At 37.7% G+C, this 144,179-nt stretch overlaps 1 protein-coding gene across 1 annotated transcript; it reads left to right on the top strand.

Annotated features, from left to right (window-relative positions):
• Positions 1-41,472: 41,472 nt before the first annotated feature.
• On the top strand, positions 41,473-135,910 carry LOC144364882 (protein O-mannosyl-transferase TMTC1-like). The gene is made up of 3 exons (XM_078014970.1): positions 41,473-42,014; positions 113,649-113,729; positions 118,956-135,910. The coding sequence occupies exons 1-3, from the start codon at positions 41,716-41,718 to the stop codon at positions 118,990-118,992; spliced, it is 417 nt and encodes a 138-aa protein (XP_077871096.1). The 5' UTR covers positions 41,473-41,715; the 3' UTR covers positions 118,993-135,910.
• The last annotated feature ends 8,269 nt before the right edge of the window (positions 135,911-144,179 follow it).

Raw genomic sequence — 144,179 nt, 5'->3', positions numbered from 1 at the left:
AAATGTCTTCTTTGATATAATGAGAGAAACTATGAACAGAACAGGGAGGAAGAGCAGGAAGAAAAGACTAACATTAAACAGAGACATGAGGTGGGAGGGAAAGGGAGAGAAAAGGGGAACTGCATGGAAATGGAGGGAGACCCTCATTGTTATACAAAATTACATATAAGAGGTTGTGAGGGGAACGGGAAAATAAACAAGGAGAGAAATGAATTACAGTAGATGAGGTAGAGAGAGAAGATGGGAGGGGAGGGGAGGGGGGATAGTAGGGGATAGGAAAGGTAGCAGAATACAACAATTACTAATTGGGCATTATGTAAAATTGTGGATGTGTAACCGACGTGATTCTGCAATCTGCATTTGGGGTAAAATTGGGAGTTCATAACCCACTTCAATCTAATGTATGAAATATGATATGTCAAGAGCTTTGTAATGTTGTGAACAACCAATAAAAAAAATTAAAAAAAAAGAGAACAATGTGCTATATGTTTGGGAAAAAAAAATTTTGTTTTGAAATAGGGTCTCTGCAAGTCTCTCAAGCTGAACTCTAACTTGCAATTCTCCTGCCTCATACTCCCAATATTTGGGAGTATAGGTGTGCACCACTGTACTGAACCTCTCCTGATAAAGCTGTTTTGTTAAAAATTTCCCCCTTGAACCCCCAAATTGTAATATCAACTAAAATAGGAAAATAAAGTTATATCATTTTATTCTTATCAAATCTTACTCATAGAATACCCTATTTTTTTAGGATCAGAAAAATTTAGAATAGGAAGTATCCTTAGAAAGTTTGACACTGTACAGTTTTAAGTAACTGAGATTTTTTATGAATAGCTTATTTTATCTCAATAAGAAATTTTATTTGTTTGTTGGAAAAAGTTGTCAAAGTCCTAGAGATTAACAAGAAAGGTCATCAAGTGTTCATAAATCGATGCTGGAATTTTCTAGCAGAATCTTGGGGAATCATCTGGTTCTATGGAGTGTACACTCTTGTTTGTCTTTGAGAAGTCCATTTTATAAATCTATAGTGATGGAGTTTTACTCTTTTTTATTTTTATTTATTTATTTATTTATTTATTTTTATTTATATATGACAGCGGAATGTATTACAATTCTTAATACACATATAGAGCACAATTTTTCATATCTCTGGTTGTATATGCAGTATATTCATACCAATTCATGTCTTCATACCTGTACTTTGGACAATAATGATCATCACATTCCACATCACTAATAACCCCATGCCCCCTCCCTTCCCCTATAACCCCTGGAGTTTTACTCTTGCAGAAAACTGATGATAATGCAACTGTTTCTTGTCCACAGCAAAGCAAAATGATTCTCATTCATGATAATAGCAAATGAATTTGTCCAGTAGAAAATGTGAATGTAAATATCTGTAAGTCTACTTCTCATTTGCATCAGTATTAATGTCTTATTGATGTCCTCATTAATCAATGAATTAAAATTTTTGACAGGCATTCATTTTGTGTTTGTGGGGGAATTACCAATTTTGCCATTTTTAAAAATATGCTTTAATACAACTTTGTTCTAGAAAATCTGTTTAAACATTATTAATTGCTGTTTTATCTTTATTAAGTAGAATTTAGAATACTTTATAAGATTTCAAGAACTTTTCAGTGTTTTAAGGTTTTTATGATGCACAGTAATTTACAGCTATCTAACTATCTAGGAGAAGCAGTAACATAGGGTTAAAAACAGGAGTTTAGAACCAAATGCTTTGGTTAAAATCCTGGCCTCTGCTCTCCATGGACTGTGTGCTCTGGGACTGGTTACTTAACCCCTTCATATTACAGTTTCTTCATATTTAATATAAATGTGATGTGATGTCCTTTCTAGTGGGATTCCAACCTGTTTGTATGAGTTTTCCTTCCTGTCTGCTCTGTGAATATTAAGATCCAGCATCCGACACAGATACATAGCCTAAAAACACTTGCCCACCCCATCCTTTTAATTGCATAACCAATCCCCTGTAACAAATACACTCATGTACATACTGTGGTGTGTGTGTGTGTGTGTGTGTGTGTGTGTGTGTGTGTGTAATGTCACTACTACTTCTCATGTTGAACCATACAAAGTTTGGTACCAGGAGTGAGGAAGCCAAGAAGAGTACATTCAATTATGTATCCATTCACCCATCCAAAATGGACTCACATTCATTGCATAATCTGCCTTTATCACCAAAAAATGTATCATAAACATCTTACTAGTTATGTGAGCGTCTCATCCATTTGTAATGACTAAATAGTCTCTTTTTATTATGCATCTAGTGACAGTACTAAAACCAACACTTCTGTGTCTGCATACTGTTTTGATTATACTCTTAAGACAAATTCCCAAAAGAGAAATTATTTAATCAAATGATATACACAATTCATTTTTTGATATTTTAAACCCCTTAGGCCATCCCCTCTAGATTTCAGTGCATTGTTCTGGGAACAGATTTAGTTTTACAGTTGCTTTTAGAGATTTCTAGTAGCCAAAGTCTCTCTTTTAAGCCATTTGGCTCCTTTCTACTTCAAGTGGCATCTCTGTAACTGACCTCTGAACTCTGGGTCATAAACTGAATTCAAAACCACTCTAGTTCTATTTCCCTTGCTCACCTCCAGGAACCAACCTTGGCCCATTACTGAGCATCAAGACCACACTCTACAGAGGAAGGAGCCCTGTGCTGGCTGGGGAGGTTTTCTGCAAGCAGCTTGCCTGTGGGCAGTGCTGATGTTCTTCATTCACCACTGTTTGCTAAGTGCTAAAGTAATTGGAGGTCTTCAGCAGAATTTTCCTGCTGACTGAGAGGATGAGTTGCTGAAATCCTTGGAACTCCCACAGCACTTACTCAGAACTGTCTGAATGCATTTAAACTCTCTTTCAGAGGAGACAAAGGGGAGTTTGGTAGTTGCTACCTGAGCTAATGCAGATGGCAGTTCTCCCAAATTGTTTACTTTTCATCCTGTTGAAAATGATGTCCTCACATTGCAGGTTTAGAAGTTATAAGGGGTCTTAGTAGGACATAGTCCCTTTTAGTTATGAATCATAAATATCCACTGAAATCTTATTTCATCCATATTCTTCTTGTCTTTTCAAATGTAAAAGAAAACAACTCTTTTTTTTTCTTAAAAGAGAGTGAGAGAGGAGAGAGAGAGAGAGAGAATTTTTTTAATATTTTATTGTTTAGTTCTTGGCGGACACAACATCTTTGTTGGTATGTGGTGCTGAGGATCGAACCCGGGCCGCACGCATGCCAGGCAAGCATGCTACCGCTTGAGCCACATCCCCAGCCCAACAACTCTTCTCTTTTAAGTAACTATGAAATTTATTCTATTACAAGTGTAACACTTGAATGGCTTTGATTGATACCCCATGGACCTTTTCTCTTAATCTTTATTTTATGGTTCATGGTTCAGATGAAGAAACTAACTCCTTCCCACAGATGCTCTGATATATAAGAAACTTATAGGTGATAGAATTTCAGAGAGTGGAGATCTAGGGAAGTACTGGCTTACCCATGAGGATAGTGAAGCAGTGAACTGCCAGTTCCAGTGCTAATATTACCTCAATAGGTTAAGAGGTTTTATGTCTGACTTACAGACCACAATGTCTACAAGAACTGGTGAACTAGAAGACTTGAAATTAATTTTAAAAATCAGCAAATTACAGGTAATTTTATTTCAGAAATGTGAAATAGAGGTTTTACAAATGAGACGTATTTAAAAGACTTGGGAAATGCCCAGTTCTGAGTGATATTTTGGAAGAGAGGCTGCTGTCTAATTAGTAAAATAAATTTTAGAACATATAACTGTGTGGATGTGTTTGTGTGCTGGCAGCCAGTTAGGTGAAAGTGCCTCTTCTTATTAACAAGGAAAGCTCCTCTCTCATTCAGATTCACTCATAACACTCTTTGGTTTTCTGAAAATTTTTTAGTTGCTAGTATCCAAATGAACTAGAAATGAAGTGCTGTTTGTCCCTAATTGCTTTTTCACTAAGTAGAGCTTTACAAGTTGCAGTCTGTCAACAATGGTTAGCAATTATTTTTAAGAGAGAAAAACACTGTCCATAAAAATAATGGCTATCTCTCATTTCCAGACACTATGCCAGACAGCTGGTGGTCAGCTCTGGGCACAAAGCAGATTCTCTGTCACATTGCTTTGGTTATTTAGCTGTTCATAGGTGCTAACATTTGTATCTGCAGTGTCCCCAAAGGTCTCTGTGTTAAAGGTTTGCTCCCCAGAGTGCTCTTACCAGAAATTGATGAAATCTTAGGAGGCAGGCCTAGGGGGAGGTCTTCAGTCATTGGGGATGTGCTCTTGAAGGTGACTGTGGTACCCGGGTCTCTTTCTTCTCTTTCATGCTGTGTCCATGTAAGTGAATGGCTCTACTCTGCTATGCATTCCTCACCATGATAGATCTCCTTGACTCAGGTCCCAAAGCAACCAGGCCAAATTACCATGGACTGAAACCTCTGGAACTGTGTGAGCTGAGATGAAGCTTTCCTGTTTATAAGTTGGGTATCTCTGGTATTTATTAAAGTAAGGAACAGCTAGCTTACACAATAGGTAATAATCATTTGAACTCTTCAGGATCTGGAGCCAGTAACATTTTTGAAAGCAGACTTGAGCAGTAATAAAGGAATGGGTGGAGAGGAAGGGGGCTTTAGTTTTTATATTTGAGGGATTAGGATCAATGTTAGAAAAGCAACTCTGGATGCTTAGGGTCCATTATTTAATACAGACTAATTTTATTAAAGAGATTTTAGAGGTCATTATAGTTCAATTTCATCATTTTATAGATAAGAAAGATGAGGACTTTGACATTTTCTTCATCTATCTCTTTTCTGAGTCTGTTCACTTTATAGGTATTCAGTAAATACATGGGCAGTGAAATAGGACATAGATGGAGGAATCAGATGGTTGATTAAATGAAAGAAATACAGTAAATATTTGTTGTCAAGCCTAGCTAAAGGAAGTACTGAACTCAATAAAATGTTTTTATAATGGAATGCTACATTGTTCCAAGAATATACAGAGCTGAGCATAACTTATAGTATTCTAGGTTGATTGGGGAAGTATACTATACTTATATAATCCTTCAGGACTTGTGTGAACATCAGTTTTCATTATTCTGGGAAATCCCTGATGCATTATTTGTAGAGATTTCCACTAAACAGAACATGGGAATTAAAGTGAGCTACATGCTTACTAGATCACTGCCCTAGGAGTCTACTGACTAAGCTGGGTGAGCTGAATCTAACATATAAGCACTGGCTTCCAGATATGACGCCAATGGTGGGCACTCACCATTTAAGCAGAAAGAAGGTGTAGTCTACTTATGCACCACAACTTCTGACCTGGTGCCTTATGCAAGATGGTACTGAATGCATGAGGGAGGGTGGCCTGTGACTTTGGAATACAGTACCCTCTTTACAAAACTAAAATAGCCCACATGGGTAGCAAAACTGTATCTTTGGTCTCTATGGTTATGCTCTAACCTCTTGGTCTTCAAATGTTTTTTGGTCATGTATCCCCATCATGATTTTTATCATGTCCCCCTGATGTATGTTTATTTATCTAAGCATAAATTATGTGTGTGTTTTACCAGTATAATGCAATTGCAAAATAGACATTTAAAAGATAAGATAAAAACACATAAATAGATATCTCATGGTTTCTTCCTTCCCAAAATGAGGTTGATAAAACCCACACCATAAAATATTTCTAGAGATCTCTGGACTGTTAATTAAACTTCATTTTCAAATTCAATCTTATCTGAATATTATGTTTCTTAAGTACTAAAATATAGAATTAACCTTCAATAAAACATGTTAAATAATAAGGGAAAGAGAGTTAAGATTAATAAAATAGATCATTTATATGCATACACACATATATACACAGATGAACAACAGCAGCTGCCAACTAGTAACTACATGGAGCTGTGGCAGGACATATTTCTGCTACCTGTCACAGGACAGCAGCTGATATTTAAAACTTCCTCCTTCCACTACACATTCCATGTGTCCTTTTCCATCAGCCAAACCTTTAGCCAGCCAGAGTTCTTTATGTGAAAAGTCTAAACCTTTAGTGGTTCTTCCCTTTATTAGTTTCTGCCATTTTCAGTTAATTTTTACTTTTGGAAAAGGAGGTAGTAAGAATCATCTCAGGGAATCCCTTGGGTCCCAGAAACAGTCCTTCCTGCCTACATTTTCTGGCATTGATCTCATTTCCTCTAGGAAACAGAATCCACTACTCAGTAGGCAGAGTAGGCCCCCTTCTTCACCTCTGTTTTAGTGGTAAGAAGAACTTAGAATGACCTGGTAGCAGTCTCAAACACCAGTCCATGTAACAATTGTTGTAAGGACTTTTCTCTTGTGAACAAAGTCCTCCAAACATTAGAACTCAATGCATCAGAGATAGAATCAAAACCTCTGCGGGTGGATTATTGGGTGTGATTATGAGAGGAGTTACACTCACTGCCACCTGTGCTTTCTCAGACCCATGTATTCTGGCTGCAGAAGAGACAATGGTGTATATTGTTCTCTGGTTGAAATAATATACTAAACCCTGAACGACAGAACCTTATCTTCTCAGGTTTTAATGTTTTTGATGCTTTTATATATGGAAGTTCAAAATTTTCATTTTCATGTTGTATGCTGTGGAATATAATATGTAGCTTATTTCCTATTTCCTGTATTCCTTATCAAAAATGCTTGGAACCAGAGTGTTTTTTTTTTGGAATAACTGCATATACATAATGAGATAACTTGGGGATAGGATCTGGGTTTAAACACAAGATTCATATGTTTCATTTATACCTTGTGCACATAACCTGAGTATTTGTGTATGTAGCATTTTCAACACATCTACATTTTGACTGAAACCCATCACATGAGATCAGATGTGGAATTTTCCACTTGTGATATGTTGGCTCTTACAAAGGCTTGGGTTTGGAGTATTTCAAATGTAAGATTTTGAATTAGGGACATTCAACCTGTGACATTGATAATTTCATTTATTAGTTCTAGGATTTTCTTTATAAAATCCTTAGAAATTTCTATGTAAATAATCATGTTATCTGCAAAGAGAAAACGTTTTACTTCTTCCTACCTGATGTTTTAAAATTTCCTTTTTTATTTTTCCATTATCACAATGGCAAAGATCTGTAGTATGGTGTTGAAGAGAAGTGGTGGAAGCATCCTTTAAGGAGGACACACCACTCAGCTCTTTCTGGGCCCTTGAGCTCAAGGAGGATGGGGTATTATCTAGTTGGTGCAGGTGTCTCCTAAACTTGGATCCACAAGTCTTAGAGAACTCTCAACCCACATTTCATTTAACTGATGCTACAAGAAAGAAGTATCACTGCCATGGTGAAGAAGCACTGCTAGGGTGAGAAGCACAGGAATAAGCCAACACACAGAAAGTCCATGGGAAGCCAAAGGAACCATCTTTTCATTCCTCCTCAATTTTCCAGTTTATCTCTAGTGTCCTGCTTTGGCAAAGAGATTCTACTACAGCCAGATGGCAAAATAGAAATGTAGTTTGCAGAATCCTTATGATGCTGGGTTTGGGATCCTGCAAGCCAAGAGACAGCAGCTTAATAACAGACACTCCAGGAATACACTTTATGTGCTTATTAGTCTCAGGCATGGCCTTGCTTGGATGCTGGATTGAGTCCTTGAAGTCATTAGAACTTTACCTGTTTTCTTCTTTTAGTTTGGAGATTTGTTTGGCAAAGACTGTCATGCTCTGAGATCTACCTCCAATTGAGGTACTGGGAGCCCAACTCTAGGTATCCAAGCTGGCTTCTGGAAGCTTCTTTCCAGTTTCACTTCTATCCAAACTCAGCCCATACCAGATTTTCTTTTACTCTTTTTCCCACTTCCCTGGTTCATTGTAACTTTCTTCCACAAAAGTATTTTATTCATGGCCCTAAGAAATGAAGACTTTTTTTATAGCATCTTCTGTGTTGAATGGTGTTTTAATCAGCTATTCCATCACTGTGACCAAAAGACCTGACAAGAGCAATTTTAGGAGGAAAAGTGTATTTGGCGATCACAATTTCAGAGACCTCAATCCATAGATGACAAAATCTATTGTTCTAGGCCCAAGGTGAGGCAGAATATCTTGGTGAAAGGGTGTGGCAGAGAAAACCAGTTCAGGATATAGTACCCAGAAGCGAGAGAGAGAGAGCTCTCTACTTACCAGGAATAAAATAAAACCCCCAAAGGCACAGCCCCAGTGACCTACCTCTTCCAGCCACACCCTACCTGTCTACAGTTACCACCCAGTTAATTCATTCAAGTGGGATGATAACCCAATCATTTCCCCTTTAAACTTTCCTACAATGTCTCACACATGAGCTTTGGTGAACGCCTCACATCTAAACCATAACAAATAGTACGATTCAATTCAATGTACCATGAACTACAGCAATTTCACATCTGCCTTCCTCTTCCATATTGATGCACAAACATTCATATATTCACATGCACACACACACACACACACACACACACACAATTGTACAGACATCAGAAACTTCAGTATGGAAAGCCTGACATTTTTGTTGTTATTGTTGTTGTTGTTGTTTTCAAGGAAAGTAAGGGGACTTCTTGCCATCACACAAAGAAAGGAGAGGCAGAGTTACTATTTGGCTTTCACATTAGCTGATTCTAAAGCTCTTACCCTTCCTCTTTTCCCACACTGTCACTCTTCCCTTCTTTTTAATACTAACAATAATGACTCCACTTATATCACTTCATTTTTCAAAGTGTTTTCACATATCTGGGCTGTATGTGTTAAAAGCAACTCCTCTAAAAAGCAGACAGATCATATTACTTTTTCTGTGTTACAAGAGAGGAAGTTGGCTTAGAACATTTTGTAATAGAAGGAGGAAAACATTTCCAAAGGGAACATGGACCAGTGGATGATTCTGTCACCATTTCAGTATACTTTCCATTTAGGCTCATTTTAAAAAACCTATGATTCTTCACATATAATACCTGAAGTCTCTTTCACTTTCATGTGTACTATGAAGCACTATTTGTATTTTTATAGATGGTTTTATTTTACAGGAGGACAGTGTAAGGATGTGCTGTCTTTGCTGAGAACTTGTAAGTCTGAAACATCAGATCCGGGCAAGGTCATGATTACTAATCAAGTCAGAATAAAATTTGTGTTGAGTATACATGTAGGAAACTTTAATGTCTTTAAAAAATTGTTTCCCACAGTATTTAAAGGTACATTTATGTTTTATTCTAATTCTTTCTCTAATTATTTGGGGAGTGTTATGGTCTGTATATTTGTGTCCCTCCAAAATTCATTTGTTGCATTGGGCCTTGGACATAAGGACTCCAGGCCCATGAATCAATCAGACCAGTGTCCTTGTAAAAGAGACTTGAAGAAGCCATTTTACCATTTTTCATGAAAGAACACATCTACAAGCCACAGTCTTCGAAGCAGAGAGCAAGCCCTCCCCAGATATCAGATATGCTGGCACCTTTAATCTCGGACTTTCCAGCCTCCAGAACTGTCAACAACTCTCAAGTTTTTATGAATTACCCAGCTGTTATGGGTTGGATGGGAGGTGTCTCACATGTGAGACAACACAAGGAAGTTTAGAAGTGAAATGATTGGTTTATAAAAATCTTAACCTAATCAGTGCATTGACTCACTGATATGGATTACCTGAGTGGTGACTGTAGGCAAGTAGGGTATGGCTAGAGGAAGTGAGTCAGTGGCTTTGGGGTTTATATTTTGTCCCTGGTGAGCAGAACACACACACTCTCTCTTTCTCCCTCCTTCCTGGTTCCACATCCCAAGCTGCTTTCCTCTGCTGTGCTTTTATGCCATGATATTCTGCCTCATCTTAGGCTCAGAGCAATGGAGCCACCCATCTACAGACTGAGGTCTCTAAACCATGAGTGCCAAATAAATTTTCTTCCTCTAAAATTGTTTTTCCTCTAAAATAGTGGTGAAAAGCTGACTAAAACATCAGTGTGTGGTATTTTGTTGTAACAGCCTGAACAAACTAAATAGGTGGCATATCTTTTAGAACATCTATTTCTTCAAGTGGTATGCTTTGGAAAAGAAAACTAAAAAATGAAGGCTTTGTGCTTATTTCTCACTACAGTGTTGGTCTTGCATTACCCAAGAGCAAGGAGAGTACAACTATTTTTCATTTATTAATCACCCTGAAAATATCTTCTGGTTCATATCAGTGGTGTGTCTTTATAGCTTCATTTTTCCAGGGTCTTCTTTTTTTTGGAGAGGTAGAGTAGCCAATTTTCAGGGTCACTTGTCTTGAACTAGAATTGATAATTATCCACCACTCCTTAGCTATATTTCAGTTAATCCTCATCAGAAACTTTCAACAAAGACCAACTTAAAACCGACAACTTCATCCTCATCTCCAATGCCCCTAGAATACATAATGGAAGGAGAAGTGTTTATTGAATGCTTCCGGCTCTCAGCTTTTTCCTCTTTACACACTTCACCTCATTGTGCTGGTTAATTTTGTATGTCAACTTGACTGGGCCACAGCATCCCCAGATAATTGGTCAAACTGTGTTCTAGATATTTCTATGGTGGTATCTTTGGGAGAGACTAAGGTTTAAATGGATAGATTTTGAATAAAGTAGATCACTCTCTGTAAGGTGAGAGGCTTTGACAGAATAAAGACCAATGTCCTCCAAGAAAGAAGGAATTCTGACAGCAAGCTGACTTTGGGCTAGAACTACAATTCTCCTCTGGAGAACCCTGACTAACATACACACTTAATCCTCACAATTGATAGTTGTTATTATTACACTTTTTTTTAATCTGGTGAAACTAGAGTTCAGAGAGATTAAATTATAGTCCCACAATCATACAGTTAATATGTGACAGGGTTAGGATTTGAACCTGTGCAGTTTCCACAGTGTTCTCACTACTGTGCTGTGCTATGATGTATTATATTACCATACAAAATCAGAAAATCCTCACTAAACTTGGAAGAGCATGCAAAGACTTAGTGGCATTGTACCTTTTAGAATAGTTTTTGAGTTATATGTTATAACTCACATGACATTTGGCATGAAGTCGTGTAATAGTAGTACCATAGATGCCTTTGCCTGGTAAATATATAAAAACCATTGCTCAGGAAATGCCACATCACTTGGTTAATGGGAGATCCACTTTCGTCTTGGACTCCAAGCAGAAAGAAACTGCTTTCCTCAAAGTTTTTAACATTTCTCCTCTTCACAGCTTTGAATCAACACTCATAAGCAGACTTGTAAGAGTACAATACAGATTATGTTGTTAAAATTATAAAAAAAAATTATAATAAAATGCAGAAAAATTTATCTTCAATTTTGCCATTCCAACCATCCAAAGGCTTCATTTTTTTAGTTTTCAGTATGCCTCAGTATTTTATTTGCTCTTGTAATTATAGTAGAGATACAATTTTACATTTTCTCTTCATTAAAAAAAGCATTTTAATGCAGAGAAGAAAAAAAAATGGTTTTCCTTTCTTGAATTTCAGAGAGAAATTCCAGGGCAAAGGGAAAATAGTTGGCATTCAGGTAGGTCTGAAATTTGAATATTCTGTGTAACCAGGCACCTAAGATTAAAAATAAAAATAAATTGTCTTGATCAACTAGGTGATTTTCTTTGATTCACTTAATATAATTAGAACCTGGTTTGTACTGGAAATGGGTAAAAGAGGGTCAGGGAAACAATCCCAGCTCTCCAGTCCATTGAGAATATCATCTTCTCTGAACTTAAACTTCAGCCACCTGTGTGAGCTTCCCAGCCATCCAGTAACCTGCTGATTTGCATGAGCACCTGAAGAGTAGCCAGAAAAATGGACTGAAATTAAATCTTCTGTCAAATAAAAGAGGCAAATCAACATAAAAGTGAGATTCTGAAAAGGCATAAATAGTGAGGATTATAGCAGGAGGATATAATCCTTTTTATGGTTTTTCCACTGACAAAAGGAATGAATGAGCCTGAACTATCTGGTTAGCAGAGGCTGAGGTTTCACTGCCACTTCTAGTGTGTTGTATCATGGGGCCATCTGTTCTGGTCCTGTGAAAATTAGGAGTTCCCGGGAAAAGCATTAATTTTTTTTAACTTCCTAGGAAGTGTTTCTGGAAAAATACATTAAAATTGGTTTGGAATAATGAAGGCACATGTGTGAGAATGATGAATGCCTCCTCCAGGTGATGTCAGGGCAGCCAGCAGCAAGCCATGGGAATTGGTATTATGTCTGGTCAGAATTTGACATCTTCACTAACGATCTGGAAGAGGGCATCAATGGCCCATTAATGAAATCCACAGATGAAGTGGAATGATGGATTAGATGCAAGAAAGCAAAGCAATTAGTGATATTAGTAAAATTAGATGCAACTTGTGGAAATGCTCACTCATCCTTGAAACAGAAAATCACCATCTGAAAGTCATTTGATGGGACCAATCAGTCCAGAAAGTACTAGTGCTAGCAGAGACCTGGAGCGGGTGCCGGAGAGAAGATCAGACAGAAATGGGATGCTGAGCCAGAGCAATTGAAGCTTCTCTCTGGAAAGATCTCTGGACATTTGGCCAGTGTTCATGTGCTTCCCCCAGCTCCTGACACCCAGCCAGAGTCCCTGAACCACATTCTGCTTCTGCCTAGTGGCCAGCCTGTCCTCTCACTTCTAGCTCTGGCTGGGAAAGAAGGCTCCAGATGGCCTCCCCATTAGCCTTTCAACAAAGCAAAGTTGATGGTGTTGGACACTCTGCTCCTCTGAGGCCAATAACTAGGCCAAGGACAGAAGTGTGGCTCCCGCATCCATATTGAGGATTGGATAGTGGTCCAACTTGGGTCAGAAGGTGTTGTCTTCATCTTTGGCCTACACCTCCATTCTACTACAGGCAGGTGCTCTTTTCGCAATTGTGCTGGCCATGACATCCACTGCTCCTGTCACCACATGGCTTGGTCTCTGGGCCTGCTAAGGCTATCAAGACAGAAGCATTTCCCTGGCATCCATGTGCCACCCTTTCAATGGCCATGTCCTTTTGAGGCACCTGGTTGGGACTGAAGAATGTAAAGTGTCCACCAGTGAAAACCTGTGTCTTAGAAAGCCTGCTTTCAAACATCTGTTTCCTCCAGTCTCAGGAAAACCTAACTGGCCTCTCAAGGTCTGACTTCATTCCTCCCTCTCACCCCTGATCTCTGCTACCATCTCGACAGGAAGTTTAAGCAAGCCTCCTAAGCTTCCTTGAAGAGAAAGAGAGCTCGGGGCCTCCAGGACTAAAAATCTTCTTTCCGTCTTTAGTGATGCTCCTATCCTGGGTAAGGAAATAAGACACAGCCAATTTGTCTGTCACATCACATCATACAAGGTAGTGCCACAATAGGTTTCTAAAATCAGGGGCTAAAAAAAGGATTGTCTTCTTGTGAGAACCCCAAAGTCCAATAAATGAAACTTTCAAATATTATTTTCTTAAGTCATCTAGAGAACTTATTTTAAGTTTTTGGGGATTTAACATTTAGAAGAGTTATGGATTACTGGGTGAACCTCAGAGTGAATTGTTGTTACATGATTCTTAGGTTACCAAAGAAGAAATGGCAATGGTAGGTAGAATCGACACAGTTCTGTGTATTGTAAATAACAATGTGTCCTGCAGGCTGTGGGCTGGGATGAGCACTTCAGACCCTGCTAGTTGATCACTGATCCATAGCAGCCTTGGAGAGCCAGGATCCCATTGGCAGCCTCTCACATCCTTCAGTCCAGGCCTCCTTACTCCAAAGCTCTCTTGCAGATACCTTTCTAGGACACACATATCCCATCCTCATGTGTGACATAAAGACTCAGTTTCAAGGTGCAGCTAAGGATGCAGTGGGGTGGGCTGCACCCAATATGAATTTTAGACCATCCTGGCCCAGCCCTGATGGACTCCACTGAGGAGAAGCCTTCCCTTGGTCCACAGCCACTGCTGGAGCCTCATCCATGGCTTGTCAAAGGTCAACGGGATGCCTCCAGCATTCAAGTGAAAAGATCTGACATCTCCAACCCCCGTGGCCTTCCCTCTGCTGTTCCTGACATGAAGCCTCCACCTGCTCCACTGGTCTTTCCCTTGGAGCCATTACAGTGGCTGCTGCTGAGATTACATTTAATGCCACCCTCAATTAACCTGACAGGATACAGTCCTCCCAAACCCCTCCCAGGAATAGGAGAAAAGAACAGGCTAGGGGTGGGAAACTGAAAAAGGCTTTTATGTTCCTGGCTCTTCTGCAGGTAAATCTCTCAGAAAATTGCTGTTTTATTGTTTCCAGGCACTGAGCTCACATTACCCCAGCCCAGGCCTGGAAACTCTGTCAGCCCATCCATCAGCTTTTACAGGGTGAAAACCTCTGGGAAACATGGAAACCACTCAGCAAACTGGAAACATTAATGACACGGTCCAAATAAACACCAAATATTCATGCCTGGATGTTACCTTCCAATTTCTTCTTTCAGGTAAAAATAGCATGGAATTTGATTGCAACAGAAATCAACCGAACATGTGTGTGTGTGTGTGTGTGTGTGTGTGTGTGTGTGTGTGTTTGTACATGTATACACACATCCAAGATGGTATCAGAGCCAAGTGCATGAGGAATTTTTCAGAGGAAATTAAAATGCAGTTCCTGTCAACCTTTTCCAGAGAGACCATTCTTTTCTCTCTGGAAGTTGTACAATACACAGTCCAGAAGTATTACAGAAGTAATAGAGAATTGATTGTTTCTTTATATACATATGGATTGATTGCTTAATTATTTATTTTATCCATACGTTTGTGTAGCATTAATTATCAAAAACAGCATCGGTGGTTTAAATGAAAGATAAGAAAGGACTCCTCCAGTTAGTCCCATCCCTTTTTAATTTTGGAATATTCCAAGCATATTTTATAAAACATAATGAATTGTGGGCTATTATTTCATTGAATTATATTAATCATTACATGATCAAGAAAGGGTTGACAGATTTAGCAAATAAAAATACTAGATGCCCAGTTAATTTTGATTTTCAGACAAAACCCAAATATTACCTGGAACATACTTAAGTGAAAAGAATCATCAGAAATTTGAATTTAACTAGCCATACCTTACTGTATCTAGCAATCTTACCACAAGACCCGTTTCATGCTGGGTGCCCTGGCATGCACCTGTAATCCAACCGCTCAGCAGGATGATGTAAGAGGACAGCTTGAGCCTTGGAGTTTGGGGTCAGCCTGGGAAAATAGGGAGACCCCATCCCAAACACACAAAAGAACTATTTCACCCAAAATGTTTCCAATGTATGTGGCACATCAGTTCTTATAAAACAACCTGGCTTGCCCTTTGAAGAACAACTACTATTAGACAGTTGTAACCATCTGGATATCAGCAAAGTACACATTAAGAAAAATTAAGGCAGAGTAAAGGTTGACTATGCTGTGATTGCTCTCCAGAGTGCCACAATTTGCCACTCATTGTTCTTTATTCTGTTTTTGCAATAACATACCTTAATAGATTTTTTCCAAGTCTACCACAGCCAATTTATTAATCATTCAGAAGTAGAAACATGAACACACCTGAAAAAAAGCATATTAAAAAAAATCCCAGTGGTATTAAAGCCTGGGAAGGGAAAGAGAGTTGGTTAATGGGTACAGGGGTACAGTTGGATTGAAGGTATGAATGTTAATCTTCTATAGCACAGAATCATAACTATGACTGGCAAAAATTAATTGCATATTAATTGTTGGTAGAGAGGATTTTGAATTATTCAAACAAAAAGAAATGAAAAATGTCTAAAGTGGTGTATAGGATCTTGATCTAAGCATTACACATTGTGTACATGCGTTGGAAAAGTCACACTGTACCCCATAAATATGTACAATGACTGTGTCAATTAAAACATATAAAATAAAATTCTCAGAAGAAGGAAAATGAGAATTTCATTGATTATATTAATTTGGAAACTTGTTGCTTTAAAAAATATGCTCTCTGAATTACGCAAGTGACATTGCTGCACTTAATATTAAGGTGAGCATCTTGAATTTGATTTTTAAAATTTTTCACTCTTGTTAAGTTTTCTAAAGATTCCTTTCATTCTAAGAAATTAGTACTTCAAGCTTCCCATTAAGAAGGAAAGAAAAATGTATGTTTGACTTGTGAAAACTTTTATCACTTTTAAAAGTTAATTTCCAAAATTTCCCTGAGAGTATTATGCTTCACAGAGTGAAATCTGAGGTAGATAGGGCTACAGCACTCTTAATTGGAGTTAATCAACTTGATATAGGAGACCCTATAATTTACAATAAAAGTAGCCCTCAACGATGTTCTCTTTCTAGCCAGTTCTAATATGCATCAACAATAGTGGCCCTCTATCAGTGATTTATAAAGGAGGAGGGATGTATATTTTTTTTTTTTCATTTTTAAGGTACACTCATTATGAATCAAATATAATTCATGGTAAAAGCATTTTTCAAAATTCAATTTGAATTAATTACAGGCAATAGCTTTGTTCATTTATAAAATATTAAACTATCTGTAAAATGTGTTTTCATATGTCAAAATTGGCTGAATATCTGCAGTTTTCCCTGGCTCAGCCAAATATTAATTATTTTTTAAACTAACTTCATTGAGCTATAAGTTACATACTATAAAATGCACCCATTTCAAGAGTACAATTCAAAGGTAGTCTACACTTCCTGAAACTACCACATGATCAAGACGGAAAGCATTCGCATCTCCTGAAACATTTCCTTTTTAAATTTTTATTTGTTCTTTTTAGTTATACATGAAAATAGAATGTATTTTGAGATATTATACATACATGTAGTATAACTCCCTATTATGTTTGTTCATGATTTTTTAGTTTACACTGGTCATGTATTTATATTTGAACATAGGAAAGTAATGTCCAATTCATTCTATTGTTTTTTCTATTTCCATCCACTCCTCCCTTCCCTTCATTCCCTTTTGTCTAATAAAAAGTACTTTCTTCCTTACCCGGGGCCCTGTTTATTGTGTGTTAGCAGATAACAGAGAGAATATTCAGACTTTGGTTTTTTGAATTGACTTATTTCACTTAGCATGATAGTCTCCAGTTCCATCTATTTACTGACAAATGCCATAATTTTATTTTTCTTAGGGATGAGTAATATTTCATTGTGTATATATACATTTTCTTTATCTCTTTATATGTTGAAGGGCACCTTGGTTGGTTCCATAGTTTAGCTATTATTAAGTGAGCTGTTATAAACATTGATGAGGCCATGTCACTATACTTATGCTGATTTTAAGTCCTTTGAGTATATACTAAGGAGTGGAATAAGTGGGTCAAATGGTGATTCCATTCCAAGTTCTGAAACATTTCTTTATGTCCCTTTCCAGTCAATCTCTGCTTCCTATTCCCTTGTCCTAAGCAACCATCCACTGACTAACTTTTCAACCACTATACACTAGCTTTGTCATCTCTAAAAGTTTATGAAAATTAAGTAACAACATGTATATTTTGATGTCTTGATTGTTTTACTCTGATGAGTATGTCTGGTATTCATCCACATTATCGCATTTAACAGTGTTTCCTTTCTCTCTATTGCTGAGTGGTATGGATATATAACAGTTTGTTTACCCACTATTAGATATTTGAATTGATTCCACTTGGGGTGTGCTTCAAAGATGAATATGTGTGCACAAATCTTTGTGTGAATATATGATTTCATTTGAGTAAATAACTAGCAGTGGAATTGCTGGATCATATTTAACTGACAAACTATTTTACAAGTTGTTTGTACCATTTCACATTTCAGTCAGGAATGTATGTGATTCCCACATGCTCTATCCTTGCCACACTTGATAAAACACTTTTTAATTTTAGCTTTTCTAGTGAGTGTGCATTGTAGTATGTCATTATGGTTTTAACTTGCATTTTCTGATGAGTCAATAATTTTAGTACTTTTCCATGATCTTACAGGCCATTTAAATCTTTGGTGAAGTATATGTTCAAATATATTTTCAAATTTTAATTGCATTAATTGTATTATTATTAATAGTAATATTAGTATATTATATATTTTATAAAGGAGCACTGGATCAACATATATATTCAAGTCCATAAATGTTATTTTCATTTTTTAAATGATGACTTCCAAAGAGCAGTTCTTCATTTTTGATAAAGTCCATATAACAAACTTTTTATTTTACAAAAATAAATTTATTTTTTTCATGTTATAAGAAATTTTTCCACAGCCAAAGTCACAAAACTGTTCTCTCTTGTTTTCTTCTAGACTTTCATAGTTTCAGTTTTATGGTTAAGTCTATAATCAATTTGAAATTTTTCTTGTTATAGTATCATTTTTCTTCTTTATGTGTATCAAGTTATTCCAGCACTATTTGTTGAAAGACTACCTTTTATTATTAAATTATTTAGGCACTTTTTTCAAAGATTGCCCATATGTGTGGATTTCTGGACTCTTATTTTGCTTCATTGATCAACAGGTTTATCTTTAAGAGGATACTACATTGTATGTTAATAACTATTGCTTTATGATAAATCTTGAATTCAAGTAGTAGAATTTCTGCTACTATGTTCATTATTTTCAAAATTGTTTGATTTTTCCTGGTTTTTATGTCTGCAAAAATTTTAAAATCAGTTTGTCAAATTCTACCTTTCATCTCAAAAGGAAGGTCTTCTAGTAGTTTCATTAGACTCATGTTAAACCTACTGGTCAGGGCTGGGTGTGTGGTTCAGTGATAGAGCACTTGCCTAGCATGTGTGAGGCCCTGAGTTTGAGCCCCAGCATTGGGGATGTGGGGGTGGGAGAACTAGTGGTCAATTTGTGAATAATTACTATCTTACCATTATTGAATCTGCCAACTCATGAACATAATATATATCTCCATTTCTCAATTTATGTCTTTAGTTTGTTCCACAATGTTTTCTGGATGTTTTTTGTTTGTTTGTTTTAGTATAGATCTAGAATGCATTGTGTTAAATTTATAACTATTTCATGTCATTTGATGTCATTGGAACTGTTTTTCTCTTACTTTTCTCTTACTTTTGCAATTTTTTGCTACTAGTATTTAGAAATAATATTTTTTAAAAATTAGTCTGTAGAATGTTACCTTGCTAATTCACTTACTTTTCTAATAGCTTTTTGAGGATGTTTAAGGATTTTCTATGCATAAAACCTGGTAATATGCTAATAAAGACACTTTTACTTCATCTTTTCTGATAAATGTACATGTCATTTCTATAAATAATAAATTTTAAAATGGAGATATATATTATGTTCATCACTTGGCAGATTCAATAATGGTAAGATAGTAATTATTCACAAATAATTACGAAGTACCAAACTTAGGAAATAACCATTAACCATTGAATACTATGCTAATAGTGATTTTTACATAGGCACACTTTATCAGGTTCAATGAAGTTCCCCTCTAGTCCTAACTTATTGAGAATTTTTAATATCTTGAATGGGTGTTAAATTTTTCAAATACTTTTTCTGCACCTTTGAGATGATTATGTTTTTTCTTCTTTTATGGTAAAAGAGTGAACTATGTTAAATGAATGATGGATTTCTAATGCTAAACTTATGTTGAATTCTTGAATAAATATTAAATGATCATATTTTACTTTCATGTATATATGTGTATATATTTACATATAGACATGCAATTGATTTTAAAATATTTCATTTGGAACGTTTGCATCTGTGTGTGAGATTTGGGTCTCTAACTTTTTGTTTCTGTTTTAATATTTTTCATATGCAAGATCTTTGGTTTTGGTAATAATATAATTCTAGGCTGAGAGAAGTGGTAAGAAGTATACCTTCCTCTTCTGCTTTCTAAATTTTTTTTAGTATTGCTATTATATCTTTCATAAATATTTTATTGAATTTACTAATGAAATCCTTTGGGCCTGGAGTTTTCTTTGTAAGAATGTTTTAAATTATAGATTTAAGTTAATCTATTCAATTTATTTCAATCTATTTAATTGATTTCTGTTCTTCACTTCTATCTACCAACCTAGGACTTAATTTGCATTGAGTTTGGCCAAAAAATTTAAAAAAATATTTTTTTGTAGTTGTACATGGACAGAATGCTTTTATTTTATTTGTTTATTTTTTTTTTTATGTGGTGCTAAGGATTGAACCCAGTGCCTCATACATGCTAGGCAAGCACTTTGCCACTGAGCTCCAGCCCCAGCCCCACCCACCCCCCGAAAATTCTTAAGGAAAGTTGAAGGAACAACTGGGCACTGAGGGGCAGTCTCAGTGAGTAGGGTGGTTGAGGCAAGAGAATCACAAGTTCAAGGCCAGCTGGGACAACTTGAGAAAAACTGTCTCAAAATAAAATAAAAAGGGTTGGGATATGCCCCAGTGGTAGAGTACTTGTTTAGCACACACACACACACACACACACACACACACACACACACTCACACACTTACAAAAACAAACAAAAAACAATGACAACAACAAAAAGATGACAGAAACAGTTTGAGTCTTCAAATTAAATAGATTAACTTGAATCAGTGTGAGTGTCATCTTAAAGAAAAGGTCAATGCAGGCAAAATGAGACTCTAAATGAAGAGGAAGGGCTATGTGAGTGGCAGGACATCCTAAGGTTGCAACTGAATGGAGGATGGGGATAATACTGTAGTTTGAGAGCCCTCTTGCTGGCCATTCTTTGACTAGTGTAGAAGTTGGCTACAAAAGCAATCTTGCTCCAGATCACTGTCACACTGTCATGCTGTCTGGATGACTTTTTCATCTAGAAATAAGTATTTGAACATAGACCAAAATCTGACCCCATTGCTCCTTTTGTCAAATGACAGTGACTGCATAGCAGCACTTAAAACTGTGGCGGTTCTGTACTTGACAAGAATAAGTACACACCAAGAATAAAAACAGGTATATGAGCCACCTGTGTAGAATGCTTCCAAGACAAAAATCCCAAATCAGTGAAACAGTTCTCCAAATACACCTCTCCAAGTCCATTTGGGCCTCACTTTGGAGCTGCAGATGTCACTTCCTTTGGTTTTGAGATGGAATTTTGTATGTGACCAGTGCATCCCAAATGGTTAACAATGGTACCAGCACTGCCTTGGTTGGCTAATGGGAAGTCTAAAGCTATTTGATTGTTTAATGTCACTTGTTTTGCTTTGGAGATATCTTTTATAACTTTGATCAAGTTATCTATGTCTGATGGCTTTTCCAAATATAGCATTCCCACTATAGAATGGTGTCCATAAAAACAAGGTACATCTTCAGAGCCTAATTCATGATTCATTTTATACTTCCTAGACACATACTTCAGTGAGGTATAGTTCAAAGGAAATGTAGGAATCTGGAATATATGAAAATTTCCAATATTATCCCATAGTAATAAATCGTATTTGTGTGTAATTGACATGTAAAGACCTGATGTCCACATTGCAGATAGTATTCTAAAGGGTATTGACACAGCTAGAAGATCCTTAACAGAAGCTTTCCAGTTGTTTGTCCCTTGAGGAGGGCAGAGTTCTTACTAAAGTTGAAAAGCTTTTTGAGGAGAATGAGTATAGAAAGCATAGTTCCAATATTTCTTCCTACTTATGTGGTATCCCCAGGCCTCAGAGATAATATATTTTTATTTTTACAAAAGTATTTTACTGTTCAGAATTTACATGAATGGAGGATAAACTTAATGATATGAGAGACAGAAGTTTCTAAAGGCAGTTATAGATGGCTACTATTTGAATCTTTGATTTATTTTTGTGTAAATGAATGAATATTGTAATAAGGTTTATTATTAACAGTGTAGCACTCATATCTATAAGAAAACTGTAAGTTTTCTCTTAATATTCATTGATACTTCTTACAAGTGAAAAATATTATAGTTAAATGCTACCTTACTTATTTTATAAAACTATTACCTGTTTTTCTTCTGTTCTAAAAATATCTCAAAATATTTGCCAGATTGGGTAAGTGTACCAGGGAAGCTATTTCCATTCCTAGACCTGGCTTATAAACCAAATCTCCTATTTTTATCTTAAAGTTATATACAAATAAGAGGATAATACAGCAAAAATTACTGCCTATGGGGTTACCCAGGATGTTGTCAGAATGATTTGAAAAGATGGTTTTCAAAATCTCCTAGGGGTTTCCCCTTTCTCTGCTTAATAACTGGATAGCAAGTCAGTCTTTAATGTAAAAGCAACAAATATGACCCCAGTACACTAGCCTGCCCACATCTTGTTTTGTTGTGTATTCTGTGCAAATGAACCAGAAATAGCTAGATTATTTTCTGATCCTTCTACTCAACATTTTAGAGTCAGATCTTAACATCTGAAGAATCTACTAACATGGTCAAGTTGATTTAGAATCTGTGATTCTAGATTCTTGGTGGTATTCCAAATTCCTGGCAAGTGTTTGTCTTTTCTCTCAGGGTTTGGGGAATTTTTTGCTGGTTAATATCTAACTCATTCTGTCTTGGTGGACTCTTTTGTAGAATAACTTCCACTTTGAGGATGGAAGCAAAGCAGGAGAATGTGTCAGATGAGTGATTTGAAGGAAAGAAAAGAGGATTTTGGAGAGAATAAGAAACAGAATAAATTGGCAGCTAATGGGGTGGGATGTATTTAAAAGAGAAGAGTTAAGATGGGTTAGAGGAAATAATAAGTTCTTAGTCGAATCAAAAGACCTGAAGTTTTTCCACATTTTTCTCTAGCTTTGGAAAAAGAATACTTAAATGAAACTATTTTGATGTCAGAATTTTGGTTAGAAGTTTCTTCTTTCTAAGAGCAAACTATTTAATATTAGAAATTGTCTTGCCTCTTCACTCCAAGTTATCTCTAAGATAAACCATGTCAATCATATTGAAAGTTCAGCAAAGTTGTCACTTACATTCCATATTCAATGAAATTGTGCCATTTTGTAAAGGTAAATATAAGGACTTAAGTTATAGTAAGACTACATATCAGAGGAAGCTGTCTGACCTGAGTGGCATTACTATGGCATAGAACCACAGTTACATGTGTTGTTTTTCACCTCTTGTCCTAAGACCTCAACCAGAATCCAATCATCATTAATAACAGATGCAACAATTGTCAGTCTTCAGTAGATGAGGTTTCTGGGAAATTTGCATTTGGTACCAACTCTCAGGAACACAAAGACTGCAGAGGGGAAAAATTAGATCTTGTAATGCTTCTAGATGGTCACCCAAGGTGAATTTTGTTTTCTGAGACACAGTGGCCTAAGATTTTAAACTTGTCTGTCATTAGGACTTGGATTAAAAAATAGTGACTGGCATTCAGATTTCTGATTTTAGGACTAAACTAAACAAAATGGGCTTGTTAGAGTTCTTCCTTTTGTTTATCACTGATGTCATGATGCTGCTAATAAGTTCTAGGGTTGGACTAGAATTGGTAAATCTAGAGCATTTGTTACTACCACTACAAGTTCCCTAGCCACAGTGTTCCAAAGAACTACTATCAATAGATAATAACAGCTAAAAATTGAGTGTTCACTGTTTTGGACTCTCTTCTAAGCACTTCTCAGAAGCAAACTCATGTAATCCTCACATCAAAGCATTTTACATATAACAAAAACTTTCCCAAGGTCACACAGCTAGTAAATCTCAATTCTGGGATTTAGTTCCCAGTATTCTGGCTGCAGAGCCATGCTTTTCACCACTGTGCTTTCAGACCTCCGGTCAGAGTTAGCACAAGTTGAAACCAGAGCCCATACTCATCAGTGTGAGCTGTAAAACAGGTCGTTAACATAATGAAATACTTCTGTAAAGTACTGACAGAAAGTGCCTCTCTGACGCCTCAGCCTGCACCGCCCTCCCCAACTCCCTAGCAATAAAGGGTTAATGCCCAACACAGCTAGGAGGTTCCAGAAGCTAGATGGAGAACCCAGGCCAAGTTTTTCCTGATTGGTCCAATTTGGTCAATGTCTATGCCATATGAGTTGCTGAATATAGAATTTTCAATATCCTCCAAGGGATTTACCCATTTAGATCTTGGCTATAGGTGTATACAGTATCAGTATTGTTTATAAAATAGTATTTTAAAATAACATTAATCCACTTTTCATATTATAATAAATAAAATTATATCAAAATATAGAAAATGCTCTTCTAAAATAAACATAGGACATTATTCTCTTCTAATGAACACTTGTTATAATTTTCTAAACCCTTTTCTCATCACTAACTGATGCTGATTTTACATTGATAATATCATGCTGATGTTGCTTTCCTACTCCCTTCTCAAGAGTGATGAAATTTGGCATTTTTGTTTAAATTTTTTTTAAGACCAAACCATCTGATTCTGATTCCTCAGTGGAATGAAATCTCACTCTTAGGACTTCTATTTCTGGTGCAGACTTTCCTGTTTAGAACAATTTCCCCATCTATCTCTGATTTATGTCTCACTGCTTATCAGAAGCTGCTGGGCACTGAAGTGTGCTGGGACCAGAGGCTCCGTGTGTAGAGCTGCCAACCTCACCCTGGGTTCAGGAAGAGAGCTTTGTCCTGGTGGTGATCTTGGAACCCCTTCTGCTTCCATCTGGATGTACACACATTCTATTCTCCTTTAGTTTTAAGACCCTTTTATTCCAAGACTCTGATTTTGTGGCTCTGGTATTTGAAGGACCACTGGCATTTTTCTCCTGTGAACTCTGTCTTAATTCCTTGTTCCTCTCTCTGCTGCAGACCCTCCTTAGACAGTGGGAGATCCCATCACTGACCCAGTCAGAAGTGTACTCCATTTTTGCCAAACCTTGTGGGGCTGAACCAACGTTTTCCATGCTAGTTTCTTCTGAGATGCAACTTAAATACCGTGAAACCTCCACCCAGTTCAGTTAAACCCCTCAAATGAAAGCTGAGTAGGTTGAATTTTAAAAGGGCCAAGTTCATTTCAAATTAAAGTGATGCTAGTATATGGAAAAGATTACTGTTGAAATGCGGGGCGGGAAGGGGGATGATTTGTTAGTTCTCCATTCGCTGATGAGTAAAGAGAATTGATTTTAAACTATGGTTATTGTGTTAGTCAGTTTTTTACTGCTGGACTAAAAGACCCAGCCACGTTTATTTGGGGGCTCACACTTTCAGAGGTCTCAGTCCACAGGCAGCCGGCTCCATTCCTCCGGGCTCTAGGTAAGGCTGAATATTATGGCAGAAGAGTGTGTTGGAGGGAAGCAGAGAGTACTTTATGTGATGATGAAGAAGCAGAGAGAGATCCCCATCACCAGTTACAAAATATATACACCAAAGGCAGGCCGCCAGGGACCCACATCCCCCCAGCTGCACCCTACAGTCACCACCCAGTTAATCCCATCAGGATATTAATTCACTGATGGGTTTATGACTCTCATAACCCAATCATTTCTCCTCTCAACCTTCTTGCATTGTCTCACACATGAACTTTTGGGGGACACCTCATATCTAAACCATAACAGTCATAGATTAGTGTTAAAAGAAAAACTTGGGGAAGAGAAACTTTAGAGTAAAGAAACCTCTCACTTTGGAGCTTTTAGAAGATTTTCTTAGCACTTTTAAACAAGGCTGTTTGGAATAAGAGTACTGACCCTTCAAGATTCCTGCCAAAATGAAAGAAGGTGGAAATGGTTCGGTCAGAAGTCAGGGTCCATACCACTCAGTAGAAAAACTATGAATCCTGTGAGTGAATCCTATGCCTAGTGATAACTGGTGCATGCCTCCTGGGTATAAATTTATTCAATTTCACTCAAAAAGTTATAAGATTCTATAAATATATGTTTTAAGCTTTGAATATAATTATAATAAACATTGTAATAGGGGGAAAAAGCAGATTTTCCATCCAGCCTCCAGGAGATCCTAAACATTCAGCTGCAGAAATCCTGTCTTCTGTCCACTTGTGAATACATTCACACATTTATTCACTCCATGTTAACAGTTATATTGTTTATTAAAGTGTGCTGGAAATCTGATCAGCTGTGGGGCATACCCAATAGCCCTAGTAGTTCAAGCCTAGAGAAAACGTTTGCAACAATTAGCATTTATAAACAGAAAAGTATTTGTAAAGTCATAGTATTACTACTCTATGTTAGTAGTATTATTTAAAACTTTATATTTTCATCACTTGAGGTGATTTTTATTTATTGTGTTTACTAAGTTTATACAGATTTATTTTATTACTGCCTTATGTATATCACCTGAAGAAAAAGACACAAGAGTTTTATCTTTCCATTCTCTGTCTACTTGAAAACTGTATCACTATTTTGTTAGGAGCCTTTAAGAAGGACCTGGCTAGGAAAATGGAGTGTTTGTTGGTATTAACTCTTTTGACTTGGTTGACCCTCATTCTTTGTCAAAAAAGTGTGCATGTGTAAGAGATGACTTACCTATACAATGTGCATAAGATATGACTGTATACCTAACAACTAATTCTTAATTTGTTCTCTTCCCAAATAATTCAATGTTCCCAGAACACTTTGTCAAAAAACAAAACTACAACACATTTAGTTCAAAGATCCTGACTTTATTTTATAATTCTAGAATGAGGCAACACTTCATTACATAAAATAGAATACATTTTCCAATGATCTGAGCAGAAGAGATTGATTTTATGGACAGGGAAAGGCTGATAATAGAAGAAACAAAAGAATGAAAGCAGATTGGTTATTTGAAAGTTACTCTCCTTGGAAGGCAGGGATGGGAGACAGAACTGTTGAAAACTAACTGCTTTGTTAACATCAGATTGCTTCAGATTATCTTTTTGGTAAGGATTTAAAAGATGGGAACATCATTATTATATCAATTGAAAACAGTTGTATTTGGAAAATTTGTTTTTTACCTCTCTTTTTCAATTAAATACAGTTTGGGTTTGGTGACTGGAGCATGAGTGACTACATTTTGAATTTTAATCTGTCTACTGGGGCCTTGTGTAAGAGCTTAGCTAAGAAATATGGCCTCCTATAATTTTTATTATTTAATAACTTTAACTCCATGTATGCTCTCTTTACTATTTTTATAAGTTTATCTCTTTCTCAAAAAGCCATAAGAGTTAATTTTCATACTATAAAATTCATATTTTCAAAGTGTACATTTCAATGGACTTTTGTATACTCACAGAATTGGGCAACCATTTCCATAATTTAATTTTAGAACATTTTTGTCACAGTAGAAAGTAATCCTGTGCTTATTAGCAGTCACTTCCTTTCCCCCTTCCCAGACCCTGGCAATCTGCTTTCTGTTTCTACTGTTTTGTAAGAAGGTAATTAACTACATTGCATCATAAATCATCATATCTACCACTTAACTTGCATTCTATTACTTCCTCTGTCTCTATGGTTTCTTCCGGAATCATTTTCATTCTGTTGGAAGTCCACTTAGTATTGGTTTTCTGGTGAGAAACTCTTTCTGCTTTTGTTAGTACATTTTTATTTTATTTTATTTTTTATTTACCAACATTGTCTAGATTCCTGGAAACTGGGCTGGACCAGTAAAAGTGGTGGCCAGCTTCTAATTTCTCTTCATGTCCAGGGGGCTAATTTTTAGGGTGCTGCTCTACTATAGTTTGGATCTGGCATGTCTCCAAAGGCCCATATGTTAAAGACTTGATCCATCCCTAGCTGGGTGCTATTGAGAGCTGAGGAAATTTTTAAGAGGTGGGGCCTGGTGGGAGGTCATTGGACTTTTGCCCTCAAAGGAAGTTGTGAGTGCCTGGTCTCTTCCTCTTTCTCTCCTTGGCTTCTCAGTCACAATAAGCAATTTGGCTCTACCATGCATTCCCACCACAGCCACCACAGATCTAAAGTAACAGGCCAACTAATCATAAACTGAAACATCTAAAACTGTGAACCAAAACAAGCCTTTTCTCTTTAGAAGTCGATCTTTATAATTGATTATCTCACTCAGGTACCTTTTTTTTTTAATATATAGAAATGGATACATAATACATACTGCTATGCACATGGTCAGTTACCAGGGCAGCATCTTAGGTAGACCTGGGCTCCTACTCTTCTGGTCCTTAGAAACTGTTAGTGCTCTACTCAGCTTCTCACTTATCTTTGGGGCAAAAGTCCCCAAATGTTGGGCTTAGGCTTTATTATCTCCTGGCCAGACATATTTATTTCTCTATTGTTAGTAATCTGCTTTTATGAGGCAAATGTTGTTGTCATTATTGCTTTTTTTTTAAAAGAGAGAGTGAGAGAGGAGGGAGGAGAGAGAGAGAGAGAGAGAGAGAGAGAGAGAGAGAGAGAGAGAGAGAGAGAGAGAATTTGTAATATTTATTTTTTAGTTCTCGGCGGACACAACATCTTTGTTGGTATGTGGTGCTAAGGATCGAACCCGGGCCGCACGCACGCCAGGCGAGCGAGCTACCGCTTGAGCCACATCCCCAGCTCCGTCATTATTGTTTTTTAATCTAGCTTTTTTTAAAAAATATTAAGATGGGGAATTTACTGGAATTATCTAGCCCTTATGTTACAGGGAGCAAAAGTCTTCCTCACCTTTTTCTTAAGCCCATGACATTTCTGTTTCTACAAGGGAGCCAGTTCACTATCTCTAACCTTTTAGATATTACAGATAAAACAAAGGAGATTCAGCCCAAGGCTTGCAATTTTAATGCAAAAGAGTCCCAAGATTTACTTGAAAATCCCAACAAAAGAATATCTTTGGAAAAATGTCATTTTACATCTCATATCTTACTATTTTTTTTTTGCTAGTTCATATTCACCAAATACTCCAGCTTCACAAGAAATATGGTTTTAAATTAAGCAGTTTGAGGAAAGGGAATAAACATAAGGGATAAAATAGCCAAATACCTTTGCTTGGTAAGTACAGTATAGTATGTGATTCCTTTGTAACCATGGTGAACCATGAAAACCTGTCTCGGAAGTAATCATTTGAAATGTAAGCTACATCATGATAAAGGTTAACATTTTGGAAAGAATGTTTTGTCAAGAAATGATTTTATGCCAGAATTCAAACTGGAAAAAAACAGAGAAGCTGGGTAGTTCATTGGTAAGGGAGGCATTCTTTGGCACCAGGAATAGAGAAGGTTTATAATCTCTGCTCCACAACTATGATGAGGCAATGTGAGGACAATGGATTATGGTTTTCCAGAGTAAATACAGATGAAATGTTCTCATTCAAAATAAATGGATATAGGGCTGGGGATGTAGCTCATTGGTAGAGTGCTTGTCTAGTATGAGTAAGGCTCTGGGTTTGATTCCCAGTATCAAAAATAAAATAAAATAATGGCATAAAAATAAAATGATCAGGAATTAGAAAGCAGATAGCTAATACTTGCAGGGTTTCCATTCTACTATCATGGAGAGAAAGAGAAGTAGTGGGAAAATTACTGAGAGAAAAGACAGAAAAACATCAGCATCACCATCACAATCTCTCATCAAAGCTTGGCTTTTACTGAGCAAACCCTGTAAGGTGTTAGGCATTCTTCAAAGCTCTTGCCTTTGCTTATTTAATCTTCACCATTGCCCTCTGAGTTTTTAACAGTTTAGAAAACTGGAACACAGTCTGGTGCTGATCTGGTGGTGAAAAGCCTGTTTCTCTGTGTACATCTTTCTTAGAAACCATTTGAAGCAAAAGAAAGCAATTATGAGTTCAGGAACAGGTGAGGGGAGGAGGAGGATTGAAATTGGCTACCACTAATGAAACAGAATGGAATCCTTCTTTATCTATAAATAAATAATTTTTAATTTGGGGGCATAGAAATCCAGGAGCAAATTCAGTGATGATAAATTATAGTTAAAACTGTTAGCTACATAGGCATTTCTTTGTACTTAAACCTCTTTTAAAATGGCTCTTCATAGTATTTCTTTATAGATTTTTCACATTTTCTAGGTATTTAATTCATAGAAATACTCTAACATGATAATTTAATCATTGTATGGCAATTTTCACTTATCTGATAGTATATTTGCAGAACAGTAAAAATTCTTACAGAAACTTCCTTTAAAAATACTCCATAGTACAAAAGGTAGAATCTTTTTATTTCTGCTTAAAAAATTATCAGAAGTGCATTTATTCAAATGAAAATGATACATCTAAAGCTTAAGATAATGAAAGATAGATAGTCCATAGTGGAAAGGCATATAGATTGATATGAAAACACTTTTTTTTTTTTTGGTGTCAGAGATTGAACCAGGGCTTTGATCATATGCAGACACTTTGTGAAGTATTCACTTTCACTTACATGGTAGGTATGTTTATTATGTTTTAGTTCCATGCCTCCTTTCAGCCATATTCTACCAGATCTGTAAAGTGATTTCACTCACAGGCCAACCTCTGACCACAGAGGGCAGACCAGATGGCCGGGTCACCTCTGGAGTTAAGGAGATAGACTATCACAATTGGCTAGTCCAGTTTTTTTATGGGGACAGAAATCCAGAGGGTTTATGGCACACTACAAGGGTTTGTGAACACCATTATTTCTGGCACTACTTCTACACACCTCTAATAAACACACTTCTGTGTATATCCGAATTTTGGACAAAGTGTAAGTGGGAAAAAAAAATTAACATTTGAGTATTTCCGTAAATACAAGTGGGTCAGCAATAGCAGCATTACAATGGATGTTTGTTAGAAGGTAAGTATAACACTCATTCTTTGAAAAAAGGTTGTCAAACTACATCACAGGGAAACACAAAAATCACTGACCAAATAGGAAATGAAAAAACAGAGAATGTGAAACTGACTTTGAAGCAAAACTGTTTCTACCAACTGGAAAGGGTACAATATTCTGCCCTTAACCAAGATGTGAAAAGACTTACAATTATTTAAAATCAACATCACTACCACAAAAACCTGGCTGCCTTATTCACAATAACTTGGCCCTAAAAATGAAAACTAAAAGACTTTTTCATCTTTTTGTAAGCTACAGTGGGGTCTAAAAATATTCACTTGTATCCCTTTAGATTAAGTAGCATATGGAAAAAGAGTTCAAGGAATAAGTCTTTGTAACAAAGTGAGAAAAGATGGGTGATGGTCATTTCTCAAGGAAAACTGTTTATTTCCAGTTATAATCTTTATTTCTTGGCAAAGAAAACCTAATATGATAGGTTCTCCAACTTTTGTAATAACACTGGAGGAAAGTCATATTATGGACTTGGTGGCAGGCATTTCATTAGTGCCTTTGTACCCTATGCCCATTAATTTTGGCTGTCCCAAGACAAGACGTTTAAGACATCTAGTTCAAGATTCTTGGTTGTCAAAACTAGCAGGAGTTATGTGAACAGAGTCGTCCCTCAGAAGCAGGACAGACTTCGTGGGTGTGCAACCTGGACAGTCACAGACGGGACTGTACTTATCATGGACACAACATTTGGAAGGACCCTGCTCTTGAGTGAGCACACTCTTGGTTTGAAGATCTTCTATCACAGTCTTGAAATCCTTAATAACTTTGGACCAAGAGTTCCTTCATTTGATTTTAACATTGGGCCTCACAAATGATACAGCCGAACTGAAAGGTGCACGGATGGGACAGAGTGGACCTCAGGATCATTTGTGAGATGGTGAATTCCTTAACAAGATCATTTTTATAATTCAACAGAATGTAAAATAGTGCCATATTAAATTAAACACATTAAAACACAACATTTCTGTACAGCAGAGAACAAAAAAACACTTAATATTGATGAGTGTCATAAATATTTTGTTCACTCTTTTCTAAAAAAGTCTTAAGTATTTACTTTCATCTATAAACTCACAATCATACCTGAGTTCCTATGTTAAATCCCCAGCAGCTTTCATGCAGTGGTTCTAGATATTTTTTGGTTTTACTAATTATTTATTTGGTTTTGGTTTTGTTCATTTGTTTTGGTAACCTTTTCTGGAAACTCTAAATGGAGAAAAGAAAAGAGTTAATATTACAACTTTGGGAGTAGCTATTGCTGCTTCTGTTCTTCTTGGGGGATGGGGGAAGAACAGCTATTCACTAAAAAACAAACAACAAACAAACTTTGTAGTCTAGAAAAATTTTAAAGTAGAAAAATAGCATTAAAGAGAGGTTTCATCAGAGTCCTCACAAAACTTCCTTCATTTCTGACAACAGTTGCAAGTTTGGGGGGTTCCTGAAACCACCCTCAGTTTTGATTATTTGCTAAAAGGGCTCACAGAGTTCATTTGAAATCTTTTATCCTCACAGTTATGGATTTCTAGGGAAGGGACACAGATGAAAATCAGCCAAGGGAAGTGATACAGAGTCCAAAAGTACTAGGGCAAAGTCCAAAAGTACTAGGCAGATTTCCTATTGTCCTCTCCCATGGAGTTGGGGTATATTAGTCTCCAATACCATGTCACTCTTCATATGTGACAATATGCAGGGACCATGCCAACTGGGATAACTCATCCAAGGCTTTGGTACTGAGAGATGTTAGATGACCTTTGGTCTTCAGAACACTCAAGGGATCAGGCTAATACCTGTAGGGGAAAAAAACTTTTCCTCTGGTCTCTTAGGTTCAGAGGCTGGATACCAGTGAATTAAAGTGAAGTAAGACAGGCTAACAGGAGAAAAAACAGACTTAATTACATATAAATGCATGGTAGCTCTGGAAGAATTGAAACTCAAGGACAAAGTTAAATTTGGGACTTATATACCCTCTTAAACTGGAAAAAGAAAAGGGATTAGTTGCTTTGGGGGCAGGAGTTTAAGTTATGAGAATGAGGGAAGGAAATATATGATAATTAAGGGTTGTGTTATACTTTGGATATGTGGTGTCCCTCAAAAGTTCATCTGTAGGCCCTGAAAGAATGTTCAGAGATGAAATGATTGAGTATGGGAGCTGTGACCTAATCACTGAGTAAATCCATTGGATGTTTTAACCTAGTAGGCAGGTGGGGTATGGCTGAAGGAAGCAGATCACTGGGGGTGTGCCTTTGGGGTTTATATTTTGTCCCTGGTGAGTGAAGCACGCTCGTGCTCTCTCTCTCTCTCTCTCCCTCTCTCTCTCTCCAACACACTATCAGATGAAATAAGGTTGGACAGTATTACTTTTATAATTTTGAATTTGAGTGATAAATATCGGAGTGGGGGGTCATTACATGTGTAGTGAAAAATTTTTAGATTGTTTGCTGGGCATTTGGAACAATGGACATTCTAACAATAACATATCTTACTAAACAACCTGTTTTAGTTAGTTTTGCACCACTATGACCAAAAGACCTGAGGAGAACAACTTTGAGAAGGAAAAGTTGATTTGGGCTCATATTTTCAGAGGTTTCTGTCCATGGTTGACTGAATCCATTACTTGGAGCCTAAGGTGAAGCAGGACATCATGGTGGAAGGGAATGGTGAAGGAAAACCTCTCCAGACATGACTTCCAGGAAGGAGACAGTGAGAGGGTGGGGAGAGGACACTCAGGAGAGCCAGTGAGTGCAAGTGCTCAACTTCACTCACCAGGAAAAAAAAAATATTAGCACCAAAGCCATGCCCCCAGTGATGTACTTCTTCTGGCCACTTAGTTACCACCCAGTAAAATCAATTTAAGTGAATTAATTCACAAATTAAGTTACAGTTCTCAAAATCTAATCTTTATATCTCTGAACACTCTTGCACTGTTTCACACATGAGATTTTGTGGGACACCACATATCCAAACCATAACATTCTACCTTTGGCCCCTGAATTTTGTGCCCATCTCTCAATGGAAAATAAATTTAATCTATTTCAAAGAGTTCTCATAATTTTAAATAGTTTGAGCATTGCCCCAAAGTCCAAGTCTAAAATATCTTCTGAGGCTCAAGGCAAATTCTTAGCTGTGGGCTCCTGTAAAAATCAAAAGCAAGTTACATATATCCAATATATAATGGCAAAGAGTGAACATTTCCATTCTAAAAGGAGAAATAGTAGCATAGAAAGAAGGGATGGAACCCAAACAGAAATGAAATCCATCTTGGCAAACAAGGTCTGTAGCTCCACATCCAGCATCAGGAGCACATGGCATCATGATGTTCTCTCCAAAGGGCTTACGTAGCTCCACCTCTGTGGCCTTACTAGTTGGTGCCCACATGACCTCTCTCTTGGCTTGTTTCTGCTCAATTTTTGCAGCTTCCTTTGGAAGACGTTCCATATTACTGACATCTCTTAATAACAGAGGTCTGCTCTGCAGTTTCAGTTTCCCTTCTCACATCACCCTCTCAGAGGATGCCTACCAGGATTTTAAACCTGCTGCACTTTGCCTGACCTCAAATGCCTTCCTCTGAAATCTCAGTGGAAGCCTCCATAATCCCCTAACTCTAATATCCTAAATTCCTGTAGAACCAGCACCAGCCTCCTGGGACCATGGCTTCAGGAGCCTCTGAGTCCTTGGGTCACTGAGCATGGTGAAACAACTTCCCAGGCCCTCTTTGCAAGCAGGGTGCTCCCATGGCCTCTTCTTAAAGGAATTTTGAACCTTATATCCTTGAGTCTGAGATGAGCATGGTCTTGTTAATTTCTGAGATGCCCTAAAGCCATATTTCCTATTGTTTCTGAGGAAAGTACTTAGAATCTCTTTAGTTGATGTGATCTCTTTAACAACTACACCTTCCTTTCACCCAGCTTTACTTGCACTTTTCTGGCAAAAATTCAAGTTTTCAAATCTTTCTACTCTGCTTCTTGCTCCTGATTGTCACATAAAGTTGGCTAAAAGTCTCCAGTGATATACATGCCATTGCCTAAATGCTGTGCTGCCTTGAAATTTCCTCTGCCAGACTAATTAATCCATAACCTTTAAATTCAACCTCATAGAAAGTCTCTGGCCTCTAGTCCAGTTTCCAAAAAAGTCCTTCTTTCCCTCTGAAGCCTTATGAACCCAATATTTATTGTCCACAGTACTATCAGCATTCTGATTTTCTAAGCTCCCACCAGAATGACCCTCAAACTCCAGTTATAACATCTGAAGCATTCCCAACTTGTATCTCTAAAATTTTCACCATTCCTTCACAAACCATTTCCAAAAGCTTGTGAATCACCTGGTCAGGTTGGTTAGTTACAGCAATGAACCCACTTCCTGGTACCAATTTCTGTTTTAATGAGCTTTGTGTTGCTGTGACGAAAAGACTTGACAAGAACAACTTACAATAGGAAAAAAACTGATTGTTCACAAAAACTGATTATTAAATTCTTGGAAATTTTGTAATCCAATTGTTAAATACAGCCATTATTTAAAAATTAAGTTGTATAAACTAATAATTATATTACCAATTAATTAGATAAAAGGATAACTTATTGCTCAAAACCCATACCTTTATAATTATTTTACTATTAGTATGTTCTTGATCTTATTTACATCCACTTTATCTGCCTGGTGAAAACTCTATAGAATGACATGCTACTACACATCTGTCATGGTTTAGGTATGAGGTGTCCCACAAAACCTCATGTGTGAGACAATGCAAGGAAAGTTCATAGGTGATTGTGTTATAAGAGTTTAACCCAATCAGTGAATTAATTCCCTAGTAGGAATTAACTGAGTGGTAAATGTAGGCAGGTAGGATATGGAGGTCAGTCATTGGGTGGCATGCCTTTGGGGTTCTTAGTGAATGGGACAGTCTCTCTGCTTCCTGATTGTTATGTCCTGAGCCACTTTCCTCTACCACACTCTTTTGCCATGATCTTCTGCCTCATTTTGGGCCCAGAGCAATGGAGCCAGTTGTTTAGGAATGAGACCTCTGAAACTGCGAACCCCAAATAAACTTTTCTTCTTCTAAAACTGTTTTCATGTCTTTTGGTCACAGAATTGAAAAAGCTGACTAAAACAGTATTTCTTCCCATCTTTATGTTCAGTGATATTATCTTGGTAACATTAAATTGGTTGTGGCAAGACTAGTCATACCCTCATACCATGGAAATCAGCAAATGCTATGAATCAGGACATTTTTCACGATCTTTGATTTTGAGAAGCATATTTCTGCTGATTCAGTTGTTATTAGAGCTGCTAATAGTATTTTATAGGTTATGGCAACTTTGGGTTAAATATATAATAAATTATTTCAAAATAGAAAGTACATCTAGAACTCATGAGTCAGATGAAAACATTTTTCTAAAAACTTTTAACTCTTCATACAAATCTGTTTTGTGTAAGTCTGATTTTAATTTTAAATGTAAATTTATACAATGACACTCTAGTACTTCCTTTGTGACATTTTATGAAAATTGTGGAGATTGAACAAGAAACTAAGTAGGTTTGGGATTTATTTGTAATTAAACATAAAATAAAAATAAAAATATATGTCATTAAAAATTTATCATAGGAAAGTAGTGTTCTTTTCTATTATGCATAATAATGCTAAAATTTAATCTCTAGTTCGGTGTATATTTACTTTGTAATGTTATAGCAGTTTTCAAAACCTGAGATTCTAAACTCCTTGGAGAATTCCAATAAGCCCTTTTTATTCATAGTATTTAGGATACAACCTCAAAATATGGCAACTTGGGATACTGAATATTTTAAACTACAGAAATTCAAGAAATAGTAGGTGCTAAAAGGACTTCCTGATGTTCCCCTGAAGCAGGTCAGAAAGACCAATGTGTTAGTAAGATTTCTATTACTATAACAAACCCCCAAGGTAATCAACTTTAATGAGAAAAAGTTTATTTTAGTTTCCAGTTTTGGATGTTCTGGTCCTTTGATCAGTAGACCCTGCTGCTTTGGGCCTGTGACAAGGCAGCACATCATGGTGGGAGCACCTGAAGGAGCACAACTGCTCACCTCATAGCTGGGAAGCCTAAGACAGGAAGAGGAAGGACCCCAGTCCCATTATCCCCTTCCATGGCATACTCACTGTGACCTAAAACTTCCCATGAGGCCCCTCCTTTTAAAGGCCACCTCCCAATAGCACTAACCTGGGGAACAAGCTTCTGCCACATAGACCTTTGGGAGACAATTAAGATTCAAGCTATTTCAAGAAGAATATGAAGGGTGACCTCCATATACCTGAAGGTATCCTAATCTCCAAAGCTGGGGGGAACCAAAAGGAATCTGAAATAGGCCTTGCTAACGTCCCCCTGTTCACTCTCTCAGTTCATAACCTTTTTGTGCTATACCTTTTCCCCTGACTCTTTATCCTTCATCAAACCTAGTATAAAAGCAATCAGGTTTTTTAACTGTTTCCTTCCAACTTCATTTCCTCATGAAGTCTCCTGTATCTTGTAAAACTTACATTGAATATATTAAACACATTTATATATTTTTCTTGTTATTCTATCTTTTGTGACAAACCCAAGCCAAGAAACAAAAAAGGGTAACAGGAAAAAGATACCCCAAACCCTCACAATATGCTTTCTTGCAATATACACACATATGCCTCTTCCTTGTACTAACGTGTAAACAGAGTTCATTGTCTAGTGACAGGAAATGCAAGATCACAAATATGTTTGATATTCTTTTTATTCTGTGAAGATGCCCAAGATGGGATCCAGGGATGGAAGGAGGATCCAATTTTCTTTCAAGAAGTCCCCTCTGTCTGTTCCTGGGTTGCAACTTCTGCTGCCACATTTCTGCCACAAGTCTGGGCCCAGGGATGGCCACAGCCATCCCCTCCAACTATCTGGCACCCCAAACTACCTTACACCTGTCTTGCCAGATGTTGGGTCAGATTCTTTGAACACATGTTGCCTATTGTACTATGGGCCCAGAGCATGATGTGGTAATTTGAATGTTCTTATTCTTCCTCCTGTTTAATATATCCTTAAGAACAAGCAATATTTAAATGATTAGATAACAAAAAATTATTTTTAATACAAATTTTTCCCAATCATTTTGCTGAATTTCTGCCTTTGTTACATTGCACTCCATCACTTATAAACCTGAACAGGGTGTATGTATCATTAGGCTAAAAAAGTACAATCAAAGTATTAAAGAAAGAGCTACTCATTGATACTCATTAAAGCAGAGTAAGGCAGACTTAATTTTTTATTTTTTTTTGTAGTTGTAGATGGACAACATGCCTTTATGTGTTTGCTTTTATGTGGTGCTGAGGACCAAACCCAGTGCCTCACACATGAAAGGCAAGCACTCTAACACTGAGCCCCAACCCCAGCCCCAAGGCAGACTTAATTTAACAGGACTGTTGTGGTCTTGAAGTGGAGGCGACAGAGAGGGCTCAACTTTGAATAGGTAAGGGGAAGCAGAAATTTGCAAACAAGAGACAAAGTGTGAGTCAACAGATGGAAAATTATTAAAAGAAAATATTACGGATAAAGAATCTGTTAAACTGACCTAACAGGATTCTTCATTAAGACAGACCAGGGTTGTCAGACATCACCTGGGGAGTGGTGGAGTATGAAGAATCCTACCCAACACTGACCAGACAACAAGGGTGGAGAGTTCTTTGCCACAGTTGGATTTTACCAGGAAGGCTACCTTCTCCAAGGACTTAGGAAAATGTTAAGGAGCCCAACTAAAGTTTGGCCAAGAAAAAAAAAAAAATGTCTTGAGTCATTTGAAATTTGTTTTATTAAAATACCTACTTGCCCTTGATTTATTTTCAGTTGTGTCCTAATCTCTTTCAGGAATATGGTCCATTTAATTGGCATGAGTGACTTAATCTGTATGAGCCTCAGAGAGGCACTTCTGTAATAATTTATGTTTTAAATTGCTCTGAGTGGACAAAGGTGTCTTATAAGGTAGTATTCCTCTAATTACCAATCCTTTAAAAATAATCAGAGACTAAGTAACAAGAATCAAATCTAATTTCCTTTTGGGCTCCTTTATTAGTCAAGATGAGTGCTTTACACCTTAAAAGAGAAGCAGATATCTTCATGGGCTGGCATACCAATGTAAATCTGTCTCTGACATCAGTACTTTCATTTTTTTTTCCCCTGTAACACAGAGGAGCATTAAATGAGGGAAGGTGGGGCTGCAAAAGAACTGTTTGATTTTTTAAAAAGTATTTATTGGTTTGTCCTTGAGAAGACTTGAGATATCTCACTATAGATGCTCCCTGACTGACAAGGAGCTATGTCCCAATTAATGCACAGTAAATTGAAGATGTAAGTTGAAAAACAATTAGCACACTCAAACTACCGAACATCATACTTTAGCTGCAAATAGTTTAGCTGATATTAGAATATCAGTTGCTCACCCATTTGACTATGTGGCTGACTGGAATCAAAAATAAAAATCAAAATTCAAAGTATGAACTCTACTGAATATGTATCACTTTTGCACCAACTTCAAGTTGAAAGAGTTTAAGTAGAACCATCGTAAATCAGGGATCATATATATTTTGAGTTAATCCAAAATTTATCATCTGAACTGAATAGAGATGGTACTGCATCTGGAGGAAAGCTTCAGGCAACTCTGTGCTCAGAAACCTGGAACATGACTTGAGGATCCCTCTTGTCCCCTTTCTTGGCTCTCACTGCTTCTTCACTACTCTTCATTTTCATGGACCCCTCTGATACTTCTTTCAATTAAAAAAGAATACAACTCAGATTAAGGAAGTGGGCAAGGATGTGACTTCTATAAAGGTGAGTTTAAGGAGGAGAAAAAGTTTGCTGTTTATAAAAATCTATTATTAGGTCATGCTATAGGGTAAAGATATTATCTCTAGAAGTTCCTTGTTAATTATAGGTAAGATTGACATGTTGGCCTATCAGTGAGAATAATGTTATATCTAATATCATTTCTGGAAGGACAACTTCACTATTCCTTTTAGTTTTTAACTTAGAAAGCTCTACTTTTATGGTGTTAACTGGCTCCCACCCCATATTTAAGCAGTTTTGTTCGGTAAGCACACTGCTGCAAAATGTACACCACAATATATTTTTATTAAGTGAATAGGAAGGGCTGTTTTGTGTGGTGTGGGGAAATAAAATGTGGTCCGGATGTTTAAGTTAACAAGGGTCAAAAAGTTTTGATGGAAGGATGAAAATATCAATGGTTAGGAATTTTCAGTCACTCATTTTAGGTAACCAAAACCAAAAGAGAACAAAACAAAAAATCAAAAAACAAAGTGAAAAGGGGTGAACCATATTCTGTCTTGGAATATGTTTGTCTTAATTCACTGAGTTTTCAACATTCAGATATATTTTAAAATTTTAAAAAGTTGGTGTATTAAAGAGCTACCAAATGTTCCGAGAGAAGAACAATTTCTGCTTTGTATTTTACTATTATTAGTTTCAGATTAATGAGATTTTAAAAGGATTTTGGAAGGAAAGGAATGAAATGGTGACTTTTTTAAAAAAATTAAAAGTTGTGGATGGACACAATACCTTTATTTAATTTATTTTATTTTTATGTGGTGCTGAGGATCCACATGCCTCACACATGCCAGGCAAGCGCTCTACCACTGAGCCACAATTCCAGCCCCAAATGTTGACATTTTATTTTAGTGTGTTCTGTCTGGATGTGTCAAATCCTGAAGTTTACAAGAGGCCAGAAAATTGATCCTTGTAGAAATTCTACTAATCATTACCCTGGAATATGAAATTCATTTATGCTATATAATTAGTATTTTAAAAAAGAGAACAATTATTCAGAAAGGCTGTATAGAAGCTAATGCCAAAGTCCTCATACACAGTTTTTGTGGGTATGTGTTCCTCTAGTTTTTAAAAATTCATATCGACTGAGCAGGAATAGTTCAAACACTGCAAAAGAACTGTTTGATTTTTTTAAAAAGTATTTATTTATTTTAAAAAGTATTTACTTAATTTATTATCAGAGACCAGGAAAAAATCAGATCCAAGAGGTCCAGTTAGAAAGGAAGAAAAAGTAATTTGCTCGGCAACTTCCGAATATCTTAAGAGTTTAAGTAAAATCTAAAGCGAGGAGAAATGTTCCAGAAGCCAAGTCATCTCCCAGACCCAAATCAAAAATCGAACCTAAGGCTTTTTATACACACAGGCAGAGAAATGGGCGGTAAAGAAAAAACAGCCCTGGCGCCTCGAACAAACCCGGGCAGGGCGGGCAGGAAGTCCTTGGCCAGGGACACCCTTTCTCCTGGCTTTGGGAAGGTGTTTTTGGAAGCGGTTTCCGGGAGGGTGGGACTGCGGGACCGAGAGCCTGGTGGGAGGGAAAGTCCCGGCGGGGGATGGCGGAGAGGGCGGCGGGACGCGAGCACAGAGCCGGCCCGGAGCGTTTCTCGGGCGCCGCGGCAGCTCTTGTCCTGGGTGCTGAAAACCTGGGAAGTTCCCGGGAAGCGGCAGCCACTTTTATTTCGGAGGGTGGGTGTGGGGTTGCAGGCTGCGCACCTGCTAAGCCCGCCAGATCTGCCCTCCTCAACCCCATTCGGGAGAGATGGATGGGGCAGAGGGACTGCGTGCAGAGCTGGGATCACCGGGAGGTCCCCGGGGGTGCCCTTCCAAGCGGCCCGGCGACGCGACCTCAGCTTACCTATTCGTGAACTCTCGCCGTTAGGGTCTCGCGCGCCAGCGGGCTGAGCCCAGCAGAGAGCCAGGGAGGGGGCAGTAGGTGCCAGGTGTTGGGGGAAATCGGCTCGAGTCCCGGGATTGGGGGTGGGGGGGTCGAAGGCGAGAGCGAGCGGGCATGCGCAGTGGGGCGGAGGAGGTGGCGATGGCCCGGGGAGGCGGGGGGACTGCTGTGTATTTGCAGCTGGGCCAACTCCGCGGCACAGGCGGCGGCGGAGCGCGGGGCTCCCTCGGCTGGTCCAGCTGCCGCCGTACCACGCCGGAGCGCACATCCAGGCTGCCGCCGCACGCCGCGCGGGCCCCCGCAGGGGAGGATGCCAGACGCCCGGGAGAGGCCAGGGCAGCAGCGGAGGCGGCGGCGCGATGGTGGTGACCACCTCTGCCCGAGGCGGCGGGGACCGCGCGCCCTCCCGGCGGCCGGGCTGCGGGCTTGCGCCGGCCGGGGCCGCGGCGCTGCTGGCGGGGGCCAGCTGCCTGTGCTACGGCCGCTCCCTGCAGGGCGAGTTCGTGCACGACGACGTGTGGGCGATCGTGAACAACCCCGATGTGCGGCCGGGCGCCCCGCTCCGCTGGGGCATCTTCACCAACGACTTCTGGGGCAAGGGCATGGCCGAGAACACCAGCCACAAGTCCTACCGGCCGCTGTGCGTCCTCACCTTCAAGTGAGTCCCTCACCTCGCGCTCGCTGCCGCCGCCTTCCCCGAGTCTCACTGCTTCTCCGGGCCAGGAGAAGTTCCAGGACTGGCTTTTTTGCCGCCCTTTCCCTCCACGCCTCCGTTTTCTGCAGCCTGTCCACACTACTCTGCGCTCGGGTCCTGCTCTCGCTTCTCTGGGCTCCTAGGGCGGTTCAGGAGGCTAGATTTGGGGAGTTGGGATCGAGTTTCTCAAGTGTGTGCGCTCTCGGCGGGCTTCTCTGGGCCGGACTAGGGGCCAACTGATGAGGCCCCGTTGCACCCCAGCCCTTGCCCGGTGGCTGCCAAATGGGACCAGCGCGGGTCCACTGGGTTCCTGAGGGGTGGCGGTGCTGGCGATGCTTCCAAGTTGGGAATTTCTCAGAAGCTGTTGGGTAGCTTTGCCGAGGAGGAGTGTGTCAGCCCCTCTGGGAACGCATTAAGATGGGAGGAGGAGGGAGCCTTGAGCTGCTAGGACTGCTTAGGTTTTGGGAAAAAGCAGGGAAGAGAGAAGATTCTCCTCACGCCACTCACCCCGACCTTCTCCCTCTTGTCTGCTCCCAGAGCTTCTCCAGTCTGCCAAGCAGCTCTGGAAATGGACTTGAGGAGGTGCAAAGCAAAGGAATGCAGACGCGTGGAATCCTCTGGAGATCTTGGGGTCCCCGCTGAAATAGTTTTTCTTTTACAACCCCGGAGTCATGATTCAGCATTTCTAGTGTGAATAAGTGTAAAGGGAACTGAGAGTACACCAGGATTTTATAGGGAGGGTATTTTCTTGAATTTAAAAAGAGGGCTAGTATAGAAAGGAGAGAAGGGCTGATTTGAAAGAAGTGCTGTCTTCTACATCACTAGCTGATGACTCCACTCCTTATAATTTGGCTCAGCACTTAAGCTTGTTTCAATTCGCCGGACAGAAACTGTTGAAATAATATTATTTCGGTATTATCAGCATTTTAAGTGTTTTCCAACGGGTGTAATAGGAACTGGGGTTTATGGTAATGATCATTTGAGACTGGGTTGGAGTTTGAAAGCCTGTTCTGGCCTGCTGGACTAGGTCTCCTTTGACAGGTGGCTCTGAGGACTTAGAAAAGGAAACCATGGCAATTGGCAACAATTCATGGGCTTCTGACTTAATCCTTCCACTGAAAGTTTAATGTTTTAAAGAGGGTGAGAAAATACACATTTGATTCTCAAGAGAATAATTTGTAAACACTGACCTCTTGAAAAGTTGTAGTGGTTTTCAATGGAAAGATAACTTTAGCCACTGAGAGAGTTCCTCCCTCTCTGGTTTTCCAAATATTTCTTAGAATTTCTTTAGATAGCCCAAATACAAATGTTTCACTTTTAGATGGACCTTAATTTTATTATGTGGGCATTGTTGATAGATTTTAAGTATGAGGTACGCTAGACTTATAAAAACCACTGCCCTGGTCCCTGGGTTGAGCATTTTCCATTTAAAAAAAAAAAAAAAAAAAAAAAAGAAGGTTTAAATTCCTTTATCCACTTGCTGGAGGTGGGGGAGAATGTTTTCAGGTCTTCCTAAAAATTTTAAATTCACAGTGGAGATGGCAGGTACAGAGGAGAGAGGGATGGAGGAAGGGACTAAGTAAGGGGGCAAAGCCATTGATAAAGAGAAGTAATGGGGTTGGCAGAATAGGGGCAAAGAAGGGAAAGAGGTGAAGAAACTTTTCCTTTCTAGTAATATTTGATTGGAAAAAGCAGCTTGGTATATAAGATTCATTGCTCTTTGTTTACTGTTACTTGCTATAAAATATACATTTTTTTTAATTTTTACAAAGACTGAGTTGCATAGAGAGCAACAGGGTGCTAGTTGGAAATGGATAGGTGCCTATTCAGAAAGAGAAAATTAACTAGTCTTTCTTTATTCACGTGCATTGATTTAAATAAGATAAGACAGCTTTCTTCACACAGTCCCGGGGAAATGGCATCTCCTAGTGCAACAGCATAGAGCTGGAGAGCATCAGTGACTTTAGTCTCACACAACTCTTAATGCTGCAAGGATGGGCAGAAAGTCACATTTATTAGCTATTCAGTATGAACCAAGTATTGACCTTGACACTTTACATCGGATCAGGGGTTTCAAAGCTAGCCTTAGCAACAGCTAGGCGCTGAGCAACTCAGTGAGATTCTGCCTCTAAAAAATACAAAATAGGGCTGGGACTTTGGCTCAGTGGTTGAGTGCCCCTGAGTTAAATCCCCAGTATCCTAAACAACAACAACAACAAAAACAATGTCTTTATGATATTTATTTTAGGTAGATGATGAAAACACAATTAAGGTGGCTCTTTAAATATGTGCAAACCATTTAACCATATCTTAAATTATGCTTGTTTGAGCAGATATCTTTGAGACTTCAAACTCATCAAGAAAACATTTTTATTTTGAGAAATCTGTACATTCCTGTGCAGTCGTAAGTAGTAATATAGATCCCGTACACTTCTTATCCATTTTCTCCCAATGGTAACATCTTACATAACTGAAGTATAATAGCACAACCAGGAAATTGACATTGATACCATCTACTTTTATTCACTGTTCACCAGTTTCACATGTACTCTTTAAATTTTGTTAAGTACTATGCAGTTTTTTCAGATTTGTACATTTCTGAGAGTACCATCACAGCCAAGATATAAAACAGTTCCATCACAAGGATCCATACCATAGCCATGAACCCCTAATCTATAACAACCACCAAATCCATAACTCCCCCCACTTTAATCCATAATAACCAATAGTTTTCCACCTCTGTAATTTTACCATTTCAATATTGTTTATATCATATAGGATATAATTTTTAGAGATTGGATTTCTTTGATTCAACCTGTCTCTGGAGCTTTATTCAGATTGTTGCATGTGTGTGTAGTTTGTTCCTTTTTAACCATTCAGTAATATTCCATTGCATAGACATACCACAGTTTATTTAACCATTCATTTGTTGAGGACATCTAAGTTGTTTTGGATATTTAAAATGAAGTTGCTCTAAACATTTATAGGTTTTGGTGTAAACATAAATTTTTATTTCTCTGGAGGAAATATATAGGAGTACAACATCATTGTATGGAGTTTGCATGATTGGTTCCTTATGAAACTGCCAAACTGTTTTCCAGACATTTCTACCAGCAGTGAATGACTAAGTCAGTTGCTTGCTTCCTTGCCAGCACTTGGTATTGTTGCTCCTTTTCTTATTGTAGTGATAGTAGTATATCAGTATATTTAGTTTTTTTTTTCTTAGTGGCCAATACTATTACATACATTTTCTTGTGCTTGTTTGCCCTTTGTATTTCCTCTTTGGCAAAAAAGTGCCCTTGTGTCTTACGTCCATTTTCTAAATGATTTTTTTTTTTTTTGTGCTGGGTTTTAAAGTTTTTTATACATTCTAAGTACATGTCCTTTGTCAAGTATGCTGTTGGCAAATGTTTTTTCCCCACTATGTAGCTTATATTTTTGTCTTCACAATTGTTCCTAGTGTAGAATTTAAATGCATCTTTTTATTCAAAGTAAATTTGTTAATTTCAATTCATCAGATGTATGTCACACATACTGAGAGCTAGAAATTCACATAAGAATAAATATAATCCTTAGATGTGTAATGCTTTTACTATAAAAGTGTTTATGTACTAAATAATTAAGTTACTTATGAAGTAAAGGTACTAATCATAATTTTTCTCATTAGAAATGAGCTAAAGTTGAAACAAGGAAATGACATATCAGAGCATCTACTGTTACCAGTTGTGGAGGTACAGGGCAGTGAAACATCAAGGCATTTTACTAAGACCTGATGGTTTTGTATTACATCAGTTTAGCAAAGTTAGTACTGTTTCCCAGAATTCCCTTCGCAGGATGATTCTGCATTAGTGCTGTCCACAGGAGACAATTCTGCAGGACTTAGAAGGTGGAAGTGAAGTAGTCATGATCACGCTGGGAGGGTTCATGTACATGAGGTTTTGGTGCTGTGGGGCCTCTTGCAGATTGTGGAAGAAGTGCTGGCTGCTCTGATGGTGGTGTTCAGTTGCAGACATGCCCACCGCACCTCCTGCACTCTCCAGAGCTCCTCCTTCAGCTACTTGCAGTCAGATGTGTGTGTGTGTGTGTGTGTGTGTGTGTGCAGTGTTTCACTTTGAAGAAGAGAACCACCAGCCTTTCTGCAAGCCATTCACATCATTGAAGTTGAGTCTTAATGGTCACAGGTATGTACCCCACTTTATCCTGTGAGTTCCAGCTCAGCCTTGTTTTCCCTACTTCTGGTGTACCCATCCCCGCTTGCAGAGAGACCACCTTGCTGGCTTGCTGGCTTGTAGCCTCCGTTTTAGATACAGAAGCATCAGACTTCCTGGGGTTATTTAACCAGCTCCCACTGTTGTGAAAGGTCAGATCTCTATATATAGTAAATTCCTTCTTCAGGATCACTCCTGGTGGCTTTGTTTTTCTTGTAAAACTCTCACAGACACAAATAGTCATTTCTTTGTATTCCTTCATGTGAATTTAGAATTCTGATGAATTTGTATTTCTAATCAAATCTTACATTCCATCTTTTCCTAAGAGCATGTCCAAAAGCATGCAGGAATATTTTTAGACCATGGTAGAGCAGAATCAAAACATCTGTGAAACTTAATCTGTGGCAGTAACCATTTTTAAATTTTGTTTCTTTATCCCTTACTGGTCATGTTCTGTTTGGAGCTTTGAAATCAGGAGGAATGTATTAAGCTACTCTGTGGACACTGAAATGACACAGAACCAAATCCCACTATGACCATAACTCTCCCCTGAAAAATGGCCTCGGTTATAGAGTTGGAGAATATCATGCTAAGCAAAGTAAGCCAATCCCCCCAAAAAACTAAAGGCCGAATGTTCTCTGTGACAAGTGGATGCTGATCCATAAGGAGGGGGGGAGGGGGAGAATGGGAAAAATGGAGGAACTTTGATTTGGCAAAGGGGAGGGAAGGGTAATGGGGCCAGGAAAGATGGTGGAATGAGATGAACATCATTACCCCAGGTACATGTATGACTGCACATATGATGTGATGCTACATCTTATATAACCAGAGAAATGAAAAGTTGTGCTGCCTTTGTGATGATGAATCAAAATGCATTCTGCTATCATATATACCTAATTAATAAATAAATTAAAAAGTGGCTTTGGTTGATTTAAAAGGTGCTTAGCTCTTTAATTTTACCCCCTTTCCTTTTCCTTTTGAGAAGAAGCTCCTGTGGAATTATTAACTGTATCATTCTGTTTAGTAAGAGAGTGGAGGTTGGCTTCAACCAGAAAGAACTGATGATTTCCCATAGTTAAGATGGGGAACCCAAGGCAAATCAAAGGACCTTAAACTCATGATTCTCTTTCCATGTTTAGGCTATTAGATCATAGTTTGCTATAAAGTTTTATTTTATTGAAGGCTTCTGATGGTAATATAAACCATAAGAGTGAAGTGGGTGGTTTAAAATGTCAGAGCTAAAAAACAGAATATCTTAATATGTGCAGCTGTAAGAATTTGCAGCATTTTAATGTTTGATCTTGAGTTTGTTCTCAGTAGTTTGCATCTTTTAGTCACAAGCGTTATGCCAACCATGAAAATAAGCACTCGTTTTCATGCCCCAAACCTTAAAGAAATGGTGAAATGTTCCTTTTGGTTCTGTTCCTTTTGATTGACCTCTGTGGAATTTCATTTTGAGACAGTCTGTCACTCCAAGGCTGATAAGGTGGTTTTTTTAAGTCTATCATAGGAGACAAGCGAAGGTGGTCTAGAATGTTTCCCTAGGCAGTCTGGGATATTCAGTGATAGAAACAGCAAAGGAAAAACAGGTTTGGAGGCAATATTTTATAGAGAAAAATGAAAAAGTGGCTTTGAAAATTGTGTACCAAACTGAGGTTAGAAACCCCAGAGGAGGAGGCCTGGTAGGACGAGTTATAGATGCCAGATAAGCTCAACCTACAGTCTGGTAGCTTAGGAGGCTGGAAAATGAGAGGAATTATTTTGGATCCTGGGGGTTTTTATGAGTCCCTGAATGGAGGCTTGGAAGTCACCTTCTGAAGCAATCTCTTCTTATCAACTAATGTCTTTTCTGTCTTCCTTTGGAGTCACATTCATGTTTTTCCAGACTTTCGTGTGTAGTCATCCCACTTTATTTTTTAAAAAATTTTGATACTGGGTGGTAACCACTGAGCCAGTTCCCCATCCCTTTTTAAAATTCTTTAATTTAGGGACAGGGTCTTGCTGAGTTGCTTATGGCTTTGCTGAGTTGCTAAGGCTTTGAACTCATGATCCTCCTGCCTCAGCCTCTGGAGCTTTGGGGATCATCAGGACGTTCCACTGTGCCCAGTGTCATCCCACTTTAAAAGAGGGCTGAGGAATGCTTGATTATGCCAGCGTAATGGCCATGTTCCTTTTCCAGATGGTAAGGTCGGGATTCTGTTCTAGAGAGTCCTGTTCAGACTGACCCAGGCTCCCTCTCTGCCCTCTGGGCTGTCAGTCTCCAGCTGGGCATTCTGGAGCCCTTGTTCCTGTACAGGCCAGACCTGCTGCCGCCAGCAGCCTTTGCACTTGTGGTTTCTTGTTCCTGAATGCTCTTCCCCATCCATCTGTGGATGGCCTGCTCTCTCACTGCCTCATGCGGGTATCTGCTCATGCCACTTCCTCACAGGGCGTTTTCTGGAACTAAACAGCAAACATTCCCTCATGTTTCACCCTTATCTTTCACCCTGCTTTGCCTTCATGTCCCTCATTGCTGCCTGGCACTGTATTTTTGTTGTTGGTTTTAATATCCTGTCATGACAGTGTGCACTCTGTCCTACCATCTAGGACTCTGCCTGGCTTGCATAGTAGTGGCCTAAGAATTACTGCTGAAAGAAAGAATGAGTATTTTATTGACAATTAAAAATAAATTCATTTAACATGAAAACGTGCTCAACATTTTTAGCCATTAGGGACTTGCAAATCAAACTTCACTGAGATTCCATCTTATCCCACTTAGGATGGCTAAATAAATAAATATCAATGAGAATGTGGGTGAAAAGAACCCTTATACAATGTTGATGAGAATGTGAATTCCCAGCCACTATGGAAAAAGAGTATGAGGTTTCTCAAAAAACTAAAGATAAAACTGTCATAGGATTCAGCTCTACCACTCCCGGCTATATACTCAAAGGAAATGAACTTAGCACGCAAAAGAGAGACCTTTGTGCCCATGTTTACTGTGGTATTATGCACAATAGCTAAGAAATGGAATCGGCCTAGGTGCCCATTGACAGATGAATGAATGAATAAAGAAAATACTGTATGTATGTATATACATACATACATACATACACACATTATGTGTTATTCAGCTGCAAAGAAGACTGAAATAATGTCATTGGCAGAAAAATCGTTGTAGCTGGAAGTCATCATGTTAATCATAAGCCAAATATTGCATGTTTTCTCTCATATAGGGAAAAAAATGAAGAAGAGGGACTATTAAGGAAGGGAAAATAGTTGGTAGGATGGTTAGGATTAAAGCAGGATATGAGAATGTGCATGAATGGAAGTGTCACAGTCAACCCCATTAATTTGTAAATTAAAATGCAATAATTAGGGGCTGGCGATTGACTCAGTGGTGGAGCACTTGCCTAGCATATGTGAGGCACTGGGTTCTATTCTCACTACCACATATTTAAATAAATAAATAAAGATATTGTGTCCATCTACAATTAAAAAAAATTAAAAAATGAATAAAATATAAAGGTCCATCAACAACTTAAAAAGAATTAGAAAAAAAACAGAGCTATGTTATTAAAAATGTAATAAGTATAATAGACAATTTAAATGAATGCATACACCATTTTTTATGAATGCCTGCTTTTGGGGAAATATTAAGGTAGGCCTTCTTTTAAAATGTAGAAAAGTCTTATTTATTTCTTAGTTAATTTTCCTTTTTACTTCCTCTCTGGGAGAAGTGAAGGCAGAGCTGGTCTTTCCTCTGACCAACCCAGAGGATTCCATTGGGTCCTGCTTACTGTGAGGTTAAAGGCAGCTTGGATTTTGAAAGGGGCAATCATGGCTCTCCATTGAAATCTGCTGGGAGATCATGAATCTCTTAGAAGTTTGGGATCTTCTTCCTGTCGAATGGCATCGAAGCATAAATCGTTGGTGGATGCTTGCTACAAAGTTCTGACCTAGAGATAGCAGTTGTACTTCCGAAACAAAACTCAGAATTTCACGGGTTCTCTTACAACCTGCACTTAGGGCCCTAAAATTCATCAATTCCAGTACCCTGCTTTCTATAAGAAATGACCCTTTGTTTTGTTTTGTTTTGTTTTTAGTCAATGACATGTAACATGAAATATTTTCTGTTGGATCAAATAGAGTACATTACTTTATCAAAGGAATTAATGTGGCTATCACTTCCTCTCTCCCATTGTTGTATACTAAAGAATTTGTCTGGTCTTTGTCTTAGGTTCCTGGGAGAGACCTTATAAACCCTTGAAATTTCCTAAGGGATAGAAATGGAACCACATACCTAAATTTATGTGAAGGAGTGGTGGTGACTCACTCCTAGATGGTTTCAGGACGAGGACTGGCCATGCTGGAAAGACCAATCATATTACCATAGAGAGTTGGGGCTGTGAGCCATGTGTTATCAGCTTCTGTCTCCCAACCTGAGAGGGAAAAGGGGCTGGAGATTGAGTTCAGTCCATAGCTAATAATTTAATCAATCATGTGTACATAATGAAACCTCCTTAAAAATACTGGACCTCCAATCTTGCTTGAGCTCTCTGGTCAGTAAACTTATACTGATGTGTTGGGAGAGAGATGCATCCTGAAGATACAGAATGTTTTTGTTTAGAACTGTCCTAGACTTTACGCCATAATCTTTTCTTTGGTTCTGATTTGTGTCTTTTATAAGTAAATTACAATAAGTATAGTTGTATTCTTGTGAGTCATTCTAGTGAAGTATGGAATTTGAGAGAGTTGTGGGAAGCCCCCATTTTGCAACCAGTTGATTGGAAGTACAGATGGCTTGGTGACTTTTCAACTTGTTGCTAATAATTGAAGTACAAGAGTCTTATAGAGTAGTTTGCTTGCAATCTTGGATGTCTTCAATAATGCTGGATAGTTGATGTCTGAATTGCACTACATCCTAGTACTCACCAAACACCTTTAAGAAAGAGAAGAAAAAAAAGAGGGAGAATTTGCTAAAAATTGACAGCTCAGTTGTAGTTATAACTAAGGTATTTGGGACACTGGGCTACTTTTTTTCTGATTTCCTTTTAAGGATTTTCTTCTGGGACTTGCTGTCTTCTGGGTATCACTACTGATCTTCCTGTCCTCAGTTTCTCTGACTCCTTTGATATAATCATTATTCTAAATGAAGCCATAATGGCACTTGCTGCCCCTTCATGGGCAGGTGAGGCTGTGGTTCACTGAGCTCAAATCAACAGGAATTTTGCTTTTCCTCTGTGCTGTTATCTGCATAGGTGCCTATGAACTGCTTTGTTTGGTACTTTAGATGCATTAAGTGATGATGATTTGCTTATTTAGTTCTGGTACTGGAGGGAATGCAGAAGGATAGCAACCAAAATGATTGAGGGCCAAAGGGATTTGCCTTAGAGAAAAACAGAGCAGACCCAGATGTTATTTATTGGTTGAATGATCTAAGAAGACTATGGAAACCACTTATAAGCATTTGAGAATTATAATGATAGCAAGAGGTGGGGAAGAAGAAAGATGAACAGCAATAGAGGAAGACAGGAGAATGTGATGTGTACTAGTATTGGGCTGTGGAAATCCACTGGAAAGTTTTGGAGAAAATATCATTTGAGACCTGAGAAACATGATAAAGGAGATAGAGTCAATTTTTCCTTTTCCCTGTTTTTTAGTTCTTCTGGGAAAAGAATGTGTGTTGTGTTATGCTGAGAAAACAACTTTTCTGGTAAGCTTGTCAATCCTACCCAACTTCCCACAGCTTTGAGATCTATGTCTTATTGTTCTGAGACTCTCCTGCCTTAAATTACTTGGATTACTTGGGGCTGATTTCCAGGTTCCATCTCAGATCTACTGGCTTAGAGTATCTTGGGATGGAATCAGGAAATTAGCAGCATAATTAGTGCTTAAGGTGATTAAGAAACTTGGAAACCACTGGGACTCCATGGGGGCCTATGTTTAGTGAGACTGAGATGCCACAGTTTCCCTGGCATAATATACAGAAAGGAATCCAAAGACTCACTGAGATAGCAATGTTGGTAAGCATTTATTATGTGCAAACCACATACACCCTTCTTCCCCTCCATAATATTCCTGGAGAGAACAGATGGCTTTGCCTTGACGGAGGCATTGAGAATGACATTATTAGGAGCACCTGCAGCTCTGGGATGCGCTCTGATGATTGCCTTGTGTAGGTTGAATGTGATATGTGTGGTGATGCTGCTCAGATGGGCCCTCTGGCATCAGTGGAGTGATGAGATCCTGGAATATCAGAGACCAATTGGGTGCAGTTTATATCATGAGGAACACTGGGAATCATTGGGCATCAGAAAGTTTTGATCTGAAGGCATCAAGGTGGTGAACCATGTTTTGTTCCTAGGAATGAAATAGATAGGCCTCTAAAATGTTGCTTGATCTATATGCTGCGGAAAATTGGTGCAAGACCAGGATCAGGCTCAAGTTGCCACAATGGAGATTTCTGACATCTTAGCCAGTTTCCAGACCTGTGCCAGCTTGTGAAGATGGAGCTGATTGATTGAAATGGAATTGGGATCTTTCTGAGGACTTCCTCCCCACTCCCCAGTATAAGTCTCTTTCTGGGATACAGCCTGTTGTGTGTGTGTGTGTGTGTGTGTATGTGTCTGTCTGTCTGTCTAAACCAGAGCCATTTTCAAAGCAGAGAATTAAAAAAGAGTAATGGAGTTTATGTCAAGCTCCTGGCTGTGAGATCCTAGAGGCAGACAGCTCAGAGCCCTTCCCTTGCCTCCTCTTTGGTTCCAGATCCTGTGACCTTTCCTGGGAATGGATGTGGCCATCCTGGAAACCATCAACTCTGATTTCTGTGAGCTTACTGCCCCACCTTTCTGGGCAGTTTTACAAGAAGACAGAGAGAGTTCAGATGGAGAAGGGTCGATTTGTGCTCATGTTTGCCAAACTATGGAAGGTTTGCAGACAGAGATGGTTATTAGGATTATTTCAGAAACAAAAATATTTTTATTTCCTACTGTTTGGCCTAATTTTAAATTTAAAAAAAATGAAGGCTAAACCAAATAAAATGAGATTCTTAGGGTTGAAAAGGAATGACGATCTTTTCAGCTTCTAACATTATATAAATTCATCTGTTCATTCAGTAAATTTTCATTTAGAATCTATTGTGTGTCGAGCGGGTTGGATATGTTAATGGAAAGAAATTTGCTTCTTACAATCAATAAGAAAATGCTCATGACTTTTGAGTAATACAGCTAGTGAATTTTAGGAAAGTGGTAAAATGCCATCACAGAGGCATCTTCAGGGTGAAGTGCAACCTGAGACAGTGCTGTTGAGAATTTTTTCCAGGTGAACTGTCATTCTGCCTGGAACTCCTGTGTGGATGTTTCTGGTTATTGAAGCAGTCGATCTAGTTTAATTGTTATTACATTATTATTATTTTTTTGGTGGTACTGGGGATTGAACCCAGGGGTGCTTTCCCACTGAAGACAGGGTCTAAGTTGCTGAGGCCGGATCCTCCTGCTGCCTCCTGAGCCAGTGGGATTACAGGTGTGTACTACCATGCCCCACTTGATATAGTTTAAATGCACAGATGTTTACTAGTTGAAGTGCTAATTCTTTTTTTGAGCTAAGTCCTCTTAGTATTTTGTATACTAATGGTTGAAAACTCTAATCCTGAAAGGGTTGGCTGATGTGGTAATTGAGTGAATTGAGCTGGATGGGAGGTTATATTCTTTGACATATAGAATTTTGCATAGTAGGCATATGGGAATATCCTCCTCTTCCAGAAATATATTTTCTTCCATTTTTCTTCAAACAGTCATTTTGACTATCTTTTGATTTCCCATTTGTGATAGTAATATAGGCCCAAGAAACATTGCACTCTCTTTTTTCTAAAAGAAAAATTGTGTGTGTGTATGTGTGTTTGTGTATGCGTGTGTGTGTATGATGATAGATGAATGGGATCAGGTTAGGAATACAGTAGAAATTGGCAGAGACTATCGCAAATTGTGAACATTTGTCTTATTGAAATGGGCACCCAAATATTTCTGCATAGCCATATAACCCCAGAGTTTTCAGGTCCAATAACGTTTCAAGGTGAACAGGAAATTTATCCAAATAACCAACTGTTTTGTAAAATACTGGTAAATTTTACAAAGAAAAAAGATATAAAGGTGAAACAAAACAATTTACTGGCTAAACCTGGCTCTTAGATAGCCTATTTACAATGTTGTTATTGGATCTTACTTTCCCTTTGGGGAGCTACTTAGAGTAAGTGCCTTGCTTCAGTATTTCATTTGTTCGTCATGTTTATTCATACAAAAAAATATATTGTGCTACAACCATGAGTGTGTTAGACACTGGAGTCCAGCAATAAATTTGACCAAGATCTTTCCCCCCAGAGAACTGGGTATCATTTCTCTGTCATCATCCTCAGGTTGAACACCCCCTTCCACAAACCTACCTTCCTGAGACCTCATTTCAGAGAGCTTCTCCCTCCTCTACTCCTAGAGCCCTCTTGTGAACGTGCTCTAGGGCCAAGAAGCACTCTGGAGGTCTCCTGTTCCATGCTGGATTCCACCCACCTTGTCTCTCCTGCCCACAGGTAGAATATTACCTTCTCCAAAATCTTTGCACCTGGTAGTTTCTCCATTGCTAGAATTCTGTCACTATTACTTATCTGACTAACTGCCTCTCTTGCTCCTAGTATGTGGTCAACCATTTAAAGGCACATGTCCTATCTTCTCTTTGTGACTCTGGGCCTTGAACTATTCCTGATGTCTAATAGGTGTTTGATAAGTCCTGTTGGAGTATATTGAAATGAAAGAGTTTGACTTGTACATTTCCCAATCTTTTTTTTTTTTTTTTTTTTTTTTTTTTTGCTGGGGATTTAACTCAGGGGCATTCAACCACTGAGCCAAATCCCCAGCCCTATTTTGTATTTTATTTAGAGACAGGGTCTCACTGAGTTGTTTAGTGCCTCGCCATTGCTGAGGCTGGCTTTCAACTCTGGATCCTCCTGCCTGAGCCTCCAGAGCTGCTGGGAGTACAGTGTTTGCTACCTTACCCAGCAGTTCCCTGTCTTTCTGTTGATGTTTTGGTCTGTTTACCCAGGACACACTGAGTCTCTGAGTTGAGGGCAACTAAAAACTTCTGGGCAGTACCAGGTACACTATCTTAATCTGGATTGGCAGCATTTTGTTCTGTTTTATATCCCCTCTTTACTCTTACCACTATTCAGTTTAATCCTATTAAAATTCATAATTTCTAATTTCACCCAATTAAACTCTGTGAATATCAGTAAATTAGCACTCCTTCCCCAATACAGGTATTTTTTAATCTTGATAAGGATACATATTAGTTTCATTTAAATCTTTGATAAAAATATTGGACAAAGCAGAGATAATATTGGAAAGCTGTGACATACAGAGGAGGTCTCAGTGCAAGGAGGCATTGATTTATTACTCACCACTCTTTGTGTTTGCTACAGATCCATCTTAGGCTATCTTCTGGGAAATGAGATTGCAAGAGATTTTGATAAATGTCTTTGTTAAAATAAAGATGTGATGTATCTATCACACTCCTGCTTCTATTAAATTAGGAGCTTCATCAGTTAAGTCCTCTTTTTGTGAACCCCTGTTGGCTCCCAGAATCAGATCTTCTTTTTTTTCTATTCTTGCAAACGGGATATGTCCTAAAAATTTGTTAACATTTTGTCTCACGGTAACTTGAACTGAAGTTTGGAGAATTCATTCTTCATCATTTTAGACTTTTTAATAGATCTTGCTATTTTTATAATTAGCATGGTGAGGTGCATTTTTGCCCACACATGATCTTTGAATACTTTTCTGGTTATTTCCTCATGAAAATCTCTAGAAATGAAAATTTTTGTCAAAGAGTATACACTTTTTAAAGGCTTTCATGCAAACTGCCTGTCAGAGATCCAATTTGGATACCCAGAAAATGCCTGTGAGATGCTGTTTTCTCTCATCATCATCACTGATATGAATGAATTTTAAATGGATAGTTTAGTTGTTCTAGAATGTTCAGTGAGGAATCAGCCTTAGGAGGATGGACTTATAGCAACTGTGTTCGACTCTTTGAGAACCACACCTTGGTCTTACCTTCTTACATCTCCAGACGGGAGCTTTCTGATTTCTGGCAACTTTGACACTACATGTGGGGTCCTCCTTCCTTGGAATGTGGTGCTGTTCTTGCTTTATTTGAACCTGCCTGTTTCCCTAGTTTACTGCCCATTCCTCTTCCCCTTGTTTGGATTATTTCCCATCATGCATCTGTAGAAAGGGTGCTGGTGTGTGCAGGCTCATGGATCTGCCTACACACAGCTGGGTCCAACCTTGCATCAATGCCCTTAGTTGAATCCCATATAACAGTCCATTTTTTCCAGGTTTGGTTTTGAATTATGGTTACTTTGTTAGGAGTGGGAGTGAAGGAAGAGTTGATTAGTAACTATGACATTTGGATTCATATGCCCAAATAAAGCTTGAGATGATTAAAATTCTGTAGGTGAAAGCTGTGCATGAATCAAGTCAAGTATTTAGAATATGCATATGTCATCGCTAGAGCTGACTTGTGCAGTCTGGGTGGTTTTGGCAAAGAGGAGTGGTTTCTGTAAGAGAAGAAGATCAAGGGCATGTGAAGAATGACCTAGGGTTACTTCTTTTGTAAGATGGACTGGAGACTAAGGGTGTGTATGTTCCTCTAAAACATCTAGACCCTGTCCAGTGCATTTTTTCCTATAATCCCATAGACTCAATCGTATGATCTGTTACTAAATTTAAAACAACCTTCAGATGTCTCTGTTCTGCATTTCTGTCTCATGAAAGTATTTTTTTTTGTAATGTTCAACAACTGACTTCCCTTCTCTATGTGGTTCTCTTCTTATTTCTTTGTCATAGTCTTAATAAACAGATTCTTAGTACAGATTTCTGAAACATTATGGTTTTGCTCATGTTTTTTATTTCAGCTGCAGCTGGTAATAGCATGGAATGCCCCAAAGATTCCCCTTGTGGGATAGTAATTAGATGCTGCTGTCACATGCATAATATGGAAATGTGGCTCCTGGTGGCACCATAGGTGCGAGAACACATTCATGTCTGGTTTGTCTGAACTGTGGCCATAGTCACATGCTCCTGTTTTCTGTTCATGTGCAGTGACTGTGGCTCTGACCCACAGCACTGTGAACTTGCATTTGAACACTTGGCCACTTTGGAGTAGCTGGCAGTGAGAACAAGACTATTATGAGAGGGGTTCATATCATCCACCGAGTGAAGGAAAAACAGGTTGAGCACCTGCTTTTGCTGCCTCAGTGTGACCAAAGTTTCCTGAAGTGACATTGTATTATATATGCATTGATTTCTGCAGATAGGACAATTAATTTGGAGATAGATTCAAATAATGAAATGTTGGGAGTCATTTAAAAATAAGTACTCAAATAGCTTATCTGTATAAATGATAGAATCTGTCTGCTTTCTTTGTGCTTGTGTTGTGTTTGAAGTTAGCACAGGTTTTTATTTTTTAATTTAATTTTTTTTACAGGCTAAACATATTTTTGACTGGTATGAACCCATTCTACTTTCACACAGTAAATGTAATTTTACACTGCTTAGTGACCCTTGTGCTGATGTACACCTGTGATAAAACCGTCTTCAAGAATTGTGGACTTGCTTTTGTTACGGCATTACTTTTTGCTGTGCATCCTGTTCACACAGAGGCAGTGAGTATAATTGGAACTCAATGAAATAACAACCAAAACAAATGTATTTGTATATATCAGCTTAACTGATCTTTTTTTTTTTCTTCCTTTCAAAACGAGGTGAATTCAAAGCTCTACTGAAGTGTTTATCTTTATATAAAAATTGTTCTGCTTGGCCACTTTTCTTTTTGAATGTTCAAATTGACTTTTTTGCACCTTGAGGATTTAACTGCTTTTTAAAACAGCCACTATTATTAGTCCAAGTAATAGTACATGGTCAGTTTTTTATTTGCAGAAAATTTAAATCCTAATGTGTCTTTAGACAGCAAGGGGCATGTTGAGATACTTGTCATGCTAAGTCATTATTCCTGCCCTATATTTCTGTTTTACTTTTGCTCACTGTGCTTTGTATATATAATATTTGTGAAGAAGAACTTTAAGAGCTGGAGGAGGACCAAAACAGAGTGACATCCTTAATGTTGGAAAGAGACTTAGGAGGCTTACCAATTATTTTCCAAGTTATTTAATAAGAGGTGTAGTTATTTTGTAGTTGATGAAAACTTTTGTTTTGAAATTATTGATAGTTTGGATCTATGGCCCCTTTAAAATATTTATTTAATTATGCACCAAATGAGGTGGCATTGTTAAGCTCCCTTGTTCTACATCTTAGTAACCATAGCTAGTTTATTTCATGTGCATTGCTAGAGGCAGAGGATGTCTTGCCAAGAGTACATGGCCCCACAGTTTTTGTAAAAAAGTCTTTTGCAGAGCCTTAGCTGGCATACAGACACTTTCCCAAAATCGATCGTGTAAGAACACACCAAAAGGGAAGAAGGCACATTGGTTCTCTTTTCTTAACTTATTCTATCACCTGCCCTTCTCTCATTTGGACAAAAATAAGAGCTGGGTGTAGGGGCATGTCTACAATGCCAGTGGCTGGGGAGGCTGAGGCAGGAAGATTTCAAGTTCAAAGCCAGCTTCCACAATTTAGTGAGTCCCTAATCAACTTAGTGAGACCCTATCTCAAAATTAAAAAAAAAAAAAAAATTAAAAAGGGCTGGGGATGTGGCTCAATGGTTAAGCACCCTGAGTTCAATCCCTGGTACCAAAAAGGAAAACAAACAAACAAACAAAACCCCCTAAACCAGGAATACTGTCATACATCAGAATCTACCATGCCTGAGGCATGCACACCCCTGAGTTTCCTTATAAAGGAACAGATCTATTGGGGTCAGGAGGCTTCCTTCAATTAATACATGATACATTGAGGAAAGAACTTGTGATCTCTCCCTGTCTTATGTGTTTAGTCAGCTTTTTCGTTGCTGCAACTTAAAGACCTAACATGAACAATTTTGGAAGAATAAAAATTTATTTATGGGCTCACAGTTTCAGAGGTCTCAATAGACAGCAGCCTTCATTCCTAAGGGCTTGAGATGAGGCAGAACATTATAGCAGAAGAATGTAGTGAAGGGAAGCAGGTCACATGATGATCAGAGAGCAGAGAGTGAGATCTCCACTTGCCAGATACAAAAATATACCCCAAATCTCCTCCCCCAATGCCCCACCTCCTCCAGCCACACCCCACCTGCCTTCAGTTAACACTCAATTAATCCCATTAGGTGATTAATTCACTGGGTTAAGGCTCATCATTTCTCTAAACCTTGCATTGTCTCACACATGATATATATATATATATATATATATATATATATATATATATATATATATATATTTGTTGTTGGTGGTGGTGGACCTTTATTTATTTATATGCAGTGCTATAAGAGTCAAACCCAGTGACTCACACATATTAGGCAAGTGCTCTACCACTGAGCTAGAATTTCAGCCCACTCATGAGCTTTTGGGGGACACCTCACATCCAAACCATAATGTGTATTTCTATGAAGAATACAATATGGTATTAGAAATATGGATTGGAAGCTTGTGTTGATGTTCTAAGTTCAGAAGTTCAATAATTGTAGCGATGCACAGTAGTAAGTTTATTTGAACTGATCTAAGAAATATGATTTGACTAATTGGTTTGATACTGAGAATTGATTTGGGCAATCAGGTTGTATGATGGCTATTTTCCACAAACAGAATTCTAAACCTTTAAGCCCAAGGTATTGATAAACTTGTATGTGTGTGTACACATACACACACACACACACACACACAAACTGATAAAAATCATCATATAAAAAATGACATTGTTTAGGTAATTTTCCCTACTCTGAGTACAGTAGACTGGACAAGATGCCTGTAAGTGAAAGAGTGTGAGGTATAAGAAATGGTCCTTTGGTAACTCTTGGTAGAGGATTTTTGCTTTACTTCTACAAAACTCTGAAAGTAAATGGCTGTAATTCCATTTAACTCTAATGATGGATGTGTTTAAATTCTTTGCTTTTGACCAAATTAGAGGGGGACCTGGCTGATTTGTCAGCTGGTAGATCATTTAAAAATTGTGTAAGATGATAGATCACTTTATGATAAGTGTTGGTAACTTCAGAGTTCCAAGAATTAAGTCATTGCTATAACATGGATACTTCATTCTCATTTATGTGGATAATCTATATAAAGGTGATAGGAGGAATAGAATTGGTGCTTCATGCTGTCTCATTATTCTGAACAAAAGGTAAGATTCAGCCACAGATAGCTAAACACATAATTGAAACTTGCTGCACTTATCAAACTATAAGCTTTTATATTTAATAATAATCATGTTTTCTATTTTAGTTGTGATATATTGAACAATTATGAATTAATAATATTGGGTACAGTGACACAGAGTTAAATTTTTAACCTTTAGAGGCTTTTGGCCACATGAAATTTTAAAAAATCAATTTAATTATGGGTTGGGGGACACAGCTCAGTGGTGAAGTGCCAGCCTAGAATGCACAAGGTCCTGGGCCTGAATTCAGTCCCTAGCACTGCAAAAAAAAAAAAAAAAAAAAAAAAAATTAAATTAAATATGAATTTTTATTACAGAGAGATAAGATAATAAAATATTTTTAAGCATAAGTATGTAATACATTTAAAAATGTTGAGGGGGACATAAAATAGAAGTATAAGTTCAAGGAGACAGGGTGTCAAATGTCTACTGTTCAAAGAAGAGCCTATATGTGTTCCTGTAAAGGGCAGACAAAGCGCTTTGAGCTGCTTTCGTGTCCATATTCCACTGGGTACATTTAGAGCAGTAGCACGACCTTATTTTTAGAACGCCAGCATGACAGACTTTAGATACAAACTTAATGAGATGAGAGAGATACATGAATTTTAATGTTCTTTTTGGTCCTAACATGAAGAAAAACAATCAAAGATTGCCAAACCTAGCCATATAAAATATACAATGCTGGGTCAGTGTTGTGTTTTAATCTAAGACCACAGACCTATATTTTGTTTCTGACAAATAGTTTTTAAAGTACAGCTGAAAATCTACACTTAAAGTGTCTTGGAATCAATTATCACAGGAAAGATCAAACAAGTAGGGTAACTGCAGATGTAGTTCAATGGTTTCAGAGGGAAAGCAGAAAGCATGGGCCACTTGGGACAGTGTGATCATGAGCTGATAGTGTTTAGGCTGGGTTTGAAGCAAACAGGCAAATCCTATTAGCAAAATGACCTTTAAGCAAGGGTTTCAACAGGTTTTTGTGCTAATAAAAATACAATCCATATAGTGACATAATTAAAGGTGCAAAGGAGACAAGAGGTGGATGTGTTAGGGAAGACATTTCCATTTGCAAGAAGATGAGGGAGATATAGAGAAGAAGGGACAAAATTTGACCTACAAAACAATTTGTACTGCAAAGTAAATAGAGACTGCTATTTCATTATAGATTTTATGGAAATAGAAAGAAAGATGTACTTGATAGAAGATATAGTGATAAATTATTTAAAACTATTTAAAACAATAGAAGACCTTGTTATGGTGGGGGAAGGGAATTACTGGGAAGTTTCTCCCTTTTGTTAAAAAAGAAAAAAAGTGAGCCCAGACCATAAGTTATCTTGAACAGGATGGGGAATTTAAAATTTTGGGATAGGATTAAGTTTAAACACATTGATATGATCATATATAAACATGCTGATATGATTAAAGGCTTCCTTTATTCATTGTGAGATCATCAAATAGCTGATGAGTATGTGCTTGGTGTAGGGCTGCCTTCTCTATGCTGGGGGAATAAGTGAATGGACAGCAGGGACCCCATCCACAGGTTGATGTTCACCAAGCTCATAGAAAAGCAAAGAAAAATAGGCACATAAATAGATACAAGACAAAGCAAGATGTTGTAATAACACAAGAACCCTAGAGGAAAGAAGCCTTATTTCCAATATAAATATATATAGACAAATTCATTTTGTTTACTCACTCTTTCAACAAACATTGGAGTGCCTATAATACACTGCCTATTGAATAGACACTCTGATGGACAATTTCAAAAAAAAAAAAATTAGAGGCAGACTTACTTCACTTTGGTCCCTGATATTCTTGGAAATGTTTCCTAACATTGTATTTCTTAGGAAATACAATGTTTTGCTGAATCCTGAATCATAAGAAAAATCAACAGAGAAATTGGGAAAATTACAATTGTCTTCTGAGAAAACCCCATCATCACAGACTTTACTGGTTTGAAGAAATGCACTTAAATTAATTGGAAGCAAGAGGAGAAAAAGCCAATACATGGAGTTCCAAGGTCAAGGCCATTTCCAGAATGGGCCAGGAGGACATAGGAGAAAGTTAGTTGTGTTCTGATTAGATCAGGCTGGCATGTAGCTGTTAACCCATGCTAAGTATATGTTCCTGGCCCTGTCTGATGCTGAGGAACTCAGTCTTACAAATAAAATAAACATTAATAAGTCTATAAAATAGCATACTTTATAAAAATCATATGAGTGGTGTTCAAAAAATACCAAGTTTTAAGAGCAAGTTAAGTCCTAGTTAGTAATTCCCACACACGATTCTATTACTCTTGCTAGGAGATCTGTATTTTACATTATAGGTTGAGCATCCCTAATCCCAAATTCCTAGTTCCCAAATGTTCCAACTCTGACACTTTTTGAGGGCTAATATGATGCTGCAAGTGGAAAATTCCACACCAGACCTCATGAGGTAGGTCACAGTCAAAACACAGGTGCACTAAAAATATTGCATTAAATTACCTTTAGGTTGCGTGCATAAAAAGTATATGGAAACATAGGTGAATTTTGTGTTTAGGGTTCCATCCCTAAGATATCTCATTATGTTATGAAGATATTCCAAAATCTGAAAAAAATTCGAACTCTAAAACTCAGGTTTCAAGCATTTCAGATGGGGGATACTAAGCCTGTTTTGAATTCTATGCACTGATGCTTTCCCAGTGGGTGAACATTTGTTAAAGGCTACATTTTCCAGGTTACAGCTACCCTCTTGGTGGTATAGACCTTCAACTTGGAGCCAGAATATATGCTGTTCTTTTGCCTATGTTTTTCAGTTGCCAAAAACTGACCAGTTGCTTTTTTATTTTCTAATGAACTGTACAGTTTCAACCACATTGTCATAGCATCAAGTCCAACTGGCTCCGACTTCACATTCCCTTTCCATTCCCTATTGCACCCCCTCTTCTTTTCATGTGCTCCTCGCTCTTCATCACTTTCTGCCCTTCCTTCCAGAAGCACTCCACATATCCTCGGACCTCTTTCCCTACTCCCATCCTCTGACTGGAATGCATCTCTGTTCCCTTCCTAGCTGAGGCTTCCATTCCCCTAGTCTTGAGCTTTCTGAAATCCTCCTTGTCCATCTTTTCAGTATCAGATTACAAAACCATTCCCCTGTGATACTTCCTCAGATCCTACAGTCAAAATTAAACCCTCCAGTCTTTTCCTGGCAGTGATTTTTCCTCTTGTGTTGCATGTGGTTTCCTTGTATCATATTTAATGCCCTCTTCTAACTCCACCAGATGCTCAAGTCCTTGAGGCAGGGTGTACCCCTCCAGTTGGCACAGTCCTTGGCAAATAAGCACTTGGAAAATTCTTGTTAACGGGAATAAAATACACAGTTATTGAACATGATGATCTTGACTAATTGAATCACTAGAGTGGCTGCTCTAGCAGTTGATGATGAACCCTTTGCTTTTAGATATCTAATTCTTTGCCCCAAAGATCCCAGCTCAAAGGTGTATAGAGCAGGTGTTTGTTGAATGTTTAATGGTTTGGTTTGGCCAAGGAGCCTGTTAGTGTCAGCACTAACGTTTCAATGTCCTCTCTGAGCTTCTGCTCAAAGGGTTACTACATTCTATACATCCAGGATGTATGTTGTTGCTGCTGCTTCCAAAATGGCTGAAGGGCTTAAGGACACCTTTAATGCATTAGGTATGCCTACCTAGCTTGTAATTGCCTCACTCCAACTTGCTACTCCTGATATCAGTTTGTAAGTCTTGTTCTTGGCCACATTGGTGGTACTGTAGAGAGTGTCCCTCCAGGCCCAGTCTCTAGGCTTTCTTCTGAGACTGCAGCAGGCTAGATGGCTCTCTGTGGAACCTTCAGGAAGTCTTGTAGTGTTGCTCAGCTAAATGCTCAAGGAAGCAGCGGTGCAGACTGAGTGGATCTAAGCTTCACACGTGACCTGTGCCCAGTTGTTGCTTTACTAGTTCTGAGGTAAGCCTTGACATTGGTGATACCACACTGCCTCTGCCTGCCTCCCTTGAGTCATGCGGTCTACCTGATTTGTCACTCAGGTTCCTTATAGATTAAGCAATCAATGAACAGTGTGTGGTCCAAGCAGCCAAATTAGGTAGTAGCTTTCGCTTTCTGCTGCGATACAATTCTTTGGCTGTGTTTAGGTTTCTCTTATAGATTGGACTACACGAAGAGACTAGAATTTTTCTTAATATGTGACTTGCTGTCAATTGGTATGTACAATATGTCAGTATGTACAGTATACTAATTGTCTAGTTAGTATATTTGTACGTATTTTAACTATATATTAGACTGCCTAATAAAATTGGATTAAGATATCATGTATGTACATCTTAAAGTGAAAAGACAATTTCCACAATCCATACAGGCAAACCTTTGTGAAGAATTTCACTCCCTTTCTCTGAAGGGAAAAGGAGGAAGGGCACTGGTGTTCATCAGGCTGGCAATTTCCATGTGTCATTAGTGACAACAATATGTGAGGTGGGGTTGTGATATTCATATAAAGAGAAACCCAAATCTCAGAAATTGAACATAACAAACTCAAGTCTCAATCAGGTGACAAAAGACATCTGTGCTGCTGGTGGATGGGCCACTCCCTGCTGTGCCATCGCTTCTCCCTGTGACCACAAATTGTGCTCTAGTGATGAGGATGTTCAGGGGTCTGCATCCCAATAAATTATTTTCTGCTCTTGTTGATGGATTCTCCAACACACCGTGGGCCTCAGGTGCTCTCCTGATTTGGGTGATGTTGTTTTTGGTGCCTGAAATGTCACCTTTTCTCATTTCCCTCATGAACTGCTCATCTAGCTCTTTGGGGACCTTTTCTTAGAAGCACTAAAAAATTTAAAAATCTGTATCCCATTTTTTTCTTCACAGTGTTATTTCTTGGACTTTAAAATATGAAGAGAAATACACACATCCTGTGAGGCAGAATAATAGGAGTCATCTGTCTCCCACTCCACTTCCATTCCAGTCCCCTTTTGAAGTAACACATTTTTTGAAATAACTTTAAACTTAATACACAAAGTGACTATATTTTTATCCAGACTCACTAATTTTTAATGTTTTTCCACATTTGTTTTATGACTCTTCCTCTCTTTCTCCCTCTCTGTAAAAATATTGTTTTTTGAAACATTTGGAAGGAGTTGCATGATTTATACCCCTTTGCATGTTAATAATTTAGTTGTATATTTCCTAAAACTGAGAGTGTTGGTCATAGTTTCTCTGTAGTCTCCTTTATTTTGGAACAATTACTAATCTTCACTGTCTTTCTGTAATATAATTTATAGATAACAGTATGATTCAGAATTTAGGTTAAAGTGTCTGTATTATAAAATGTTTTAAATGTATTTAATTGTAATATATAAATGTTATTATAAAAATTATAATGTAAATATGCATGTTTTATAATTTGTAACATAATTAAAATTAGTAAATGTAAAAAAGCATTAAAATATGACATATGTAAATACATAATATATAGTGTATAAATATTTAAAATGTATGAAATTTAATGTATTGCAAATATGAAATATATGCATGCATATATATAATACCCTTATATGTGTATACTTATATACATTTATATGTTTACTTATATATGTATATTATATATATGCAATATTATGACAATAGATTATAAAAAGTTATAATTAGGAATCATGATGTAATATAAACCAGAATAAATTAAAAGGTAATAAAAGTTTAGTGTTATAAAATACTAATATAAAATTTTATGTAGATTTTATATATTACTATATATGATATATTATTACTTATTATATTTAATAGCATATTTATGTCTGTGTTTTTACAGGATGATGTTGTGAGTTTGCTTTGTTTTCTTTTCATGATTATATTCAGGTTATATATTCTTGGCTAGAATAATGTATAAATGAGGCATCTTTCTCGGTGGTGATTTTGATTGCCTAGTGAATGTGTAATGCAATGTAACACATTATCTCCATTATTTAATTAATTCTTTTTATTTTTCTAGAGAAGTAGTCAGTGGGGAAGACGTTGAAGTCATGCTAATATCTCTCACTTCAGGAAACTTTACTGCTCTAGATTTAGCATCTATTTTCAAAAAATCTTTAAAATTTGTTTTTAAGCAAACATGACAGTAGAGTATATTTTGACATATTGAACACACATGGAATATAACTTCCCATTCTTTGGTTGTACATGATGTGGATTTTTTCACAAACGAACATAGGAAATATGCCAATTCATTCTACTCTTTCCTATTCCCCTTTCCCCTCTCTTCCTTTCATTCCCCTCTGTCTAATCCAGTAGCTCAGTGGTAGAGCATTTGACTGCATCTATTGTTTTATTTGTTTTTGTTTTTGTGTTTTGTGATACTAGGGATCCAATCCAGGCTAGTGCACATGCTTTGCAAGCACTCTACTACTGAACTACACCCTGTCCTACGGATATTTTTGGTATTCATACTCTATCTAGCCTTTTCTTTTTGGCAGCAAAAATGTTTTTTTCACCTCCCTCATTTCCCCCACATTCATTAGCTTTTCAGTGAAACCAGAGCTCTCCTTGTTTCCCATCCATTTGCTTGCTCTGTGTAGGCGTGCACTTCTATATGCATCCATTCTTTCATCATTTGTATATCAAACAAATGGACTCACAGGTTTCTGTTTTCTGTGTTTATAATAAATTATGGTCCTTACTTATTTTGATATTCAAATTGTCTCAGGTTTGGTCAGTGGGAGCCCCTTGTTGCTGGCTTCTGTGACCTTTTGACTTTAATTTTTTGGGTCCTTTTTATGAGAAGAAGATAGAAACTTTCTTTCCACCCTCATCTCAGTTATCAGCCCTTTTTCCAAGGATCTAATGTTCTCTTGAGTGGGAACTGACTTTTGGGTGTGCCACGAAGTTACTGTGCTACTTTTTAGCCAGTGCAATGGCAGACCTTAGAAATATGCATACGTGCATGCACATGTGTACACACACACACACACACACACACATACACACACAGACATACACACAGACTTGCATATGCATATACACACAATTGCATGAACATATACTCTGGTGGAATGATTGTTAGTTCAAACTTATTCCCTTGCTTGCCCAAAATATTGGTTTCTCAGCTTACGTTTTCCTTCTATTCTATAAGTATATAACTTTCCAAGCAGCACTTAAGTTTAGTCATTATTTCCATTTTTTCTGTCCATCTACTTTGTTTACAATGTTTTGCTACAAATTCCACTTACTAATGGAAGAACAATATGCTCTTTAATTTTAAATCATTATGGACACAACTAAAAAAGCAGTACACATATAAATGTATCACTATTTAGGAGTAACAAGTGTCCCTGAAAGAAAAATGCTAAAAACTGCCACCACCATGTTACTTTATTTTCTATATTTTAAGTTTGTATGAGAAAACACAAACCAGTCTGGTGTGTACCTCAAAGTTTGACTGCTTTCAAAATTAAAGAAAAAAAAATATTCTAAAATTAATATAGTGCAAGTGAATGAATAGTTACTACTACACTCACAGTAATTTAATATAATTCTATTCCATTAAATATTGCTGCAGTAAAGAGGAATTAAAGGCTCTAAAGCTGCACTCTAAGTATAGCAATTAATGTGGTTTGAATCCAGGAATCCAAAACTACTCCATTACATTTCACTAAGTCAAAGGATGTAAAGAGCAGTTTTTGCATCATTATCAGATTAATAGAGGATTGTTGGTGTTACATCATTTAAACCATAGGTCTTAATCCCTATAATAAAGTCAAGTGTTGCTGTGTTTGCAAAGCAGAACAGGATCTCAGGACTGGGGAGTTCCAGTTCCCTGGCACTCTTCTGTAGAGCTGACAGCACTCATGTACTCTGTAGAATGTGTTAATAACACTTCTGGCCAAGGATGTCAAGGTCAGTGGGGGCCATACTTACTGGCACACAGCAAGTGGACAACCACTTAACCATGGTGGGATTCGAGGGATTCTGGAAAGATCTTGAGTCTGTTCTCTGTCTGTAATCTAGCCACCATGGCTATAGACCTTAAGGTTTTCCCAGACTTCCTGATCTCTCTGTTGCCAAAGAGACATGTTGATTCTTTTCAAGGCATTAGACTTTCAGTTCTGGTTATTGTCACTAGATATTTGGAGACTCAGTTAAACAAGGACACCCCAGAGATGTGATGACAGTAACAGTCCCAGCAGTGAACCCTTTTCCATAGTCATATTAAAAAACATACTTTTTAACTGAATGCAAAAGCTACACATTTAACAAGATATAAATTAGTGGCAGGATAATTCTTTACAGTAAGATTTCTTATCAATTGCAGTTTTATTTAGGATTGGATCCCAAAATTATAGTGAAAATTTTCTTCATACTGCACCACTCTGAAGCTGTATTTCTGAACCAACTTTTATGTAATTGCTTTTCTTGGCAGAGGGAGATTTTTTTTTTTTTAAATTTCTGGCTCCACTTAGGCTTAGAACTCAGTCTGCATTGGCACCTTCTACTCATTTCCACAGGCTTAATGGCCAAGTTCCAGTGTCCTTTCTTCTCATTCTCTGCCCCTTTGACTTTTCTTGCCCTAAATAATGAAGAAATCACCAAGAAATAAAGATCATTATGTACCACATTTAGTCCTGTGAAACCGCCCATTCATCCTCAATGTCCAACTTGCCATGTGCGTTCCATTCACGCTACACTCTGCTCCTTCCCAAACCCTCGAGAAAACAGTCAGCTGAGATGAGCACCACGCCGTCAAAACATCTGTCTCAAATCTCGGGCCAACTTCATTTCTCACCTCTTTCCTTTGAAAGATTGAAAAGAGATTTTGAAGAGAATACAATGGCAGATTTTTTTCTTTTTCTTTAAACATACTTGTAGGATTTGTAGTAGGGATTTGATGCCAGCGTAATTCTGAAACCTTGCCTCGACTCCTCTAGGAAAGCACACAGAGAAGCACAGAAAATTTTTGAAGGAGCACCTAACTTGTTTACAGTGAAACCAGGAAACAGAAAACCTAATTTCATCTACCTGTAGGAGCTTTTAAAAGTGGCCAAGGAGTTGCATTTCCAAAATCTCCAGAGAATTACTCCCTCAGAAGGGGAATTTTCTACCTCACATCAAACTACTGCAAGCAAGGGTTAGATCAAAGAAGTTAGAAGGATGGAAAGGACAGAAAGTGGGGCAATATGCCAGAGGATCTGGAGTGGCACAGTTGGGAAAGCACTGACCAAAACACAATTCAAAATCCTGAGGATGACCTTGGGAGGCCAGTTCTCTCCTCTGGTTACAGTAACTGGTGAATGAAAGAGGGGAGTGTGGGGCCGCCTGGGGATGTTACCTTGAAACAGTGAGTTCAGAGAGATACATGGCTATGCCACCTAATGTATGTGTTCACCCACAAAATACTCTAGCATGTGGGAAAGAACAGCAAGACATTTCTGCAAGGAAAAGTTGTAAGGAAAATTTGCCTTAGTGCAGATGAAAATTTGAATCAAATAATCTATTACTGATTTAAAACAATTTATACATTCCAAATATGAAAACCAAGATGAACCAGCTCAGGGAGGAGAAGAAAAGGAAACAGAAGGTAATGACAGAACTCAGGAAAGAAATCACAGGAAAAAATTATAGATATTAAAAAATAAATTAGAAAGCTCTCAAGGGAGATCGGACTCCATGGACAGAAACCATAGTAAAGGACACAGAGAATAGAAATGAAGAAATAAAAAATAGAAGAAAAATAAAGAGAGGATAATAGACAAAGCACAGCCCATATATGCTTAGTTGAAATTTCAAAGAAAAAAAGAGAGTGAACATTTTCACACATAAGTAAAGAACGCTCAGGACAGGAAGCAACAGAGTTGGTCCCTGGGACCATCAAAGTTGAACATCCATCCTGAGTCACATTTTGGTAAAGTTGCTGCCTTTGAAGATATAGAGCAAATTCTTTGGGGGATCCTTCAAAGATGTAGAGGAGCAATAGAATGAACTCACTTTTTTTTTTCTTTTTTAGTACTGGCATGTAAATCCACTGGCACTCCTCCACTTAGTGATGTTGGTCCATTTTTTTTTTTTTAATTTTGAGAAAAGGTCTCATTAAGTTGCTGAGGCTGGTCTTGAACTTGTAGTACAACCAAGTAGCTGGAATTGTAGGTGTGTACTGCACTGGATTATGAACTCATTTTTAAGGAAAAGAAAATCAGGATTGTGATAGACACAGAAGCATTCAGCAGCAAAAGACAGTGAAGAAACAGCCACAGTACACACAGGAAAAGAAAGTCTAGAATTTTGTATTTGTTTATACCTCACTCTAAATAAAAACGGAAAACATTTTGTTTTGATGTTTTTTAGAGAATTGGATTAACCAGAGTTCTTTTTATAGTCTTATCATTGTTTAATACATCTTCTTTTTTTATGGATACATATATGCATACACATGTGTATATAATTGTATGTATGAATAATGAATATAATTTGATACATGTTTCTATGTAGATATTATCAATGCAGTAACATAATAAACGCATGAACTTAACTATGAGAACAAGAACATTATAGTAAGTAACATGCCTACTTATGGGCTTCTCCATCATGCTACATCTTTATCTTCCTGTAACAGGAATAAGCAAAATCCTTAATAGTGTATGTGTGCACGTGAATGCACTCACACATGCACATGTGTAGTCTTAAAATATTCTTTGGTTTTTAAATTTTTAACTTTATGGGAAAAGTATTTTGCTGTATGTGACCTTCTGAGACTTCAAATCTAATACTCCATGAATTGTAAGTGGCACGATTGTTTTGTAGATCATTGTATTGACAGATAGAAACAAGTTTTTTGACCAGAGGAATTTCACATAAAGCTCTGGTGCCAGATATTGAGTTGTTATCCACTAGAAGGGAAAAGAGACAACTCGTAAGTTATCATGGCAATAGAAACTGCCAGAAAAAGCTATTGTCCCTGATGGCTCACAGAACAAAGAAAACTAGGGGACAAACTTAGAAATGGGATTCTGTGGAGCCTCTGAGGAGGAGGCACACCCAGTTGGTGCTGGTGTCTCTGAGTCCAGGGGAGGAGACTCAAGACCAGGGGCTGTAATCTGGTCTCTGAGTGTTAGGGTCTGTAAACAAGACAGGATGGTGCCTGGCATTTTGCCAGAGGGAGTGGTTTGTGAAGTAATGTCAGTGAGCCATTAAGTGTGGAGATTCCTTATTGGTTGACTGCTGTATCTAGTTTATGTTAATTAAGATAAGCTGTGTGGAATGTATATATACCCCTCCTGTCTTACAATGAACGGCTCCTACTCCAGCTGTATCAATCTACACAAGTTGCTCGTCACCCCCTGGTTATTTTGCTGCAGCCGGACTGTGGCAGATGGTGGCCTGTATGGGGATCCCCGGGACACTCGGGGTTAAGGGACGAAAAAAAGCTGCCTGTCCCTAGATAGGACAGGAGCAAATCTGCTCATCCCTAGGCAGATAGGGTGAGAGGAAAAATGGCCATTTTGAGAAAATGGAGAAGAATGATACAGTATGTTTGTGTCTTGTTTTGTCTTGAAATGTTGTATTGTCTTTGTGATGAAAATATGAAAGGGGTGTTAAGTAAATTACTAAGAAAAGAAGGCACCCCAGTGGAACCAAGAGCAATTAGGGCATGTGTTGATGGAAGCCCAGGAACTCTAGTCAGAAAGAAGAAAGTTCGGAGGAGAAAGGATTATCAGGAAAAAAGTTGCAGCAAAAGGCTATTACTGAATAGCCTTTTGTTACCGGATGGTGTGTGAATCAGCACAGCAGCTGCCACATGCACAGCAAGGACTTTCCAAGAGGTGGCAGCTGGCTCTTCCCCGCCCCCCCCCAGCAGGATGCCACTGCTAGAGCCCAAATCAAACCTGACCTGGAGGCACAGTCTCGCAGGCTCTTGCTCCCTGTGCCCAGTGGCAGTTTGAATCTGGAACACTCCCTGGACTCTCCCTGGGGCCATCTGGGGCTGCCCAGGACACTGCAGGCAGAAGATAGCCCATGTCCCTGAAGTTTGATCATTTCCAAGGCCAGTAACTACAATGGTTCTCCCACACCTGGAAGCTAATGAATAATGAGCACCATTAAGGCTTATTTCAAATGTAAAATATCTTGAGATAATGTACTAAATTGTTCAGAAGGTTGTTTTCTTAGCACCTGCTGGATACTACAGGATTTTTGTTAACATCAGTGCCAGAGTTCCTGCCTTCATCCCAGTGCCGGTGAGGATGAGGGTGGAAAAATTTCCAGTGTTGCTGAAACCCGGACAAAACTTGGGCTGAGAAATGGATGAGACTTCAGAGCTCTTGCTGTTTCTGCTGGATTTAGCTGTAAAACAATCATTTTGATTGCTACATAAAATTCCATTGTAGGAGTATACCTCAATTTATTCATTTGTTGAAAAGCTTTTGGGTTATTTCTAGTTTCTGTTACTATACCAATGCTATTATGAATATTCTTGTTCATGTCCTCTGATATATTTGTTAAGATTTTCTCTTGAATATAAATGTAGGTGTGAAATTGCTGGCTCATAGAGTTTATAAATGTTGAGCTTTAAAATATGTTACAAAACTATTTTTCCATGGTAGTTGTACAATTTACATAGCAACCTAAAATTGATAGTCTGTTGAAGGCTTTCTTCCCAGTGCTTGGTATTGTTAGATCACTGTGGACATGCAAGAACATAGGGAACATCATTCATGAACATGGAACCCAATGGAAAGATTCTCCTTGGAGGAAACTACAAAAGAACACACTCCAGAAATTGCTGGGGCAGTTTTGGCAGAGGTCTGGCTGCGAGAACTCCAGCTTCATGTGTCTGATTGTCTCCATGGCATGTCTCTCTAGATGTGTTTCAGACATTTCAAACTTAACCAATTTGAAAATGAATTCCTGGTAATCCCACTAAATCTGTCCCCTGGCTCTTTCCCATTTCAGTTAATGCCAATTTCATCTCCTGTGTAGCTGACAAGAAAAAGATGGGAATCCCCTGGAGCATCTCTTGAGAGTCATAATCCAATCCAGTGAGTCACAATGCAGTTACTTTTCATGAACTTTCCAATACAATAGTTCAATTCACCATCATTTTCCACCTGGATTTTGATGACAACCTCCTAATCATACTCCATGATTCCGTCTTTGCCCTCATCAGTCTTTTTCTCTGTCTAGTAACTAAAGTGATCCTTTAAAAATGTAAGCCATATCTCAAACAAGGGGTTGATGTCAATAGCATATCTGGAACTCAAAAAAATCAACAGAAATTTTAGATTTATCTCAACAGCAAATTACAGACCAAAGAGCCAATTTAAAAAATGGCTAAAGATACATGAAAAAATTTTCAGCATCATTAATCATCAGGGAAATGCAGATCAAAACCACAATTAAGTATTACCTCACCTCATTAAGAATGGTTAATATCAAAGAGACTAAAGATAACAAGAGCTGCTGAGGATGTGGAGAAAAGGTAATCCTTGGACACTGTGGGTGGACATGTAAATTACCCAGCCATGAAGAATAATGTTATGGAAATTCCTCAAAAAACTAATAGAACTGCCATATGATCAAAAACCCATTACTGTATATATACACACACACAAAGGTCATGAAATCCATATGTCAAGGAGACATCTGCACACCCATGTTTATTGCAGTACTCTTCACAACAGCCTAGAAATGGAAACAGCTGAGTGTCCATGAATGGGTAAAGAAAAAGTGGTTTATATACACAATGGAATACTAGTCAGCCATTAAAAAGAATGAAAAACTGTCATTTGCAGCAACATGAATGGAACTAGAGATCATTATATTAAGTGAAAAAAATATCTCAAGTCTCCTTTTAAGTGAAATAAACCAGGTTCAGAAAAATAAGTACACTTTGCATAGAATCCTCCTCTCAACTGTCTGCATACTCCATCTCTCTTCAAGTCTTAAAATGAATGTCACATTTTCAGCAGACTTTCCTGCCTACCCTGATTTAAATTGGAAGCCTTATTCACCCTTCTATGTCTTATTCACTATCATTCTTTATTCACACTTCAGTGCTTTAGTGTTCTCTAAAGTATTTATTCCCTCTAATATTCAAGTATCATATTTCATCAAACCTAAGAAACCATCAATTATAGAAAACACTATAATTTTATACATCACTAAGAAATCAATTAAAAATTGATGCCAATAAGACTGACATATTGCTTTCTTATCACTTTGAAATTATTTTATACTCATTGAAAGACCTATTTTAGATTTATCTCAACATTGATTTTTATTTTATGTCACTATTACACAAAGCCAAGAGGAAAATATCAGCAAAATAAATTGCTTAAGATATTACTAAAAATTCATCATGTTTGGAGTTTACTGTTCTAAAGCATAAGGCTTGGATTTGTTGACTTGGGTGTTTCTCCACCTGCCACCAAGCATGGTGTCATCAGGAGCTGAGTTCTTAAGATGTGCAAAAATGTATACCTCAGAATAAATGGATTAGGGAATTTGGTTACTTGTTTATTGCTTGACTCCCTACATGAAAATGGAAACTTAAAAAGGGCAGGATTTTTGTTTGTTTTGATCACTGTTATAGCCCCAGTACCTAGTACAATCCTTGGCACGTACTTGTTCATTTATTCTGCTGTGCTAAGAGTCCTTGAGTTAGAATAATGAATCCTCTTTCTGTTAGGTTCCTCATGACTTCTGTGAAATTATGTTGAATGAATAAATGAATCTTCCCTGCCCTGAGTTTCTTTTTTCTTTTTAAAATTTGCAAAAACATAGGATTCTTTCTTTGGTCCCCTATGGGATATGACTCTGAATTAGATAGTTTCCATTCATGTGTTTTAAAATTGATAATAGGAGTCGGAAAAATTGTAGTAGTTCTAATGGGTGGATGAAAGTACTATTCTGTGAAATTGTAAATTTTTGATAACATTCTGAGAACACTCTATTGCTTAAGCAAGGAGATCAAAACCAGTTATAAATAGAAACTGTCAATCATCAGAGCTGTGAAGAAAGTTGAAATATTGCTCAGATGAATCACTGGAAATTTTTCTTATGTCAGAACACAGTAAATGAAACTGACTTGGTGTGATGTCTTCTGACTTGATTTTATTGTCAAACAATTGCCTACTCAAAATGGCCCTTATCCTACAAAGATAGGGGGCAATTTTTAGCCTGATTCTTTTAATTTGCTGCTTTAAAAATCATGCTTTTGGGAGATTCAATTAGTGTTTATGAAGACCCCACAGGTATGATACATAAGAAATTACAGAATGAAGAAAATAAAACAATACCTACATGCTTGGAGGGAAGATTATTTCAAATTCAATATTCAAGTTTCCATCTATTGGGACCAGCTCTTTCTGTAAAAAGTACATGGGACCTAATCTAGGACATAAGAAAATTTAATTCTGAACTTAAAATGCAAACACTTTCATTTTGTAGTGTGATTACACAAAGTTAATTGTGACTTTTCATTTGTATTTTTCTAATAAATGAACTTTAAGGAGATTTAATTTTTTGCAATTGTATCATTGGTTATAGCTGAATTTTCAGTATCCACCTGAAGTTTGGAATCACATGTATTTTGTTGATTCGTGATGAAAAGGTTTGAGATGAGAAGGGGTTGACTTTCTAAAGGAATATGAGAAGTTTGACTGATTACCATTTACATTCTGTCACCTTCGATGTTTTTGTCATCTGAAATATTCAAATTAGTAATAATAAAAAAGAAAACCTATAGCATTTCTAGCATGTTCACCATTTACAAAACTCTTTCATTCCCTCTGGTCCATTTTCAGTTTCAAAAAGAGTGGGCTGCCTAAAGAATGCATGATGAAGTCAATTGTATTTCATGCCCTTTAGAAAAATAGGAATTATCATTTTCTTGGCTGTACTCTGTATGACTGAGAAAAGTAAGTAGAGTGTCAATAACTCAGAAATCAGCAAGTACTGACTAAATTCTTAGAATATGTGCCCTATCCAGTATTAAATATTGAAGTGGAGGTTGGAATTAGGGACAAGCACAAAGATTATGTATCTGTATCTACACATCTATATATTTTTATGGTCTTTTACCATTGAATTTGAGCATCAGTTCCATTTCCCAATCCCAACACATTCAATGTGATGTGATTATATAGCATGATTGTTTAGAGGCCCCTAAAGTGCAGAGCCTTAAAAATAATTTGTTATCATTATAATTATTATTATTGCTTAATCTAAATCAAAGTCTTGGTCTCCTAAAGGAGGTATGTGTGTGTATATATACCTCTTTTAGGAGACCAAGACTTTGATTTATATTAAGATACACACACACACACACACACACACACACACACACACACACACACTAAAGGCTTGGTCGCCAACCCTGGCACTATTAGTAGGAGGAGGAAGCATTAAGAGGTGGTGCTTAGTGGGAGGAAGTTAGGTTACTGGGACATGCTCTGGAAGGGGATATTTGGACCCCCACACTTCCTGTCTCCATTTACTTCCTGCACTGGGATACCACGTGCCCCAAACAACAGAGCCATGCAACCATGGGCTGAAGCCTCCAAAACTTAGCTGAAATATACCTTTTCTCTTTTTAAGTTGATTTATTTCAGGTATTTGTTACAGCAATGGAAACTGACTAACAGTGTGTTCATATTTATCACCATAACATCTTTGTTTAGACATTTAACTTTTCTCACTAGATTGTCCTCATTTTGCCTTAAAAGTGTTAATATTTAGAATGCTTCAGATTTCCATCTCCAAAAGTCTAAATTGGTGTTTAATGAGTTTGCAATGAAGAGCAAGTCTGTTGATGTGACTAAATTTTCAAACAATGAAGTAAATTGAAAATGCTTTGGAAATTTGAGGGGAAGTGAGTGATCATGATGAACTTTGAACTAGTGTGAACAGCCTTTACAATGGCATGCTGTCTCATTAATATATTTTTATAGATGACTGAATATAACAAAAGTTTAGAGACCTGTCTAAAAAATAAATATTTGTCAAGAAATACATGACAAGTAATATGTGTCAGTAAAAATACTTTATGAATATTCTGGGTACAAGGAAGCTGTCTTCTTCTGCCCTGGGATGGTAAGAGAATCTGAAGGCCAGGTTGAATGTAAAGAACTTAATGACCCCTTCCTGGCCCATTTTGTGTGTGTGGGAGAGGAACAGCATCTGGAACTGGCCAAGAACCCTTGCATATTCTTATCTAATAACTTTTGTACATTATTCTTTAATAACTAATCTTTGTATTATTCTTTAATAATGAATCTTTGTGTCTAGTGACTTTGTTCTTTGTTATACATTACAAAAGACAGAGTTCAACAAAGGTATAAACACTCCAAAATCTTCCCTTATGACTTGACATTTTTTGTTAATAAGAAATATTTTAAAATTCAACATGTAAAAGTATAATGCTGTGCTAATATCAAGTTAAACACTTCTCCCTGGGATTACATTTACAATTATGAAAGCATATAGTGGGGAAATGGACCCATTATAAAGAACTGCACTTTATAGCATTTTCTCATCTATTCAGTTATTGAGGTCTGCAAGAATATTTGGTGTCTAGTTAAAGCATGATCCATTATTCTTATTTAGTGGTTCTTTGCATGGCAGAATAGTATTATCAGTGTCACTAAATAACTAACATGAAGTGACAGCACAACAAAAGACCCGGGGATCCACAACCTGTGTATAATGTTACAGGAACAATCCTGGGTTAGTGTTTCTTCTCCATAGTCTATTTCAAACCTGCATTTCTGATCATTAGATTTTAAGTTGACTATAAACATGAGGTGTTGAAAATAGAACCTAACGGCAGAGAGGCATGTCCAGACACACTCTTATATAGACACACTCTTGCAGAACTTGGAGGAATAGTTCTGCAATATTTTAAGTCTTTTATATACATCACACTGACCTATTGAGAATCTTTCTTTGCTCTGCATTTATAAAAATTTTTCAGTTAACAAAGTCAATCCCTTGTGGTGGAAGTGGCCCACTGAGAAAACAACAAACACATGTGTTACTGTGAATGATTGTAACAAGGATTAACTCAAGATAATGTGTGAATATATTTGAAAAGAATCACTCATAGTTGTAAAGTACTGTGGCCAAGTAATGTAACCCATAAAGTCAGTTATGGTCTCTCACTTGCAGAAAGTTTTGCATATTAAGAATATAGGTGATTCAATAAACAGAAGAGGGTGGGAGGATAATACCTAAGATTGAATGCCTAACACATGTAAATCTTAAGTTATTGAGTTCACATCATACCCATTTTTAGGCTGAATAATCTGAAAATATAGGCTATACCATTTCAGAAAGATTTAGTTATCATATTACTCTTCACTTCCAGCCTGTCTAGAGTTGTGGGGAGAGGAGAATCCCTAGGTCCCTATATTACCTATTTCCTCCTTATTCCCAGTGCAGACTTTTCCTCTTTAATGATGCCATTTGGGTAATATCTGTCATTTTATTCACAGCTCAGGGTCTGCATGACTTCATATATGTTACAAGGTGTAGGAGAGGTTTGGTGACCCTCATTTAGAAGGGTGACACAATTTCAAGCAGCACAAGCAACGCATTCTGTAGTTCTCAATAAATAGAGTCAAAGGTAACACTCCTATCTCACTTATTGATATGAAAATCACACTAGGCAGGCATAGAATGTATAATTCATCATTTTCCCATTCACCTTCTGTTGCAAATGATCTTTGTCACAACTTCCCTGTTTCAAAAGAAAATAATCTAACTCATTATGTTTCTAGTATCCACACCTCCATTTTTCTCCCAGATTACTACATATCTATCCATAAGTTACTGAAGAAAATGTTGACCCTTTCAGAATTTTACAAGACATTTTAATCAATGTTACAGATCATTAACACTAAATAGAAACCCTTAAAAGGTCAGATTCTACAAGAAAATAAATAGCAAGGACAAAGGCAGAAGAATACCTGAAGGCATTTGGACTCTTGTTTACTACAGAATTATACCTTCTTGAGAAGGCGAGCCAAGAAGGAGGTTTTTCTAAATGTAGGTTTGTTACTGAAAACTCAGTCCTTGTCCCTGATACCAATTTAATAAGGAGGATACAGTTTTGAGGAAAAGAAAAAAGAAGGTTTATGTTTTGCTAGCAAAGGAGAAGCACAGGGGACTCCTGTCCCAGAGGCTGTGATTCTCCCTATCAGGGAGAACAGAGGACTTTTAAAGAGCAGGGATTGTGGCTCAGTGGTAGAGCACTTGCCCAGCATGTGTGAGGCACTGGGTTTAATCCTTAGCAGCACATACAAATAAATAAATAAAATAAAGTTATTATGTCTACCTACAACTAAAAAAAAAAAAAAGGAAGAAACTCTTCAAGGGTTACACTCCAGGTGTGCACTGGCAGGGGCTTCCCAGGTACACTCTGATGGTGTGTTAAATTCACTTGTTAATCTAGGAGATGGTCACTTCCTATATCTTCCAGTGATATCTCCTTCCTGTAGGGGATGTGTACTCAAGAACAGATAACTCAAGGTAATCTTGTTCTTCCCCAACCCAGGTTAGGGAGAGGGAGAAGAAGAAAAGAAAAACACATCCTTTCTAAAATAAGCAGCAAGGGCTATATTTAAATGGTGAAGAAGACCACTGTTACGGGTTCTAGGAGAAGATCCTCCAAGGTCAATTGCTGTAATAGCCCATAATATGATTTCAGTTCTATATAGGCATAATATTTTGATCTTAGCAGATCATGAAAACTGTTTCCTCCATTCCCAGGCCCACTTTTCCTTCCCTGAAGTCTCAACTAAGCAGCAGTTGGAACATTCACTTTTTAGCAGTAGGTCTGATAACATCAGATCGGGTCAATTTCTGAACCAAGCAAGCCTGATTCCCTGCATCCAACATACACAGGTGGAGTGAAACAATAAACTTTGTAGTCATTCTCCATTACATGCTAGTTGCATGATTTTATTTAAGTGCCTTAATCTCTCCAAACCTTTGTAAAATGGGCAAAACTATGCTTAGCTTACACAAAGGATGTCAGGAATGAAGCAGATCTGAGATCCTAGCTAATAAAGTTCTTGCTTTAAGATGGTGATCAAAAAAATTCCAGATGCCCTTTTTAAATGGTCAGATAGATCAACCTCTGTAATAGTGCACTCCAGATGAGAGTGAATGGTTCTATTCTGATTTCTTTAAGCTCAGCATGCCTAATAAATTGCCCCGCAAAACCATGAAGAGGAGAAAATTATTCCATCTGTTTCAATCTGAATGGGGTTTAAGGACACAGAACAATACTGCCCCTGGGGCCACTGCTTGATTCTTGATATTGCTGCCATGGATAATTTCTAATGAGGCTTGAAGCTTTGATCCATTCCCTTTGGATTCAGATTTTTTGATTATGAAAATGGCAAATGACATCTGCTTCCCCTGAATGGCTTTCACAGGAATAAGTTGCCAAGTGTGTAAACACTAGTTTTAAGGAGACCTCCCTGACTAGGAGAAAACTGCAGTTATTGCTGTCTCTTCTGGAGAGGAAAGGTCATTAGTATTTGGATAGCCAGCTCTCTCTGAACTCTCCAACTAGAATGGCCACTTCTGTTCTCACCCATGATCCCAAGTCTAGACAGGTGGGACTTGTGAACAATCCCCTTTTTATCTGAGTATAGTGATTCTCAAATTTGCTTAGGTGGCAGCCCACCTAGGTGTCAACTCTGAACAGATAAAATGCTTCAGGGTAGGCACAATATCTTCAGAATGGAACCTTCAGTTTCTAACGTAGAACTAAGCAAAGATCAGTGCATATTTGTTGAATAATAGACTAACTTGAAATACCACTTGCAGTTTTGCAATAGATATTATTATGAAGGGCACATTTTAAACAAGTACAACTCCTGGGATGTACTCAAAATTTAACTTAAGTTTTATCTTCTGATTAATATTTACTTCCTGGAAGAATTGTTTTCCTTTTCTATTTGATAAAGTGTCTGGCAGGCTCATTTCCTATCCTGATGTAGTAGCCAATCATTTAATTTGAAAGAAATACTCCTGATTCATAAATAAGAACATCTGGCCCAATACTTCAGATTTTACTTAAAGGTATAATGTCCCACCTCACTAGGGTGTATAGCACAGCAGCAGACAGACAAAGGACACCACTGGTGAGAAGCAGCAAGTGCCACAATTGAGTGAGATGGCATCTCGTTCATTGTTGCTGGTTTAGGACATCTCATTTTCTGGGTAGAAGTAGGAGACTCTCACTTTTTCAGGAGTATTTATGCTGTGTTTACTTACTTTTTTCTGCCTTCAGAAATGTTCTACTACTTCTTAATGATGGAGAGTTTTAAGGTCCAATTACAGACAAATTAAAAGGCCGGCCAATTGGGGAGTGGCCAAAGCACTAATAGAAAAGTCTACAAGTTATTTTTATCTTCACTTTGGAAATATACCGCTAGTTAACTCAGGTTTTCAAATACAACTCTTATTTAACTAGTGAAATGAAAATTTTCCCTTTTCCTTCCAAAGTAGACAATACTTTGTAGAAATGAATGTCTCACTGGCATATTTTAGTATTGAATGTGGAAAAATGGACTAAAAATGAACAGAAGTAAAACAAGTTTCTAAGTCAGTTTCTATCATCTCGACTTTAGAAAAGGTCTCAGATTCCTCACATAATTACAGGAGGGCCGGTACAGAAGCTGCAGACATACCTGCATCTGTGGTGTTACACAGACTGTGGTCACTTTACTTTCAGCTCTGGAGGATCACGGGAACCTCCTTTGATAGCATTCCTCAAGTGACTTCCTCCTGGAGGATTTGCCATTTTTGAAATATCTCACTGTGGAAAGAACAAAGGCTCTGCTTCCATAGCCCTCTGTGTTTCTGCACATAGCTGATTAGGAAAGGCAATGGTCTGCCATTCACAAGTACAAAGCAAAATACCAAGGCAGACTAGAGCTTGATCAAGCAGAAATTGGGTAACCCGTTTTGGTTTTGTCCCTCTTCTCCCTCCTTGTCTTTTCTTGCCTTTTGCATATTTTATGTGAAAATGTAAAGCTCTCAGCACCAGGGGTCCAAAATATAACACCCTGAGCCAAGTGACATACATGTGTTCAAAAATATGCCACCCCAAATTCAGAGTGAGGAGAAATGATCACTGGGCTCTTCCGTCTTATATGAGACTAGGTCTTCCACTCCTCTCTTTCTCCTGGAGGCACCACCCACATCATACCCTCATGGGGTTGGGTACAAGCACTGCTATGTCTGAGCCTTTTTTGTTTTGCACTTTCAACAATTTTTTTTGGGTAGTCATCATAGATTGGGTAGATTTTTCTTTATTTGCTAGCTGAAACCAGTGGTAAGATTTTTTTCTAATAATAATCCCTTGCAGACACCCAGTGCTTTTGTGGAAGAAAAGAGAACAGTTATATTTTGATCCATCAGACTGCTCTCATAAGGAAACTAAGCAAATGCTGCCTGTGTGTGTAACATTTTCCCTGTGGTTTTATGCTCTTGAAGAACTCATTGTTAGTTTTAAGTGCCTGTCCAACTGGAGAATAAGAAGGAAAAGAATCATATCACAGGGTTAAGCAGCAGAAGTGCAGATTTTTCAATTTTGCTAATGAAAGGTCTGAGGACATCAGTTGAACCTTGTGGAAGTAACAGCTGGACTATCATTGTTTCATAGTGTTCCCATCAACTAGAGTCTTGGCTGGAGTCCATTCTATGGGAACAAGGGAAAGAGGAAAGGAAGAAAGTAAGGAAGGGAGAGAGGGAGGAAGAAAATAGCTTTCTGAAACTGCAAGATAAATGATAAAAGAGTTTGTTTCCCATACCTTCTAATTGGAGTTACTCTAATTTTTAACTTAAAAATATGTGTACTTATGTGATTTTTACATAGTAAAGGTTAAGTAAAAATATAAATGTTTTAAAATGAAAAGAACAGGTGCAGTCTCAAATGTATCCACCCCCTGTGATGTGTGGCAGCAGCTACCTACTGGACACCTCAATGCAGGAGGGAAGGTACAGAGTTCTGCCTGTTCCTCTCTTGACCTGATCACCAGACTATGTTCTATTTAGTACCTCCAAACTAGTCATCCTTAATCTGCCTCACTCTAGGTCATTGCCATTCAGTCCCAACCACTAACTTCCTCCAAACCCTTTCCAGCTAGAAATCCATTGTCTTCTTTATCTTGTTCACCTTACTTTTGAATCAATTTCCTGTAAGTCTCAGAGTAAAGTCTTTCAGGTTTCCCCTTTTTAAGAAAGCATGAGTTTTCTCCATTACTCTGTTTAAAGCTCATGTATAGTTAAGGAATGATTATCCCCTAGCTTTCAATAATAGACTAAAACAGTGATCTCTTGGAAAGCAAGCACAATCTTCCCCTCATATCCACAGGGTCTGCATCTATGATTCAGCCAACAGCAATTGAAAATATTTGGGAAAAATAATCACATCTGTACTGAACATGTACAGACACATTTTTGCTGTTATTTCATAAAATATACAGTATCACAACTATTTATATAGTGTTTATATTGTATTAGGTATTATAAGTAATATAGGGGCTAATGAAAATGTCAAGGAGGGATGTACAGAGATACTATGCCATTTTATATAAAGAATCTGAGCATCCATGGATTTTGTCATCTGTGAGTGGTGCTCAAGCCAATTCCCTGCAGATACCAAGGAATGACTGCTAGGTACTAGTAATCACTCACATTAATTGTCTGCTTGCTGTGTTCCAAAGGCACACCTAGATAAAAACCAGAACAAAGCCTGACCCCTCAGTAAGCACTGAATGTTCTATGGTTGCTGTGTTTGTTACTACTACTGAGGAACTATGTAAACTTTCTGTTCCTTATAGCAACATTCATCAGAAAGGTGGAAAAGAAGAATTAGAATGAGGAATGAACAAAAAACTGCTTCTTGTGGATGAGTAAAATGTTCAGGCTCTCCACATGCACAAATACAAGTAGTAAATTTTTTAAAAACTTGTGATGATGATGATAATGATGATGATTATTATTTGTAGTGCTGGGAATCAAATCCAAGGTCATATGCATGTTAGGCAAGTGCTCTTCCACTGAGTAACATCCCAGCCCCCAAATTGTGCTTATTATTAACACTAACTCTGATGAGGAGGAGTAACACAATCCTAAGTAAGAGGAAACTGCTATGCTTTAGTTCAGGGCACTTGGCTGTAATAGGGCCTTTGTACTTACTGCCTACTCTGGCTGGGATGCTCTTCTCCTAGATTGCTACGTGGCTTGCTCCTCATGGTCTTCACTCAAATGTGCTTTGCACAGGGTCCTTCCTGACCACACTAATTTATAATGACAATGTCTACCTCCAGCACCTTGTTCCTGCCTTTCCTATGTTTCCCTGTAATATTCATTTATGTTTCTCTATTTATGTCTACTTGTACATACATATGTATTGAGTGATGGACCCTTCCCTACTAAATAAAGGCTCCATGAAGGTAGTATTTTGTTCATTTCTGTATTTTAATGAAGAGTACCTGACATACAGAATACCTTTCATAAGTATTGGTTTAATGAATAGAAGAATTATAGGGAATTTTGCTTTTATTAAATATAACCAATATCCCCCTATTTTCACATATGAACAAGACAATTTATCAAGAGTGGTTTTTAGGATAGAAAAAAATGAGTTTATTTGCCAATAAGAACAAGGATTCTATACCAAAGCAATAGAAACCAATTATTTGAGGTAACACTTCAGTCTTGACTTAAGTAAGGTTGTGAAGAAAACAATCACAAAAAACTATAACACAGAGTTTCACAACCCTGGCCACTACTGATATTTAGGGCTTACTTAGGAACAAATTTAACCAAGGAAGTAAAAGACTTATACATTGAAAACTACATAAAACAGATGAAAGATATTCCATGTTCTTGGATTGGAAAAATTAATATTACTAAAATGTCCATACTACTCAAAGTCATCCATAGAGTTAATATAGTACCTATAAAAGTTCAAATTTATACAGAAATAGAAAAAAAAATCCTAAACTTCATATAGAACCACACACACCCCCTCCAAATTGTCAAAGCAACTCAGAGGCATTACACTCCCTGACTTAAAAATATATTATGAAGCTACAGTATTCAAACAGTATGATACTGACATAAAAACAGACATATAGACCAACGGAACAGAATTGACAGCAATAAATAAACTCATGCATGTGTAGACCATTGAGCTTTGATAAAGGTGCCCAAGAATGTACAATGAGGAAAGGAGAGACTCTTGTATAAATAATCTTGAAAAAAACTAAAATCTACACGTAAAAGGATAAAACTGGATGATTATCTTGTGCCAGGTACAAGAATCAAGTCAAAAAGTATTAAACTTCAGTGTAACATCTAAAACTATAAGACTCCTAGAAGAAAAGGGGAAGGTTTCTTGGCATTTGTCTTGGCAAGTGATTTCTTGACTATGACAAGACACTTCAGGCAACAAAATAAAAAATAAAACAAATTGATTATACCAAACTAAAAAGCTTCTGCATAGTAAAAGTAGACAACCAACAAAATTAAAAGGCAACCCATAGAGTGGAAAAAAATCATGAAAACCATATATCCAATAAGAGGTTCCTATTCAAAATATACAAAGAACGCATACAACTCAATAGCCAAAGTCCCCAAAAAGCCAGATTTAAAAATGGATAAAGGAACTAGATAGTTATTTCTATAAAAGAGACATATAATCAATTATGTGAAAAGGGATTCAACATCACTCATCGGGGAAATGCAAATCAAACTTCAAAGAAATATCACTTCACACCTGTTAAAATGACTACTATTAAAGAAAAAAGCAAAAGATAAATAATGGTTGATGAGGATGTTGGTGGGAATGTAAAGTCTGTTAACCACTGTAAAAAACCGTATGAGGGTGCTTCAAAAAAGTAACAAAAGAACTACCATATGATCCAGCAATCCCACTTCTAGGTGTATGCAAAGGAGACGACATCAGGATCTTGAAGTGTTAACTGCACTCCAGTGTCTATTGCCACACTGTTCACAATAGCCAAGACAAGGATGTAATCCAAATGTTCTTTGACAAATGAATTGATAAAAAGAATATCTGTGAAATATACATGTAATGAATGGAATATCATTTTCCCTTAAAAAGGAGGAAATTCTGCCATTTGCAACAATATGGATATGCCTGTGCTAAATGAAATAAGCCAGATAGTAAAACAAACACCACAGGATACCATTTACATGATGAATCTAAAAAAATTAAGCATTCATAGAAGCAGAGAGTGGAATGGTAGTTGTCAGGGGTTGGGGAGGGAGAAAGTTGGGGAGGGGTATTACAGGGAGCAAAGTTGTTATGGTTGTACAAGAAGAATAAATTCTAGAGATCTATTGTAGAGATTAGTGCCTACACTTAGCAAGTATGTATTATATGGTCAAAAATTTGCTATGATGGTAGATCTGAGGTTAAGTGTCCTTATCACAAAATTAATAATAATAAGAGAGTGGGAGAACATTTTTGGATGTGATGAGTAGGTTTATAGGAGAGCAATGGTGACAATTTTATAGGTGTAACCTTATCTCCAAACTAGGCTGGTTATATACATTAAAAATGTACAGCGTTTTAATATCAATTATACTTCAATAAAGTGCTTTTTAAAAACATTGCCAAATGTTCCTGGGGTAGGGGCAAAATCTCAGCTGAGAGCTATTGTCCTAAAAGGACCTTAATTCATCAAAAAAGATCTAAGTTGATGTTAAATGATACTTTCCATAAGTATATGTGGTTCTCTTTATGATCAGTGAAATCCTAGTGTCCAATTTACCCAGAAATATTAAAAATCAAAGAAACCAAGACAAGAGGTTCTTGCTATTCTGCATGTAGTAAACACAGTAAGGCATAAACTGCACCAATTTCAGTTGTTATGAATTCTTCTTTTTCATCTTTATATAACTCAAACAGAAAATTGAATACAGGTGTTCAGTTATGGGAGAGAAGAGAGATATAAGGAGAAAAACAAGAAAACACAGACCATACACAAAGGTTATTTACTTCCCTGGTCATTTTGTGTTGGTGTCCAGGTCTTTGTTGGTCTTAATTTATTTCCAAGACTGTTCTATGGCTCTGAATAAGTAAACATTTAAAAACATATGTATCTCCATGTCACAAAACTAGATCCCACTAGGTTGGTGGAAAACATTCTCTTCCTATTTAAGAGTTTAAATGTTATAGGCAATAATTATCATCAGGAACCAGCCAAGACTAGCCCACCAATGACCAATTTCCTCTTATTTTTTAAAGTCTCCCATGCAGCGTAAGTTGCTGATTCCAAAGTGGAGGAAACTGCACTGTGTAATTTCCCTGCAGAGCTAACCTCGTGGATGAAAAGAGGCTGAAGATGTCTGCAGGGGATCCAGGCGATTTCTATTATAGTGCATCATTTCCCACTGGCTTTGACCTGTAAGAAAATTGTGGTTTTCAGTTGTTTTCAGTGTAAATGGAGTTTGTAATAAAACTTTCTTATTTCCATAGACTCTCAGAGTAGCTGTCTAACCCAGCCCAACACTCAATTCAGTCATGCCTTTTAGAAAATTACCAACATGGTTATCCATTCTGGGCTTAAATATCTCCATGTCCAGATGCTCTTTAGTACTTAAAGAAGCCTATTTCATTGGTGAAGAGTTTTAATTACTAGACTACCTTTATTTTTAAGATAAAAATTTATTGTCTAGAGCAATACAGGATAAGTTTCTCTTGCAATAGGAAAGATACTCAAATGTTTGAAATGTGCATTATATCTTCTAATTTTCTTTTGCCTAAAGAATGTTAACTCTTATGTATCTGTCTTCCCTATGATCATTAATACCTTGGTTTTCAATATAATGTATTAATGTGTTTAGTAATAAGTGTATACTTACATGCATGTGTATATGTTTGTAAAGAGAATTATATTGTTGGCTATACTACATATATACATATGCATGTATATATACACATATTACTAAACACAGGTGTTGCTAGGTGCAATGGCACATACCAGTAATCCCAACTACCCAGCTGACTGAGGCAAGGGTATTGCAAGTTCAAGGCCAGTGTGGGCAAAGTTGTAAGATCCTATCTCAAAAAAAAAAAAAAAAAAGGCTAGGGAATAGCTCAGTGGTAGAACAACCTTGGGTTTGGTCCCAAATACAGTGCCCCTCCCCCCAAAAAAAACTTAACAAATACAAAAAAGCAGATATTAAAAACATTTTTCAAATATGGTATATATGTACACAATGGGATACTATTTAACCTTAAAAACGAAAGGGATCCTTTCATTTGCGGTGATATGGATGAACTTAAAGGACATTGTGCTAAATGAAAGACAAATATCACATGATGTTACTCATTTAAGAAAGTCGAACTCAAAGAAGCAGAGAGTAGGATGATGGCTACCAGAGGCTGGAGGCAGGAAGGGAGGGCCTTGGAATTGTAAGCCAAAGGGTATAAAACTTCACTTAGACAGGGCATATAAGTTTTGAGATTTATTGCACAGCAGGGTCATTATAATCAACAATAATGTATTATATACCTTAGAATAATAAAGTAAATGTCAAATGTTTCATCACAAAATGATAAGTGATGCTTATGTTAGCTTGATCATTCCACACTGAGTACATACATCAGAATATCACAATATACTCATAAATGTACACAGTCATTATTTTTCACTTAGAAGTAATATTAATTAAAAATATGCTATTGAAAAAAATATATTTCAGGTAATTAATATTCAGAAAATCTCTGCCTCATATTTGTCATGTTTTGTATTGGGGGTTCTGGTTAAAATTCAGTTCAGTATATCATTGTACTTGCTTTTAAATATTATTAATAATGTGAATATTATTTTAAAAGTATCTCAGCATCTAATTTTATGATACAGTTTTTAATTTGGATTTTGCTTATAATATAATTGTGTGTTCTTGTGGCTTCAATACCTTCAAGAGATGCTTTAGTTGGAAAATGGAAAAGATACAATGTTTCGACATTTATATTTATTTGAAAATGTCTTATTAATGTGCAGGCTCTGTGTGAATTTTATTCCAACGCTGTCCATGTTGGGATGCTAGAGGCAGTGACACCATCACAGAAGAAACAATCACTCTGCTGGAGGAACTTCAGTCCTGTCTGATTATAAACAATTGTGATGGCCTTCAAAGAAGTAGTGTAAACAGAAAGTGTTTTACAAGTAGAGGAGAAGCAAAGTTACTCAGAAAAAAGGCATGCTGGAGAGGGCTTCCTGAGTGAGAGAACCCAACTGTGTTATCCTGAGGCTGGATGAGGGGGAATCAGGCTGGACATTTGTGCAAGCAGATGTGGAAATGTCCATACCCACTCAGGCAATCATTCAGCTGGAGTTAAAACATTCTTGTAGAAAGACACCTAGAGAGAGACAGAGAGACTGATTCAAGGTCAGAATGTGGGATGCTGTGAATACTAAGTTGCCGAAGTCTGGCTTGGCACAAATCAGGAGCCACTTGTCAAAAAGAAACTAACTTTATTTTTAGAACTACAAACGCCAAACAAAACAGCTCCAGGGAAAAACCCTCAGAGCCCAACTGCCACCACCGGCTTCCACAAGCCTCTCTCCCCCACACCAGCCTCTCAACCTCCCACAATCCTCCTCCTCTTGAGGCCGATTGGCTGGGTTGCGTGGGCAGAGCCAAAGAAGTCACCCAATGAGCAGCTCCGTGGAGGAGCCAATCAGCTAGATGTTGCTGGGGCAGCTGTGAGCCAATCATCAGCTGGCAGTCTGAAGGGCAGGGAAACAGCCCAATGAACATCACCGCAGAGGAGCCAATCAGCTAGATGTTGCTGGGGCAGTCTGAAGCTTGCTGGCAGCTGGAAGTTTGCTGGGGCCCCTTTGGCTGTGGCTCTCAACATCTCCCCCTCTCTGTTTAAACAACAAGCATGTGGCTTATGGACCGTGCCTGCCTTAGGTTGTCCAATACATATGGTCCTTACCCGTCTTCGGATGAGCTGACCTCAGGGCGTCAGCCTCCTGTCTTAGGTTGGTACCATTGTAATTGGATCTTACCCGTCATTGACTACCGGTCCAGTACAGCCACACCTGTGGAGAGGTCTCAGCGGGGGGGGGGGGTGAGGTTCTTTGCCTCACCTCTGTTGACCCCCAAATTTTAGCTGAATGATCATGACAAGCAGAAGGGAGGAAGATATACCAAGTCAATTGACGGCTCCTTTTGGGAAAATTGTACCACCGATGATATCATCAGCAAAAATACCCCAACACTACCACAAGTCGCTGCACCAACAGATAGTTCACAATGCATACAAATGACACATAGTTCTGTAAGCAGTTCAGTGCAAGTTCTGTAAGCAGTTCAGTGATGGCTATTGCAGAAACTGTAGATTAGTTTTATCTTTGTCTTCACCGGCACAGGGATGAAGATAGGAATTCTGGCAATAATGACTAAAGAAAAAATTAGGTAACATTCCAGAAGACACTAAAAGAAAACAATTTTCTTAACAATTTATATTATCTTCATCGGCACTGGGATGAAGATAGAAATTCTGGCAATAATGGCTAAAGAAAAAATTAGGTAACATTCCAGAAGGCACTAAAAGAAAACAATTTTCTTAAAAGAAAACAATTTTCTTAACAATTTATATTATAGTGAAGAGAATTATTAAATATAATGAAAACTAAAGGTGAGAGTAAACAAACAGATCTGTTAACCTCCTTTTTGTTTACATATTAAAACAATTCTTAACAGTTATTTACCCAATTTAAATTAAACCATTTAAATCACGTGAATAAAAAAAAAAAAATATTTGGATCCATCTTTTCATGAGCGCTCATCATATATGATATATAGAAATATGTACATTGGACATACGTACATTCAAACATATAACACAAAACACAAGTGTGCACACATAATATAATACATACAACACATAACATAATAGTAAAGGCCTTATAACTTTTTACAGGTAAAATCTCTATTGCAATGTTTAAAAACTCTATAGTCAAAAAAAAAAAAAAATAGAACTGATCAGCAAAACATTAACCTAGGTCTGTATGAGCTCAAAAAAATAAAATAGAACTTCATGATATGGGAAAGGGCAATAATAAAATAGATATTGAAAAAAGCATCCTGGTTCTGTCGCAGATGTAAGGATAGCCAAATTAGAGTTTTGGATATCAGCTATTATGGATTTGAGCTAAATCATCTTCTTTTTGGTCTGTAGAAATCGCTTTAGTTAATCTCTCTGGAATCCAAATCGGTTGCTGTTCTCCCTGTGGAAACACAAAAACAGACCCCCGACTCCAGACAATCACTGGGTCAGGATTTTAGTTAATCTCTCCGGAATCCAAATCAGCTGCTGTTCTCCCTGTGGAAACACACAAACAGGCCCCCGACTCCAGACAATCACTGGGTCAGAACCTTGGTTAATCTCTCTGGAATCCAAATCGGCTGCTGTTCTGGGTCAGAACCTTGGTTAATCTCTCTGGAATCCAAATCGGCTGCTGTTCTTCCTGTGGAAACACACAAACAGACCCCCGATTCCAGACAATTACTGGGTCAGGACCTTTCCATTGTCCTGTTAGAATATCTTTCCAAAGTACCTTGGGCTTATGTACATTTTTTGGACACATATGCCTTTCTGCAGCACTAAGTCCTGATGAATCCAAATTTAAAAAGTTTAGAGTAAAAAGCGTTATTTTAAGTTTATCTTTGGGGAATATATACCCCTTCCCAATTCCATCTTTTTGCTTTAATAAGTACATTTTAATAGTTTGATGAGCTCTTTCAACTATGCCTTGACCCTGTGGATTGTATGGGATTCCTGTTATATGAGTAATGCCAAATGATGAGCAAAATTGTTTAAAAGAAGTAGACGTATAACCAGGGGCATTATCTGTTTTTAACTGTTTTGGAATGCCCACAGTGGCAAAATTTTGTAAGCAATGAGCTATAACATCTTTAGTTTTTTCACCGGCATGAAGGGAGCCCATCAAAAATCCAGAAGAAGTATCAACTGTAACATGCAAATATTTTAATTTTCCAAATTCTGGCAAGTGTGTGACGTCCATCTGCCAAATATGGTTAGGCATCAATCCTCTAGGATTGACTCCAAGATTAACTTGTGGTAAAAAGGTCACACAATTTTGACATTGTTTTATTATTTGTCTAGCTTGTTCCTTAGTTATTTTAAAACGCTTTTGTAAAGTATTAGCATTGACATGGAATCTTTCATGAAAATTTATAGCTTCTTCTAGTATAGAGAAAATATGTATGTCACGTGTAGTTTTATCTGCTAAATCATTGCCCAAACTAAGGGCTCCAGGCAATCCTGTATGTGCCCTGATATGTCCTATAAAGAATGGATCTTTTCTGTCCCAGATTAAACTTTGTATAGTGGAAAACAAAGAGAAAACAGTAGAAGAAGGGGAAATTCTACCAGCATCTTCAAGGGATACTATAGCATTAACTATATACTGGCTATCAGAAAATAAATTAAATACAGAATCTTTAAACATCACAAAAGTTTGTAATACTGCATTAAGCTCTACCTTTTGAGCTGATTGTTTGGGTACTAAAAATGTAAAAGTTTGATTAGGTGTAATTATTGCTGCTGTACCATTATTTGACCCATCAGTGAATATATTTGGAGCATTCATGATAGGTGTTTTTCTTGTCATTTTTGGAAAAATTACAGGATGCAATGACCAAAAAGACAATAAAGGATTAGATGGTAAGTGGTTATCAAATGAAACATTAGATTTGCACATTATTATTGCCCAAGTATTTAACTCATTAGCTAATTCATCAATTTGATTCATAGTATATGGAGTAATAATTTTATGGGGAGAAATTCCAAACACTGCCTTTGCTGTTTTTATTCCTTTGAGTATTAATTGTCCTACAGCCTCAGGATACCTAGTAAGAATAGTGTTAGGAGAATAAGATAAATGTATCCATAATAATGGACCTTCTTGCCAAAATACTCCTGTAGGAATATATTTTGTTGGTAGTACAATAAATAATAAAGGCAAACTTATATCAATTCTATCCAAATGCATATTTTCCATATATGTTTCAATGATTTTTAATGCCTTTCTTGCTTCAGGCGTTAACATTCGGGGTGAATTTGGATCTGATGGACCTTTTAGGATATCAAATAAAGGTCCCAATTCTCCTGTTGGAATACCTAGATAAGGCCTTATCCAATTTATGTCTCCTAATAACTTTTGAAAGTCATTAAGTGATTTGAGTTGATCAACTCGTATTTGAATTTTTGGTGGACGGACCATGGTTGAGGATAATAGAACTCCTAAATAATTAATTGGAAAATTTAATTGTACTTTATCTATTGCTATCTCTAGATTATAATTTTTTAATAAGTTTGTAAGTGTGGCATAACATTCTAGCAATGTGTTTTTAGCTTTGTGTGCCAATAACACATCATCCATATAGTGAAATATTTGTAGTTCAGGATTTTGATTTCTAAGTGGCTGGATTACTTTGTTAACATAAATTTGACACATAGTTGGGCTGTTAGCCATCCCTTGAGGGAGTACTTTCCATTCATATCTCTGATCAGGACCTTCATGATTTAGTGCAGGGATAGTAAATGCAAAACGTGGACTATCCTCAGGATGAATTGGAATTGAAAAAAAACAATCTTTAATATCTATAACTAAAACATACCAAGTTTTTGGCAAAGCAGACAATTGAGGAATCCCCGATTGAGCAGGTCCCATAATGACCATTTCATTGTTAATGGCTCTTAAATCTTGCAGTAATCTCCATTTACCAGATTTCTTTTTGATGACAAAAATGGGAGTATTATGGGGAGATACAGAAGGTTGTATATGTCCTTCCGCTAATTGTTGTTTGACCAGATCATGGGCTACTTGTGTCTTTTCTTTAGTCAAGGGCCACTGAGGAACCCATACTGGTCTTTCTGATTTCCATGTAATTTTTATTGTCTCAGTGGCCCTTTGTGAAAATCCAACCCATGTCTGTCTGTTCCTTGATCTATTTGTATTGGTGCTGCTATACATTGTTCTTGTCTTTCTAATCTTTTTCCTTTCCTAAAACCTTGTCTAGCCATAATAGTGGGTGCATTTTGATTGATATTATTTGTTAATGTCAAACCTAATTGATCTAAGACATCTCGTCCCCATAAATTTACCGGAAGATGATCCAATACATAAGGCTGTATAGTTCCTTCACATCCTTCAGGATCCTTCCAATCTAATAGCATTGCACTTCTATCGGGATTAGTCGCCACTCCTAGGCCTCGAAGCGATTGAGTGGCTTGTTGTAATGGCCAATGTTTTGGCCATTCTTGACGAGAGATGATGCTAAGATCTGCACCTGTATCCAGTAGCCCATTAAATTCATGTCCTTGAATATTTAGTTTTAGCATGGGTCGAGAATCTAAATTTAAAGAAAGCATAGCCCAATCTACACCTGTGGAGCCTAATCCCTTGGAACCTCTTTCTACAACATGACTGGAAAATTTATCATGTAGGCTTGGTATTATTAGTAACTGTGCTATTCTATCTCCTGGTGAAATTACTGATATACCCTTTGGAGAACTGGCTATAATTTTTATTTCACCTTCATAATTGGAATCAATTACCCCAGGACTTATCAAAAGTCCTTTTAGAGTAGAAGAGCTGCGTCCCAATAATAAGCCTACTGTTCCTTTGGGAAGAGGTCCTTTTACCCCTGTGGGAATGATTTGAACTCCCATCTCTGGAGTTAGTACTGATTTGGTGGAGGCGCAGATGTCCAACCCTGCGCTCCCTCTGGTTTGTCTGATGAGGGATCTGATGTGCTGGGCACTACCCTGATGGGGTTGCTGGGGTTGCTGGGTTCCTCCAGTGCTCCGTATATTTGTGGTTTGGGGCCCCGGAGCATTGGGGCCCCCTGTCCATTTTTTGGCAACGGAGCCTGATGCCTTTGTCCACGATATTGTGGATAAACACCTTGTCCTTGTTCGTTTTTTGATAATGGAGTACCCTCTATGGTGGTTTGAGGACGGTATTCATTAGCCCAATATAATGGAGTACCCTCTATGGTGGTTTGAGAACGGCATTCATTAGCCCAATGTCTCCCTCTACGGCATCGTGGGCAAATACCCGGTATTCTACTTGTTTGATACCTAGTTTTGTTAAACCCTCCTCCTATGGGGCAATTCCTTTTAAAATGTCCTGTTTGTTGACAATTGTAGCATGTTCTTGGCCTGGCATCTAAAGCCTGTTTTACTGCAGCTGCCACAATTTGCCCTTGTTCATTAATGTCTCTGGCATCCAAAACCTGTTTTACTGCAGCTGCCACAATTTGCCCTTGTTCATTAATGTCTCTGGCATCTAAAGCCTGTTTTACTGCAGCTGCCACAATTTGCCCTTGTTCATTAATGTCTCTGGCATCTAAAGCTTGTTTTACTGCAGCTGCCACAATTTGCCCTTGTTCATTAATGTCTCTACATAATTTAATATATGTGTTTAAATCTTCCTGTTTCCATGGTCTAATGATATCTCTACACCAACGATTCGCTTGGTCATAAGCCAGTTGTTTTATAAATGGCATTGCTTGTTCTGTATTCCCAAAAACTCTGGTAGCTGTTTGAATAAGCCTATCTACAAATTCAGCGTAAGGTTCATTAGCTCCTTGTATTATCTTAGATAATTGACCTTGTAAACCTCCAGGTTCTTGTAAAGACTTCCATGCCCTAACTGCATCTACAGCAATTTGTAAATATACACCAGGATCATATGCAAGTTGTTGCTGCCGATCCTCATAAGGTCCCTTTCCTAACAACATATCTAGATTTCTCTGAGGATAACCAGCTGCTGCATTTCGACTAGCCGTCTCCTTGCAAAATTCCTCATTGGCAACCTTCCATAACAGGTATTGTCCTCCATTTAGCACAGCTTTACACAAACTAGCCCAATCTGCTGGCGTCATGCTTAAGTTGGTAATGGATTCGACCAAGCTTACAGTGAAGGGTGCTTGAGGACCATAGGTTGCTACAGCCTCTTTTAGCTCCTTCACTGATTTGAAATTTAAACCCTGGTAAGTTCGCTGCCCTCCTACCTCAAATACAGGGCATACTTGAGATCCTGTCTCAGGATCCAAACTATCAACTGCGGGGGTTGGGAGTCTCTTAGCATATGGAGGTGGTGCTGTTGATTGGACACTTATGCCCTCTGGTGATAGAGTGCTGTTAGTAGCAGTCTCCTGTAGAGGTGGCGCTGTTGGTTGAACACTTATGCCCTCTGGTGATAGAATGCTATTAGTAGCAGTCTCCTGTAGAGGCGGTGCTGTTGGTTGGACACTTACGCTCTCTAATAAAAGGGTCTTATTAGCAGTCTCCTGTTTTAAATTTTCCCCTGATAGATTTTTCTGCTCTAAACTTTCTTCCTCTGTCTCACTATCTCGAAAGACCTTCTCTTTCACTTGAATCTTTTCCTCTTTCTGACTAACTTGAGAGACTTCCTCTTCTACTTGAATCAATATGTCTTCTTCTTCCTCTACCTCTGTCTGAACTGAAGGCTTTGGACTAAGCAAACTAGATACCAACGTCCACAATGACAATGTGCCAACTGGCAGAGTCCCTGGGTTGTTCTTTTCTATTCTTTTTAAATCTTCACCATGATGGTTCCATTGTGATATATCTAACAGCTCCTCCTTAAAAAGCCATGGGCTATATTCTTGTATTACATCAACGTATGCCCTGACTGCTCTTGATTTTACTGGGAAGCTTCCTTCCTCTAACAATTTACTTAACACTCTTTCGGTTTGTTTTTTACTAATTGCTGATCCCGTATTTCTACTATAATACAACCCAACAAGATGACGCCAAACAAAACCGAGACAGAATCCAATAAAAAGGGAACCACACAAAATCATTATAACAGCCTTTCTATCCTCCTGACATATGCATCCGTCCTTTCTCCCTATCTGTTCCTCAAACGCAAATAGTTTTTCCTCAGATGTGAGTGGTTTTTCTTCCCTCTTACTCATCTCCAGGGACAGGAAAGTTAAAACAAAAACGAAGCAAAACAAAAGAGGAGACTTAGAATGGCTCCCCATCCTCTCGCCCTGCCCTCAGGGGCGAGCAGTTTACTTACCCTCAGTTGCTCCCCGTGCGAGCCACCAAATGCCGAAGTCTGGCTTGGCACAAATCAGGAGCCACTTGTCAAAAAGAAACTAACTTTATTTTTAGAACTACAAACGCCAAACAAAACAGCTCCAGGGAAAAACCCTCAGAGCCCAACTGCCACCACCGGCTTCCACAAGCCTCTCTCCCCCACACCAGCCTCTCAACCTCCCACAATCCTCCTCCTCTTGAGGCCGATTGGCTGGGTTGCGTGGGCAGAGCCAAAGAAGTCACCCAATGAGCAGCTCCGTGGAGGAGCCAATCAGCTAGATGTTGCTGGGGCAGCTGTGAGCCAATCATCAGCTGGCAGTCTGAAGGGCAGGGAAACAGCCCAATGAACATCACCGCAGAGGAGCCAATCAGCTAGATGTTGCTGGGGCAGTCTGAAGCTTGCTGGCAGCTGGAAGTTTGCTGGGGCCCCTTTGGCTGTGGCTCTCAACACTAAGTTAAAGGTAAAATATTGAAAAATGAAATAGAAAACATGAGGCTCATTTATGAAATGAAATGATATCAATTATCAAAAGTTTCATTCACAGACATTCGAAAGATTTTACTGTATAAATGTACACAAAAACTGATAGAGTACTAATTTTCATTCAAGCTTAATTTCTTGATTTTATTAATCATTTATATCTCAAAAGCTTTACTAAGAAGGCTCTGTATTCTTAGTTTATTTTTGTATGTGTGCATAAAAAAATTCATAGATGACTTTCAAGTTCTTTGTTTTTTTTTTTCTAGCATAAAGTGTCTGCAGGGGTTTAAAATTAGAATACAAGACAATTCAATAAAGAAAATCCTGCTTAAATAGCAAAAATCAGACTTCTTGATCCTATGTATTAGCTGGTATGGGTGTGACATAAATTCAGTGGGGTGAGAATTAAAACATTCATATTATTCCTGACTTTCTCATTAAGAAATAATAGGATTCTTAAAATAAAAAAATGAAAAGGTCTAGAGATATTGTTTAGTAGTAGGCTACCCCTGGGTTTAATCTCCAGTACCGCAGATGATGATGATGGTGATAATAAAAATGATAATGTATATTTCAAAAGAGCTCAAAGAATAAATCATTAAAATTCTTACCACAAAAATGATAAGTATTTCAGTTGATAGGGATATTAATTAGCCTGATTTGATCATTTCACAGAAAAAAAAATATATATATATATTTGTATTGAAACCTATCATATCCCATAAATATTTACAATTATTATTTGTTAATTAAAAAAAATTTAAAAGAAATAATGGGATTCTGACAAATTTATAAATTTCCCATCTATAAGAGTGACAGTGAAATGTCTCTGTCACTTTACAGGGAAGTCATGTGATATGCTGGAAAGAAAGCAAGATTTGGGGCCAGCAGTTCACCCAGGCCATGTGTCTGTCTGGACCACTCATCCATCTGCACCACACTAGTTGCCTCTTGTCATGTTCTATTGCCCACTCTACCCCAGCACCCTCTGGCCCCTGGAAACAGAGATGTCTTCTAAGCACAAAGACAAATCTGACCACATTTTTCTTCTGCTTAAAAAATCCCAAACTCTTCATTTTTCCCAGGATAACAAACATTCATTGGCTCATCCCTACATTTGCATCTCACATCTGGTTCCTGCTCCTTCAGTCTCAGGTCCTTCAATGGCCCATATTCTCACCTTCATAGGAACTTTGCATGTATGATTTCTTTGCCTGGAAGTTTCTTTTCAGACCACATTAGCCTTCAAGTCACAATTGAGTGGTTTCAATTTTCCCTAAGTTATGGCTTGTTTGATGAATACCTGCCCCCATCTGGACTGCACGTTCGGTGAAGCCAAATGTGAGGCCTTTTGTCTGTAGATTTTATTAACACTCCTCTATTCCTATTGACTCCTACAATATCTAGCACATAACAGACATCCAACAGATATTGGGTGAATAAGTTCATAAATTTAATGATGGTGTAACTTTTCAATGAAGAAAATGATAATAGCTGCCACACAGGATGGTTAAGCTTCCTCCCAGCATTTTTACAAGCCTTTTACAAGGAAAATATGAGACAATATATTAGGAAGAACATGGCAAACAATAAAGCACATAAATATGAGTATTCCTTATAACAGAAACAGCTAAAAAACAAACTGAAATAATCACCCATAACATGTTTACACCAAGCATGAGCCAAGGAAATTTTATTTCAAGATGGAAATCTAAAGAATGAGTTTGTGTCCGTGAAACATGGCTGTAAGATAGGACATGCCAACTAATGATAATACAGACTTCTCAGTGTTGTAAATATGCAAATTGGAGAATCATTTGGATGCTCACCACTTTCTACACATGAATCCAAATTACTCCCAACAATGTCCTTCTTCACCTTATGGTGGTCACCTGCTTGCTGCAGCCTGCTGGGAGGTAACATTCAAGGTGTGTTGATACAATAATTTGTCCTCTTTTCAGTTTCTTTTGTCTGAACCATCATGACCAAAACTGAGCCTACAAAACCACACTGACCTTGGGTTAGAAAGTCAGTTATTACGTTATCATCTGAAGCATTCCTGAATAGAAGCACTTCAGAAAATATTTCTGACAAAAAGGCTCAGTATGCATTTCCTGACTTCCAGAAAGGACTGTATATTGTGTCTGTGCATATGTATTTGAATTTGTGTGTGTAAATGTGACCCTCAAGGATTCCCAAAGAAATCTAGATAGGTTATTTGTGCTTTTAAAAAATAGGCTGACTAATTTGTAAAACATGACCCAGAGTTGCAATGGTTAACTTTTTCATATGGTTTAAAAAGAAGACCGCAATAGTAGAAAAACATTTAATTGATTGAATCTTTAATTAGAAGGAAGTACATGCAACAGAAAATTGAGATAAAAAAGCAATTTGGGTATTTATAATTTTCATGAAAGGATCTTATGTTAGAGTAACATTCCTATCAGTGTTTATAAAATACATGTAATATCCATATTCTTGGTCCAGTTCTGAGGTTCATCACAGCCTTCCCATATTGCACATTGTATTTATCTGCCCAGTTTCATTTTTTGCAATGTGCCACTTACCCAAACCAGATAAAATTCCTGGTGCTCTGCTACCTCTCAATAAATCTGCAAAGCTTCCATATATTGTCTGTGCTGCAATACACCATTCGCTCCCAGAGATAATGCTGTCCAATTCACCTGCAGTACACTAAGTTTACAGAAAGGACCACCAATACTTTCCTTTGCTACAGTATATTTAACTATTTGGAGAGGACTTTCCTTAGAGTGAAACTATGTTTTAATGGGATATTTCAGATTATATCAAGAAAAGAGTAAAATAATAATAATGATGTCAATATTTTCTGGATATAAGGATGGCTTCCTCTGAGTTACCAACATGGAACCAGAGTCCCAAGGTCCTTCTCATTGTGGTGATAGACTTGCTGCTAATAATGCAGTCTTTCACATTTAAAAACTACTACTTTGTTGTTGTTAAGGATGTAAAAAAATGGATTTAAATGAAATATAGAAAAATGATGTCTGATTTTTTTTCATTATCACCAAGATCAGAAAGCTGCTTTTTTCTTTGATTAGGACTTTTAACCATATAATAGGGCTACCTTGCATTTATCTAGAGAAGTAAATAGATTAGAAAACTTTCACTTGCATGATCTCATATAATCCTTATGGCCTTTTTTTTTCTTTTTGGTTTTGTTTTTAATCACTTAGCTTCCTGAAATTACTCTTGGGATGTAAGAGATGGAAAGAAATATACCATTTTATAATCCCACAGAAGCTAAAGCACAAAGAGGTTAAATGCCTTGACAAAGATCTCAGGGCAAATAAGGTTCAGTGAGAAAAAGAGAATCATTTCTCTCTAGTCTAGATAACTTTCTCCCAAGTAGCATTCTGGTGAGATTATGTGTAGATAACTGAAGTTGGTATATATTTTCCCCCTGGGATGTGCATTTTCTGCTCAGTAATCCTGTCAGGCAGGCTATTTTAGAATGCAGGTTTGAATGGTGGTGACAAAAGATGGATCTACATATAGATATGCAGCAGGTGGAAGGGGAGGAGCTTGGGAGAACTAAGTGTGAAAACACAAAGGCAGAGAGAAAGCATATTGTTGCAAGATAAATAGAACAGTCAGTGGGCTGCCTTGGGGGTTTGTTTGTTCTTGAAGTAGAAGTCTAAATCAGTCATTTCTTTAATTTCTGTTTTTTTGTTTCTTCATATGTGTTACTCCCAATTTGTATTGGGTTGCTAACAGCACAGCACATAGCAATATATAGCAATTTTAAATGTAAATTAAGCAAACTTCTTGGGCAGATCAATAATAAATAAATCTTAAATATAAATACATAGTCTTGAAAACAAGAGACCTTCAAAATTACCAGATAATAAAAATGCTTGTGTGTATTTCAGTTTAGAAAAATAATTAAAGTAGAATTTTACTGCAAGGTAGGTAGTCTACTAGGCCATGAGAAGGATGTGATATTTTTGCATCAAACCTAAATTTTTCTTTTGATGATTTATAAGTATTCATGTGTGCCAAGAGTCTGTGTGGTTCCTCCCAGATCATAAAGATCTCCCATCTCCTATTGTTTTAAATAAAATGCAATAAAACCATTTTATAGAATTCCTGATATATAGGAGCATTTTATCAATTTTAAGATAAAGTAAATATAGTTCTAGAATGCTAAGTGACAAAAATAAGAACTATACCAGAAGTTTGTATCATTTGTAGAAATCTAGTGTCTACCCTGTACCCTGTATCTGTGTCTAGATTTCAATAAAAGTTCTGCATCACTTAGGATGATATTATTGAATTGTGGATTTGTAACATCTTACATAAATTATGTAAAAATGTCTACTCCTCAATAAACCATCCATGCTACTTCCTACAGTCTGGAGAATTTTCCTTAGAGATTTGATTTTAAGACCAGGGCAAACTTACTAAGCTGACTTTGGAGAGCTAGAGAAATCATAGCTCAAGGTACAATGTCAGTGTCAACATTCTGAGTTTCCTGTAAACCCCAGGAATTTTATTTCTGAGCATTATTTGGGTTACTGCCATTTTCTTGACAGACAGACCCGATCAGTATTATCCAACCTCAAGAAAACAGGTCTCCTTTGTCTCTCCTGCAGAGTCAGCAGAGAAACCCCATAGCAGTTATGTAAGACTGCAGTGATGAAGAAAATTATTTATTCTAACCCAATTTATTTTTCATCTCCCTTAAATTATTTCATTAATAGAGAATGACAATGAAAATACATGAAAAATAAAAGAAAATTAACACTACAATCTATACTGTGGGCAAGAGGATAAAATGAAAAAAGAGTAAATATTTACTGAGCGTTCACTCATCCACTGTATGCTAGGTACTCTTCAAATATGTTGAATGCTTATGTAGATATCAACCAGGCAAATAAACCTACAATTTCTAGTCATGTTTATTTTCTTTAGCTTCAGGTATTCAAACCTTTAGGATGACTTCTGGAGTCAAATGGAAGGAACGTTGCTTTCACTCTTACAATAGGAACAAAGCTAAGAAAACTGAAAATTAATTATTTTGATCCCATCAGATAATTAAGGTCACAGGGCAAACAACCAATTCCAGGCACAGATGCCCATGGAGAGAAACAGGACCTGAGCATTTGTTTTCCCAGGACAGAAGTTTCCAGAGGCCTTATAAACTAGCAGGTAGATTAAATCAGAAATGTTAATAAACTGGTAAGGGCTCAGTGTAAGCCAGCCAGAAGAGGGCAAAGACCCTGGGGACCCTGTCCTTGCTGGATTGTCCTCCTGGAGCCCCACCAGTCTCTGGGATAACCAAACTCCAGGTTCCAATTCAACTGGGAACCTGAAGAGATCATGGGATGTGGGATTTGCAGTTTTATAACCTAGACAAGCTTGTGGGAAACCCAAGGAAGTTTCTGAATGCTGTTGCCTGGAAACCTAGCAGCCATTGCCAATATCTGCCCAGACTAATGAGGGAAAGGGGACAGGGTACCACCCAACTGCTCCAAGACCCATCTCTCCTTTCTCCTCTGCTTAAATTCCAGCATCATTTGCAGTGTGTTAAATGTGTAGTTTTAAAAAGTCCAAGCATACTTTACATCTCAAAAGCACCCCTATGAGCAAACTCAGGAAAGTGTTTTTTTTTTTAAAAAAAAAATTAAAATCATCTCTCTCACAAAGGAACTTCCTGAAACATAATGTAGCAATAACCAATTTGAAAATTATTTTCTTACTGAAATTAATTTTACTTGCCACACTTTTTTTGCTACTCTAAAATATGCACAGATAGCATAATCTTTTTTTTCTTTACCTAAAATCTCTCTGTCTTCTACTGGATTACTCAGCTAGATTTCAATTACAAATGTGATTTTGAAGTCCAAACTCTTAACAGGGAAATTAAAATGAGTACCCTTATCAAAATAAGTATGCATACTTCTAACTTCCTGATCCCAAGAGCATCTTAAGATTGTGGTTCAGAGTAAAATGTCCTTCATATTTATCTTTGTTTTCTTTTCACTCATAACTCTGAATTTTAAGGAAGAACCAAGACTACACTTTTAAAAATAATGAAGAAAAAATCACCAAAGGAATAAAATACATGACATATGTGATATTTAAAATCAGTTTGGGGAGGGGAGAGTAGGGGAGGGAAGATAGTAGAGGATAGGAAGGGCAGCAGAATATAACAGACACTAGTATGGCAGTATGTAAAAAAGTGGATGTGTAACTGATGTGAGTCTGCCAAATGTATATGGGGTAAAAATGGGAGTTCATAATCTGCTTGAATTAAATGTATGAAATATGATATCTAGAGCTTTGTAATATTTTGAACAACTACTACTACTACTACTAATAATAATAATAATAAAATAAAATCAGTTTAATGTTTTGTTCTCAATATATTCAGGGCATTTATACCAAATAATAGTATTATTTATGTATTGAAATATAATTTCAGGCAGTTGCTCTTCCATTTAATTTAGCAAGTTAGAAGTTCATGAATTAAGCCTGGCATTCTTTGTCTTCACAGGCATTGAAGGCATTCTTTTCAAAAGGAAAAGAACATTGAATTCTTATAAGTCATTTTTAAAATTTGTTTTATTTTATTTTGCAGTATTAAGGATTGAACCCAAACTTTGAGCATGCTCTACCTCTGAGCTACATCCCTAGCCCTTTTAATTTTGTTTTGAGATAGAGTCTTGCTAAGTTGCCCTCGTTGGCCTTGAATCCTCCTGCCTCAACCTTCTGAGTCCTGAGATAGGCATGCACTGTTATGCCTGGCCCCTAAAAGTCAACTTTAATTAAAAATGCACATAATGTAAAGAATGATTATGATGTATTACTATTTTTCTCCTGTTCACACTGTGCTGGATCCATCAGTCACATCTCCCAAATTTGTATTCAGTGACATCATGTTGTTAGCTTGAAATCAACTATATGGGAGCTTGGCAATTATCAGATGCTACATCCAGAAATGTCAATGCAAATATTGCCTAGTGCATAATATCTAAGATATATATGCTTGCTTACTGCAGAAAAGCATAAAGGTGGTATTCTAAACTCATGAAGAAGCTATCAAGATGACCTTGGGGGGTGCTGTAACTGTATAGTAGTTCCTCCTCTGTGGCTATGTGCTTAACCTCTTTCTGAAAATATTTTCACCCTGGTTCACAATGAGTCATAAATTATCTATCATAACAAAAAATTCCTGAGATGGTCTCCAAAAAAAAAAAAAAAAAGATATGTCCATCTGCAAATCCCTGAAATCTTTCAATGTATAACTTATTTGGAAAAGGGTTTTTATAGATGTAATTGTTTAAAGAATTTGGGATGAGAGCATCATCGATTACCTGGGTGAGCCCTAAATCCAATGATAAATGCTCTTGGAATACAAAGGAGAAGACACAGACACAGAGGAGAAGGCAAAGTGAGGATGAAGGCAGGTTGGAGAAGTGCAGTTCCAAGCCAAAGAAGCCAAGCTACCCCTGAAGACACCAGAAGCTGGAAAAGGCAAGGAAGTGGTCTTTCCTAGTGCATAGCAGGAATATGAACCTGATAACATTTTACTTCTGACATCAAAACTGTAAAAAACAACAAACAAACAAACAAAACCAAGTTGTTTTAATTCACCAGAATATAGCTGCCGCAGTCTGGCTGGGCACAAAATCACAAGCTACTCAAGCAGGAACAAACTTTATTTTTGAAATTGCCGCCAATGCCCGTAGGCTGGGGGGGGGATGCCAATCTACACAGGCAGCATTCTCCCGGCCACTCCAACAGGAAATCCCTCCTCCGGAATTTCCTCCTACTGCACTTCCCCAAACAATGGGAACTCTCCAGGAGTCCCATAGCAGGCCAAGGTGGACAGCAGGGGTCTAATATACATATGAATGCAGATCTTAACATAATCATATCATCTCAATGGCTTGCTGGCATCACCTTTCAACAAAAAATGCCATGCATCATACTACTTGGCTATGGCTCTTAGCATATAGCAATTTGTTAAAGCAGACACACAGGAAATCAGGACTAGGACCCAGTGGAATTCAGATTTATTCTGATCATTTCGTTTTTTAAATTTTTTTATTTGTTTTAATTAGTTACACATATAGTACAATGACCTTGACATATCATACATTTGAATCATATAGGATACAATATCTCATTTTTCTGAGTATACAAGTTGCAGAATCACATTGGTCATGCATTTATATATATACACACAGTAATAATAATGTCTGCTTCTTTAAGGCACATGATATTCCAAGAACTACTAATTCCAAAACTATAGTAGAACCGAAATCTCTTATCCTCTACCTTGGCACTTATTTCCTCTATAAAAGCATCCTTTCATTCATGTATTGTCAATGTGGGCATTTCATAAGAAACTTAGTTCCAGTGTCTGCTCTCCTGTGCATCTTTTACATATGGCTGAAGTGAATCATTTGATCTGGCATTTCTCCCACCCCCCTACTCAGCAAAGACTGGCTCTTTCTAATTTGAGGTTTTCTCAGCAGCTAGGAGGGTGTGATCAATACCAAACTGTGACAATTTAAGCAACAGAGAAACATCACTTTAAAGAGGAAATACCAAACATTATCAAATAAAAGCTGAAGATGAGACAATAAGCCACAGGACTACATGTCAGAAAAACATAAAAAGAAAAAAAAAAACCAAAGCAACTTCCTATATTTTGCATTTGTACACAGCTTCCTACTTGTTTTGCAGTCTCACCTCATACCATTTTCTATATTTGCAGGCATACTAACTGTTTGCACTCCTGCAGCCTTTAGCTAAGATTTATTTATTTAGTTTGTTTGTTTTGAGGTAAGATTTATTTTAAATTGACTTGGCTATTCATACAACAGTACCAGTGACTGTGAAAAAAAGAAGTCTTACTTTTTTGCCAAGGAGTTGTATTTTCTGAAAGTCTTTAGTTGATTACCAAAAATTCATCTTTCAGAAGTCATATGCATGAAGATATTCATTTCCACAAAAAATAGAAAGGAAGCTACATGATCAACAACAGGGAACTTATGAAATAATCTCTAATACAGGAATTCAGTAACTAGTAAGCATCCACTAAGACAGTATTTATGAAATCAATGAAGCAACATAAAAGGGGATGGACTTTCCATGCAAAATTTGGTTCAGAAAACAATTGATGAAGTGGAAAGTCAGTCTAAGTAATTGAAAAAAAAATTCATAATATAAAACCATGTGTCCGTTTTATGATTAATATTCACAATGTGTAAGAAACTCATGCAACTCAATAACAAAAACCAAACAAAACCAAATAACTTGATTTAAAAATGGGCAGAAGTAATAGGAATAAAATAACACTGCCCTTGAGAAAGCTGCATTATTTTTAAATTGAAAAATGTTCTATTTTTACCTGAAGACCCAGTTGTTATTATTTTTCCCAGGGTAACTCATTTGTAAGAATATCAGCTATTTTAAGACAGATACATGATACAAATAATGAATTATTTAAATGCGAATTAGAATAGCAACATAATTAAAAAATAAAGTAAAATAAAATTTTTTTTTAAAAATGGACAGAAGGAACTAAATAGAACTTTCACCTTTTTCCAAAGAAAACCTGTAAATGATCAACAGATACATAAATAGGTATTCAATATCACTAATCATCAGAGACACAGAAGTCTAAAACACAGTGGGATATTATCTCACACCTACTAGGGTAACTATTATGAGAAAGACAAGAGGAATGAGTGTTAATGAAGGTTCTGAGAAAAGGAAACACAAGTACAATGTTGGTGGAAATGTAAATTAGACAGTCCTTAGGGAAAATTGTATGAAGTTTCCTCAAACATTAGAAATGAAAGCTAGAAAAGGTAAGGGTAGGAAAGAGCAGGGAAATCCCATGAAAAAAGAAGGAGCAGAGACAGGGGATTGAGGGAGAGGGAGAGAGATGGAAAAAGAGGAAAATGGTGGATGAAGTTGACCAAATTATGCTGCATACATACACAAATACACAACAGTGAATTTCACCTTTATATATACCTATAAAGCACTAATTTAAAAAATGTATAAATAAATAGAAGGAAGACCAGTATGTAGAGAAAGGGAAACTGGGAGGAAGGTATGAAGGGAAAGGGGAAATTACTGGGGATTGAAGTAGAACAAATTATATTCCATGCTTACACAATTATGCCAAAAGGAACCCCCAAATTATGTATAACTATAATGCACTAATAAAAACATAACCCTCTCCAAAATTAGAAATATACTACCCAGCATATGAACTCCCAGTGGAACTCTGTACCCATTCATCTATCTGACTCCTCCCTTTTATTCAAACCTGTTCATTTTTGATGCCTTATTCCAGGTCTTCTTGGCACATATTTCCAGAGAATTTCAATGGATATTAGTAAGCATCAATGTGAGAAGGAATTGAAAAATATTATGCAACTATTAGGTAATGCTATTGTTATAGGATGGCATGAGTTTAATTATGGTTAATGAAAAGGTCTTAGAACATTTAAACCTATAGTTTTCCAATTTTAAAAAATTAGAAAGATGTGTTCTAGAAAAAAACAGATTAGTGAAAATAATACCAGTCACGGGAAGAGTTCTAGAAAGGACTATGATACCGTGATGTGTTTGGCTAAGATAGGAAATATGATCACTAGAAGCAACAAGAACAGAACGTTTCAAACTGATCATATTTTTGATCATCTTTGTTAGCCTAGATCTGAGAAATGATTTTAGCAATGTACCTCTCAGAAGTCTAATGGCATCTTCTAGGTGGGACTAAGAGGTCTGAGCTGAATGCAAACACATTAGGCAAATCCTCAGCTGGCTGAATATCTGCATCCAAGCATTTGATTAAAATAGAGGCCAACTTGAAGAGAAGGTTCTATAGTCATGCCATAAGTTGGACTGCTCTCTGTAACACTTTACCAGTGACTTAAATACATTTTTGGAAGGCATTCTAATTAAACATGTCAACTAGAATAGCTGGAAAAAATTATGAAGGCTGAATAACAGATGAAATCAAGAAGTCCCAGAAAAACTAAAGTTTCAGTCAAAGAAAGTCAAAATAAATAAATAATTAATAAATAAATAAATAAAGCAGGCTTTGTTTGAAATGATTTAGCGTAACCATAGACTTATGTAAGTACTCTGAACATGTTTAAGGTAGGCTAAATTATGCTGTTTGGTAGCTCAAGTTTATTATATAAATATATTTGCAACTACAATATTTTCAATTTTCAAAGGGTTTATCAGGATGTAACTCCATCATAAATCAAAGACCACCTGAACAAATAAACATGAGCCTTTCCCTCAGGTTTCTAATCAGCTGGGTAAGGCACAGCTGAACAACAGTTAACATTAAAACAACAACAATAAAAGCAGACATTATGTTGGCTGCACCACCAATTTGAGCCATGCAGTCACGGGAATGCAAAGCACATTTTTCAGGGTGATTTAAAGATATATGGGGCCATTTGACTGTCAGCAAGTACATTTTTTTTCTTGAGCTTACTGGACTACAGTTTGAAAGGCATTTTATGTTCCAGATACCATGATTTGATGGGGGGAATAAATTATCTGAAGGCTAGGCAAGGGACTGTTACCAAAAAGATAAGTACGTGGAAACTCAGGCAAAGGAAGACATATTGAAAAAATAGGGTATCTGCCTTATGTGTTTGCTTTTCATCATTGTGACCAAGTTAATTTTGGGCTTACGATCAGAGGTTGAGTCCATGGTCAAGTGACTCCATTGCTCTAGGCCTGAGATGAGTCAGAAAATGATGGTAGAAGGGCAGAGGAAAGCAGCTCATAACAACCAGGAAGCAGACAGAGCTTAAATGCAAGGAGCCAGGGATAATCTGTTGAGGGCACATTGCAGTGAACTATTTCCTCTAGCCATGCCCTACCTCCATGTAGTTACCACCCATTAATCTATTTAGATTATTAAACTACCTATTAGGTTACAGCTTTCATTATCTAATCATTTTACCTCTGCATTCTTGCAGGGTCTCCAACATGAGCTTTCCAGGGACACCTGATATCCAAGCCAAAACACTTTAGAAAAGACACAATTATAGAAGTACCTACAGCCATATGCTTAACAAGCTCTCAGATGGAAGGAGGGCAGGACCAGCCAGGTGAAAATTATAGAAAGGCTTATTTCAGCTGAGTATAGGGAATAACATGCTAATCATTCACTTGACCCCCACAGAGAATGTGTTCTCTTGAGCAGTAGCAAGATGTACCTTCCTGGAAGTTTTCAGGCAGATAGTAGACCATATTCTTTGAAGTTTGTTATACATGGGGATGCCTGCATTTTGTAGGCGTATGAATTAAGATAAGAGAAATAACAGATGCTTCCCTTATAATTCTCTTCTCTCCCCATAACTGGATATACATATCTACAGTAAGCATGGGCTGCATGTGGACAGATAGCGTTACTGAAAAATGACAGGTGGTTTGACAAAGTATTTCACAAGTTGTGAGCAATTGATGAAGGTTTGTAAACAACGATTTGATATAGTGTAGGAACCAGAAATGCTAGAATGATAAAGTGATATTGTCACAAAAAGAATTGTTTTCTGCTGAAGAACATTGAATATTGTGTGTTTGTCATTAACAGATTCTCTCTGCTTTGCATAGGTACAGGAGCATACTGTAGTTATTATCAAATTCAAAACATGAAAATCAAAAAGGGGCCAGCAATCTGAATTATGCCCAGAATTGGTGCTAAAATCAATTGCCCAAAAAACGTAAGAAGGAATCTTTCAGACTTTCAATTTATTCCTCACATCTCACAGCATTTTATAGTTCCATTTAATATAAGAAAAACAAGTAAAGGATGCGACCTTTGGATACAGAACAGATCCTGGTGTAACTAATACTGTCTTCTTTAAAATTGCTTACAATTTCAAATATGTGAAATTCAATAACTTCACATCAATTTACCCTTGATCTTCACTCAAATTAATCTAACATATCCATTCTACAATATGACATCTGAAAAAAATATGACATCTGTTATTTGGAAATATAATTAACGACAAAATAAATATTTGTTATCTTTTTAATATTTCTATCTTCAATAAAAATTTCCCAGAGCAAAGATATATGCAAAGATTAGCAGAAGGAGATTAAAATCAATTTTAAGGTCACTACACATTTGAAACATTTTAAAATAATAACTTTTTAGGAATCTGGAGTTCACCAACTTTGAATTATAATCATGCCAAAGTTAAGGTTCAATTTTGCACTCTAAAAAGGTTCAATTAGAACATCAGAGTATTATTGAAAACATAATTGCTATCTTAAAATATTAATGCAGGTGAAAAGATAGTACTAATTATAATAAAAATTTTTCATTTGTTGTAACATTGGTTAGTTGGTTGATGTTGAAGGGAATAGCACTAGAAATTCATGAAATTTTGGAACTGGAAGACAAAAGATTAACTTAAAATATTTTTTAGCCTTTAGATTTGGGAACTGAGACCAGAGAGTTCAAACTCCTGCCAGGCTCAAGAACCTGGCCTATGGGGCCAAGACTGGAACCCAGACACTGTCACTATCAGGTGTCTTTATATTTTTTATTTTTTATATTCAGAGGGTAAGTGAGATTGGGAGTAAATAAAATCTGGAGAAGCTATAAGGAGTGCTTGGTTTGCACAATGAGCTACATAAAGCCCTGTCCTTCTTCCACTGGGCAGCCCATTAAGCATGTCATCATTGCTGTCACACTGCTTCTCTAACCATGTCTTTTCAAAGCTAAACACCTTAATTTTTTTCCAATGTGCCCCTCATTTGCTCATGATTTCATACAGCTATCTTTCTGGAATTTCTAGAGAGATGTGGAAAAATCAAAGGTATACCACTTCTCTTACAGAAATAGTCTGTTGGAGCTCAGAAGGCAAGCCAGCAAACCTAAAAATCAATGGAAACTCAAATCACAGATCAAGACACTAATACAGGAAGTAAAAGGGCATGTCAAATTGCTTGTCAATATGTACACCATGAATGTTTCCAGAATCCTGAGCAAAGATGAGGAGGTGTAAGGATGTTCTTCCAAGAAAGTGGAAATTGAATTGGATCTAAATAATGGGTGGAATTTAGCAGGAAAAAAAACCAGGAAAGTCAAGATTACACAAGATTAAACTGTACGAGTAAATATAAATCATGTTCATGTCTGTAAAGTATTCCCCAAATACATGAAAATGTTATCATTTCTATTATATAAGGGTGATTTTCATTGTCAGTGAAAGCAATTATGCATTTATTTTCTGTTCTGCTTGAGTGCAGGGAGAATCAAGCAAACTGGGAACCATTAATTCAATTTTTTACTTATTGATACTTTTACCCTTTATGTAATATATAATATATAATATAATATAACATATATTATACACACACACACACCATATAAACTTCTGAGAGAAAATAATAAACCCAGGAATATGTGGAGGGCAAGCCATCAAAAAAGTGTAGCACACAGGCCATTCATTCACAAGGGGCACAAAGGTGACTACCAAAGACACTCAGGCATTGGTGAAAAATGAATCTGTAATTTGGGAGAAAAGTTTTGCCCTGGTGTTTACAAAAGGAAGTTACCTAATGATATATTGGCTAGTGGCCTTGACTTCATCTTCCAAACCTATAGCTACAGTGAATAACTCATACAGCTGTTTCTTACTATGTCTCTCAGGGTAAGACAAGAACATTATTCTGAGGCACAACCCACTAAAAGCAATGTTATGAGGTGCCCCAAGAGTGTCTTGAATGCTGTAGATCTCTGATGATCTGGATATCTTGATACAAGAGTAAAATTTATACTATATACAGGAGTATGCTACACTTTCAGTCTGTGCTTATTCATTTATCACATGAGTTTAATTGAGCTTCTGGTATGTCACAGTCATTAAACAGGTAACAGTGGATAATATTCCACTGAGCGAATATATACAAATAAACAAACAAATAAATGGTATATGATGCACGCCATAGCAAAATATGAACCAGCAAATGTGATAGAGGACATGATGTGTGTGGGTGCTGCTAGGCCAGAAAGAGTCTTCATGAAAGCTCTTTCAAATAGGACAACATTTGAGTAGAGACATCAGCAAAATGAGGAAGTGTGGTGAGCCGCCTCTGCCGTTTATGCAGATTATGGTCGCCATTACAAGATGGCGCTTGCTCCGCTGTGGTTTATGACAAACAACTCCTTATTTGGGAGAGTTGGCGCATGGCTTTTCAGCACCCTATGAGAAAGTTCCACGTGGCAGCTTCGCATTGGGGCTTGAGATGCTATATTAAGGCTGGGAGGGGCATCTGAGGGATCAGTAGAAGAAATATCAAGGGCCTGAATAAACTGCTGAAAGAAGATTCCTGAGTTGCGTCTTCCTTGCAGGCAAGGGGTCGCGACAAGTGGTGCCGAAACCCGGGAACCAGAACTTTCAGCGGTCAGGGGTGGTGCACCGGTTAGTCCCAGGTAAGTGGGATCCGCGATCAAAGCGGGGCAGCTCCTCTGTAAATAAAGAGAGAGAGGGAAAAAGGTATTTGCTCTTCTGCAAATAAAGAGAGAGCGTTATATTTTATTGCAGCTGCACTGTGTACTTTCGCTTTTACTTTCGCTTTGTTTTTTTTTTTTTTGTGCTTCTTTTGTTGTGTCATGGGTGCCGCGTCTTCAAGTCCGCTTCTCCTGGCCCTAGACGGCCTGTTATGTTCCAAGGGACTAGAAGTAAAGCGTAGTACTTTACAGAGATTTTTACAGAAGACAGATATTGCTGCACCGTGGTTTGCATTTTCGGGCAGCCTTACTATACCTAGTTGGGATAAATTAGGCAAAGATCTTGACTTTGCTTCTGAGCAGGGCATATTAGAGGGTGGGGTGATACCCCTTTGGAAGATGGTCCGTAGTTGCCTTACAGATGGCAGATGTCAGGAAGCACTTACTAAAGGACAGGAAGTTCTAGAGCAATTACATGAGGAGAAATCAGAAACGGCAACAACAAAAAGTGAGATATCTTAGGAGGATGGGAGTGTGCGGGACATGAAACAGGGGAGGAGACGATCATATCCAGATCTCAGTACGCTGCGTACACCCCCATGCAAAGTGCGGAACGTGAAACAGGGGAGGAGACGATTGTATCCAGATCTCAGTACGCTGCGTACACACCCATGCGAAAGTGGGTCAGAGGAAGAAGAGGATGAGGAGGAAGAACTTGGGAGGCTGTCTCGTCAGCTAGAGAGTGTAGATATAGGAGAGGGAAACAGAAATAAACAGGGGCTCAGGAAAAATGATCCTCCGGATCCACCGCCGTACGGTTGGGGTGTTTCGGGGAGAGCTTTCCATGCCCAAACATGAAGGGCTGTTAACGCTGAGATGGGTCTTGCTTATCCAGTTTTTCAGGATGACAATAGGGGAAGATTCCATGAACCCTTAGATTTCAAAATTGTGAAGACCCTGGCGGAGTCCGTGCGCACTTATGGGGTGGATGCCGCCTTCACACTAACTCAGGTGGAGAGTCTGTCTAGATACTGCATGACTCCTTCTGATTGGGCTAGCCTTGTTTGGGCTTGTGTTTCCCCAGGCAAATATTTGGACTGGAGAGCATTTGTGTTAGAGGTCGCAGTAGAGCAGGCCGCCCAAAACCATGCGGTGGGACACCCCCACTGGGACAAAGATATGCTTTTAGGACAGGGTAGATTTGCTAATCAACAGACAGGATTTCCTCTTGAGGCATATGATCAAATTAATAATATTTGCATTCGGGCATGGAAGTCACTTTCAAATAGAGGAGAGGTGTCTGGTAATTTGACCAAGATTATACAAGGCCCTACAGAACCTTTTTCAGATTTTGTAGCAAGGATGGTGGATGCCGCCGGAAAGATTTTTGGGGATCCTGTTAGAGCCATGCCCCTTATCAAGCAATTGGTCTTTGAACAATGCACCAAGGAATGTAAAGCAGCAATCACTCCTTATAAAAACAAGGGCATAGAAGCATGGATGAAGGTGTGTAGAGAGATTGGAGGACCTTTAACTAATGCAGGTCTTGCAGCTGCTGTCCTTCGGATTGCAAAAGGGGGCGGTCCTGGTGCTGGAACATGCTTCCATTGTGGTCAACCCAGTCATTTCAAACGTGAATGTCCCAAAAAAGGCAATTATACTGGACCTCCTCACGGTGGCCCTTCCAATGGCCCTCGTCAACCGGGGCTGTGTCTAAAATGCAAAAAGGGGAAGCATTGGGCAAAAGAGTGTAGATCAGTGAGGGACATCCATGGACAGCCTATTTCAGCTGGGCAAAAAAACGGCCGACGGGGCCCCCGACCCCAGGGCCCACAAATATATGGGGCAGTGGAGAATGTCACACCCGAACCCGAGACATGGCCATCTCTATGCCATCCCATGAGACGCGGAGAGCCACTACAAGTGCCGCGGGATTGGACCTCTGTTCCACCTCCAGACTTGTATTAACACCTAAGATGGGAGTCCAATTGGTGGAAACTGAGTTCAAGGGGCCTTTACCACCTGGCACTGTAGGTTTGCTAATTGGACGTGCATCTTCTATCTTACAAGGTCTTCATGTTTTCCCTGGAGCCATAAGCCCTGATGCTGTAGGGGCAGTAAAGGTTATGGTGGAAGCTCCAAGGGGCATTGTGTCTATCACCCCAGGGGATCGGATTGCTCAATTGCTAATTTTGCCTAGCTTACATAGCCACTTCCCTGCTGACTCAAGGTCACGGACGGGAAGTGAGATTGGTACCACCGGAGGGAATTGTGCCTATTTGTCACTGGATATGAGCAATCGCCCCACTTTGGAATTAAGCATAGAAGGTAAATATATTGTGGGATTGCTGGATACAGGAGCATACCGTAGTATCATAGCCCTTAAGGACTGGTCTAAGGGATGGCCAGTGCAGACTTCTGATCAATCCCTAAGAGGACTTGGATATGCCCAAGCTCCTCAAATCAGCTGTAGACATCTTTCTTGGAAGGACCTGGAAGGACACAATGGTACCTTTCAGCCTTATGTACTTGATCTACCTATTTCTTTATGGGGCCATGATTTGATGAAAGACATGGGGTTCACTCTTAGTAATGACTATTCCCCAGTGTCTCAACAAATTATGCAAAATATGGGGTATAGGCCAGGTCTAGGACTAGGAAAACACCTACAGGGGCATAGGCATCCTGTGAAAGGTCATCAAAAGCTTAACAGATTTGGTCTGGGTTTTTCCTAGGGGCCACTGGGGCTCAAATACCTATAACATGGCTCACCAAGGAGCCTTTTTGGGTGCCTCAGTGGCCTCTTCCCTCGGCTAAATTGGCAGCAGCATATGATTTAGTTAAAGAACAACTTGACTCGGGTCACATCCAACCTTCTACTTCTCCATGGAATACTCCCATATTTGTCATTAAGAAAAAATCAGGGAAGTGGCGCCTACTGCATGATCTACGAGCAGTTAATGCTCAAATGCAACTTATGGGGCCCATTCAAAGAGGGCTGCCGCTGCTCTCCTCTGTTCCTCAGGGCTGGCATGTTATTGCTATTGACATTAAAGACTGTTTCTTTTCTATTCCTTTGCATCCTAAAGACTCACAGCATTTTGCCTTCACCCTTCCCTCATGTAACCACGAGGAACCAGATCAAAGGTTTGAGTGGGTGGTGTTACCGCAGGGAATGGCTAATAGTTTTACCATGTGTCAGATGTATGTGGGGAAGGCACTCGCACCTCTCAGACAAAAGTATTCCTCCATCAAGATCATTCATTATATGGATGATGTATTATTGGCCGCTAAATTAGAGCAAACAGTTAATGAGGCCTATAAAGAACTGGTAAGGCTGTTAGCTCAATATGGACTGCATATTGCACCTGAAAAGGTTCAAACGTGGGATTCTATTAAGTATTTGGGAGCGACAATTGGGTATGACAAATTAAAACCACAAAAAATCACCATAAGAACTCAGAATCTCCACACTCTAAATGATTTTCAAAAACTGCTGGGAGATATTAATTGGATAAGAGGATATTTACATATTCCTAATATTGTGCTCCAGCCTTTGTATACTACTCTTAAGGGAGATCCAGATCTTGCTTCCCCTCGTAGCCTCATCAAAGAAGCTAGAGCGGCCCTTGTACAAGTAGAAGAAGCCATACAGCATGCTACTCTGTACAGGCTCCAGAGTGATAAACCTTTCCAGTTATGTGTACTTGCCACTATGTGGCAGCCTACTGGAGTACTGTGGCAAGATGGGCCTTTACTATGGATCCACCCACATGTATCTCCGGGAAAATCCTTAGAATATTATCCTGATGTTGTTGCAGCATTGGCACTTAAAGGGATTCAACAAAGCATTTAATTTTTTGGACAATCACCTTCTTCTCTTATTATACCTTACACTAAAGCTCAACTTAATGTTTTGTGTGCTACTCTAGACAACTGGGCTATTCTATGTTGCTCGTTTCAAGGAAATATTGATAATCATTACCCTTCTCATCCATTACTCCATTTTGTTCAGGAACATCCCATCATTTTCCCTAAAGTAACTTCATCCAGTCCAATTCCGGGGGCTGTTAACATTTTTACTGATGGTTCCAAGTCTGGAATGGGAGCTTATGTAATTAATGATTCTCCCCCTGTCCAGCGTCAATTTGCTCCCGGAAATCCACAATGGGTAGAACTACAAATTGTTATTGAGGTTTTTAAACAGTGTTCTTTTCCGTTTAATCTCATTTCGGACTCCATCTATGTGGTACAAGCACTAAAAGTCCTGGAGGCCGTGGGAGCTATTAGTGATGCCCATAATGTATCTGCTTACTTTAATCAGCTTCAACAACTTATCTGTAACCGCACTGCTTCTTTTTATCCAATGCACATCCGGGCTCACACCTCTCTTCCTGGTCCGTTATCACAGGGTAATGCCTGTGCGGACTCAGCCACTAGAGGTCAGTTGATATGCTTGGCTTCCTCCTTAGAGGGGGCTAAATTGTTTCACCAAAATTTCCATGTTAATGCATTAACGCTGCGCAGGCGTTTTTCCATTTCAAGAGCGAATGCTCGTCAGATAGTATTACAATGTCCCCATTGTGTCACGTTTCTTCATCCCCCTACTTATGGAGTGAACCCACAGGGGTTAAAGCCATTGATTGTCTGGCAAATGGATGTGACACATATACCTGACTTTGGTAACCTCAAGTACGTACATGTTTCTGTTGATACGTGCTCTGGAATTATTTATGCTTCTGCTTTATCGGGGAAAAAAGGCACATAATGCCGTTACTCATTGCTTAGAGGCATGGGCAGCATGGGGTGCACCTGCATCCCTTAAGACTGATAATGGACCTGCTTATACTGGCAGGCAATTTACATCTTTTTGTTCTACTATGGGAGTACAACTTACTCATGGTCTCCCTTATAATCGTCAAGGACAAGGCATTGTTGAGCGTGCTCATCGCACCTTAAAGGAAACTTTACAAAAACAAAAGGGGAATAGGAGCTGAACACACTCCTAAAGAACGCCTGTCCTTAGCTCTCTTTACTATTAATTTTTTGAATTTGGATATTCATGGTCGCTCTGCGGCCCATAGACATGTGTCCCCTCAGCCCTCTGTGATTGGCTATGTTAAGTGGAAGGATGTTCTTACGGGCCAATGGAATGGCCCCGACCCCGTGCTGACATGGGTGAGAGGATCTGTATGTGTTTTTCCCCAGGATCGCACGGAACCGTTGTGGGTCCCTGAACGCCTGACAAGAAGAGTCTTGACATCAACCAACCAGCAACAAGAGATACCACAGCAATCCTGTGATGAGGATCTTCATTCTGCTAAGTGCTCTGGCTCTGGTGCTGGTGCCTATGGCACAGACGACACCAATGCAGTGGTGGGCAGTGGCACGGGCATGGCCAATGCCAATGCCGATTCATGATTTAATGATTCCAGGAATGCTTCCCGCATCATTGGTGAATATTTGGCCGGAAATTGGTCCATGGTGGCGGAAGACATGATCCAGTCTCAGCTGACTCAGATAGCTGTTTTGAATAACACCAGTGTTGATCCCGTGACTTTAGGACAATTCACCCGTTGGATTTCTTCTGCTTTTTCCTTTTTTAAAGAGTGGGTGGGAGTAGGCATTTTTGGTGCAATGTGTTGCTTCGGTATGTTCCTCTGTTTGTGGTTTCCCTGTCGCCTCAAGGCCCGCAATGCTCACGATAAGGCTATGATCATACAAGCTCTTGCAGCTTTAGAAAATGGCAACTCACCTCAAGTCTGGCTTGCGCATCTTAAACAGTAAATCTTTGACATGGTCATTGCACCCCAAGTTATTATAACATTGCACTGGGATTGACATGTCTTTCCTCGTTATTCTTTTAGTGTTGGAAAGCCCTTGCACTCTGCCGGTCTTGCTACCATTGCACGCAGATGGGTTTCCACACTAGTGCCTTTGACATGGTCGTTGCACCCCAAGTTATTCTAACATTGCACTGGGTTCGACATGTCCTTCTTTTGTCTTTCTTCTAGTGCTGGAAAGCCCTTGCACTCTGCAGGTCTTGTTGCCATTGCACGCAGAAGGGTTTCCACACTGGTCTTTAGCTATGGCTTTAAAGCCCGTGCCTTTCTCTCAGGGTGTTGTCAACTTAATTGTGGTTGTCCTACAGAGGTAGTCCCAGCTACCCCCTTTTGTTCACCATCGTCACGATACAGGATGCGAGGCAAGGCACTGCACTTGAGTGATCCCGCAGTGGACCGGGACCTCAAGGAGAGCATGTCCTATTGTATGCGGGTTTGACGTGTCCACGCCCCGCCCCACGAAAAAAGGCATCGGCTGATATGGAGTCAGGTCTGGGGAAGGGCCCTCCTTAGGACTGAGCCATACTATGCAGCCATTCTGCACAGTGGGATAGGACCTCTACTCTCGCCTGTATTGTTTTAAGAAAACAGAAAGGGGGCTGGGGATGTGGCTCAAGCGGTAGCGCGCTCGCCTGGCATGCGTGCGGCCCGGGTTCGATCCTCAGCACCACATATCAACAAAGATGTTGTGTCCGCCGAGAACTAAAAAATAAATATTAAAAAAAATTCTCTCTCTCTCTCTCCCCTCTCTGTCACTCTATCTTTTAAAAAAAAAAAAAAGAAAACAGAAAGGCGGAACTGTGGTGAGCCGCCTCTGCCGTTTATGCAGATTATGGTCGCCATTACAAGATGGTGCTGGCTCCGCTGTGGTTTATGACAAACAACTCCTTATTTGGGAGAGTTGGCGCATGGCTTTTCAGCACCCTATGAGAAAGTTCCACGTGGCAGCTTCGCATTGGGACTTGAGATGCTATATTAAGGCTGGGAGGGGCATCTGAGGGATCAGTAGAAGAAATATCAAGGGCCTGAATAAACTGCTGAAAGAAGATTCCTGAGTTGCGTCTTCCTTGCGGGCAAGGGGTCGCAACAAGGAAAGAAGCTGTAGGGCCCTCTAGGAGAAAGGAAAGCTTATGAAACCACAAAAATCCTAAAATAATAGTTTGCTTAAACAACACTAGGAAGACCAGTAGGTTTTCCTCTTTGTAAATGTTATTTCTCAAAATTAGACTCTGATGAAAATTTGATAGGAGAGAATTCCAACATTATAGTCTGGTAAGGACATATGTGGAAATGTGCTCAGTTGAAATTAAAGAACATTTCATGTTTTTGATAATCTGCCAGGTGGAGCACAGAGTGAGGTCCTCTTTTGGAAACAGAGTGAAGGCTAGATGACCTAAGTATTTGGCAGAACCAATATCCTCAAAGAGAAGTTGCATGTTTACTTTGATACACCAATAAATGGGAGGAGGAGGCCTAGGGCTGTGTACCACAGAACACAGCCATTATTTTAGTCAAGATTAAAAAAAAACTCATGTTTTTATATCACCTACCACAGTCATAAGAAAAATCTGAAACATCCGAATGACAGAACCTTAATTTTGCTTCTTAGGGAAACTTCTAGGATTAACCAACTACAAATTACAGTCTTAGGTACCTGACCAGTTGTATCGAGCCATTTACTGGATGTTAGCTGATTGAATGCTGCAGGATATCAGTAAAAAATACTTAGTTTGATTTTGTAGGTATTCTCTTCAGCAAAAACAAAACAGAAGAAAAATGTATACAGAGAAACTATTGTTCATTAAAAATCCTTTCTGCTATTATCAAAATATTCTAGAGAATATAATTTTATTTTTAAACTCAAATAGCAAAAAATATGTATCCAGAATATGGAACAACAGTATCAACTCATAAAAGTAAGAAAGGAGGAGAAAATTACATCTGTGTCTTAGGTCATTAGAAACATCTTTCAGGAAGTCATCACAACTGTACTTAATCTTGTAAGAAGTATGGAGATGCAAATTCTGAAAATTATCAGTAATTGGATCCATTTGAGTTATGATATAATTCATTCCTATGCAAGGCCTGAAGAAAAATTAATAAAAACTTCAAGCAATTTTATATGGTTCATGAAATATTTTTTCTGCAAGTTGGTGGAGAAACTATCAATGGAATGAATTATCCTGACCTGAAATCTTATCTACTAAGAAGAGGTAAACAGTTGTGTAAAGAATCTGGACTTATAATTTTTATCAAAAGAAAATGATCATGAAGATTAATGTTAATTAAGAGATTAAAAATTAAAGACATTATATAAAAATCTATTTATAGAATATTTATGAAGTTGACAGCCTTAAATCATAAATTTTACAGTTCATGATTGACACAATTGGCAATGAATTAGAAAACATTTTGTGGAATTAAATTGAAACAATTACCTGCTAAGCCAATAAAGTAGCAAAGCTTGAATACCCATCGGCTGACACTGGAATGTATTTACTAAAATCCTTTGGTAAGAGGACAGCATCTTTTTTTCCTTCTGAGATCTATAGATTACTATTAATAACACTTTAAATACTTATTGATTTGACTTCAATCTCTCTTTGATTTTTGCAAAGACTAAGTGATTTACTGTGGATTTTCACTGAAAGTCAAATAAACTAGACTTTGTCAAGGTGCTAACAGATTTTCTGCGTCTGAATCCTCAGCAGAAAGGGATGTTGACATAAGTGGATCTGTAGATAATTCTCTGGTTTTTCTCCCTGCATACTTGCTATGTTTCTTGGGCATTTTGTTCATCAGTATACAAGTTGTTCACAAGAACTTTATTTGACCTTTGGCAGAGCATCTTCTAGGACAATGCTCATGGCCTGGGAGCTGGTTTTGCAATGCTCTAGAGGATGATTGGGACTGTGGGTACATGTCACCTTACTGCCTGCTGTGCCCCATGGAGGGTTGAAGCCCCGTTAAGCATGGGCCTGGCCATACATCAATGATGGAGGAATTTCATATACAATTTATGGAACTGTGAGGAATGTGTAACATCAGCAGAGAAGAAATGTCAGCTATTCTAATAGTGTCTCTTTATGGGGAGGAGCTGGTTCTGTCTCACAGAAGCCTGGAAGTTACTATTCTTTGTAAAGATCGTCTCTTGGTGTCACAGGAGTCACCGCCCAGGTATTAATGTTGTTATAGCCAAATATACAAGAATTGATCTGCTGTGTTACTATCTGAACTCCACAAATGCTGCTTGAACCTCTGTTCAGTGCTATACACTGTGCTTGGCACATAACAGAACTAGGGATGCAGCACTTTGAACCACAGAGAGCACCTAACCTATGCTTGCTGTTTGCAGTCAGCATTATTGAGCACCACTATCTATAAATTACACTCATTTAATTCTCACCAGGATGTCGTGAACTGATTATCATCATCCTATCATCATCATCATTATTATGCCATTTCCCCTGTGTGACAGTTTGGACTCAGAACAGTGAAGTGACCCATATGCTTCATAAAAGTCCCTTGGCTCCAGGGACTGCATCCTCCATACCTGCTCATCCTTAAGAAACCAACTTCCTCCCCTAGGACCTGGCTGCCCAGAGTGTGACCCATTGATGCCCAACTCAGGATCACCTGGTGCTCATTACAAATGCAGACCTACTAAATCAGACCTGCATTTCCACAGGATCTCAGAGGCCATTTGCACACTGTGTTTCAGCAAAACTGCACCAGGAAGAATCAAAGGCAGCTGAGAGCAGCACCTGCTACAAACCCCACAGCTTTACTCTCTGCAGGATGAAGTTCCATTGAGGGAAAATTCATTTTGACTCTGTAAGGTTTCATTTTAAAGTGCCCCAAAGCAGCTTGTTGCCAGGCAATTTCATCTGGAAGGCAGTTTGCTTAACAGACCTTTAAAACTTATATTTCCCACAGTGACCTTACATTTAATGATTTGGTTTAGCAAACATTCATCACTGTCTTTTGTGTGCCAGGCACTGTGTGACCAGCAGGCCTTCGTGATTTCCTATGGGAAGTGGCTGTCCCTGCTATTCCCTGCTTATTGTGATTCACTCCATTCTTGGTTTTAAGATGCATGTTTATGATAAAATTGTCTCTGCACTTCTCTTATGGCTGCTTTTTTGTTGATTCATTCATTTAGTCAACAAACATTTAAAAACGGTGTACAGGGCACTGCAGAAGCCTTTTATGTTTACACGTAGTCAGCTGTTATACAAAAGCACACCCTGAAGTAATTCTTCCATGGGCACATATTTTTAAATGAAGTTTTTTTTTGTTGTTGTTGTTGTTACTGTTTAAGCACTAGCAATTTTATCTTGGATTTTATGGCTAATAGAGTTGTTCTAGTTAAAGGATTTGAAAACTTTTCAACCGACATCTTCCTTGGAAATTTGTCTTAGAGAAGAGGACCTGGGGGCTGGGTGTGCAGCTCAGTGGTAGACCACTTGCTTAGAATGTGTGAAGCCCTGGGTTTGACCCCCCAGCTCCTACAGAGAGAGAGAAAGAAAAGAACTTAAGAATCAAAAGCTGGGAATTCCTAGGATTTATACTCTCCATAACAATTTAACTTATTTGCCTTTTAAAATCAGCAGAAAAAAAAGACAGAAGTTTGATAATAAAGATTTAATAGTATTTAGTTTATTTGATTTTTATCTCAGGATTAACTTTTTTATATAGCACCTCAGTTGGGGTACCTGGCACTTAATAGGGATCATTAATTTAAATATTTCAGGTCCTCCTTTACCATTAATGTGTCATATAAAGAAGTATCATCAAAGCCATTCAATGGAAACTGATTTCTTTATGGGAAGCTATACTTCTAAAACTTCCACTACAAAGAGAAGCAACCTGTCACATAATTTTATTTAGTCTAGGGATATGACAAGATGCAAAGCCTTCAGGCACAGAGAACACTTCCTGTTCATTCTGCACTATAGGATGACTCTACCTTTGTTTGGAAGCTTTTGGGAAGTCATTAGATACTGATTACTCAGCCTAATGAGTTTGATTGATATCACATTGAAAGATGTTTTAAAAAAGGTTTAAAAGTCCAGAAATTGTGGGAAGCAGCTGATAGTTTTTTAATTAAATGTTTTACATATATTTATAGACAGTTGAATGCCCAGAGTTACATGGTCAGTTCAATGAGGTTTGATAAACTTACATATGGACCATTACCTCAGTCATTTTCATCTCCCCTGTTTATTGGCCATTTTCCTTCTTTCAGGAATCACACCAATTGCATAATATATTTTTGTTCTCATTAAACATTTTGAAGTAGGCAAAAGTAGTATTCCCAGTTGAATTTTTTTTACAAAAGGGAAATGCTTCGGGAGAGTATAACATTTGCCTACTCACCAAACTGCCAACTCAGTGATAATGACGGGATTCAAACCTGGCTTGTCTGACTCCAGTTCCTTTACCACTGTAGAGTGTCAGGTCTTCAGAACTGCAGCATCAGGAATCTCATGTGCAACATGGAACCATTTATGAGGTTTCGTGGGCAAGCCACACTCAGCATTCCCCTTTCTCCATCTATTCTCTTCAGTGGGCATGTGCTCATCCGTGACCTTTACTAAGGTATAAGCTTTGATGAGGGAGAGGTCAGTAACATATTAATTTCTTACTTCCTTGTTCCAGAGACTATTCCAGTGATCTGTTCACAGTGGTAATTCAATAAACATTTGCTAAAACACACTGTTATAATTGTGTGTATTTTTAAATCTTTATAAATCTGCCTATGTAAATTTTCCTCTTTTCAAGTGATAAGGGGAAATATTTCAGTAAGTCTTTTCATGTGTCATAATTAGCAGAACACTGTGGAGAAATGCTCCTACAGAAAACAAAATAATCTCATCCTCATATGGAATAGCAAAAAAATATGTTACCACCTCCAATTACTGAGTTTTTACTACTTATCAGTCTCTGCTAAATGATTTATTTCCCTTATTTCTATATTGTGGCCCAAAGCACAATCTCTAAAATAAACTCCTTGGTTTAAATCCAACCTCTACTTTTTATTAGCTGTAGTTTTTTGGGGGGCAAATCATTTTATATGTATGTGCTTCAGTTTCTTCATCTTTGCAATGGGGTAACAGTGCCTATATAATCCATGGGAATTAAACATCTGGACACGCTTAGACATGGGCTTGGCCCATGCAAGGGGTTTTTGTTGTTGTTGTGACCTTGTTTACCTTTTTAAAATCACCAGTTGAAACCAATCTTTCCTTTCTCTTAATTACTTTTGGAAATCAAGATAAATATTGTGGTTCATATTGCCTTGCAGAAAATTTGGTTAAGACTTCTGGATGATTTCACCCTATATAGGAGTTTTCTGAAATTTGAACAAATTTTGACAGAATGTTCTTAATATGTTTATGTGTAAAGTACAAATCTCTCAGAATTGCATGAAATGTATAATAACATCGCTAACAGTGTCATTAACTCTGGAAACCTCATCCTAAGCAAACACTGAGGTGAGGAAGGCTTAATGAGAAACCAATAATCTAGAATCTACTCAGCTGACATTAGAATTAAGGAAAAGATCTGCGTTTTGTAAGATTACTACAAAAGGTAAATATTTAACTAAAAACAACAAAAATCTAGTAAAAAATGGAGTGTCTTCCTTTTATTATCTGCTCTCAGCACTTCTATTCAACATTTTATTGGAGGTGACAACCAGGGCAATAAAATTAGGCAATAAAATAAAATAAAATGTAAAGAGATGAGAAAGAAAAAAACGATCTCTGTTCTAAGATGACAAGTTCTGAAGATTAAAAAAATCCTAAGGAAACTACTAAAAATATTTGAACTAATAAAGGAGATCAATGGGTTTGTAGGATACAAAAGTCAATGCACAAAAATGAATTAATTGTATTTCTTTTCAGTAAGAATGATCAAACTTAAAACAAAATTAAGACAACAATACCACTTAAAATGGCATCAGAAAGAATAAAATACTCAGGAATAAATTTAAGAAAAGAAGTAGTAAACTTAAAGTCTGGAAATTCCAAAACGCTCTGAAAAGAAATTAAAGAACTAAATAAATGAAAAGATACCCTATATTCATGTATCATAAGATTAAACATTGTTAAGATGGCAAATACTCCCAAATTCATCTAGAAATTCAATTTAACCTCTATCATAATTTCTGCTAAATCTTTGTGGGAACTGACAAACTAAACCTAAAATTTATATGGAAATTCAAGAGACCCAAGGTAGTGAAAACAATCAAGAACAGGAAGAACAAAGTTTGAGGATTCTTCCCTTTCAGATTTTAATTCTTACTAGAAAGCAACAGTAATCAAGACAATATCATGCTGGCATAAGAATAGATATGTAGATCACTGGAATAGAATAGGGAATTCTGCAACAAATGTTCACATTTATAGTTAATTGATTTTTGACAAAGATACCAAGACAAGTAAATGTGGAAAGAATAATCTTTTCCACAAGTTGTGCTAGGACACTGGATAGCCACATGCAAAAGAATGAATTGGACTCTTACCTTATTCTAAATACAAAACCTAACTCAAAATGGAGCAAGACTTAAACATAAAAGCTATATCTACAAAACAAAAGTATATGTCTTTACAATCTTTGATTTGGCAATGTATTTTTAAACATAACACAAACAGCACAAACATCCATTACATGGATAAATTGAACCCTATCAAAATTAAAACTTTGATGCTTCAAAAAATACTATCAAGAAAGTACAATTTACAGAATGGAAGAAAAGTTTTAAAAATAGTATATTGGATAAGGGGCTTGTATCTAGCATATAAAGATGCCTTATAACTCAACAATAAAATGACAAAAAAACCAATTAAAGTATCTGAATAGAATGGTGAATAGACAAAGGATCTGAATAAATATTTCTCCAAAGAGCATATACAAACAGACAGTAGACACATGAAAGGATGCTCAGCATCATTTGTCAATAGGGAAATGACAATCAAAACCATGATGAGCCAGGCTTAGTGGAACATGCTTGTAATCCCAGTGGCTCAGGAGGCTGAGACATAAGAATTGCAAGTTCAAAGCCAGCCTCAGTAAAAGTGAAGTGCTAAGCAATTCAGTGAGACTCTGTCTCTAAATTTAAAAAAAAATAGGGCTGGGAATATAGCTCAGTGGCTTAGTGCCCCTGAGTTCAATCTTCAGTACCCCCCGCCAAAAAAAAATCCATGACAAGATACCGCTTCAAAACCACAGGGACAGTTATAATGCAAAAGTAAGATAATGACAACTTGGAGAAATCAAACCCTCATATACTGTTGCTAAGAATATAAAATGATGCACCTGCTTTGGAAAATAGTGCGGCAACTCCTCAAGAGGTTAAATAGAGTTATCATTTGACCCAGCAATTATATATATCCACATAAACATATGTCCACATAAAACCTTGTCCACAAACACTCCTAGAAATTTTATTTATAATTGTCAAAGGTAGAAACAACAAACTTCTAAAAAATCCAGAAATGTAAGAATACAAAAAGTTAGAAAGTGGAAGAACAGGAACACGCACATACGCGCACACACATACACACACACACACACCCCAAACATGTATATGTGTCCATCTCTATAGATAGATAGATAGATAAGTATTGATAACTATGAAGTCTGAACCAAAATGAAGGTGGTATAAGTATATTAAAATAAGGCAAAGTAAACTTTAAAGCAAGATCATTACCAGAGAGGATCTATCTACCTGATGATATCACTATTTTAATATTTGTAAAACTAGCAATACAACATCAAAACATATAAAAGAAAAATGGGCAAAAAATGAAAGGAAAAATACTCTAAATTAAAATGAGAAACATTCACATACTTTTTTTGATGGCTGATAGAATAATCACACACACACACAGGAAGAATACAGATAATAGGAAAAACTTGCCTAATTGAAGTTATAGAACACTGTGAACAATAATGACTTAAAATACTCTTTATATTCATTTATATTTTTTATAAGTACAGAGTAAAATACTTGGAAAAATTGTCCATATGCCTGGCTATAATGCAAACCTCAAAAAATTTTAGAAAATTAAAATCATTCAGAGTATGTTTTCTGACCACAATGAAGTTAACTAGATATCGTTAGTAACTAGAAAATCCCCAAACAACTAGAAATTAGGCAAACACATCTAAATTTCACCATTGGTTTAAATAAGTGTCACACCAGAAATTAAGAAATTACTAACATATTACCAAAAGTACTCTATAGGTTTAATGCAATGCCAATCAAAATCCCAATGGCATTTCTTGTAGAAATAGAGAAAGCAATCATGAAATTCATATGGAAAAATAAAAGACCCAGAATAGCAAAAGCAATTCTAAGCAGGAAGAGTGAATCAGGCGGTATAGCCATACCAGACTTCAAACTAAACTACAGAGCAATAGTAACAAAAACAGCATGGTACTGGTACCAAAACAGGCGGGTGGACCAATGGTACAGAATAGAGGACACAGAAACCAATCCACAAAATTACAACTATTTTATATTTGACAAAGGGGCTAAAAGCATGCAATGGAGAAAGGATAGCATCTTCAACAAATGGTTCTGGGAAAACTGGAAATCCATATGCAACAAAATGAATCTGAATCCCTTTCTCTCGCCATGCACAAAAGTTAACTCAAAATGGATCAGGGAGCTTGATATAAAAACAGAGACTCTGCGTCTGATAGAAGAAAAAGTTGGCTCCAATCTACAAATTGTGGGGTCAGGCTCCAAATACCTTAATAGGACACCCATAGCACAAGAATTAAAAAACAAGAATCAACAAATGGGACTTACTCAAACTAAAAAGTTTTTTTCTCAGCAAGAGAAATGATAAGAGAGGTAAATAGGAAGCCTAAATCCTGGGAACAAATTTTTACTCCTCACACTCAGATAGAGTCCTAATATCCAGAGTATACAAAGAACTCAAAAAGTTAAACAATAAGAAAACAAATAACCCAATCAACAAATGGGCCAAGGACCTGAACAGACACTTCTCAGAGGAGGACATACAATCAATCAACAAGTACATGAAAAAATGCTCACCATCTCTAGAAGTCAGAGAAATGCAAATCAAAACAACCCTTAGATACCAACTCACTCCAGTAAGATTGGCAAAGTAAAACAAACAAGTGCTGGCGAGTATGTGGGGGAAAGTGTACACTTGTACATTGCTGGTGGGACTGCAAATTGGTGTGGCCAATTTGGAAAGCAGTTTGGAGATTTCTTGGAAAGCTGGGAATGGAACCACCATTTGACCCAGCTATTCCCCTTCTCAGACTATTTCCTAAAGACCTCAAAAGGGTGTACTATAGGGATACTGCTACATCGATGTTCATAGCAGCACAATTCACAATAACTAGACTGTGGAACCAACCTAGATGCCCTTCAATAGATGAATGAATTAAAAAATGTGGCATTTATACACAATGATGTATTACTCAGCACCAAAAAATGACAAAATCATGGCATTTGCAGGGAAATGGATGGCATTCAAGCAGATTATGCTAAGTGAAGCCAGCCAATCCCTAAAAAACAAATGCCAAATGTCTTCTTTGATATAAGAAGAGCAACTAAGAACAGAGCATAGAGGAAGAACTTGAGAAGAAGATTAACATTAAACAGGGATGAGAGGTGGGAGGGAAAGGGAAAGAGAAGGGAAATTGCATGGAAATGGAAGGAGACCCTCATTGTTATACAAAATTACATATAAGAGGAAGTGAGGGGAAAGGGAAAAAAACAAGGGAGAGAAATGATTTACAGTAGATGGGGTAGAGAGAAAAGATGGGAGGGGATAGTAGAGGATAGAAAAGGCACTAGAATACAACAGACACTAGTATGGCAGTATGTAACAATGTAGATGTGTAACTGATGTGATTCTGCAATCTGTATATGGGGTAAAAATGGGAGTTCATAACCCACTTGAATCTAATGTATGAAATATGATATGTCAAGAGCTTTGTAATGTTTTGAACAACTAATAAAAAAAAGAAAATCCCAAACAACTAGAAATTAGGCAAACACATCTAAATTTCACCATTGGTTTGAATAAATATCACACCAGAAATTAAGAAATATTATAAAGTAAGTGAAAATAAAAATACATTAAAATTCTTAAGATGCAGCTAAAGAAGTGTGGGAATTTTTAGTTTTAAATGCATGTTAGAAAAGGCAGAAACTAAAAAATGATGACTTTAAATTCCATCTTGAGAAAATGAAAATGATACAGCAAATCAAGTTCAAAGAAAGTAGATAGAATTATAATTCCTGCATCCTAAAAATGTTGTATTAAAAACAGAATGCATGTTAAGTGTTTGACATAGAGACAGAAACATGGATAAGATCCAATAAAACGTTGTTATCTATTTTTATTATTAGAATAGGACAATAAGATCTAGAAGATCCACCTCATTTCTCTTCAAGGGCAACATATGCACTTCACAGTGTTTATCTTTCTCATAATAACCTCCTCCTTTTGTTGATAAATCAGCTGGTGGAATTTCTGGTAGAAATTCTAAGCCAAAGTGGGGAAGGAACAAGTAGAACTAAAATTTATTGCTACTTCCTAGGTGACAAACATTGTCAAGCATATCACCCATGTTGGTTTATTCCACCCTTACAGGGAGCTGGAGAGGTAAAGACTAATGTGCACATTTCACAGCTTTAACCACTGAGGCTTCTACAGGCAAACCATCTGACTCACTTAATGGAAAAGGTAGAATGGGAGCTTAGATATCAGCCTGAGCCTAAAACTAGGGACGTGCATTAGATTGCATCATCAAAGTGTCCCTTTAGCAATGGGGTAAATGAATCCTGGCTATATCCAGTGTATGTATTCTCAGCTGTCTTGTAGGTCCCAAACTGGAATGTTCAGCATTGCTTGTTGTTTAATTAATCAGAAGGGGGGAGATGCTGAGGGCCATTGCCAAGTAGGAATGATACATCGAAATTTCCTTGCCAGCGTACTCCATGTTGCTTAGAGGAAGGACTCGTGGAAATGGACTTGCCTTGGACATTCGCTGAGACATTGCATGTGTGTTTGAGAAAGGTGACCCTGCTCAAGGACCAGGGTGGATCCAGGTTTAGGGTATATCCTGTAGGTTTTAGGAAGTATCCCGCTCCTTGGGTTTAGGGCGTTCCTGGTTTAGGGTTTAGGGCATTCCTGGTTTAAGACAATCTGGGTTTAGGGCAGTTCAAGGTTTAAGGTTATTCCTGCTGGGAATAGGGCGTATCATGCTGCCTGAGTTCCTGTTGAGTTCTCATGGAATTCAGAAGGTATTTGGGATAAAAAGCCTGGGGGAGTACGTGTATTTGGTGGCAGAACTTGGATTTCCCCAGAACGTGTTTGTACAGGGCCGGTGTGAGTTCGGGAATAAATAATTGCTGTTTGAATCTACAAAGCTGTGAGTGGCTCGTGATCTTGTGTCCAGCCAGACTGTGGCACTGGAAGAGTTCTTTTAATGCTTTCTTCATGCCTCTAAAGGGTTTAGCAAATACACATTTGGGCACTTTGAATCATGTACTTGTGGCTCAAAACTGGCCCTGCATACGCAAGAGTAAGGCCACTGTGGGACAGCCAGCCTGGGTGCAGAGCAGTGTCCTTACCAAGCTGATGATGAAGAGACCAAGACCTGTTTCAAAAGAGTAAACTGGGACATTTCCTGGAGATACACTCTGTGCCAACCCTGTGTAAAGTCTTTATGTGAAGCTGTCCCCGTTTCTGCAGTTCTGTATCTAGACGGGCCAGAACTTTCCATCTGTCCACTCTTCAGCTTCCAGCTGGGAAAAGCAGGGCAGCCAGGCCTAGCAGCTCAGCCTTCCTAGGGTGAGCATGCCAACTGCCTCCAATGGTTGTGACAGTGACCAGATTCTGATTCTGCAGGTGGGGGTGGAAGTGGGATGCAGGTGATCTACTCATAGGATAGTGATTATAGTGAGTGTGATGTTTAGATTAAGGTGGAAAAAAAAACATTCTTCACCACCATGTAATATGAATCTGTTCTCTATGGTTTCCATTAAAAAAAATCCAGGAAACTAGACACTATCTTTCCCCTGTATTGCCCAAACAGACATGTGCTTGGTAAATTTTGCACCTAAAGAAAGAGACAAAGTGCATGATCCAGTTTTCCTGCTTTTGTAAAGTAGAACTCAGTTGGACTCCACACATGCTGCAATCATGGGGGGGAAAATGAATGCTTTAGAAATACACACTCTTCATCAAATTGTTTAGATTTAAATTTCAAAACTTGGCATTGTAGAAAAGTGCAGAAAATATCTAATTTTATACATAACTTCATCTGTTAGACAAAAAAGTCAGTAATTTTTTTGATTGAGAAAGGCTTTGGTTTGAAATACAACCCTCCCTCCTGCTCTCCTCCCCACCCCCACAGAAGCCATCTAACCAGGGCCTAGTGGCTAAGGGCACTGCAGGACTGGGGCTGCTGAGTGGATCACCAAATCTTTCCATTTCTGCTACTGGCATTTCCTAAATTCTCCCCAAATGTCAACATTTTTTTAAACAAAACAAGTGTGTGTCACTTTAAATAAATGTGATAAAAACTTTAAATAGAAAACTAGAAACAAAAGTATATCTGCAATGATAAGTCCTTAATCACTGAGAGAAAATGTTGGGAGGTTTTATTTACTTTTGTTAAATGTCTTATCCTCAAGACAGAGCCAGGAAACTGAGATGGTGTGAATGTTTTTACTTGACAAATTAGAAAAAAGCATCACTATTGATAAATAAAAGCAAGATTTCCCCAGCAACCACAAACTTTGAGTGGGAAAACCTACACCCTGTGATGGTGATCTAATTTCTAGTAAATAAAATCTACGATGAAGCTGTTCCAGATCCCAGAATTCTCGTTTTGGAGATGGATAGTTTGGAGATCCCTGGGGGGACATAAAATGTGGGATGTGGGGCATTGCTGATGGAAAATTCAGAGATTTTATTTATTCTGTGATGAATGTTTGGATTCACGAGACCAAGGGCATGGTTGTCTTTCATCCAACTCAGAGTGGACAGTCAGAGCACAATTTTTACAGGAAAAAAATATTTCTCTTGCCATTGAAACATTTCCCTGAGCCATCTCGCCCCCAGCCTCCTCTCATCACCAAGGCAACCATGTTAAATAACATGGAAAGCCAGCCAGCCACTGTGCCCATGCTCAAGCCAGCCAAAATAAGTCTTTTTTATCATTGCCAGTTCTTAGAATCTTGATACATTCAGATTGATATAAAGCATCAAGTGGTGGGAAGAATCTTACATAGTAGCAATTCTCAAGTGTAGCCTAGTATCCTCAGTCTCTCCCATACTTATGAACACTGATGCCTGGACCCCTGGCCCAGGCCCACTGCATCATGAAGAGCCCAGGGATATGCATTGTGATAAGTGATATGTATGGCACTAAAGCTTGATAACTGTTGATCTAGGGGGAAAGTCAGAGGATTCTCATTCCTTACTTATTGATATTATTTAACAGATAAGAAAATACAGGTTTCCACAGGGAAATCACATGGCTTTTTCCTGGAGCTTTCCTCCCTTTTAGCTGCTTGTCTCATTTAAGCAGAATAATTGGGTTCCCTCTCATGCCAACTGAACACCCTTCATAGATGATCTAAGAGTCATTAGTGGGTTGCCCTTGATAGTATATGATTGCATCAGGGACTTTGGTCAATTTTTCCTGACTTCACACTCAAGAGGACCTGTGGCTCCTGAGGCATATAGGTACTGAAGTGTTAGATTCTGTGCAGATTTTTCAACCATTTTTATTTTATCCATTTATTTCAACACATACAGCTTAGAGATTTTAGGCGATTGCCAGGTGGCTAGCACCTTGCCAGCATAATTCTTCCTGCTTGGGAGGGGATCATCCACCTGAGAAAATTAATGTATGAAATAGTGAAGAAATAAAAGACAAAGTCAGAGAAATAGTTTTAAGGAAGTGCCTGATAGGTCCAGCCCATGCAGGAGCTGGTGCTGAACAGTTAGAAAATGGCTCTCATTATTTGTTTGTTTGTTTGTTTGTTTTCATGCTCAGCTTGTTGAGTTCTTTATATACCCTAGAGATTAGTGCTCTATTTGATGTATGAGGGGTGAAAATTTGCTCCCAGGATATAGGCTCCCTGTTCACATCACAGATTACTTCTTTTGCTGAGAAAAAAATTTTTAGTTTGAATCCATCCCACTTGTTGATTCTTGGTTTTAATTCTTGTGCTATAGGCATCTTATTAAGGAAGTTTGGGCCTAGCCCCAGGTGATGAAGATTAGGGCCTACTTTTTCTTCTGTTAGACACAGATTCCTCTAAATGGGCCAAGGACCTGAACAGACACTTCTCAGAAAAGGATATATAATCAATCAACAAATATATGAAAAAATGCTCATCGTCTCTAGCAATCAGAGAAATGCAAATCAAAACTACTCTAAGATACCGTCTCACTCCAGAAAGAATGGCAGCTATTATGAAGACAAACAACAAGTGTTGGCAATGATTCGGGGGAAAAAAGGTACACTCATATATTGCTTGTGGGACTGCAAATTTGGAAAGCAGTATGGAGATTCTTTGGAAATCTGGGAATGGAATCACCATTTGAGCCAGCTATTCCTCTTCTTGGACTATACTCAAAGGAACTAAAAACAGCATACTACAGGGACACAGCCACGTCAATGTTTACAGCAGCACAATTCACAATAACTAAACTATGGAGGCAATCTAGATGTCTTTCAGTGGATGAATGGATAAAAAAATGGCATTTATACACAATGGAATATTACTCAGCAATAAAAAAGAACAAAATCATGGCATTTGCATGTAAATGGATTATACTAAGTGAAGTTAGAGAAGATTATACTAAGTGAAGTTAGCCAATCCCCAAAAAACAAATGCCAAATGTTTTATCTGATATAAGGAGGGTGACTCAAAGTGGGGTAGGGAGAGAGACCATGGGGGGAGTATTATTTCTAGATAGGGAAGAGGGGAGAGAGAAAAAGGGAGGGGGAAGGGGAATAGCAAGGATGGGGGATGTGATGGTCATCATTTTACAAAATGTATGTATAAGGATTTGAATTTGGTGTCAACATACTTTAATACAAACAGATATATAAAAAATTGTGGTATATATGTATTAATAATTATAATGAAAAAAAGAGAGAGTACATGTATAATGGCATAATTTTGGCTTGAACATACTTTATATACAGAGATATGAAAAATTGTGCTGTAAATGGGTAATAATGAGTGTAAGGCATTCCACTGTTGTTATGTATGTAAAAAAAATAAAAAATTTAAAAATATCCTCAGAGCTCTGACAATTCATGTTTCCAGTGGTGAATCATCTTTTGCTCTTTTCCCCTCTTTTATAAGGGATCACACTAAATTAGTTTTCACTTTTATTCTTTGCCTACAATTATTAGCTTTCTTGGCTTTGTCAGAAAAATCCATTGGAAAGTTTATCTCCGGGGCAAATCTCAAGGAAAGAGCATGTTTATCACTTCAAGGGGCTGTAATCCAAAGGCAGCCCCAGGTCCACCAGTTTTATAACACATGAACTGAAGGAGAAAGTCCAAATTAGACTCCAATATACAATACAAGAAAACTATTACCAGCCACATATGTGAATTGAAAAGGGAAGATGATAGTATTGATCTCTCACTTAGCTCTTTGCAAAATGAAATTTAGAAGAATCTCTGCCATTTTCCTCATGTGGAGAGCCATCTTCAATACAAAGTTCTGATGTAATAACTGCAGGACCTCTTTCATAAGGAGGAAATGTCATCACATAGCCAGCCAGGCCATTAAAACTGGGTTTCTTTGGGGAAAAAATTAGTCCAGAAAGAAACTGCATATGTCAACATGATACTCAAAATCAACTTTTCACTGTATTAGTTGATGCAGGGCAAAGGGGAAAAAAGTCATGAAAAGACATTTTTCCAGTCTTTCTCTTATTTGGGTTGTAAGTAGAACATATTGAGAAGCAGCAATAACTTTAACAAATGAATTCTTAGAATTACACATGAAGAAATAAGTAGTCATAAAACTCAATAGTAGTAGAATAAAACAATAAACACCACAGAGTCCAATAATCTAAGTAAATACTATGATAACTGCACATGTGTTTCCTTCATCTTTTGATTTCCTTTTATTTCTGGTGCTTAGATAACATTTCTACTTCAGTAGGTATTTCTTCATTCATCCTTGGTGTTTATTCTTCTTAATTTCTACTAGAGCTGGTTTTCAGATTCAATCTTTTTTAAAAAATGTACTGATTCATACTTTTTAAAACTTTTTTAATAGTATGATGATGGCATTTATTGTGTGTGTGTCTATGTATGTGTGTATGTGTGTGTGTGTGTGTGTGTGTGTGTGCATGCTTCCCCTTCATTCTGTATTCCATCATGAAAGCTGAGACTGTTTTTTAAAAGATAGCTTATTTCAAACCCATGATAAATGTTAACTATAATAAAATAGTTCTGTAGTTAGCCAACAACATTCCACTTTAATGGGACTGAAGAAAAACCTGAACATACATACATGTAATCAGTGCAAAGCACAGGCCTCTCTGTGAACATAACCCCAAGATGGGGGATAATCAGGCAGATGGGGAAGGGACACTGTGATGGCATTACTAAGGCAATTATGTCACTCGCTGATGGAGAGTTACGAGAGCAAAACTAACCCATTAGCTTTAAGGGAGATATAGAAAGAGCCCTTGACAAACAATTAATGAAAGCTAGAAATGAAGGCAGCTATGTCAACCAATGTCTGCACATGCTCAGGGCAGCAACCATGACTTTGTAGAACTGGACTGAGATAAGATTAAGTGTGTTTAGAATAATTGGAACTTCTAGAATATGTATTCATTCTTGTACATGAACATTTATATACTATAGGTAAAAACTATTGTTATGGTCATATTAAAGTCAGTTTATTAAATGTCTAATTTTAAAAGAAAACATTTCAAAGTATTTTAATTCTAGTTCTGAAGTTTCATACTCAAAAATTCTTAGGGAACACTATATTGGTAACTTTAGTGTTTTTTTTTTTATCTTAGTGGATAAAGAAAGCATTATAATAGCATGATATATATGATGACTGCACTTTGATGTTACTTTAATTTGGTCAAAGGCAATCATTAATTATCTAGAAAATACAAGGGACCTGGGAAAGTATTGGACAATGCACAAAAATGAATGAGCACATTCCTTGCCCTCCAGAAATTTATAATTACAGAAGCTATTTCATTTTTTATATGAACTCTCAACTTCTGAAAAGACATGTAAATGTTTCCTCGCTGTTCTTTGATTCCAAGTGTATTATTTTAATGTTTCCATATTTGTAGCTACTATTTTCATTCTGACTAATTTGGAATTAAAGTATGATTCTTGCCACCACCATCACTAACAATATCACCCACATGTCTAAGATGTATATGAATAAATACACAAAACGCAAGACTCTAGCTCAAATCCAGTGACCCAATTGCATGATCAACTCACAGCATGGTGATAAGCAAGTACCAAATAGTACTCATCAAAGCAAAGTTACTGCTCCTGATCTCAGCTGTTCCTTACTGAGTGAAAACTGAGCATTATAACCGAGTTAATCTTACATGTTTTCCCCATATTATGTTTCTTAGGATTCTGGTCTTGAGAAACGTTTTCCCTAAAAATGTCATCCCTTGGCCAGTGCTATATCCATATTTCCTTCTTAAGGATTCACAGGCACATTAGCATATGGAGGCTCCAGCAGTAAAGAAATCCACTTATCTTTGCCTAACCCAGCATTTTCTAAATTTATTTGAGCAGTGGACTCTCCCCTCCCCCTGGCTCACTCAAGAATAGCTGTGAGCATCCCTCAGAAGTAGTATTTTCAAGAAGACACTTTGAAAAAATGTTGTTGAATGACAAGGGAAAGGATTAATTCAGATGGATGTTACACCCTCTCCAAAGCTTAAAGCCCTAATTATTCTGCTGAGAAAGAGACTGTGTGGCACCATAACTAAAACTGGTGAAATTACAATACCCTTGACATTCTATTTCCTTAAAGATATTTCCATGATTTAGAATGGGCCAGTTACATTGTAGGTCTAGCTGAAAAACACTCTGATAACATCTTTCCCCCTATTGTGCATGTTGTCAGGCCCTTGAATAGTGAAGAAACAGTGAAATGTTAAGCCTTTTGTACAGAAAGCTCTAAGGTAAGCACACCTGGCTTGTTCTTTGATCCTTCATTATTTCACTATCGAATTTTACCTCAAAAAGAAAATCATTAATGCAAAGTATTAAAATAAATAACTACCAAATAATGCATGATTTGCAGCTACCAGGCAAACACTGCTAGTATTAAACACATTTCAAATTCTTGCTCTAAAAAATTCTTCTCGTCCCTGGTGCTGTGTCTCTGGCCTGGTGGTGCTGACCATCTGCTCCTATAGTGTTCTCTGTTTGCACAAGATGGTGAAGTTCTGTGAGTAAAGAAGCTACATTATAGAGAAAGGACAATGTGCACAGAGTGTGCCAAAATGCTTCTTGCTATTGGTTTTCTTTGCATTTCTCTAGGCCACTACTTTCTGCCTGGCATGATATTATTTTTAGCACTGAAATCCTGGAAAATCATGTTTAAAATATTTAAACAATACACAACTATGTGGGGGAAACAAATCCAAACAGGCCAAACCTCTAAACATCTAGGAGCAGATGCAAAGAAGACAGCATGCCTATACTTCTATAAGTTTGAGCCAGTTGAGGAAGCAGGGATTTAGCTTTCTTACCTTCCTCAAAACTGTAAAACAGTCCAGTCAGCACTGCTATATGAATTATCTGTTTTTGCTGTGTCTAGAGAGGAGAATTTTGGCATTTAATAAATACTTTCCATCTCTGTCAAACAATGTACATAAGCCTATGGGAATGGCTCTTAATGGAGAAAAAACAAGCTAATGCCCAAGTAATAAAAACAGGATCAATGCTCATCAAATTGCTGGACAAATAAATGCCATGTACTCCCCATGTTCTGTCCCATCTAAGACCAGTTTAATTTTAAGATGGAGTTTCTATTGAAGGGTCAGTGAAGACAAGCTGAATTAGCTTAAAAGACCATACAAGAGCTTAGGAAGCTGATTCAAGAGACAGATGAGAGACAGCAAGAGAGAAAACACATAGATTCATTTCCCCACTTCTTCTCTCTGGACATTTTGGTCAGTAAAAACTGCTGAATGAAGAATCTTCTTATTCCTCAAACCACAGGGCAAGCTGTGACCAAGGGACAGCAAATCCCAGGTGCCATCTCTAAGAGGCAGACAGTGAGTATCAATCAGAACTACACTATAGTACAAAATGACCTTGCATAGCCCTCTCAGGCCTTGCCCTAGAACAGCTTCTGAATAGTTGGGAAGAAGAATTACTTTGCTGCTTCTTGGAAACAGTTGTAAGAACACATTGCAGGAAGACTGTAATTCAAAGTTTGATTCATTTATTTATGAATGTATTTATGCTAAGCTCAGCTCTATTTACACCAACACATCTGAGGAGTGTCCGCTGAACACTGTGAAGCAATTCATGTTTCTCTCATGCCATGCAGTAATACAGAGCATACTTGGGACCTTTTCCACCCTTTATCACAGGAGAGGTAATTTCTTAAAGCGTGACCCTTTGCTCAGGACAGAGAAAATAAATATAAACTCTGTGAGCAGAGAAGACTGTGTGCAGCTGCAGAATTGCAAAGAGAGGACTCTGGAATGGTCATAGTCAGAGCAAACATTGACTTTAGCAAAGAGCCCCCAACTCATCAAAGAATGGGATGGCCAGTTATTTACAGCAACATAATGATTCTGTGGCCAAGCATGGCTGGCCCTCCATCTGGATAATGTGCAGGTATTTTTTTGTCCCTCATAATGGTAAATGTCTGGAAGCAATATATTCTCTCACTTGGTATTTCACCTAATCATGTGCCAGCATTGCACTAGTTAGGAGACAAAGCTCAACTTCTTTAAAGGATTCTTTGACAATCAGGCAAAAACAAAACAAACAAACCAAACAAAACATTTATATTTTGATTTTCTGTTTCTTAAATTTTAAAATCTTTTGTAGACACATGCAGAAATAATGTTTTCCTCATTTTAACATGTATTTGAACAAGAATGAGTTTGAGACATTAAGAAGAGTCATGGAAGGTACTTTATATTAAAAAGATGAATAATTCAAGAGCTATCTGTCAGCACAAATTTAAGCTCATTTTATTTTGATTTCTACAGGTATGACATGCAAAATCCTGTTAGTAATTATTCCCCAATTCCTCTGGGGAAAAAACACAAGAGAGAGTCCTATTGATACAAATAAATGAATGCTTCACTGAACTGAAGCAAAATGTTGATTTCTAAGCTCTCTTTTGTAGACCCTCCTGGACAGCCATAATATTTTCCTTCTCACTATCCCATTCAACATTTTTATTGTTTAGGGGACCCTCTTGGCATTACTTTCTCATTTTTTTATGAATTGAATTTTAAAAATTTATTATAAGATATTATATTTAATGTTTTAAGTAGTTCTAAGGTGAAAAGGAAGTTATTTTCATTTAAAAGACAAAAATATAATTCAATGTGCTGATCAGAAGAGGAATGTATTTGTAGTCATGGAAATCATCTCTAATCCACTGAGAATTTTAGTCTTCTTAATTAAAACATTAAAACTCTTAAAAGCTTAATAATAAAAAAACCAATTGTTTGGTCATTTAAGAGGCTCATAATTTTGCACATAGCATCATCTCCTTAAATAGAACTAAGAAAACCACTAGGTAAGGACATTGTTACTCCCTATCACCCTGGTCATTGCACCTGAATAGAATGGAATCCTTGAGAGGATGTGTGTAAGGGAAAAATACAGGGACAACCACCACCAAAATGGGCCCAAGGAAGCTGTGGCAGTGAGGTTGATACTTCACATTATAGGTTATAGTTTATAAAACTTTTTTCTCCATTCATTGGATCATGTAATCTTTAATTAAGTAAATGATTATTTACAGTTGAGGAAACTAAGGCTGGAAAAAATTAGGTAGATCATGGATCATTTAAAAATTATAAATAATTATTAGATGAATCATATTATCCAGAAGTAACATTTTTTAAAGAAAGTACAAAGAGGAGAATGTCTCTAGTAAATCTGAGTTTTCAAAAGAGACAATTCAATTAAAGTTTTAGGGCTAATAGTCCACTAAGGAGATGGTAAATGTGTACCCCCTAATTAAATATTCCACTGGATGGATGACTTCATTTTATTTCACTGGATATCCCATTCAACTTTTTGGGACCAATTCTCAAAGTTAGAATTTTAAGAATTCAGGTAAACATAATTTTCAGAAAACTGAAATTTCAGTTTTTAGGTAGAAGTTTTGTTTTTTATTATATGCTGTGAACATTCTATTTCTGAAAAGTGTGGCATTATGGAAAGCCAATTTAGCATAGATGACATTTAGAAAGTGTACAAAACTTGGCTTCCAAAGTGTTATAGAAAATATAAATTAGACTATGACATGCACTCAACTCTGCTATTCTCAACTTCAAATAAAACCCTCAGGCTGAAATGTGGAAAATAACAACATGGAACCATATACTAGATAATAAACAAAGACAACTAACTCACTGATGAAACCCATATGATTAAAATTTAATTTTATATTTGATTTCAGTCATTGTTTTTGTAGAGTTTCATATAATCTGTCCCAAATTCAAGGATTTGGGCCATTTTTTTTTCAGTAATATTATATCATTCACTCCTGTTTGCAAATTTCTCAGTATACACACAATGATTTATAATTGCCATTTGAAAAAAAACAATTAATTTGAAATTAACTGTTTAAGGTAAGTTATTTAGGAAAAAATACAATTGGAAAATTCATAAACTTGACTCTCACAGGACTCAAAAATATCCAAACAAATGATCACATTCACATTAGTCTTAATCTCTTCATCATCAAGTCCCCAGATCACCCACCCTCACTATTGAGAGCACTGAGTCTGTGATCCCAACATGAAATTAGCTCCTCTCATAACATTTAAATAATCAGGCAATAAATTTCCCATGAAAGTAGGTAATCCTACTGGTCTGTTTCTTTCAGTATTTGGAATTGGTATGAATGTTTCTGATAGTCAATTTCTGCTCTAATTGCCCTTCTACTTCATAATGAAGAGATCTAAAAAAATTATCTATTGGTTTATGAAAATGTGACACATTCTCAAATGAGAGGTTCTCTAAACAACCTGACCTCACAGGATGATATAAATGACCTTGAGGAATGACCTATACAGACTTTTCTTTGTTTCTTTGCTAAGACAATTTACAGTCAGGCCATTGCTATTTGTTTCTCTCAAAAATGAATGGAAAAATGAATTAGCCTGATGGCTGAGGGGTTAAACCATGAAGTACTTGTGGGTAGGGTTGTTATTGAATCTAATTCTAAATTGCTTCTCTGCTCTTTTAAACAGAAGATGGCAGCCATAATTTAATCGGTGTTTTGTTTGGTTGGTTTTGGTGGCTTTGGGAGAGGATAATGAACCTCTTTGGTGAAAATAAGAGAGAATTGGATTTAGATTCAACATCCCTAGGTGACTTTTCTTACTCTGACATAATTTTGGATTTATATCTTGTGTTTTAGTCTCTTTCACTGAAAATGCAGCCAATAAAATCTCATTGGGCTTCTATGTGAACAAAAGGAATGATTTGTGTAAAGTCACCCATTACTACACATTTACAATATGTGCATTTAATGTGGTTGTGGTTGTTTCCATTTTGACCCGACCCTTGGGCTACCAGTGGATCTTGGCTCTGTCACCTGGAGATGTAACAAAGCCCAGACAAATTGTAAGGGCTCTGGACGGTAGCAAATAGCTACCTCAGCAGCCCTAGGAAACCTGTGCCAGGTGAAGCCTCTGGTTCTGCTCCAGTCCTATCCCTTTTTTTATCTCCCCCAATATGATTTTATTCACTGCTGTCATGCACCTTCCCACCAGGATATCATTCATTGTTTCTCCATCACTAAGCTGGTGACACTTAGGGCACCTTTCTTTAACACCATGTGCTTCTGGGTGTGAAAGGTGAGCAGCCATCTCTGCATTTCAAGACTGTAAGGAAGCACATATTGAAAGCTCACTCCAGAGCTGGTCACTCCTTCATCTTCCAAAGCAGATGATCTCACAGACTCTTGAGCAGTTTTTCTTGAAGCTGCTCTAAAATGCTAACATCAAGTAGAATTCCCAGGCATGCTCATCTAGAAGTCTATGTCTACAGTTATAATAATATTCAAAGTTCTGTGGGGTGTCTGTGGGCCAGATCAATATGCTTTGGGGATCTTTGTCACCATAACACTTCATGGCATGAAAAGCAAGCCACATGCTCAATGTATCAACTCAGGAGAGATAATAGTAACAGAAAAGTAGGTTCCTACTTATTCCCTATTCTCTGAAGAGATCCAGGCAGGAGTGCATATTGTATTTCTTCTTTAGGAATTTGAACAGGACAGGAATTCCATTATCAACATTAGAGCTCCAATAAGGAGCCCCAAATTGATAGGTTA

This window comes from Ictidomys tridecemlineatus, chromosome 6 (assembly GCF_052094955.1).
Source record: "Ictidomys tridecemlineatus isolate mIctTri1 chromosome 6, mIctTri1.hap1, whole genome shotgun sequence".
Lineage (NCBI taxonomy): Eukaryota > Metazoa > Chordata > Mammalia > Rodentia > Sciuridae > Ictidomys > Ictidomys tridecemlineatus.
Note: the sequence above shows the minus strand (reverse complement) of the source record. Positions and strands in the feature narration are given on the sequence as shown.

Bases quoted from the DNA above. Each gene is read 5' to 3' on its own strand.
- LOC144364882 (XM_078014970.1), top strand. From the start codon at position 41,716: ATGGTGGTGACCACCTCTGCCCGAGGCGGCGGGGACCGCGCGCCCTCC. The intron at 42,015-113,648 runs GTGAGTCCCTCA...TCTTCCTTGCAG, and splicing joins CTGTGCGTCCTCACCTTCAA to GCAAGGGGTCGCGACAAGTG. The intron at 113,730-118,955 runs GTAAGTGGGATC...GTTTTTCCCCAG, and splicing joins GGTGCACCGGTTAGTCCCAG to GATCGCACGGAACCGTTGTG.